General features: G+C 43.1%; 2 protein-coding genes across 7 annotated transcripts; both read left to right on the forward strand.

Annotated features, from left to right (window-relative positions):
* The first annotated feature begins 11,867 nt into the window (after positions 1 to 11,867).
* Positions 11,868 to 105,100, forward strand: ACTN1 (actinin alpha 1). 6 transcript variants are annotated; one of them, XM_035113600.2, is made up of 22 exons: positions 11,868 to 12,136; positions 63,380 to 63,494; positions 65,510 to 65,629; positions 71,106 to 71,192; positions 72,505 to 72,592; positions 73,482 to 73,560; positions 74,028 to 74,109; positions 75,873 to 75,958; positions 84,157 to 84,249; positions 85,802 to 86,032; positions 87,128 to 87,275; positions 88,820 to 88,970; positions 89,510 to 89,618; positions 90,714 to 90,854; positions 92,416 to 92,598; positions 93,633 to 93,767; positions 95,187 to 95,366; positions 96,978 to 97,124; positions 98,555 to 98,635; positions 99,154 to 99,219; positions 101,485 to 101,643; positions 103,492 to 105,100. In XM_035113600.2, the coding sequence occupies exons 1-22, from the start codon at positions 12,032 to 12,034 to the stop codon at positions 103,648 to 103,650; spliced, it is 2,745 nt and encodes a 914-aa protein (XP_034969491.1). In that variant the 5' UTR covers positions 11,868 to 12,031; the 3' UTR covers positions 103,651 to 105,100. The 6 variants fall into 6 exon arrangements, with proteins under 6 accessions (XP_034969491.1, XP_060129862.1, XP_034969499.1 ...); XM_060273879.1 differs by lacking the exons at positions 75,873 to 75,958; positions 99,154 to 99,219 and adding an exon at positions 78,161 to 78,246; XM_035113608.2 differs by lacking the exons at positions 75,873 to 75,958; positions 98,555 to 98,635 and adding an exon at positions 78,161 to 78,246.
* A 5,789-nt stretch (positions 105,101 to 110,889) lies between these two features.
* On the forward strand, positions 110,890 to 128,701 carry LOC118084232 (serine/arginine-rich splicing factor 5). The gene is made up of 9 exons (XM_035113617.2): positions 110,890 to 110,979; positions 111,364 to 111,421; positions 112,026 to 112,162; positions 115,779 to 115,849; positions 117,683 to 117,775; positions 120,133 to 120,205; positions 125,883 to 125,956; positions 126,371 to 126,481; positions 127,182 to 128,701. The coding sequence occupies exons 3-9, from the start codon at positions 112,037 to 112,039 to the stop codon at positions 127,429 to 127,431; spliced, it is 798 nt and encodes a 265-aa protein (XP_034969508.1). The 5' UTR covers positions 110,890 to 110,979; positions 111,364 to 111,421; positions 112,026 to 112,036; the 3' UTR covers positions 127,432 to 128,701.
* The last annotated feature ends 15,149 nt before the right edge of the window (positions 128,702 to 143,850 follow it).

Below are 143,850 nucleotides of genomic sequence, written 5' to 3' on the forward strand. Positions count from 1 at the left end.
CTGGGAATTATTTCTTCCTCCAGTAAAGTGGTATTATTGCACACTGTTTGCTTTGGGGATGAGAGTTGGGCTATTGTCATGGATATTGGACAGCACAACCCTAAAATCACCCCCCATCTGTGCCATTCTGTACCAACACCATTTTTTTACTTCTATGTATATATGTATACATCATATATAACAACAGTGAACAGTAAAGTGTGGGTCCTTATGAAGCCTAAACAGCACAAGAGAGAGGTATCAGAAGGTTTTAATAAAACCAGGATTGGCAGAAGTACTGCCCCCCCCCCAAAATTTTTAGAGGGATGGCACTAGGGAATTCATCCAAAGCACACCCTCACTAAAGACTGAGCATGTTCAATAGCATGGAATGGAATACTGAAGGAATTTGGATGAAAAGAAGTGGAATGGAATATTTGGGAAAGAGCATGGCTGGCTGGAATTCTGGAATTCCTATTTATCTACTTGCATTTTGACGTGCTTTCGAACTGCTAGGTTGGCAGGAGCTGGGACCAAGCAACGGGAGCTCACCCCATCACAGGGATTTGAACCGCTGACCTTCTGATCAGCAAGCCCTAGGCTCAGTGGTTTAACCACAGCGCCACCTGGGTCCCAGGTAACCACTTACACATGGCCAAAACAGAGTAAATACATCTTCTGAGGGGAAAAGGGAGAAAAGAGGACACATCTTTACAAAACAAATGTGCATATACCGGTATTAATAGATATGTATAGATGCATATACAGTGCTACTTGCTATAATTTAGACAGAACTACAATAAATCTCACCATAGTGGGAAAGACTGTGATCAAGTCTTCTATCTTGTACTGTTGAAGGGCAACCTCGAGGCCTCTGTTCTCCCTTCTCATGGTTATTTCTTTTTAAACCAGACTTGGATCAGACAGCCCTTTAGAAAAAGGACACCGTCAGATAGAGGGCATGTCAGCACCCTAGTTCTAGCATCAATCCATAGGTCTTGGTATCTCTGGATGCCTACTGTAAACCCACCTGATCAGGCATGATCCCTTTCCATTTTGTAGGAGTGGAAAGTTTGCTATTGTTAGCTAGCATGAGTAAAATGTTAACCAATGAAAGAAGTACAGTATTCTTCTTACAAAGGGCCTACAACAAGGAAAGACCCTTTGACTGTCATTAACTTGGTAAATAGATGTCCAGCCATGATTGCAGTTTCTTGACAAACACTAGTACAGTATATGAAGTGTGTTTTGTTCTCAAAGCAGAAGATGTAAGCCGCATTCATTTTGCACCTATGAATGCTGTATCATGATTATTGTTGTTTTATTATTTATACCCCACCCCTCTGGCTGTGTTTTCCCAGCCACTCTGGGTGGCTTCCAATATATATAAAAGCATAATAAAATGTCAAACATTAAAAACTTCCTGATACAGGGCTGCCTTCAGATGTCTTCTAAAAGTTGTGTAGTTCTTTATCTCTTTGACACCTGATAGGAGGGCATTCCACAGGGAGGGTGCCACTGCAGAGAGTACATTGGAGGGAGCCATCACACATGTACAGATGAGTGTACATGCGCCAATGACAGCTTCAAAAACAAGAGTTTGGGGCTGAGAAACAGAAAAGGTCATGCACACCAGGTGGAGACATCCCCACTCACTCTGAACAACGCTGTGCTAATAACGCTGTGCTTGAGACACAGTGGGTAGAAATGACTCTTAACTGTTTTAAGCCTCTCAAGTGAATATATATACCCTTAGGTCTGAGGATTATGTTGCAATTTCTTTCTAGCAGGGACGGGGACCCTGTGGCCCTTCTAGTGCATCGCTGAACTCCCGCTTCCATCAGCCCCGTGGTTCCCAATGTGGGGGGGCACGCCCCACGGGGGGCAATTTTATGTTTTGGGGGGCAATTTGAGAATGAGCTATTAACAGTGAATGGCCTTTTAGGCTTCCTCCAAGTGAATAGGAGTTCACTATTTGAATAATTAAGCCGGAATTAAGATTGCCGGAAGAAATATCAACAACCTCAGATATGCTGATGACACAACCTTCATGGCAGAAAGTGAGGAGGAATTAAAGAACCTTTTAATGAGGTTGAAAAAGGAGAGCACAAAATATGGTCTGAAGCTCAACATCAAATAAACCAAGACCATGGCCACTGGTCCCATCACCTCCTGGCAAATAGAAGGGGAAGAAATGGAGGCAGTGAGAGAGTTTACTTTCTTGGGTTCCGTGATCACTGCAGATGGTGACAGCAGTCACGAAATTAAAAGACGCCTGCTTCTTGGGAGAAAAGCAATGACAAACCTAGGCAGCATCTTAAAAAACAGACATCACCTTGCCGACAAAGGTCCGCATAGTTAAAGCTATGGTTTTCCCAATACTGTAGTGATGTATGGAAGTGAGAGTTGGACCATAAAGAAGGCTGATCGCCGAAGAATTGATGCTTTTGAATTATGGTGCTGGAGGAGACTCTTGAGAGTCCCATGGACTGCAAGAAGATCAAACCTATCCATTCTTAAGGAAATCAGCCCTGAGTGCTCACTGGAAGGACAGATCCTGAATACTTTGGCCACCTCATGAGAAGAGAAGACTCCCTGGAAAAGACCCTGATGCTGGGAAAGATTGAGGGCACAAGAAGGGGACGACAGAGGACAAGATGGTTGGACAGTGTTCTCGAAGCTACGAACATGAGTTTGACCAAACTGCGGGAGGCAGTGGAAGACAGAAGTGCCTGGCGTGCTCTGGTCCATGGGGTCATGAAGAATTGGTCAGGACTAAACGACTAAACAACAACAATTTGAATAATAATAATTATACTTGGGGAGGGGGGCTCAGGATTTTAGAGATGCTTAGGTAGGAGCCAGGTGGCGCTGTGGTTAAACCACTGAGCCTAGGGCTTGCTGATCAGAAGGTTGGCGGTTCGAATCCCTGTGACGGGGTGAGCTCCCGTTGCTTGGTCCCAGGTCCTGCCAACCTAGCAGTTCGAAAGCACGTCAAAGTACAAGTAGATAAATAGGAACCGCTACAGCGGGAAGGTAAACGGTGTTTCCATGTGCTGCTCTGGTTTGCCAGAAGTGGCTTTGTCATGCTGTCCACATGACCTGGAAGCTATACGCCGGCTCCCTCGGCCAATAATGCGAGATGAGCGCGCAACCCCAGAGTCGGTCACGACTGGACCTAATGGTCAGGGGTCCCTTTACCTTTACCTAGGTGGGGCATGGCCAACAAAATGTTGGGAACCAGCCTGAGCCAGCAAAGCCAATGGTTAGTGATGAAGGGAGTTGGAGTCCAGCAAATCATCTGGAGGGCAGCACCTCGACGACCCCCTACAGGTTAAGCCTGACCATGATGATGACAAACTTAGTTGGTCTCTAAGGTGCTGCTGGAAGGAATTTTTTTATCATGGTGACAATGTTCTGCTCCCCTCTGCAGGGCGGGCGATGTCTGGTTGTGCTTACTCAGCGGGGGATGAAAGAAACGTTATTCCACACGCTCACCAGGCGCTCGCTCTCCTTTGGTTTTCCTACATTCCCTGCTGACAGAGACAGCGCTCCCATTCAACCCCACACCTGAGGCAGTCGCCCGAGGCGGGAAAGTCGGCAGCCGCGCAAGGAGGGCGGGAGGTGGGAGCGCGCCTGGCTGCCGCCTCCTCCTTTCGCGACTCTGCGTTCCGGGAACAGCCGCTTCTCTCCCAGGGTCAGGGCTTCGCCGGCGCGCTGAACAAACGCGCGCCCAGCCGCAGGCTAGCTAGGGGCTTTCCAATGGGGGCCAGACTTTTTCGCCGCCTTCTAAGGTAAGGCCGGCTGCTCCCCGCGCAGGACTCCTGCCCAGACAGCTCACCAACAGAGCCAGCGGAGGGAAAGGTGGGGAAGGCCGCCTGCCTTTATATGGGCATGCTCGCACGCTTGGGCCGACGTGGGAAAGTGACGTCACGGAGCTGGAAAAGATGCCCCGAGGCTTCCTGTGGAAGTAGTGTGGCCGCCGGAGGGGAGACCTTCCCGCCCGCCCAACTGGCCGCCTTCACAGGTCACAGTTCCCCGGGCTTGCCGTGGGCAGATGCACCTGAGGGAGGGGGGGGGGGGTAGCAAATCGACTCCTCCCAGGATCCCCGCCCCTCGCATCTCACTCAACCCCTGGGTTGTTGTTTTTAGCGCCTAGAGCAGGTCGGTGCGCGCGCTGCTCTCCTCTAGGCGCCTGAGTCAGACAGACGCGTCGCGAAGTCCGGGGAGTTTTAAGGGGGCAAAATAAAAGTCTAGCCAAAATATAAAAAGCAGAAGGAGCGGGAAGGCCGGCAAGCCCCACTGAGTTCTCTTGAAAGAACTTGGCAGCCAGGCTGAGGAGCGACTCGAGTGTTTACTTCTGGTAGTGTGGCTGCGGTTTTAATAAAATCGTCAGGGTTAAGGGGGTTGCCAAGAGCTTTGCTTGGTACAGCCAAGGCGGTCTATACCAGTGTTTCCCAAATTTGGGTCTCCAGCTGTTTTCGGACTACAGTTCCCATCATTCCTGCCCCACTGGTCTTGCTAGCTAGGGATGATCGCCATTCTCAGTAGGCATCTGTTGCACTCTTCAGTGTCTTTGCCTCGCTAGGATGTCCCCTTAAAGTTTGGTGATGCCTCCTTTGCCTGGATGGAGGACCCAAAGGCTGCATGTGTGGAAACTAGCCTATTGAACACCCACTTTTCCCTCTGGCCTTGCTCATACTAATATGTGGCCCCTGGGAGTTGTGGGCTGGGGAGAGGGTACAGCCTGGAGACAGAGATGCTTGGAGGGCCACATTTGGCCCTGGGCCTGAGGATCTCTACCTGGTTGCAAAAAAATGCAACTTGGAAATGCCAGGGATTGACTTTGGGGCCTTCTGCATGCAAAACAGATGCTCTCTGGTGAGCTATAGTCCTCCTCTAATTACTGGGAGTGGGTCCACAGACCACATTGCTCTCTCGGACCCTTACATTGGGCATTCTGCTGGCCCAGCCCCTGGGTGTACTTGCCTGGCTTCCCTTGTGCAGACAGCCCACAGCAATGCATACCGGTAGATGTCAGGGCCAACTGCATTCCTGATTCACATGTGAATGGGGCTTTTGTCTGTGTCTCTATTAACATGCAGAGTGTTTTGCAGTCCTTATCTAGTCTTCACTACCCACATGCCTGCTGAATTACTGGTATTTCAATTTTGCAGAAGGGAAACTAAGGTTGAAAGAGAACCAGCCAGAGCTGGTGTATTGTACTAAAAAGATGAGGTGTGAACAGGGAAATACACTGACCTGTTCTGATAACCATAGGTAAGCAAGTCACATGCAAATGGGGGGGGGCTGCCTGCTTTTCCTCAGATTGCCATTATATTGCATATGGGATTTGAAACAATCATAAGGATTTATTTAGAAAACCATTGTAAGGATTAGTAAAAATAATTTCTATTAAAAGCTTATTAAAAATATTATTAAATATTATTAATATTAAAAATACTTTAAAAATGAGTATTATTACTCATTGAAAGTGAATACGTTCATAGCAGAGTTGGGGATCTAAATTCAGTTTTCTTAAGTCTCTGCTGGCTCCTGAGCTCAAATGTTCAAATACAGGAGAAAATTGCTTGTTTCCTCAAATATCGAAAACACACTTTTCAGAAAGCATTATTTTTTTAATAGTTATTTTGCCTTGAGCTTTTGTGGAACGCTGAGGGTAATTTACACTATTTTAAACACCTTTCGGAATTGGCTCGTGATGTTTGTTATTAACTCCTCTCCAAACTCAACACATCATTGAGAGTAATAAGGAACAGTTCCCACATGTAATAAGTTTTTGTCAGTTTCCTTCAAGCTTGAAATGATGAAGTGCCTTGGTAGCATTTGCTACTTAGTTTTTACAGGTGGTTTGAATATATGGTTTGTTTTCAAAATAAGTCCTTGAAATCTGATAGAAATTATCAATTTGAGATATAGTATGTTACTTTTTACTTGATATCTTACACTACTGCCACTAATGCAGAAATATAGTTGCTGCAAATACACCTGATAGTGGTGGAGAACCCACAAGAACCAATACCATCTCTAGGGAAATCAAGAGAACAGATATTCCCATTACTTTACCAGCCTACAGCTTTCTATGTGCAGCAGCTGCAATTTACTTCCTCTTTTTTTTCCCCTCCCAGAAGAGAGAAATTCCCCATCAGTAATAGTCGATGTCATTCTATGCAATTGGAATCATCTGGTAGCCAGAGAGCAAAAGAACTGGCCACTCTAGGAAACAGGCTGCAGATACAGAATTTCAGGCCCTGGGCCACTTGATACAATATGTAGCCATTTCGATCTTATCAGGATAAATGGCCTCAGCCTGCAGTTGCTTGATCTCTGCTGCCTTTCTGTAACAATTGAGGGTGACTGAAACCCCGTGAGCACAGCTGAATGCAAAATTCCTGAGGCTGTTTCAACAGAAGAAATACCATGTTTTTCATCTCAAAGTTTAAAAACAAGACAGTCTGTCTTCTCTACAGTATGTATTGCCTTACAGGAGTTGATATGTGTGTGTTTTTGTATCTAACAAGCACTTCCTTCGTGAAATGTTCCTTTTTTATATGCAATTTAGCCTGGTTCCCCCATCTTCCCTAGTACCTAATCCAGAACGAATTATCACTTTTGTCAACTAGTACAAACTCCAAGCAACTACTGTACTACGCTCCTCACGCATGCCTGTGGTTGCGTTGTGCTACTTCAATACATGGAGAAGAAAGTATTGCATAGGAAGGTAACAATGAGGTAGAACTGCACAAAATCCTAAACTGGGCCTGCTGTTTATGTGACCTCAGGGTGCTTATATAGCTTTTCTAGTGTTTACTTTATAACAATAGTAATCTTGTGAGTAGCAGAACTATTTAAAGCCCCCAAAGATACTAGTGGAAACTAATGAAGACTTCGTCAGGTGAGATAATATCTGCGGTGTACAAATTAATTTGGGGCAGGGCGGGGGGGGGGCTACTCTTGTTGGATTGTTTCCAGTCATATGCCTCTTTTGTCAGCTGCCAGTGGCCATCTACCTGCTGCCCGAACATCCTTCTTGGTTACATGTACATCTAGCAGCTGCTGATGCAGAGTTACTGGGACTTGATTCATCATTTAAACAATTTATGGTAGTGAAATATGAAGCTAAGACCACAAAGTGGAGGTTGCCACTCAACATCAAGAGCAGGGCACACCATGTAACATTCAGGAAAATTACTCTGTTCCTGAGATGGATGCATCATAAAACACTAAAATATACTGTCCAACACTTTAATGGATTTTGTATAATTTTTGGTAGCAGATGCATATAATCACCACTTTCAGAATTTTCATGCTGGCCATATGACCCAGAAAAGCTGTCTGCAGACAAAACCTGGCTCCCTCGGCCTGAAAGCCCCTATGAAACCAAACCCCATAGTTGACTTCAACTGGACTTAATTGTCCAGGGGTCTTTTACCTTACCTAACCTTACCTAGTTAGGGAACCTGCATCCATAAGCCATTATAATTCAGTTTTACTTAATTTTCCATTATGAGTAGTGCAATTAGTCTAAGCTCCTGCTCTCAGGCACACTTACCAAAATCAAATTTAATTGAAATAAGCGCCAGCTCATATTCATGTACTGTACAAAGATGCTTGTATTTCATAATACATGAATTATCCACATTCACTCGTAGTTTTCCCAACGGCCTTAGGAAATAAATGCTTGGGATCACTATTGACGCAGTTTTAAAATACATACCATGTGCAGAGAAGTATGAACCTATCCGTATGAATTTATAACATGGAGCTCCTGGGGCTCCACTTGCTTCTAGATCAGGGCCAGAGAACCACAGTGGGGAGTGCGCTGTTGTGCTCAGGTCCTTTTTTGTGGGTTTCCCATAGGCATGGGTGTTCCACTACATTAGGGGGTACCCAAACTAAGGCCCAGGGGCCGGATGCGGCCCAATCGCCTTCTAAATCCAACCCACGGACGGTCCAGGAATCAGCATGTTTTTACATGAGTAGAATGTGTCCTTTTATTTAAAATGCATCTCTGGGTTATTTGTGGGGCCTACCTGGTGTTTTTACATGAGTAGAATGTGTCCTTTTATTTAAAATGCATCTCTGGGTTATTTGTGGGGCATAGGAATTCATATTTCCACACACACACAAGGTCTGAGGGACAGTGGACCGGCCCCCTGCAGAAAAAGTTTGCTGACCCCTGCACTAGGATTTTGCACCAGGTGGGCTTTTGGCCTGATCCAGCAAGGCTCTACTCTTCATATGTCAGTGGCTTTATCCTTTTTGCCTAAGCTACCATAATATACCAGTATAGGATAGTGGAGAAAAGAATAGAACTGCTGCAGGGGGCAGGAGAATTGCGTACAGAGCGATTCAAGATACATATGTTCCACAAAGGCAACAAATAGCCAGGGCAGAAAGAACAATGTGCTACTGCTGCTTTCAGGCTCATTGTTAAGCTTCACTGTAGCACTTTGTTAAGCTCCTTGCAGCAAGTTCTAACAAGACGGTTGTGCCGAGGGACTAAATTCCCTGTTTATGGAACATAAATCTGTCCTCCCCTTCGGTGCCCAAGGTAAGGGTGGGAAGTTAAGAAGCAGTGTTTCCAGACGATCAGTGTGGAAAACTCATCGCAGAGTCTCAAGCATAAACCCCAGCTTTGCACCCACTCCTTTTTCTCTCTCATTGTAGCTCCCGCTTGACTAGGAGCACCAAGGCCGCCATCTTATTTTGGTTTTCACCTCAAGCAGTTGCGACCCCAGGAATGTCTACTGTCCTGCACTGCCAAATCTAGTTTAAAGGAATGCAGAGTTCTCTTGCAGAATTATGCACTCCCCCAGTGGTGTTGCCAGAGGGAAGCAGCCTGCAACCCAAGACAAAATAGGAGGCAAGGAAACTTCCTACTCTGTGCTATACAGTAGTACAGTACCTTGGGTTACAGACGCTTCAGGTTACAGACTCCCCTAACCCAGAAATAGTACCTCGGGTTAAGAACTTTGCTTCAGGATCGTGCGGCGGCAGTGGGAGGCCCCATCAGCTAAAGTGGTACCTCAGGTTAAGAACAGTTTCAGGTTAAGAACAGACCTCCAGAATGAATTAAGTTATTAACCTGAGGTACCACTGTACATGCAGCTGCTACATTGGAAGGGAGGGGACACAAAAACACACGGCGGGTGGTTTACTGGGGTCACACAGCTTCCAGGTTCTGGTGAGATCTTGTGAGATCTCACAGACACCTCTGCATGGTTTTGCTGAAATATTAGCACATAGAGATAGGTGAGCCAGCTGTATAGTGCAGCTGGATCACTTCCTGGAAATGTAGTTTCAATTTATGTCTTATTATGCCAATTGTTCCCATTTGATCTTTCTGGAAGGCAGTGGCGGAGAGCCTCATATCTATGCTTCACCTCCTAGCCCCTTTTTGCCCCTCATTGTATCTCTATCCAGTATACAATTAGTTTTTAAAAAAATAAAATAAAACATGGATTTTCCTTTACGGAATTTGTTACTTGCAATAATTGATAATAAGCATAGGTAAAGGTAAAGGGACCCCTGACCATTAGGTCCAGTCGTGACCGACTCTGGGGTTGTGCGCTCATCTCGCGTTATTGGCCGAGGGAGCCGGCGTATAGCTTCCAGGTCATGTGGCCAGCATGACAAAGCCGCTTCTGGCAAACCAGAGCAGCACATGGAAATGCCGTTTACCTTCCCGCTGTAGCGGTTCCTATTTATCTACTTGCATTTTGATGTGCTTTTGAACTGCTAGGTTGGCAGGAGCTGGGACCAAGCAACAGGAGCTCACCCCGTCACAGGGATTCGAACCGCCGACCTTCTGGTCAGCAAGCCCTAGGCTCAGTGGTTTAACCACAGCGCCACCTAATAAGCCATAGCATTGCATAAAATCAAAATATGACTAGGCATGGGTGGTGTAGAAAGTGACACTCCACCCCCTCTTCTTCTTGTTGTTGTTGTTTAGTCGTTTAGTCGTGTCCGACTCTTTGTGACCCCATGGACCATAGCACGCCAGGCACTCCTGTCTTCTACTGCCTCCCGCAGTTTGGTCAAACTCATGTTCGTAGCTTCGAGAACACTGTCCAACCATCTCGTCCTCTGTCATCCCCTTCTCCTAGTGCCCTCAATCTTTCCCAACATCAGGGTCTTTCCCAAGGATTCTTCTCTTCTCATGAGGTGGCCAAAGTATTGGAGCCTCAGCTTCAGGATCTGTCTTTCCAGTGAGCACTCAGGGCTGATTTCCTTCAGAATGGATAGGTTTGATCTTCTTGCAGTCCATGGGGCTCTCAAGAGTCTCCTCCAGCACCAAAATTCAAAGACAACAGGCCACCCCCTCATAGACTAGAACTAACTTGGGGTCACTCAGTGCAGGTAGTTAGCAGTGGATTCAAGAGAGCTCAAGGAAGTACATACGAAATTGGCTGCCACACCATGTCATGTAGATGGCTTTTTAAAAGGAACTAGACAAATTCATGCCGGATAGGTCTTTCTACTGCCACAAGGCATGAGAATGAGTAAGAACCTTCAGGGTTGGGTGCAACAGATCTCACAGATCCAGATGCTTGGGAACACACCACGAAGGAGGCCTCTAGTAACCCTCCTCATGCCTTGTTTGTGAGCTCCCATAGTCATCTAAATTGGTTCCAGGGCATGGATATGTGCCTATGGGCACATAATTCCCAACTTCAAAAGTTACTGCAGCTTCCATCACCTGGAGTTGTAGTTGGGTGCATGGGCATAGCCAGGATTTTTTTGGGGGGGGGCAGGACTTTTGTTAAGGGAGGGACAGAACCGATATGATTGGTCAGTTAAGTATTTCTATTGTTTTGCTTGATATAGGGGGGCAGTCCCCCCCCCAGCTATTCCCATGGTGGTGGGGGTGGAGAGGAGCTGAGAGTCCTGGCAATATCTGCATGGCTGTAAATTCCTCATCCCTGGCCTAGTCTTGATCCAACAATATTTAAAGTGCCTTGCCTTTTGGATTGAAAATTCTCACAAAGTATTTCTCACAAACCCTTTTAATATTTTGCTATCCTAAAATAAAAGTATTATGAAAAGGATGAAATGCCCTTCAGAAATTCTGTCCTTGCAGAGATCGCAGTTTTAGTGGGTAAGCATTTAGTAAATTCAAATGTTCTGTGCAAAGTGTTGCTACTAGATTCAGTTCAAATTTGGCAATCTACTGAATATACTGGGTTCCTTCCCCTCAAAAAATAAAATAAATCACAAGCCTTTATTTTTATTTTTTAAAGAACTATAGGTGTGAAGTGTTTGTAGGCAACCAGACGCAAATCTCTTCATCAAATGCCCACCTTTTGAGAGGGTGGGGAGAGAGCACTTAAAAACAAAGGTGGGAACAAACCCCACTTCATTTCAGCTTTGTTTTCCCCAGTGTCTTCTGCTGCGGGAGCTTCTCATAGACACCGAACTTCTCGTAACGGTGACTAACTCTATGCTCCACGTAAGAGAAAGGAGGCGCTGAATCCTACCGAGTCCCCTCACATTCTTTGCATTGCTTTGCAACACATGACCACGGGCACCAGTAGGTTAAAACTGCATATTTGTCCTCTCAGCAGCTTCTGGGACTAGAACTGTAAAATCTCCCCCTAACTCAAGGGAGACGTCACCACGCCGCTCCCACGGAGCAGATGAAATTCAGACGTCACATGTCCAGAGGGAAGGAAACTGGAGCCGGGAGGGGGAGAGGAAAGCGCTCTTAAATCGACCTATAAGAGCTGCTGGAAGTTGCGATTGACACCGGAGAGACTCAATCGGGGTTAGGGTGGCCCTCGAAAATGAACTTTGGGCAACTCCGCTGAACCAATAAGGTCAATCGGGAGGCAGGGCCGCTTTGTGTGTCCCCCTCCCTCTTTCGGTGTGTGCGAAGATTAGGTTGCGATCTGGCAGGGGGAGCTGCCTTATTCTCTCGGCTCTCGCTGCAAGTGGAGCTGCGCCTTCAGCAGCAGCAGGGAGCTGTCGAGCCCAGGAGCCCCGACGAGGCGAAGAAGCACCGAAGGACCCCCGGCAGCCTCTCGCAGGAATGGATCATTATGACTCTCAGCAAACCAACGACTACATGCACCCCGAGGACGACTGGGACAGGGATCTACTTTTGGATCCGGCTTGGGAAAAGCAACAGAGGAAGGTAAACCTGGATCTCGCCTCCCTCCGGCGGTGGGCGGTGGGGAGGGGAGCAGAAGCCCGACCAGTCTAGATGAGACCGAGGCGGCGGCGGCGGCATCTGGGAGCGTGGAGGGAGCGTGTGGGATCGGCATCCCGTGGGGCGCTGCCGAGGAGATTCGTGGGCGCCGCCAACCCGCACATGTTGCTGTGCAGCCGCGGTTTCAATTTCCACCCTGATTTTTGCCCACGCTGGGTAGATCCGGAGCAGCGGCTGAGCCCAGGATACCAGGCGCTTCTGCTGCACACGTCTCCTGCCCCTTCGTTGCCTTCTCCTCGGGAACCTCGTGGAATAATTTCAGCGCCGTTCCATTCCTCTCCGTCTTCTAGTGTCAGGGCGGGCGGCGGGGATGGTGGTGGGCGCGCGCAACGCTCAGCCCAGCGCGGCTAAGGATTTGTCTCCAAGGGAGATCTCCCCTCTTCACTCACACGCGCTTGCTCGCATCCTCCTCCGCCGTCCCCACCGCCGCCAATCTGACACGGAAATAATGTCTTGTGTGGACGGTGGCGTCTCGCTCACAGGGCGCAATAATTAGAGAGGGCCGGCTCATAATAACCAAGAACTCCCTTTAAAACACACGCACAGTGGGACAGGGATTAAAGTTGTTCCATAGGTTTGGCTAGGGATCTATTTCGTTCGGAATAGACCAGCTTTGCGAGATCACGGTTTGTCTGTATGTAGCCTTTTTTTCTAAAATAAAAAGCTTTTTAAAAAAACCCACCGTCAGAGGAAAGCATGAGGTTGCTAGCGAAAGGCAGCGGAGGTGACGTGCAAAAGGGGGAGGTGGGTTGGGGTGAGGGGGAGACGCTGCTGAAATAAGGCGATCGGCCGCGGAAAGTGTGGCGGAAGGTAAAGGGACGGAGCAGTTTGCGTTGCTCAGTGCCTCGGCGCCGAAGTTGCCTTCCTTCCTCCACCTCCTCCTCCTCCTCCTCCAGCAACAGATGTTTTCCTTGCCTGCGGGCGGGAGACAGGCTGGCTCTGCTGGCCTCTCCGGCGTTTCGCAACGCCACCGACCAAAGCCACCTTCCCGGAGGGGCTCTTCGAGCAGGGAAGTGGCTGTGCAGTTTGCGTGCCTTGTTCCTCTCGCCGCCTTGCTAGGTGGAAGCGGGGCTCCCTCTCCTTTGCCCCGAGGGGAGGGAGGCGCGCAGGTAGCGCGTGTGCCCTGCCACACAGTGTCATTATGAACGGCAACACTTCCTCTCCCGAAGCAGTTACCCGCCAAGGAAAGTTGCTTTAAAGGAGGGGTTCCCCCCCCCTTCCAGCCGCCAGAAATCTAAAGGCGTCTTTGGGAAGGTCGAGCAACCCGGGGGAAATCCAGATCTCTTTGGCCAGCGGCCTCGTGCCGGCGGCCTGCAATTCTTTCTTGTAGGGCGAGAATCCGGAGCGGGGAAGTGGGGGTCCAGGTTGTCTTAAATGGGGGGCTATGTCAGGCCGATGGGCTGGGTTGGTTGGTGTTCGTGAACCCCATGCGCGCAGAGCCACGCTCTCCCTCGCTCTCTGCCCTTCACTAACGGGATGGTCGTGGCTCACTTCAAGTTTTGAATGGTGCGGTTTAGGGCTGGGCTTGTGCAAAACTCATGTCCAAAAATGGTAACATTCATCCCATTTTTAAATTTAGGGAGGCGGGGAGGGAGGTTAGGAGGCGTTCTAGCTTCTTCATTCTCTCTCTCTGCCCCCCCCCCCCCAAATAACCAAAGGCATCCTGTATTAGCTCACTCTGGAATCCTAAGCCCTTAAACATTTCCCTTTAGTCATTTGTCAGACGGCAAAGCCCGATGAAGAGGAGGGGAAGGATTTGGCAAAGTTGCCTCCTAGCTATGTGACACACAGAAGAGGTCAGCAGAGGGAATGGCTTCTGTGTGTTTGGCTGGAGCTTTGTATTTATTTTGCCACATTAAAAAGGACTTTGATGGAAGTCTGGTGGGTAAAAGAAGGACCTTACAAGCAAATTTTTAAAAACAACAAGTGACTCCCCTCCCAAGGAGCTCTGAATAAAGGTGGGAATGTATCAGTCCGAAGGATTGACTAATTGGAGAATACCCTGTTGTCGTTCCCCTTGCCTAGTTTATGAAAAGATGTATAGATACTTTAAGATGATGTGCCTTCAATGGAGGCTAAGTTAATTAAATAAGTCCTGTCAGTGGTATGCATCCTGGCTTGACAAGGCTTTGTAGAGAAAATAAGGACAAGAGAAACAAACCCGGAAAACAAGGGTGCTCATTGAATAACAGGGTGCAGGGCGGATGACCTTGGCATGACAACAGAAAGGAGAGGAATGGTAATTTAATTCTCAGTCCATGCGGTGGGAATGTTAAATCGCTGGCCCATGGGATGTAGCAGAAGTTGCTACTGAGAGATTTAAATTACCACAGAAGAGTTATGGGCAGATGATTCTTCATTCTCGCCCTTTTTTTCTTAGGACAACATGATGTTTTGATTAGTAAACTTCATGCAGCAAAGGGAGAAATTCTGTGTGTAGTAGAACAAAGGGATTTGTCCCTCATTTCTCATAGACAAATTATTTTGTCTCTCTTTTTTTGCAGTTAATGTCTACACGCCAAGCAGAATTTACATGAAATAACATATAAAGACAGTAAACAAAGTTTTTAAATCCTTCATAAAAATCAAGTATCGTTAAATACTGTTGAAACTGGGTAGTTTCTAGTGTATGCATCTTAACATTACAAGTGGAAGAACTTTAAAAGGCTTTGTAGTATTAGTAGTTAATTCCGAAGTGCTGGGGGGGCACTGATCAGACCCCTGTTATTCTAACCTTTTAACCATGGGGAAGATCCAAGCAGAGCTGGATCAGTCACTCTTAATGAGGAGATCGGCTCAGATTGTGAAAAGTCTGCTGTAAGGCAGGAGACAGGAACCTGTGGCTCCTCAGATATTGTTGGGACTCCCTTTCACCAGTCCCAGCTGGCATGTCCTGTGGCTAAGGATGATGGGGATTTTAGTCCAGAAATATAGTCCTCAAGGCATCGTGAGCTTTGTAGGACTCCAGTCCTAAAGGCACTTGTTAGTGAATTAAGTTGAACTCTGGGACTTACTTTTGAACAGAAATGCATAGGATCACACTGTTAGGTTTTATAGTTTAAAAACCAGCAGTACCCTGAACTTTATCAAGGAGCCAACTGGAAACTAATGCAACTTGTGCAATCTTGCAGATGCATGGGTCATATGGGCATTCCTTGCAGGCCATCCTGATTTTGGGGTGTGAGGAAGATGTCTGTCAAATCAGTCCTTATTTTAAATGAGCCTAGACTTTGATTATTTTGTATTCCAAATATTTTCCAATTTCTCTGGAAAACTAACGTTAGGAAGTTCTAGATGACCCTCATGGGTCCCTTCCAACTCTACAAATCTGTGAGTCTGTGAATATTCAGGGTGTGTAACAACATTTCCTTATAGTATCCCTATGTCACTCTTCCCTTGTATAGGAGCTATCTAGTGAATCTGCAGGTAAGCTGGGATTTGGATCAAAGTCTCATTATCAATCCTATGGACCAAAGCAGCACTTGGAGTAGTAGATCTGCAACATCACTTGGCATTTCTCAGTAAGCTAAGCATGAGGAACCTTCTGCCCTCCATATTGCTGAATTCTGACACCCATCAGCTCCAGCCAGAATGGTTAATGGTGGTGGATGATGGGAGTTGTAGTCCAATAACATATGGAGGGCTGCAGGTTAGCCTCATGTTTCTGAAACTGCAGGACATAAGATACTGGAGGGGAAAGGAATAATTCTGCATGTGCTTTTGGGAACGACAGACGATGAGCAGTGGGGGAAGAATAGTCTCAGCAAGCTGGAGAGGGTAGGAAAGGAGAAGTATGGGGAATTAATGATTTAGGGAGGGACCCAAGGGCGATATATCAGTGGTTGGTGGTTCATAAAGTTTGAAAAGCAAAAGAAATATGTTTGGAGTTTGGCTGTGCTGTGGCTTGCAGTTTGGTACTTTCATGTAGGAAGTGTGACAAAGCAAGTACGTATGTTTCTCATAGACTAGAAAGTGTGGCTTCTGGTAAGGAGGCTGGGCTCATAACCACAGGGGGAAAAATGGGCTAAAGTCACCAGTGCCTGTGACAGCACATCTGTTTTCACACCGAAACTTCCATGTAGATTGGACCCTGAATTTTAATGTGTCTCCCCTTGGTGGTATTTCAGCATGCACATGAGATTTTCTCACCTTCCATTGAGTCTCTGCTGTCTATGGAGATATACAGAGAGAAGCTACCTGAGCATTTAGATAGATAGGTAGATAGATAGATAGATAGATAGATAGATGATAGATAGATAAGCCTTGACCCAGGCAGAGGGGAATTGTGAACAGGATTAATATCTGGTGTGTAGGAAGGACCATAGCTCAGTGCTTTGCTTGCAGAAGATCCTGGGTTCAATTTGGGGCATCTCCAGGTAGAGCTCACCTTTCTAAAACCTTTTCAGTTAGTGTAGAGACTACAGAGATAGATGTGCTGTTCTGTTAATCTGTTCAGTATTAGGCAGTTTCCTATGTTTTGCCTTCTCTCAAAAGCCAGCCTTGGGACCTTACAAACCTGAAAAGGACCCTGCAGCTCTTCTGCTCATGTGTGGTGTTGGCATAAGTGTTTGTGTCTTGCAGGCAGGTTTTCTATTTTAAAACTTTCAAAAAGCTCATCATAGCAGCCATCATTTAAAAGAAAGAGGTTAGGTTATGTTTCTTGAATCTACAAATCACTTCCCACAAGAAGTCCCAATGCAATTTCCAAGAATAAAATATGATAATAAAAATGCATAAACATATTAAAATATGATAAACATACATCTACATTAAATACATTTCCATATAGGCTTTGCACTTTCCACATGAGGTTTGAATTACGGGATTAGTGTGCTTTTTTCCTTTTAATACAATTTTTTTGAAGTTCCTGTTGAATTGCTTGAATAGAACTTCCAACCTTGACCTTTCATTCCCCAGTAAAAATAACTTTCTAAAGTAGCCCTGGAACAGCTTTTATAGGCTAACCACTGTTTCGTATTGATACTCAATGAAATTTGGAACTCATACAATTGCAGCATGTTGCAGGCAGGTTAGAGTTTTCTGTTGTAAAGTTGGCAGAATCGAACATTTCCTGAAATCTCACACAACTACAGTAACTGCTAATTTTGCAACCAGTGAGATTCTTCTGGTTTCATAACCAAAGGAAGTCAGGTTGCTACATGGCCCTTGTTTGAAGAACTTGCTCACAATGCCCAGTGTTTCCAAACATGGCATCTTGGTGAACAATAGTATATGGCCTTCATAAGTTGGCTTTAAAATGTGCTTTGTAATCTTTGCAAAGGTAAACAGCAAGCCTGACTCAGAAAATAATGCACTCAGACACCCTATCAACCCCAAGCTGTTCTTTGCACTGACTAAACCTATTTTCTCATTAGGATCAAGATGTGTTCTTAGGATCTTGTGTTCTTTTATATTTAAGATTGTTACAGTAAACTAGTCCTAAAAAGGAAGGCAACTCACCAGGTTAAAGTAGCTAAGTCTGTGTTCTCACAAGTCCTCTGGGTGTCAAATTATACAAGAATACATTGCCCACAAGGCTGTTACATTCACTTATGGGTTGACAAGAAGAATGTTTTTACTTAGTTAGCCCAGGTTGGAAAGCAAACCAGTTAAAAAGAATAATAACCCAACCTTGACTTTAAAGAAGAAGCCACTAAGAGCACATGGGAAGTTTAAGCAATCTGAAACCTAATTTGCAAAGGAATAGGGTGTGTGAGAGAGAGAGAGAGAGGGAGGGAGGGAGGGAGAGACAGAATAGCTAGGTGAATAATTACTGTAGTAGGAAAGTTATGCTTAGAGGTCTCACAAACAGCTCTGCAGGAGTCACACATTATACAGAATGTTTTAATGCATGGTGCCCTAGCTGTCACCTCACAAATGCTATTTGCACTGTGTTGTGAATTCCCAGAAGGATCTCAACAAAAGAGGCAAATTGTTCCAGAGTAAAGGTAGCTGCTTGTGTTACAGATGTGGGAGGTTTTCCTGAGTTGGTAGATACGGACAAGCAGTGTCTCTTGTGTTACTAATTCGTATACCCCAGATATGTGCCCTGTGGAACTGTTTTCTCGAGTTTTACGTTTCACGGGGTGTGCCGGAGTCTGCTGAGTATGTTACTAATTCACACAAGAAATTGGGCGCAATTGAAAGCCGATTTTGAAAGCCATCCAACTTTCACAAACTGCTTTCCATTAGGCTTGGAGGAGGGTAAGGAGGGAGGGTGACGGCTGTGCCTTAAATCAAACAAAGGCTGGCTGTAAACCTTGATTTGCCACATGCACTATTCTGGGTTGTAGTAGCTGTTCTGTTAATGCAAGCTGGCTGGGTTGTAGAAGACGATACATGAAAAGCACCTGTGCCTCTGGTAGAATGTTCTTTTCTGGGTGTGTATTGAGGCTTCAGGCAGCAATGAAGGCAGGCAGAAAGGACAGGTGAAGCATAGCTGTCAAGTTTTCCCTTTTCTCGCAAGGAAGCCTATTCAGCATAAGGGAATTTCCCTTAAAAAAGGGAGAACTTGACAGCTATGAGGTGAAGGGACTGTTGGATTAGTGAGGACCAATGACCCATACCTGCACGCCAGTGGCAGCTTGCGCCTGCAAAGGGTGGGGATGGCCCAAGTCCCACCCACCCTGCCAAGCTACTTGGACCACACTTCCAAAACTCCTCCCCTCTGCTCCACCCCATGCAAGACTGTCCTTCTATCCAAGAAAATTGGCTCCGAACAGTATACCTTCAGATACTAGCTCTTGGAGACAAAATAATGCGATTTCTTTCTTGCCTTGCTTTAGAAATGCAGGGGACTGTTTCTGCTATCATGCCCTCAGCATGGAAGCTTCTTGGAGGCATTTGTCTGGCCACTGTTAGGAATATAACCATAGCTGCCAAGTTTTCCCTTTTCTCGCAAGGAAGCCTATTCAGCATAAGAGAATTTCCCTTTAAAAAAGGGAGAACTTGGTAGCTATGATATAACACTGGAATAGATGGAGATAATTTATTTGTCCAGTGCCACAAATGTGAGTTCTGGGTCTGAACACCAAGGTCCCAACTACCACTCAACTACCTTGCTGCCATGTTCTAAATTTCTCCCTGCTTGGTTCCAACTCTGCTAGAGATGCCTGAATCAGTCTCTTTCTGCTCTGTCCCCTTTTGCATGTGTTTACCCACAAGTCTCTTCCAATAATCAGAATTTTATTTCCCCCCCCACAAAAATGTATTTAAATATGCACTCATACTTATTTTCTCTCTTTAAAAAAAATGTGTTTGTAAGCTATTCTCTCTTCTCTTGAAGTATGCATTCTAAAAATTATTTTGATAATGCTTTTTGAGCTGATAACTGTGATGGTACATCTTGGAAGTCCAAAATCTGGTGGGTAATGAAGTTCTAATCTATACATTACGTGCCTCCAGCATCTCTATCCCGTTTTTCTCAGTAGCCATTGGCTCACCTCTGTTGGAAACAGAAAGCTGGACTAAACAGGCCTTGGTTTGTCTGGTCAAGTATTTTCTGCCTTGTTCGTGCACAATGCTAAGTCATGGTTTATTACACCATCACTTGGTGTTATGCGTGAACCCTGCAAAGCGGTTTAACTATGATTTGACTGCAAAAAACCCACCATGATATGAAACCCTGCTCTGTTGTTGGCTTATAAACCTTCATTTGTTTAAGCCAGGCATCCCCAAACTTCGGCCCTCCAGATGTTTTGGACTACAATTCCCATCATCCCTGACCACTGGTCCTGTTAGCTAAGGATCATGGGAGTTGTAGGCCAAAACATCTGGAGGGCCGCAGTTTGGGGATGCCTGGTTTAAGCTATGACTTGGAATTTACATGTGAACCAGCACCTTTCCTTAACCATGGTTTGTTTGACCCCCATCCCAGATGTTCATCCCAGTAAAAAGGCTTGAGACAACAGCAGTTGGGAAAGAATCAGAACATGTGAAGAACAAGCTGTGGTTTGTTCTATAGTTCAATCCCTATCTTTAACCCCCAAATCGTTTACCCTTCTCAAAGGGTAAACGTCCTGTGACAGTAGCTTTCAGTATCCAAATTATTGTCCTACCAATAGCCTCTTGCAAGAGAGAGTCACACACTATAGTAACCCCAACCATCACCTGACTCTATTTATTTCCCTTTTGAGTGCCTTGATTACAGGGCTGGCATGGTATTTATTGGGGTGGTTTATTGAGGGGAGGATGGAGTGAAGAAAGGACGATTCTCCTGCCCCCCCTCTCTTTCACACACACACACACACACACACACAGAGAGAGGGGGAAGAATCAAATTAGAACTAATTTGTTTTTCACAGTATAGAAAAATGGTTTATTTAGAGTAGAAAGCATTAACATTTCCTTCACAAACTTTCTGTTATTACAACTGTTTGGTTATACGAAACATGTGATTAAAGCAGGGAATTCAGATAATCATAGAATCATAAGAGTTGGAAGAGACTACAAGGGCCATCCAGTCCAACCCCCTGCCAAGCAGGAAACACCATCAAAGCATTCTTGACATATGCCTGTCAGGCCTCTGCTTAAAGACCTACAAAGAAGAAGACTCCACCACACTCCTTGGCAGCAAATTCCTCTGTCGAACAGCTCTTACTGTCAGGAAGTTCTTCCTAATGTTCAGGTGGAATCTAATATAAGCATAAGATCCAGTGCAATCTGTCTCCTTCATTGCGGAGGTTTGGACTAGATGTCCCATGACTCTGTCCCTTCCAACTCTATGATTCTGCCATGAACTTACTAGCTCAATTCACACATAATGCCCAGTAAACATCAGCCATTTGTTCTAGGAAACTCTGGACAATTCATGTGGGATCTAAAGTGCTACTTAGGGTCATCCAAGAACCCATTTCCCCCTTAAATTGCTGCTTAAAAAAAGGCTCATAATTTATATTCTATAAAATAACCTCTCTTCGTTGGTTTCTCGGCACATTTGTATTCCCCCCCCCCCCCCGAGAAGCTTTCATGTGTTCCTTTTCAAAGCATGCCACAATGTTCTTAATTTCCTCCCCCACCCCTTCCTTTGAGACAAGCTGATGTATGGATAAACAAGCCACAGCAGAAACCATAAAATCTGCATTAAGATGCTAGTGAATATGGTTCTTACTCAAAGGAAAATGCCTGAGCCACCTCCTAGATGCTACATAGTAAATAATAAAGCCCATACTTTGCAACAGCAGTTATGATTCTCCCACTTTTCTTACTGGAGCTGGTAAGAATAAATAATTTTGTTGCTGCAATATTTAAGCAGTTGGGAGTTGGAAATCTTTGCCGACCAACTGCAAATCTCCCAGAGCATCTCCCAGTAGATGCTGATCTTCATTCTACCCATCTCTGTCATGGACTCTCAAAACTGATAGGGGCTGCAAGACCATTTGGACCTGGACTGGTAAACTGCACTTCTTTAGGCATGTCAAACACTTGCAAAGTCACAACAATACGTTGCTTATTATGGGCTGGATCTGCATGGAAAACTGCTCTTGAAACACCCTGCTTCTGTGGTTCCCAGAGGCACCTGGCTCACTGCTGTTAGAAACAGAATGCCAGGCAAGATGAAGTTTTGTCTGACCCAGCAGGGGTTTTCTGAAGTTGTTAAGCAACTACTCCTTAGCCTACATGACCTGACTGATATGTTTCTCCCTCTGCAGATTCATTTCCCATCCAGGTTTCCCCTACAGATTATTACTGGTACTTCCCTCTCAGATGCCCACCAAATAATTCCCACTTTGTGTGTGTGTGTGTGTGTGTGTGTTGCTCCCTTTCCACAACTGGGTCCCAAAGGTTAGCACAAGAGAGAAATACACCTCCTATGATGTTGCAGCCTAACTTATCCTCCTCGCACATCATCAAGCTTGGCCCCTAATGATGCTTAGGGAGTGATCCCTAATGTTTTGCCCTTTAGATGTTACAATCGGCTGAGTCCTAATTTGTGCATGTCTGCTTGAGGTTCTGATGACTAATTAGAGTTTTGAAACTCTGTTCCTCTTCCCAGCCCCACACAGTATCTGCTAGACTGCAGCAGCTCCTGATATGAAGATGAAGCAATATCAACCGCAGTTTTGGGTGTTCAGATCCGTGCAATGTATTGAGAAAGATTTAACACTGGCTACCATTGCATCTTTACTTGCACTAGAACAGTCTTCCCCAACCTGGTGCCCTCCAGTTCTTTTGGACTGAAACACCCATCAGTGCCAAACAGCATGGCTAACGGTTGGGAATTATGGAAACTGAAGTTCAGTAAATAACTGGAGGGCAGCAGGTTGAAGAAGGCTGCTCTGCAGCATGAAAGCAACTCTCTAATGCTCGCTGGTGCCTTAAAAACATTTGCCATAAATCTGGCACCATGTAGCAGTCAGGGCTTCATAGATGTAAGGCACATTATAATTCATAGATATGTACAGTGATACCTTCAAAACCCAAAAGAGAGATTTAACATTAAAGTGTGGAATCTCCACTCCTATTACAGATTGGAAACATTTTTGTTAGGGCCAGAAGGATTCTGAAATAATAGCTCCGTGATGCATCTAGCCTATAGACCATACATTAGCCATCTCTGATTTCTCTCGCTCTCACTCAACCCTTCCATGGAACACAGATTGTTGTTTGTGAGGTGGCAGGGTCCACAGTGGCTTCGCAACTTCACCTGTCAGTCAGATTTTACAAATTAATTACAGTAGCATGAGATGTATGTCAGGCCTGGAACAGATACTTGCCAAGCAGGGAAATCCCAAGGCTTAGTTTCCACCATGGGCTTGGGTCCAACAAGCCCATAAACAGCTGGCTTGTGAAATCTTCCTCGCAGTGGCTAATTTACACAACACATTTCTCATCATGAATCAACTCTTTGCACTGCCACTGTGTAGAGAGTGGCTGCCTCTGAGCTTTACTGAGCACATCTCAGCAGAGTAGGTGGACATACGGTGAGACTTTCCATGGGGATGTTTTCCAGTTTCCACTTGGATGTTTTCCACTATGAATAGACGGTTGGCATCCATCTGTCTCAAGAGACAATGAAGTGCTTCTCTGGGAGTGAAGTCAAACCACTGCTTAGCAGCACCAAAGTTGCTCCCAGTACATTTCAGAGCACAATTCAAAGTGTTGGTGCTGACCTTTAAAGCCCTCAACAGCCTCGGCCCAGTATACCTGAAGGAGCATCTCCACCCCCATTGTTCTGCCCGGACACTGAGGTCCAGCGCCAAGGGCCTTCTGGTGGTTCCCTCACTGTGAGTAGCGAAGTTACAGGGAACCAGGCAGAGGGCCTTCTCGGTAGTGGCACCCGCCCTGTGGAACTCCCTTCCATCAGATGTCAAATAAATAAACAACTTTTAGAAGACATCTGAAGGCAGCCCTGTTTAGGGAAGCTTTTTAATATTTGATGAATTATTGTATTTTAATCTTTTGTTGGAAGCCGCCCAGAGTGGCTGGGGAAACACAGCCAGGTGGGCGGGGTGTAAATAATAATAATAATATTTGCCCAGACGACAAGACCCCCCTCTTGACCTCGTTGATGTGGTCCAAAGGAAAGGAAAGCAATATGTTTGGCACCAGCTTGGCTGCTGCAGTTGCCAGAAGAAGGCATACAAGGCACCATCTAAGGACTGCCTTTGGAACTCCGAAAGCAGTCCTGAGGGCTTCCTAGAGAGCACCCAGGCCTGAGGTACCCCGCCTCACCCCACTCCACTTGTGGGGATTGCTTTGTGACTGAACTCTTAATAGCTAGTCATGACCTAATAAAGCAGCAACAGATTTTTTTTTTACCTAGTGAGTTAAGTCTTATCATACCTGTCTCAGAAACTCTGCGCCAAGCAACAGAAGGTTGAGCTGATAAGATCAAGGCCTCAAAATGAAGTCTTGGGAAGGAAGGAATACGTGTAATAAGGGCAGTGGGTTGTTCGGCAATGGGTGCAGCAATAAAGGCTGGATGGGGTGGGGGTGGGGGGAGAGAGGAAGGACAGAATGAAGCAACCCAAAGGTTGCCAACAAATGGCCTCGCAACTGGAAGTTTTAGTAAAATTAGGAAAGAGTCATTTTCCTGTTTCTGATCCTTTCGTTGTATTTTAACAGCGAAGGGCAATAGCATGTTTGTGACAGGGTTTAGAGCCAAGGAGGCCTCTTAGTTATCTCCCTATTGCGCTGTAAAGTTTTCCTCTTTGGTATCCATTTCCTACCATACTGCTGTATTGATATTCCTGACACCTAACACTTAGTGGCGGGGCTATTGCTCTGTTTCCCTATAGCTATCTTATAAACCATACATTTAAAACACATGACTTTCCCTAAAGTTTTTCTGCTTCTCTAAAAAGAAAAGTGTGTGTGTGTGTGTGGAGAGCACTCTTCAGTTTATATTTACAGAATTTATCACACCTTAGCAAGCAGAACTGCGGTCCCAACCTGGGAGTAAGTCCCACAAAATTTAATAGGACTTATGTCTGAAGAATGACTGTGATCCATATGCAGGAAGCCAAATCTGAGTTCATTCCTGGCAAAAGTTCCAAATTTCAGGGCCTGTCAAGCATCTCCTTGGCACGAGCTCTTAAGGCAGGTTCACTACTGCTAGATTTTGCTTTGCACCCTAATAGAGGATCCAATCTGCAGAAGCAGCATGGCTGCTTGATTCCAGGGGCTAGGTGAAAAGTGGGGAGACTGCAAGAATATATCCAACCAAGATGTGCTTTTTGGGTGGGAGGAAAGCAAGAGAACCTAATAAAGAGGCTGGTTATTAGGAACTGAGAAACTGTTGTGGGCTTGGTTCAGATAAATAAAAGCAAACCTTGCTTCCCTTTGCTTTCAAAGGGTTTTCACATCATGGTGGTGAGCAGTGGTAGGTCCAAGACAGTTTGCCAATATATTTCTGCTTTTCAGCAGAAAATCTCCTGGGCTGCACATTGAAGATCACTTAATGTGCATTAATCACCCCTTAGCATGCTTAAATTAATCTCATTTCTAAAAACAATTAAATTGATTAAAGAAATAGCAAAACTATTTATGTGTGAGTGTAATTACACCATGGTATAGTAGGGTTGGGACCCAGGTGGCGCTGTGGTTAAACCACTGAGCCTAGGGCTTGCTGATCAGAAGGTCGGCGGTTCAAATCCCTGTGACAGGGTGAGCTCAAGTTGCTTGGTCCCAGCTCCTGCCAACCTAGCAGTTCGAAAGCACGTCAAAATGCAAGTAGATAAATAGGAACCGCTACAGCGGGAAGGTAAACGGCGTTTCCATGTGCTGCTCTGGTTTGCCAGAAGCGGCTTTGTCATGCTGGCCACATGACCTGGAAGCTGTACGCCGGCTCCCTCGGCCAATAATGCGAGATGAGCGCGCAACCCCAGAGTCGGTCACGACTGGACCTAATGGTCAGGGGTCCCTTTACCTTTACCTATAGTAGGGTTAGGGTTAATTTACCAAGAATTAAAGCATGTGACTTTGTTATCTTGGGGGAGAGATGCAGAGAACCCTTTCCTAACCATGATTTACCTATCCCCTCCCCAACAAATGGCAAACTGGCAGGGTACAGAGAAGCCACTCAAAATCAATCCAAGCTGTGTTACAGGCACAAGTTAATTTACGTTAGCAATGAGAGACTGAAAGTGGAAAACCTGTGACACTTTGCAAATGCCGCACATTATCCATTCCCTCTGTCCTCTACTCTCTTTCTTTCTCTTCTGTTTCTCTCTCACCCTTTCATTCCATTTTGATTTCTCCTAATTTCTCAGCTCTGTTTCTCCCCTCTCACATGCACCCAGTGCCCAACCACCTGCTTTCTGCCACTCCCAGCCCCTCACCTTTACCCTCCTTGCTTGGTGGGGGAAGGGCCCAGGCTGCTGCTCATAACGAAAGCTTGAACAGCTTCCTTGGGAGTAAATCTGCTAGTCAGGAATGCGCTCAAGTTGCTGAGAAGCAGCTGAATGCAAAAGAAAACTGGGCATTTTTTCCTCCCTGGCTCCTACTTGGAAGTAGGCTATTATGAGGATGTGGCTGGGCTGGCTGTTTCCTGTTCTTGGAATGTCGAGGGATGGGATGAAGCGAGTCATACTCAGCATGGTATGAAACCAAGTGCTGATATCATAGTGTTGGCAAATGTGAGAGGGTTTGTTTTTTTGCTATTTTATATGTGTGAGTGGGCATTTTCTGCCTCAAGGCCTGGAAACCTGAGATGTGGTTAATGTAAAGGCTGAGGTTTTTTTCAGGGCCTGATTCATGCTGCAATCCTACACTAAGTAGGCATATAGAGTATTGTCCTGTCAGTTCCCTTCAGCCTCGGCTGGTCCTTCTCTGTGCTTGTCTGAACAGCCATTGGTAGTTGGGGGGGGGGGGGAATATTTAAATAGGTGCATAAAAGGCGACAGTTTAGGGAATTCTTATTTCTGAACATTTCCCCTGAAACATATGCACAGATGACCTTATAGTGACTATTTTGCAATGCTCATAGTTACACCCTTCTGTGGCATGTTACAATGTTTAAAGTATGATAGAATAAGGTTAACATATTAGCCTACCAACTGCCTTAATGGTTTAATAATGTAGACATTACAGTCTATGAACTCTGTAAATACAGAGGGTAACCCTGTCAAATTGGTAACACTTGATTTTTAAGCAATATACGTAGAAGCACCTATTCTACTGCCTGAATTGATGTACCCATTCTCTGGCACATTACTAGTGAGGCCTTTGCAATTGCTTTTCAGGAATTCCTTTCGGCCTCTTAATGAGTTTTCAGTTTTGTCTACTGCTTCTGCCCCTTGGTACTGATGTAGATATACGTGTTATTATTGCTATTGCTATTTCTGTTGCCTGGTCTTTGACCGTAATAAAGATTGATTGATTGACTGATTGATTGTTTTGCTGTTCACTGGCTATATTCTATTCATTACTGTGGTGCTTTATGAATGTTAAAACTGATACCGTCTTTGTTAAACAGCTGGAAAAACCTCTGCCATAGACTTGTATGGAAAATCTGAAATTGGCAGGAGGGAAAGGCTAACAGACAAGATATTGGACATCAAAACTAGAAGGCATTCAGGGCTAAACTACCATATTTTTCCATCTATAGGATGCCCCCCACGTATAAGATGCCCCCTATTTTGGGGGACTCAGACTTAAGAAAACGGGTGGGAGATGTATACGTGTATAAGACACCCCCTAATTTTTGACATTATTTTTTAGGGGGGGGAAACTAGTCTTACACACGGAAAAATGCGGTACCTTTAAGTGTGTGTTTCAAGTATTTGTGCTCCCAGTTTGTGTACGGTACTTCACAAGGACTACCAAGATCATTTCTTTTGAGCTGTCTCCTTCTAAAATCCACATGTTGTTGCAGTGGGGACTTTTAAAATTGTTTTAATATCTTTGACTGCCGGATAACTCTTCTAGGTTTCAAAATTTTTATTGAATATATTCTGTCCCAGAATAATGTGTCTTTATCTGAGACCTCTGGTGTTGATTGCTGTGTAATATCCTGCCTTATGCTTGATGATGGCTTCCAGGCTAGATCCTGGACTGGCATTTTGGGAGTCTTGCCTATTCATGGATGCATGGTCCACAAACAGTTGTACTGAGAGAGAGGGTGTTTCCACACCAGGTGTTTACTTGTCAATTGCCTCTCGCTTTTTACAGAGCATCTGGAAAATGTACGTACTTGTGAATTTATTGCTCTCCTGCATTTTCTCCATAGTGCTTCCCTCTCTTTTGAGAGCTCACAATAAAGGAATATAACCGTGAAGCGATATGGCTAGAGGAGAGTAAAGGGAAAATAATGCTTTAAAATTAAATACAGTATTTCTTTTCCTGCCTAGAGATTAAATATGCTTCCAAGCCCTGAAGCACAACTTAATTTTTTCTAAATACGTCTCAGTGAGTCAATCTTCTGTCTCTGCTGATTCATTCATGGCTGGATCCTGACTTTCTCCTTTTGTCTCTTCCATTGTTGGGGCAAGTAGTGACAAACCTAAAATCTATTGCTCTTCTGTTACCCCTTCCTCTATCTGTCTGGCTACTTTAATAATCACTTTACATGCACCCACCTCCTCTAATTGTCACTGTACTGCTCTAGATCCATTGTCATCTATTGCTAACTATCACATTATGGACAACAGCTAGCAAAAACAACACAAATCTAAATTGATTCCTGTCTAGGAGAGGAAGCATCATGAAGAAGAATATCGATTTCAAGCCTCTTCAAAAAGCCCACAGTATTGTGGCTTGAAGTAACTTACGGTGTGGGTAGCAGAGGAAGGTAGCTTAGAGAGGAACAAAAAACAAAAGATGTGAGAGTGTTGAAACAGTGTTGTGTCGTGCTGCCAAAGCTCTGTCAGTTTTCAGACTAGATATGCTGTGAGATTGAAGTGCCTTCTTCTTCTTGTGTGTGTTTTGACCTATGGTGCGACTGGGGAAGCAACAGGAAAACCCAGCTGGGATTCATTAAAAGAGGAGGAGAAGAAACATCTATTGCTGCAGACTTTGTTATGGCCTTGGCATATTTTAGGAGCCATTCTTCCTTGGGGAGGAAACAAACAAACAAAAGCATTGCCCACAAAATATGCAGTTTTAGTTAATTTTGCATAAACACTCTTAATTTGCATGCTTGGTTACTCCTGTTTAATCTGCATGCTGTGCTTGCAGAGCCATAGGTGCTGTGCAGAGCGGGGATATTGTGCCCAGAGATGGGAGAAGAAATGTGAGAGAACGGGGAGCCGAAAAGTTGTTTGTAGGAAGAGGATGTGACATACCGTGTTTCCCCTATTTTAAGACGTAGTCATTTTATAAGACGTAGCAGGATTTTTACACTTTTGCGGAATTAAGCCATACCCCGAAAATAAGCCATACCCCGAGACAGCGGAACCCAGCATGCCAGCCGCGGCAGGAAAAGGAGGGCTGCTGGGTTGGTGCCCAGAACTGGCTACTGCTGCTGCTGCAGCAGCGCCGCTTAGAATGAGACCGCCGAGCGCCCCAGCAGCGGGACCGACAAAGCGCCCAGCAACACAGCACGGAGCGCCCCAAGCCACAGCAGCAGCAGGAGGAGGATTCAAAGGGCTATAGAGCACCGCTGGGTCCCGGAGACTCAGGGCGCTCCGCGCGGCGCTGCTGGGCGCCGACCCGACAAGCCGCCTCCTCTTTCTGCCGCGACTCGGCACCTGGAACTGGTTGCTGCTGTTGCTGCTGAAGCGCCGTGCAGCTCTCTATCCGTCCTCGCCCTCAACTGCTAATTTCTCCCTCACACACGGGCGGGGGGGGAGAAGCAGGAGGAGGCACAAGCACCGCGCGCTCGGCCCTCTTTCGGCGCTCGCGCTCACCGAGCTGTTGACCTGAAGCACAGAGGAGGCATGCACACGCACGCAAGAAAGGATGGGTGGGGGGAGGAGGAGAGCGGTGTTTGTGACACGCTCGCGAAAGAATGGCTGAGCAGCCGTGCGCACGGAACGGTGTCTCTCCCTCTGTGTGTGTGAGAGAGAGAAAAGGCGGGGAGCGGGGAAAGGAGACAACTGGGGCGGGGAAGAGGAGGAGGCGGCTTTCCGCAAGGCGGAGGACTGAGAGACACTACCAAACAGGAAGCGCTGCCACCGAGCCAGGAGCCGCTCCGCGCTTCCCTTGGCAAAAAAGGCGCGACCTGCAGCTGTCACAAAAGCCTCCCCGAGCCCAGCTGACTGGCGGCTGTCAGAGCGCAGACAAGGAAAAGCCTGACGAACCGCTGACAAGCGGGTTCAAGCCGCTTGTCAATGGACTCAACAAAGGAGGGGGAGGGAGTGGAAGCCTCCGCACACAACAGCACCCCTCCAAAGGCGCCACAAGCCAGCCCTAAAACTGGACACGTGGCCTGAGGCGCGCGAAAACGGCACCCTGCCGCCCAAATACCGGTAGCGGGCGGCGGTTAGAGCGCTCCCGCTCAGAGCGCTAGCCTAGAGCACGGAAAACACGGCAAAAGCTTAAAATTAGCCCGGCCACTAAAGCGCTCCTGCTCCCAGCGCAAACAAACGGAGCGTTCTGGACTGCTCCCCCTTCAAGCAGCTAAAAAGCCGCTCGACGAAGCCTATGCAACCGAAAAAATTACCCCCCCCCAAGCCGCACCCCCAGCAGGGAACACGCAGTGAAGGTACGGCACTAGGAGGATGAGGGGGTGGGAGTGGGGGTGGGGAAGGGTTAGGGTGGGACAGGGCGGGGATAAGAAGGGATTAGGAAATCAAGGAAACACAAGGAAAACGACGATCCAGCAAGCCTCCTCCTCCGGCTCCCAGAGGCTCGGGGCGCTCCACGCGCGCTGCTGGGCGACAACCCGGCAAGCCGCCTCCTTGTGTTGTAAGAAGACTAGACTCAGCAGCAGAATAGAAATAAATGCAAAACTGCTTGCACACACCAAATATTTTCCTTATTTTGTGTATCACTTTGCATCTTACTTAAGACACACACCGAAAATAAGCCACCCTGTGGTTTTTTTGAGGAAAAAAGTTATAAGACGGTGTCTTAAAAAAGGGGAAACACGGTAGAAGCACAGCATGCAACAAAGTGCTGCTTAAATTCCCTGAACCCAGTGTTACTTAGTCATCTCTGTTTTATTTTGTTTTTAGTTAAAATTTCAGATTATCAGGAATTCCAGTTTCGTTCCAGAAATTAAATCCTTTACAAAGTGTCACTATTAATGGAAGGTGAGCAGATCTGATCTTAATTCACTGTGTTTAAAAGGCTTGCGTCTCTTACTGCATCAAATGTGTTTGCTGTAATGTTGAAGACAGACTGGAGAATATATATATATATATATATATATATATATATATATATATATATATATATATAATACCATTTGTGGAAAAGATGCTACGCTGTTCTTCTCTACCTACACCTGAAACCCTGATTCTTGGAGAATTGAGGAGACCATTATTGTTGGTGGTTTTGATATTAATTTCCTCACATGCCTAACAGCATTTCTCTTGAGTTTCTGCAGCTCAGTTATGTATGAACCAGCTCAGTTATGTATGAACCAGATTGGACAATCTGAAGGGCAAAGGCCTTGGAATCCTAGTTTTCCCCAGTGCCAAAGTCTGTCCCTCAGGGGCCTGCCCAATGCATTTTGGCACGTGAGGCAAACCACCAAATGACTTCCCACTCGCCGCTAGGAAAGAAGGGTTGAGTGAAGATCTATACAGTATTTGGAACAAGCTGGGAATAAAGATCTACAATGAGACCTGCTGCCCCTGTGGATCCTGCTGCCTGAAGCAATTGCCTCCCATTACCTCATGGGTGGGCTGCCCCTGCTGCCCCCTGTAGTACAACATTAAAGCTGCCCATCTTTAGAGAGCAGAGTTGTAAATATCAATGTGCCTCCCATCCCTTTTTCTGAGAACTAACGTGGAGGTGGCTAACCTGTGGCTTTCCAGGTGTCATTGCATTCCAGCTCCCATCAGCCTCAGCCAGCATGGCCAGTGGCCAGGGACCAAGGAAGTTATAGTCCAGCAATATCCAGAGGCCCCAAATCCCCACCTCTGAACTAGTAGAAGACACAACCGAGTGTAAATGTTCCCTTGTACACATATAGTCTGCTGTCCTAGCTTACCTAGCCATGTACACACCTTGATATACGGCCTTCAGTTGATCTCTGCTGCTTAACAACAATTGCATCTGATTTGGACAGTGAAACCATCACTAGACATTTTGGTTTGGTACAAATTCAGTTCCTGTTATATTGGCTTATGCAGCCCCTTCCCACCCACTGAATTAGTTGCTGCTACCATTAAATGTTAAACGCTTCTGCCACCATTAACCTTGGCTGTTGTACTCACTGTTTAATGTGTTGCTGTTCTCAGTGCTTTGGGGAGTTTACTTTCCCTCTTTCAAGGTGCCCCGGGGGGGGGGGCTTCTGCTTTCCATTATATTCATGAATGGATACAGCCATGGAAGGGAAGTACTGGGAAGCAATGCTACTGTCGATAAATGATCGGCTGTTATCTCCAGTTTCTGCTTTTTTTATAGTGCCCCAATTGTGCCATTCTGGGAAGAAGAAAGAAAACTAACCTCCTCTCTCTGGTGGCTGACTAATACTTGCCACCCATGCCATTTGTTCATTTTCTTTCACGTATGGCATAACTGGATTATGGGAAACAAAATAAAAAAATTCCTTCCAGCAGCACTAAGTTTGTCATTGGTATGAGCTTTCGTGTGCATGCACATAAAAGCTCATACCAATGACAAACTTAGTTGGTGGAATGCTCTGTCTCATGAGACCAGGGCCCTGCAGGATTTGATTTCTTTCCACAGGGCCTGTAAGACAGAGTTGTTCCGCCTGGCCTTTGGCCTGTAATCAACTTGATCCCCTCCCCCATTTTCCTTTTTCTGATGAGGCTGCATTTTAATTTTAATGTTGTATTTAATCTTGTTTTTAAGCCCTGAGCCCGGTCTTGGCTGGGGAGGGTGGGGTATAAATAAAATTTATTATTATTATTATTAGGGAATGCTACAGTCCTTTATCTAGAACTCTGTGTACTGTATGGAGCCTGAAACAGGCTGTAAGAGACCTAAGTAGAAGGTTCTTGAGCCTAAGACAACAAACAGGAATTCTGAAGCATTTGAAACTGTTGGTGGCTCATCCATGCATTTCCATCATTGCAGTGAGCAAGGAGGTTGATGGTGGTAGCATACATGGGACATTTTGTTCCCCATACCCTAAATAAAAAAAATCTTCTCCTTGTGACTTTACTGTGGAAACCTATGCATATCTGCTTGGAAGTGAATACAACTGAATTCAATGGGCCTTAATCCCAGAATTTGCAGCCTGTTTCCTTGTTTTCAATTTCAGTGGCCTGGTTTGCACATCACTTTAAACTATAGTTTGCACATCACTTTAAACTACAGGGCTTGTGAAGTAATAAATCATGTCTAAAATATGTAGAATTTATCATGACAAATTTATTGTCAGGGATCCAAAATGCCTGACCCTGGTTTTTAAATCTTCCATCACTAGCTAGGACTAAGTATTTTAGTCTTAAAATTATAACATTGGAAGGGATCAAAAGGCCACATGATTCAACCTCCTACCAAAAGGAAAGCCATCATTGCAAAATATCAACCCTGTAAATATACACTCGTTTGTGTCATCTGAGTAAGGAAAACTCTTCCCCAAATGACCAGGCAAGGAAGCTCTATGCAGGTGAATGGGTAGCTTCACCCCAGGTTTTGCCTCCTGCAACTAGTAATTATTAACATTTCTCAAACACTTAAAGCAATTAGATGCTGTTCAAAGAATTATTAAATTGTCTTTGCATCTACCCACAGATTTATAATCCAATAACTATTTTTCCTGTTATTTCTAACCTTCTGAATGCTCTTCTCTTAGCTTCCTTTTGTCCTATAATATTCTGCGTCTCTTTGTAGAAATGTAGAAGGGTACACAGTTGGTCATATCACATTTAAAGAGAGGTTAATATAATCTTACTTATAGCCACTTTGGGATGCTCCCTTTTGTTTTTTGTTGTTTTTTCTCTCTCTTACAATCTAAGGTAGACAAAACATATGAGAGAAGGGAGGGGTGAAATGTAACTGGAAACTCTTCAGCCAAGCTGAAGAGGGGGGAAGGAGAAAGAGAATTGGTTAGAAAAATCATGGGAAAAGATGTGAGCTTTGAGCAGTTCTTTACAGTAGCTAAAGATGAAATAGCATGGATATATAGGTCAAGGGGTTTATGGCAATAAGGTGCTGCCCTAGAGTATGAATACTGTAGATAGAGGAAGGAACAGGAAGGAATATAGATGCAAAAAGCAGTGTACAAAGCGGCAAGAGTGGTGAACTTTAAAAGGCACAGCCTTATTAATATGAAATGGATATAATAAACCAATTAATATGGACAGATATTATTGGAACCAGTGAAAATACAGGTAGTGGAGATGGAATTTTAGAGACATGGCATGGACTGGGGTAAGAGGTTTAGCAATGGATTGAATCTGAAATTACCGTAGATAGTCAAAAGTTAATCTCAGTTTATGTGATCAGGTAAGGGTGTATTGATGGAAGTGTGATCTCAAAAGAAGCATTTGACAACTCTTTAAAATAGACTAGGTTCCTCTAAAGCAGGGATTGGATAAAGCAGATAGGGTCCAGAGAGGAAAGAAAATGATAATTTACTTACTGATAACAAACAGAAGACAATCAGGGTGTAAGCTTGAGGAGAAGTAAAAAGAGGTTTGCCTCATTTACAGGGTTCAGATATACATGGGGCAGAGAGACTCCTTCAAAGCTTCTTTCAAGTCCTCCAAGTCTCAACTCCCTTTCTCTGTCACTGACAGCTAACTCCCAGAAGGATAGAATCTCTGGCCATTCATAGTCTGCTGCCAGCCAGACCAGTGACAGAATTTACCATTAATGATCCCTGCTCTTGTACAACAGAGGGGCCCGTGCATTCCCTCTGTGGGTGGGTGCCTGTGTGTAGGAGAACATTTACACATCATTGTGTCTTCCACTAGTTCTGGTATGGGGAGTAGAACTCCTACCATCTCTGATCATCGGGTCTGCTGGCTGGGGCTGATGGGAGTTGGAGTACAACAAAATCTGGAGGGCCACATGTTACGCCCCAATCTCTTCTAATGGGTCAGCCGTACACGGTATAGTCTGGATTGTCTGTTTCTTGTAGCCGCTCTGCTTCTTGCAAGGTAGAGTAGACTATTTGCAGATTCCCTTCTTCCTCATTTTTCCTGTTCACTGCTACCCACACATCGGTTTTATTATTATTTTTGCACTCGACATTTGATTAACTGGCAAGGATGAGACAGCAGAGAAGGAGGCCTGGAATGTGATCCTGATTTGACATGGAAACATTACGCTTGGCTAATAATCTAAATTGGAGCCCAGCACCCTTTAGGATAGTAAACTCTAAATGTTTTGCTTAGCAACTGTTGCCAAGGAATAATCTGTTTGATAGCAAGACAAACAGAGCTTGCTGCATTCTCATGTTAATATTAATTTACACTCGGAAGATGCTATGCTTCAAATATATTACAAATGCTTTAACTTATTCACTCACTGAGTGAAAGGCAGAAAATGGGTTGTGCAGGGTTGGAAAAATGTATTTTGGTTACGTATTAAATGAAGTTTAATCAAACAGCATGCGTTTCTAGCTGCTGGTGTGGTATTTGACTCTTTGTTTTTTCTAAAAACCAAGTGTAGCCATGTTGGTCTGTAAGAAATTTCACAGCAGAGAATATAAGGAACAAACATTGGCTTAAAAGTGTTGGGGTCAAAGCTGTTCTAAACTCCTTTCTGGGAACCTGCTTGTTTGTGAACTCTTAGTAAGAAAGAATATGGCTTCCTGTGTTGTGCAAACCAGGCCTAATCAGTTTTAATGTCAAGGTGTGTGTGCTAATGAGATTCTTCACCATTGACATGCATACATAAAGCAATACATTTTTAAAATGGCAATCTCTTCTTCCCTTTTATTATGTTTCAAGTTATAAACTAGAATAGTTACAGTCCACAATTACTTATATTACAGTTGTCCTCAGTGATTATTATGAAACAATAGAACTAATATTTGTAAAAAGCGACTGTAACACAGCCACTCCCTCATGTGTCCAATTAAAATTCATTTATCATCAAGGCATAATATTCCTACAGGCAAGAGATGATATTTAATGGGACACAGCTATTGGGGATTACACTTAGAAACATGCTGAAAATAGAGACTAAGTTTGTTCAAATTGTGACATCTTTTCCTACTGCTTTTTCACAGCCATACTTTATAGACTTTCCTCGGGTTAAAACACATGTTGGGTGATAGTATTGAGTGGATGCCTCAGTTTTTGAAGAGAGGGGAAAATAACGTTGAATAACTCCTGTTTAAAATTATGGTTTTAAGCAGCTAAAGCACAAATGTACTTGTTTTGTTTTAGCAAAATGGTTTTTTCTCATGATGTTGCAGCTGAGTAGGCTACTTCCAGAATAGAAGTGGGGAGTCTCAGGCCCTGGGGGTATATGTGGCCCTCCAGGCCTCAATATCCAGCCCTCTGGACTTTCCCCAGCCACACCGCCCTCTACACCTGCACCTGGAGTGAACCTGGAGTGGCACTAGGTGTCCCAAGTCAGAACAGATCAGTCGATGTAGTTTTAACATATACACACTGTCATCTTCATCTTTGTGTGTGGCATATCCAGCCTTTTGTAATCTTGGCATTTTTTTCCTTTTTAAATGGATGCTACGTAGTTCTTAATGCAAACAGATTAGGCGTTATGTTTAAATTTGACTTGTTTCGCATCTGCAGCCACTTTCTCCTTTTCACCCTGCTCCAAATTGGGACAATCTAGATTAGTTACCATGTTACTTGGTTACCATGGCAGCTGATCTCAGCTTTATGTGTCTTAAGTTCTTCATATCTGTGACTCAATTCAGTTGGCTAGGTTTCTCTCTCTCTCTCTCTTTCTTTTTAAGGGAAGTACAGCATTGCTACTGCCTACTATATGTAAGGAGGTGAGGTGAGAGAGAAATTATTTTGAATATGAGGATAGCTAATTCCTGCTTTGTTTGGAGAGCATCTTTAAAATCAGAAGTATTAATCATAATCGTATGCATACCTAGTTCGAGCTGCTAAGTAAGTATGGATTCTGCTTGAACTCATTCTGCTTGAACAAGCTTATCTGTCCTTGCTCCCTCTGCATCCTCTTTTTCTACCCCACTGTATCTTGGCTATTTATAGCAGGAGTTAGAAATTTTGTACCAGGAATACTGAGACAAAGTGCAGACTCTGAGAGCTGTAGAGCAAGATTCTGAGAAATCCAGCATTTGTATCTGGGAATAAGGACATAAGACGAGTCTGCTGGACCAGACCAATGAACCACCTGGTCTGGCATCCTGTGCTCATGCCCACTGTGACCAACCAAGATGCCCATAGGAAGCCTGCAAGCAGGACTTAAACGCAGAAGCACTATCTCCCATCTGTGATTGCCAGCTACTGATATTCAGAGGCATACTACTGCTGACTGGGAAGGTTGAACATAGCCAGTGGGGCAAGTAGTCACCAGTCGCCTTATCCTCCATGAAATTGACTAATTTTCTATTAAAGCCATCTTGAGTTAGTGGCCAACACTGCTCCTTATGGGAGCAGATTCCATAATTCGACCAAGCACTGTGTGAAGATCTTTTTGTCTGCCCTGAATCTTCCAACATTCAGCTTCCTTGGAAGTTCACGAGTTCTAGTGTTACGAGAGAGGGTGAAAAACTTTTCTCTACCCACTTTCTTCATACCGTGCATAATTTTATATACACTTCTGACATCTTGCCTTCTACTCCCAAATGCTGAAACCTTTCCTCATAAGGGAGCTGCTCCATCACCCTGGTAATTTTGGTTGCCCTTTTCTGAGAAACTCGAGGTCCACTTCTGCAGGACTAGAGAGTGTTTTAAATGTTTCCTCAAATTAGCTGATTATTTGACTTCAGGGTGTTCAGTTACTGGAAGATAATATGAACAGTTGGTACTTGAGACAGGACTGCCTAATGTCCCTCTGGTGTTCACTGTGAAAGGACTTAGGCCCCAAATATCTGCAAGTCTACCTCATTCCCTACAGACCCTCTGAAATATTAAGATCACACCACTCTCAGACGTTTGTGAGGGTGGCAGCCACAAGCTGTGGAATTTCCTTTGCAAATACATGGATGTCCATAGGTGTGGGCAGTTGCCCCCCCCCCCCGATAAACCACCTGAGATATGAGACAAAATGTATAGATACTGTACCCACGCTATATAGCCTGCTCCCTGCCTTTCTATACTGTATTTTACTCCCTCCTCCACAAAAAAATAAATAAATTCTGCAGATGCCCATGTCCACGGAGGTGCAACTGGCACCTTCATTTATAGCTTTCATCATTTTAGTCCTGTATTAGTGTTGCAACCTGCCCTGGGACCTTATAGTGAAGGGTGGGAAAGAAATCCATTCAACAACACTACTAACACATCCTTATCCTGCTCTGTATCGTTGGTACCTGGGCTGGCCCCTTGCACATACCAATTCTACATAGTTGTGTTGCTTACTTGGCTTTCTTTCATGCCACTCCTCACCCCCTAAGCCAGTTTGTGCCAGCTATACGCTCCCTGCTGATATGCTTCTTAGCTGCTGCTCCCCATATATAGCCCATTGGATTCTTTGTTTGCCTTGTACTGAAGCGAAACTCCCCTGAACCTTTTATGGTTCTCTATAAGCGTTAAACTCCTATCCCTCTGGAGCTGCATAAGTACTTTCAGCCAAGGCACTGCTAAGGACAGGAGAATTCTTCCCATCTGTAGCTGCAGGAAAATAGTACAGATGCTGGCACAATAACTTTGCAGGGTGATGCCATGATTACTCCCACTTTGTTAGACCCAGTTCTAAGAAACATAAATCTTCCATGCCCTTAACGTTCTTGCCCTCTTTTGAAGGCCATCCCTGCTTCTTGTGCTCAAATGGTATTGGCAGCTGAAGACAAAAGGTTGCTCACATTAGACATTTACTGAAAGGGTAATTCTTCTAGCTGTGAGAGCTTCTGCATATTTCAATTACCCTGGCATAATAATTGCTAGTTGTCTTTAGATGGAAGCCCTGCTGCAAATCAGGAAGGTGTTAGACTTTGTGTGACTTCTGTGGAATGCAGAAATGCTGTGAATATGCCCAGTCCAGCTTACTAACCCGAATTTAAGATTTATACCTGCAAAAAAGCATTTAGTAATAGGAGTGAGTGGAGGCTCTCAGTGAAGTTCATCTACGTGTTGATTAGACTTTCACACAGCTGCTATGGTGTCGGGTTGTCAAGGTGCTGGGAATGTTTACATGCTCAAGGTTACCTCTGTCTCTTGGATACAGGACTGACTGCACTGACTTTTCGCTTGCACTCATGCCTCCTCTGTAGTACCATTTTTGCATTTTTGGTTTGGGGCCTATTCTGCCCTGCCCAAGTAACTTTTCTATCCAATGTGAAACAGGGAGTGTATCTCAGGCTGCCACACACCTGCTTGCCCACCAGGTTTCTAATTCCTTGAAAGCAGGGATTGTATCATAGTTTGAGAGGTATGCTGAAATAAGCAGAGGTAAAAAGGTAAAGTACCCCTGGATGGTTAAGTCCAATCAAAGGCGACTATGGGGTGCTGTGCTCATCTCAATTTCAGGCCAAGGGAGCCGGTGTTTGTTCGCAGACAGGTTTCCAGGTCATGTGGCCAGCATGACGAAACTGCTTCTGGCTGAAATAAGCATGTCACCTCTTGGATCCATATGGGGACTAGTTCTGCTCTCATACATTTGGGATAGGGGAGATAGCATAATCTGGAAGCTGGTTCAGAATCTTGTCTGCTGTTTGTGGCACCCCAGAGTTCAGCTGGGGGTCTTTCCCTCTCTACCAATCACCATAGCTGCCAAGTCTCCCGTTTTCCCTGGGAAATCCCTGTTTTTCCAGCTGTTCCTAGCTGAAAAAAAGGATTTTTTTGTTTCCCCCCAGTTTATTCTGGCACGGCGGCCATTTTGGAACTGGGCGGAGCATGCTCTGAAGCGATTTTTGATGCTGCTCTGCCCAGTTCCAAAATGGCTGCAGTGCGACTTCTGGCGCGGCGGCCATTTTGGAACTGGGCAAAGCAGCATCAAGTCACTTCTGAGCATGCTCCGCCCAGTTCCAAAATGGTGGCAGCGCTACTTCCGGTCTGCTATTTCCGGCCCGGTCCCTTATTTCTCTGATAGCAACTTGGCAGGTATGCCAATCACCTCACATCTGTTGAGCCCTCTGTGTGTTAATCTGCTGATTAAAGTTGATTTTAGGTACTCTCTTAGCACCTGACTCCAGTAAATATGTTTCAACCTATTGCCAGTAGTGTCCCCCCCCCTCCTGCAACTTTATCCACAAATGTCAGACTGATGTTTCATGTGCCATGGAGGTGCTGGCTTCCCTGTGACACTTCCTTCCAAAATAATGTATCCCATTGCTCATTTCCTGGATTGGCCATCACATGTGCTTCTATGTTCCCCACGAGGGCATGAAGCCTCACAGCAGGACAATCTTGATCCATCTGGTAAGCATGCCCCCGTCTCACACCGTTGACATTTGGATCAGCTTGCAAGGGGAGGCTATTTTGGCAGCATCCCTGGCTAGCAGTATGTGCTCAGGCCCTCCGTGTTCTTTAGTTTCCATGGCAATCACAGCTAGCCAATAGCCTTATGCTTTCCCTGGGCTCTCTCTTAGTAGGTGTCTCTCCCACGAGGTTCACCACACTAAATCGCCTTCACAGAGCAAGGCAGCTTCACCACCTTACAAGGAACATCAATTTCTGTCGTGCAATTTGGTGTTCTGTTTCTAAATTTGTATTGTTGCTGAAATACGTCTCCAGCACGCTCACAAATTTGCCGCCTCCTACCCAAATTGGCAGCATCCACTCCTCAGTCTTCTGCCAGTCTTTTTGTATGGAAATCAGCATGAAGTACACATAGGCTTGATCCTCCTTCAGAGGTGGGATTCATGTATGTTGGCCTGATTAACCTTAACCATTTTCAATTTATTTAGTCAAACAAATGGCTCCTATCCAGAGGAGGGAAAGTTGTTGTGCCTTTCTTAAACTTTATGTATTTTTTGTACAAATCTTCCTTTTTTTTATTTCTAGCAAGTTGTTGATACTAGATGCCAACAACCTGGCAAAAATGTTCCTTGCATGCTGGTTCCCCACCCACTTACCTCTGCATGCAGTGATATTCGGAAAGGGAGGGGACCCACCTGCTCCCTTTTCCCTCCCTATCCTTCCTATGTTTCAGTAAATATATATTAGACAGAGGGATCTAGGGCAGGCATCCCCAAACTGCGGCCCTCCAGATGTTTTGGCCTACAACTCCCATGATCCCTAGCTAAGAGGAACAGTGGTCAGGGATGATAGGAATTGTAGTCCAAAACATCTGGAGGGCCAAAGTTTGGGGATGCCTGATCGAGGGGCAGGGGGTTCTAAATGAAAGTTCCCCTGGCAGAAGGTATTGAATAGCCTTATGCTGTAATACCGTATAGGGGCTAGTATGCTTTTTTTCCATTTTAGGCTTCCATAAAGCAACTTTCCATTGATATATCATGTGGCTTAAAAACATTAAAAGTGGAGAAATAATGAAAATGCCAGAAATAGATAGATAGATAGAATAATGATGGATTGGGGGCATCAAATCCACCTTACTGCCTCTCTGAAAGTTTGGGTTGGCCACCCAATGAACCTGAAGAGAGGATTTGTTTAGAATAAGAGACAACAGATTGTGAACTTTAAAGAGATTCTTCATCAGATATAATATAATAATAATAATAATAATAATAATAATAATAATAATAATAATTTATTTTTATACCCTGCCCATCTGGCGGTCCCATAAACATTGGTTAACCATGCCAGTGGTATACTATTACAGTAGTGTCGTTAATCCCTTTTTGCTTGGTGCCATGTGCTGGTCTGCTGATCAACGTATAGAGATATTTGCCCCTTCTTTTCCCACTGTTAGTGCAAAGATGGCTACATCAGACACAGTGTCTCTCCTGTCAGTTATCTCGCAGCATAAGATGATGTGCTGAAGAGGCTGTGTTGGAGATAGGTCTCTGTGTGCCCTTCTCCTGTTAAGAAAGTGTCATGGATTTCACCAACACCACTCCCATATTCCACACCAAATACTGTGAAGAGCTGCCCCGAAGAGCACAACTTTGAACACTTTGTTCCCATCTCTCTGAAGCAGGGGAGACACTGCTCCCTTCCAATGGCCAGGATTACGCATGGAATATATATGCATTCATAGATAGATAGATAGATAGTCATAGTCACACAAGGTGAGCAAGAAGGGGGGGAACCAAGGTCAGCAGAAAAGAGAGGAGAGAGGCTCCAGTGCTTGTTGTAATAGGCTGCTTGTTTTGCTCAGCTATAAGTTGAGGTTGACGTGTTTTGGAGACAAATGTCCTTCATCAGGAGCAATAAGCAAAAACAATGAAAACAAAGATAATATACAAGGACAATATTAATACTTAATAATGCAAAGCCTTATAAATTTTTAAAACTAATATATTCAAAAATTACTTATCAGAAAGACAAGTTACGATACATTCTTACACTAAGGAAATACATAGCATGCATATCTGAAGCCAGCCCTGTTTAATGTTTGATGTTTTATCGTGTTTTTAATATTCTGTTGGGAGCCACTCAGAAGTGACTGGGGAAACCCAGCCAATAAACTGGAAATTTAACAACAAAAATCTATATAACTTCCATTCTGTGTTTATATTTCTTCTCTGTTCCAATGGTCGCACTCTAAACTGAGTGTTTACTAAATGCAGTATTTCACCTTTTCAATGATGCATGATGGTTCAAAAATACGGTACAAGGCCATGTAGTTAATATTTATAATGAATTCCTATATCTCAACTATTAAGTCCCTGAACTCGTGAGAACCTTTCCTTTGGAAAATGGCAAGGAATTGTGTTTTACTGCCTTTGTTGTTGTTGTTTTTAAACAAGAGTGGAAGAAAATAGGCTCCATGCTAAGCAGCTTAGGGCATTGACCTTCATGTAATCCAAACAGTATTGTTTGTGAGTACATAGAGATTTTCCTTAGCAGACAATGGGTTTGGGAAACAGTAACCAATAGCATGAAATAAGACGTATTTGGGATATTCTGAAACTTAACAAATGAAGCTTAAGACCCACTAAGATGGCATAATGGGGACAGCCACGTCTGTAATTCATATATTTGCTCCATTCACTTTTAAAGTGGGCTATGGGGGTGCTCTAATGTTTACAGCAGAAGTTGTGTAAGGGCAAGTGGAGCTGGAGCCTCTTTTCTTACTGCTCTTGAGTCATTTTGGGTGTCCTTCCCTCAGTCCCGTTCCATTACCAGAAATGAGCTGTCTTACGTGACAGAGCACAGTTAGGTAAGTCAATGAACATAAGCAGCTGCCTTATATGGAGTCGAACGGTTGATCCATCTAGAAGTAATGTAAACACACCAGCAGGAGATAGTTTTTGCTGGTGTGTTTGCACCACATCCCTCTCCCTGCTGCCTCACCCCAACTCTCGGCACAGTCACTCATACTGTTATAAGCAAAAATCTGCCCTTATTCCCTTATGGGGTACACAAGAGCCCTTATTGGGTTCTCCATTGGTCGGAGAATATAGCCAACCAGAGAATTTTGAGAAGCAAAGCCTTTATTTTTGCTGTTGCAACAGGGTCCTTCCCCTCACGCAGGAGAACAAGGAAGGAACCCCAAACAAAGGTGTCCTGCCCTTAAATAGAAATTTGAAATTGGTTTCAGCCCAGCCCCCAGAAGCATCACCCATACGTCACAGAAGGGGTGTAGCCCAAGACCGCCCTCCCTAAATTCGTCATAGATACCTCATGAAAGGGGAGGTCTGTGGCAGTAATCTGAGCATCCTGGACTCTGCCCCCAAAACCTAATCAAGTAAAAAAAAAAGAGATATTTACATTTCCCTGTTTCCCAGCCAAGTTAATCACAGCCTTTTGTCTGGCACTCAGGTATCAGGATGCCAGGGATTATCACTTTAATTCCTGAGACAATGAGAAGGTTTTCCCCACCCCCCTTCTTCCTTGCAGAGGAACACCTGGTCAGAGAGAGTCAAAATGGTGTCAGTCAGGCCTGTCTTCCTGTGCTGCTTCAGACATGTGCCTGTACATTCTTGTACATGTTTATGAACAATTATTATATATATAACCTTACAATTCTTACAACAATACCCATTCCATAGGCTAGTACAAAGGCCTCATGGTGTTACAACTTGCAGTTATTTGTATCGTGCACTTGTACGCTGCTTTATGCCCAAGGAGCTCAAGGCTTGGTTCTTGGTTCTCCCCTCCATTTTAAACTCCCGACAACCCCATGAGATAGGTTAGGCTGAGGGATGGTGCGTAGCCTAACAGGTGGGTTTCGTGGCTGAGTCAAGATTTGACCAGAGCCTTCCCAGTCTTGGGCCAACTCTGTAACCACTGTACCACATTAGCTCTACAGATCCTTGGCACACAAACAAAAAGTGTTAAGGCTGGCTGAGAAGGGCAGCTGATTGGACCAGTAGCCGACTTGATCCAGTGTCCCTATTTAGGAATGTTCTTGAGGACCACAGTAAGTTTAAAGGGCGATTTCATGTATATTTGTGAGGAATCTGGCCACAGTTGAAAGAGCTTCCCAAAAGCCAATCAGTAAAGGGTGGCTGAAGTACTGAAATGCTTCAGTTTGGCTGCGGATGTATTAACTATACTAATGTGTAATCCTTTAATCCCACTAAGCATTTTACTTCAGTGACAGACACTGCAGTTAGCAAGTTCCACAGGCTAAGAAAGCACTGAATGTGAAAGCCTTGCTTTCTGTCAGATATCTTTCTTTTTTTGCCTGATTCTTCCTCTATAATAATAATAATAATAATAATTAATAATGATAGATCAGTCATTGCCTCTTAGGGTTGTTGTGCGAGTTAAGCAAGGAGGTGGAGAACCAAGTACACCACATTGAGCAACTTGAACATAAATGTGGGATATCAATGAAACTAATAAATAAATAAATAAACTTTTTTGTATGGTTCTCTCTTTCAGACATTTTGGCGCACTCTGAACACATTACTCTGCTCCCCCAACCCTTAAAAACGAAGCCGATTAACATCACTTTGCACCTTAGCACATTTCATTATTCAGTATTCAGAAACGAGTTAGTCATTGCCTTAATTCTGTTTGTCTTTTTAAAACATTAAGGCATATGTGTCCTGTGGTACCTGAGAGAGAGAGAGAGAGAGAGAGAGAGAGAGAGAGAGAGAGAGAGAGAGAGAATGAAAGAGGATTGAATGCAGACTAAAAGTGAAAATAAATTTATGAAAAACAAAATGTTTTCAAAATAGTAGGACATTGAATTGAGAAAAGGTTGACTTCTGTGTAAACATGTCCCTTCCCCCCCTCTTACAAGTGACACTATTGATTTGATGTGGCACAGTAGGAGAGAACAGAGATCCACAAAACTCTTTAATTTTTTAATTTTTTTTATAAGCCACTAGATTGTAATAAAACTTCTAAGCAGTTTACAAGAAGTGTTGAGATTTTCAGTAAAACCAGTTAAAAACAAAATATCCAACATTGAAAAGAGAATTAAATTGACAGTAGACCCAGGGATTTGTCAGTTTCCATTTTGGCAGTTTTGCCACTATTTGCCTCAGTCCCTCGGAAGTTAGTTTTGGCACTGAGATCTGACCTATATCTTCAGCTGTGGAGGCAATTCATTTAGCTTCTCGGAAATCTCCTTTTCTTTCTTTAGCTTACCTTTGACTCCCTTCCCAACCCTTCCTAGCCTGTCTCCTGCTATTAAAATATCTAAATTAATTTTTGTTGCCTGCCTTTATATTTTTAGCAATGTGCTCAAATTATTTTTTTAGTATTCCTTCTTGTCTGCCTGCATCCCCCCACCCTGCCATGGCTTATGTTCCTTTTTTTTGCTCTGCTCATTTGGAAAGACTTCCATTTTTCAAAGGAAGCCTTCTTGCCTCTAGTAACTTCTTTGGCTCTGCTACTTAACCACGCTGGCATCCTCTAGGCCCTTGCGGTGCCTTTCCTGATCTGTGGTATACACTCCAGTTGAGCTTCTAATAGTGTGTTTTTAGATAACTCCCAATAGTTTTGAAGTGATGTGGAGCCTTTCAACTTCCCTTTTACAAGAATGCATGATTTGATGTTTTAATGTTGGTTGTAAGTCACTTTGAGATTTTTCTTCTTACTGCGAGAAGCAAAGCTACAGGGAACCAGGCAGAGGGCCTTCTCGGTAGTGGCGCCTGCCCTGTGGAATGCCCTCCCATCGGAGGTCAAGGAGATAAACAACTACCTGACATTTAGAAAACACCTAAAGTTTAGGGAAGTTTTTAATCTGTGATATTTTAATGTATTTTGGTATTTGTTGGAAGCCGCCCAGAGTGGCGGGGGAAACCCAGCCAGATGGCCGAGGTATAAATAATAGATAATAATAATAATATAAAAAATACATAAAATGGTATAGAAGTGAAATGAATTAATAACAACCACAGTAATAATAGTTAATGGAATCTGTAACCCTTGATATATGGAGATATCTGTTGATTGTTTGTTTTAAAACAAATTAAATGAATGGAGAGTTTATCAATGAACAGTAGGTATATTAAGCCAAATGGAGCCCCCATGGTTAAAGGCGCAATGTTCCTTAATTGTGTGTCAGGGGCAAACATTTTTGTGGCTGTTATATTGTATTCTGCCTGTGAGCTTCTCAAGGCATTCAGCCTGCCCGCCATTGGAAACAGAATGCTAGATCAGCAGGGCCTTTGCTCTCAGCCAGCAAGTCAGTTCTTAAGAACACGAGAGCAGCCACATACTGTACTCGCTGCAAACTGTATGTTCTTGTAGATTCATAGTTATGCTTGAGAAGGCTAGAACAGTTGTTTTCTTGACCCCAGGACAACCCACTATGGCACAGTGTGAAAACTTTTCCTCTACAGTTGTGCCAATCTCTGATTTATGACAGATGTCACATGTTCCATTCTTCAGGTTTCGTAGCAGGGGAACAATAAGATTTTCTCCTTAGCCTGCCCTTTTTAGCTAAGTAGAGCTATCACTTATGATCACCATCAGGGAGGGATTTTTGCACCCTGGTTTATATTTCTGGCAGCTGCATGACAAAAGTGGCATGGTTGGTAAAGTTGTTGAGCAACTTAGAGAAAAAAAATGAGTGGATAAGAGTTTGAACTATGGAAAATTCCTCTGCTTTCAGAATGTTGAAAGATTAGTGTCTGGTTTATGAGCCCTTCTGAAATTGAAGTTTGAAACCCAAAGTTGGCAAAAGAGCTCCCATGTTTTAAAAACAGAGTGCAGAATAGAGGTAGAAAAAAATCCATCAGCATCTGATTTCATTTAGAAATGTCTGTTTCAGTGATGGGTGTGTTTATGCTGAAGAGTTTAGTACACAGTGAAAAAACTCCTAATGCTCTCAGCATCTGAAAGCACCTTGGAATTGTTCCTGTCTTTTTTTTTTTTTTTTGGTAAAAAAGCAAAATTAAAACTAGCTTGGCTGCTGCCTCTTAGCTGGGATGGTCACATCCTATCCTAGATGAGACTTGGGTGCCCTGTAAGGCAGGGTGGCCCAACTGTTCATACCAAATGGGCCACAAGAGTACTTTGACATGGAACCCATGGACCACACACTGTCTGCCTTGTTGCGGGGTGAGGGGAGAGAGATAGAAGTTAAATGCCCCCCGTCAGCTCTTGCACTTTTTGGGAAGGGGAGGGGTCCTAGAGCCCTCACACCTCCTTCCCAAAGCTGGGAAAGCACTAACTAGTGTTTGCAAAGGAGACAGGGATGGGGTACATGTGCCTTCCAAAAGTTGCTGTACTCCTACTCCAACCAAGCCAGCTCATTGGTCATGTGGCTGAGGCCAATGAGAGTTTTAAGTCCAACAGCCACAGGTCCCCCAGCCCTTTCTAAAGTTAACTCCCTGCTTCCTTGCACTGCTGTACTTTCCATCTGCTTCCTATATCATCCCTGCATCTAATATACTGTAGCAAGACTTCCCCAACTTGGTGTCAGCTGCGGCTGGCTACAGCTGGTGGCAGTTGTCCAAAACTTCTGGATGGCACCAAGTTGGGGAAGATGGCAGGATATAGATATGGAACAGTTTTTGTCTCCATTTTTGTAGCACCCCAATAACTCTGTGAAAGGGGCGTCAGATTGGCACCCATCCTAACTTTTCCCTGCCACAAGGCCTTTGAGATACAGGCTGCTGTCCAAAACTCAAGGCATCAGCCATTCTCAAAAGCAGGAGGGGGCACCGTGAGTTATTTGCTGTAGTGCTTCATGATCAGCATGAAACTGGTATGCTGACATGGTAAGCAGATCATGTGCAAAATTTAATTTGAGTGCAAAAGTTAGTCCAAGAGCTTCTCCCCAGCCTTGCCTTCTAAGACTTTTTTAACTGTGTAAAACTGGGGAGGGGACCCAAGATTGTTAATATAGAGGAAAGCACAGGCTACACTCTCTTTTCTTTTGTCCTGTATTCACACTTTGCTTCACTTCTGCTTTGTTTTCCCAATGGTCTCTGTCTGGTCATGTTTAGAATCCAGAAGAAATGTGGAATTTAACACCTAGCATTCTGTAGGTTTGCCTTCTGCATTTCTATTCTGTTTTCTTTGGTCTTGTAAATTTTATGGCTGTAATTTTAGCCACTGCCACTCAAACCCCTTCCTTTCTAGTATTTGTAAACTTGCCCTGCTGTGCCATATGATAAATTACTCTTTTAGCCGGATACAGTAGCACAATATTGGTAACCTAGTCAAAGGGTTATATGTCTGTCAGATCTGAAGGGAGGAATGATTGGAAACTTCAGAAAAGTTGGGCTTGGGCTGAGAAACAAAAAAACCTTTGAGTAAACTGAACTATTTCATGAATCCAGCACAAATGATTTTTTTAAATTAAAAAATGAATTTTGTTCCTGGAAAACTTAGATTTTTGTTCTTCTTGAAGCACACTGGGATGAAAATGTTTTCTGAAGAGCTGGATTTGGCCACTCGATATTTTGGATTTGTTTTTGTTTGCTTGCTTTCATTTATTTTCCCAATGAGCCCTGGCAAATTTGTTTAAGATGAAACAGCATCAGTTCAGTGTTGATGTTGGACTTTTCCTTGAGTCATTTTCTTCAATGACTCTAGTCTGTTTAGTCCATTCCAAGCACTGGGGGGAGCCTGGAGGTGTTTGGACTGACCCTTCATGCTTTTAGCCCTCAAACACTTGAACAAAACATGAAGGACAGAGAGAACATGGGGACAGGACACCCTCAATATTTTGGGTCTGGTCATGCCCCCCTCTCCCATTTTGTGTTTGCATTTGCAACACTTTAAATACTCCAAATGTACTCACCAACCCCCAGAGGTTGGGAACCCTGCTTTAACCTTATGCTTAAAAGAGACATTTCCCACTTGAATTTTCTCCATTCCTGGAGTGTTGGATACTATTGTGACAAGCACACACTATGGACAAATATTTCCAGGTGACCAGTACTATTAAGCAATTGAATATCCTGTCAGCCGGGACATTATTTTCTCTTTGTATTTCTAGTCCACTTTCCACAATGTCCCCCCCCCCATATTTCATTGCCTGTCATGATCACGTCTATTACCCCTCAGGAAACTACCGTACATTTGCCCTTTTATAGGTCTTGGTACAACCTTTCACCTTTTCCAACTCAGCTTTCAGTAACTGAAAGCTTCCCTATACAGTACTGAAAACTGTCACCTTAAGAAGATTTATGCATGGTGAGGGGAAGGAGGTCTGCTTAAAATGCTGTTAAAATTGGCGCTGCTCACGATAAAAGACCTGGGCATTATATGTCTAGCTAACCCCCATCTTTTAAAGCTGCAGGTTAGTCTGCAGTCATTTCAAAGTTAGCCATTTCAGAATTCAGTGCAAGCAATTTCTCTTGTGTGCATTTTTCAGGAATGAAAGCTGAATCACTGGCAACTTATGGCAAATCTTCCTAACTGGACAAAACTGTTCTGCCTGTCTCTGCCATACATTAGGTATGCCTGGTGAGCATGCTGACCCAAGAAAGGTTTTCGAAACTGAAAAGGTGTAAAGAATCAAGTTAACTGTCAAAACAGCTTTGCTTTGCAAAGAAGAGAGCTAATTGCAGTTTTGGCTCCCAACAAGTCAGATGTGACTGGAGCATTACAAATACTTTGCATTGCCAAATCAGTTTTATATTGAAAAATGCATGGGTTGCATGTGGAAATAAATTGGGGCATTTGTTACCTAGATTACTTTCTTTGGCACTTTTACAAGATACTGTATTGCCCCTTACTGGTGGTGGGTTTGCTAGCTACCCTGAGGCTGTGATCAATTACTTCAGTAATTCTGCTTCCTCTTCCTCTTCCTCCAATCCATGCCCAATTCTGACAGGGCCATGACAGCATAGCATTAGAGGAAGAAAACTCAGTTTAAAAGCTTATTGCTTTCTCTCATGCCCCAGCTTGAGGAATCCTCTTCAGAGGATGATCTGGAGCTCCCAGATCGAAACATAGCCTGTGTCAAGGGACTGTGAGTCGGGACCTGGTGTAGGGTCCAGACCCTCAGCGATCCATCCTTTCATTCACAACCCAGGCAACCCTTTCTCAGAATCAGATGCCAGGTAGGCATGCCCTAGGGAACAGAGGTGCCTAAAGGTGAAGACTTTAGTTGTTAAAGTACCCACCTAAGGAACAAAGACACTTTAGGAGTAAAGGAATATTGTGAGTAAGCTACTGTATGTGAATAGATCAAATCTGTAAGCAATAAAGATGGCTTGCAGCTGTGCTGTGAGTGGGGACTCAAATTAAAAGCCCTTAGTTGCTAGAGCAGCATCTTTGCTCCAGTTCCCTGACTTCTGTTATCTAGCTTAGCTGGTCACTGGATATTCCCCACACCCTATGTTTGGATTTTGGACTGTTCTTGTGTTGCCTGCATTTTGGCTCTGACCTTGCTTCTCATGCTAGCCTTATATTTGGACTTTTTAAGATTGGGATGGCCCTTTGAGCTCCCAGCTGTTCTTCCTGTGTGGCACCTGGAACCTGACATTTGCTGATAACTCTTTCAGACTCCACATTATTTGATCAAGTTTAATGAGATCATCCAACTTCTCTGCTGTTTTAGGTGATGTGTGTATGTGTACATACATACAGGAAGCATAAACATGGGATGCACATTTTATAAGCACATTTACTAGCAGCACTTCTGTGGAACATCCAAAATATCCTGAATGAAGCGCATTTAAAACAAAATATGTCAACGAGTGAAAGACGTTTATGTGGCAGGAGCTCACTTGGTCCCCAGAGCTCCTATGTAAACAGCAGCTGTGTTGAGATCAGTCAAAAGTTGACTGTTCCAGGTTTTGGCTCACAACTGAAAGATAATTCGGAGGTGTAAACATTTAAAGAGCCGTGATACACTGCCTTTCCTCTGCCTTGAATCAGTTGCACAAACAATAAACTAATAGTACTGTCATAGGGCAGGAGCAGACAACACATGGGGAGGCCAAATTCCAATGCTCTAAGATCTTCAGGGGATGCAGGTGGTGCTGTGGGTTAAACCACAGAGCCTAGGGCTTGCTGATCAGGAGGTTGGCGGTTCGAATCCCCACGACGGGGTGAGCTCCCGTTGCTCGGTCCCATCTCCTGCCAACCTAGCAGTTCGAAAGCACATCAAAGTGCAAGTAGATAAATAAGTAATGCTCCAAGCGGGAAGGTAAATGGCATTTCCGGGCGCTGCTCTGCTTTGCCAGAAGCAGCTTTGTCATGCTGGCCACATGACCTGGAAGCTGTACGTTGGCTCCCTCAGCCAATAACATCAGATGAGCACCGCAACCCAGATTCGGTCACGACTGGACCTAATGGTCAGGGGTCCCTTTACCTTTAACTTAAGATCTTCAGAAAACGTATTCAAAGAGATCATGATTTCATCAGCTTCCTCAGGAACTTATGCTTTTCACCCCTGCCAGGTTTTCCTGATTACCAGTCTTCTTTCATCAACCCATAGAAATGAATGAAGCAAATGTATTCATTCATTTCTATGGAGCAGGGGAAAGGGGTTGCAAATGCAATCAGGAAAACCCTCACGCAGGAAACACGGTTTCCATCTTACAACCTGAATAAAAGAAGATGTACTTTATTGGGGGGGTAAGGGGTGGTGGCGGCTTACTTTTGTCTAGGGCAACAAGATAACTTAGCCCTTCCGGGTTAGAAGCTTTTGACTGTTACAGGTGGATGTTGTTTTCAATATGGAGTGCCCTTTTGAATTGCCCATACTGATTCTATTATTCTACAGAAATACACAGTTTCTGCTTTGCCCAGTGATTGTACTAGGTTCATTCTAGTTGAAATGGCTTAGGGATTATTATTTGATCATCTGTCCATGTGCTTTCATATTTGTAACTCCAAAGTATTGCTACCAGACACTCCAATCTCTGCTGAGCATTTCAAGATTTCAGGCGTATTGGCGCTCAACCAGGGCTGGTGTTTCCTTTGAGGAAAATGTGGCATGGCGGAAGCTGTAGTGTCTTTATGAAATATGGTTTACTTCTACATATTTACCCCTGAGTCTGGAGGGAGGGGGGGATCAGAGCATCACATCTCATGAAGGGCTTCCTCCCAGTAACAGCGCAGCATTGGATTCAAAAGCAGCCCAAACACCATCTCGGCTTATCTGTTCCTCAGCCCGCATGGCCTCTGGCTCCACCCTTCTTCCCCAAAAGCCTTGCTAAAAATGCAACCCATGCCTCAAGTAAAAAACGACATTCTCCCCCCCCCCAACATCACACCCCCTGTAACCCTGGCAACCTCCCCCTCCCAACTCTGCCATAATCTTTTGCTAACTAACACACAACTGGGGGAGGGACTCCACACACACCCTTATTGTTTTCCTGTGCAAGGACACCTAGCAAGCCCTAGCTTGACTGCACAGCTGCTGTACAAATATGGTGGCCTCTTGTAAGTGACAGGAAGCCTGGGCCAAAAGGTGAAAGGAGGGGCAGACAAAATATTAAGGAGGTAAAGAGAGAGCAAAAGAGCAGATGTAAAGGTCAGTTAAAACTGAAATGTCACATTGAAAGCTGCCAGGAGACCAAACTGCCTATTTGTCTTTTAAATAACTGGCATTTGTATGATTGCGACATCGACATTTAGATTGCAAAAACTGTTAAAGGACTCGAGTGAATTATAACTTCAGTATTTCTCCCCCTGCAGCGGTGAGCTCCTCAGTGTTATTACAACTGGTCTGCTACTTAGTGATGAATTAATGCAGCTTTTACAAAGCAACATAATGGCGGGAATTTACTGTACCTTTTTTATTTCTTCAAATGGTGTAGAGAAGTGAGTTGTAATAAAATTGTAAGAATAAGGGAAGAACAGCCAAAGCAGCTACGTTATGCTGAGGTTGTCCTGCCCTCTCTGTAATGTGCAGTACAACTTACCCCTGCGTTCCTGTTACTGTTGCCCGGAGCATTTGCCCACTCCTGCTAGTGACAGCCAGTGATGTGGGGGCTGGGAAAACCCAGAGGCAGGAGTGGCTTACAACAAACTCTCAGTTGCCCTGAGTGAGGTGCCAAGAACGTTTTCAGCAGGTAGGAGTTGCAGGCTCTCTCATTCAGATGTAGGATATTTTGGGCATGGTGCTAACCTTAGTCAAGCCAAAGAGTGGACTTGACTAGTGGACCAATAGAGCCTGAGGAAGACTGTTGAATTTATAACATCCCTTTGAGTTGTTTTTTTTAAAAAAACCTTCTGATATATCTACTGAGTGGGTCATTTTGCCTTCAGCAGTATCATGGGTGCACGGGATATTTGTTATCTTTAATCAGGGCCGGCTCTAGGTATAGTCCCGGTGGCGTGGGGCCGGCAAAGCCGCGCGGAAGCCATGCTGCGAGGGCAGGGGTGCCGGAGCGATCTCCGCGCCTCAGCGCCAGGCGCCCGACCTGCTCGAGACTGCCCTGTCTTTAATCTTGTTTTTGTTTCATTACTGGGCATTTATGAAAGTTGTGACACTATGACTTTCTTTTGCATGTGGAACACTCAAAAGTTTTGTTGCTTGACTCTGACGTACCTGTTAATGCAGCGGCATTTGCTTTGTGAGAGTGGGGAGGCTTGCTTTTCAGTTGGCGGGACTGCAGTATTGCCCAAGGCAGAAACGGATAGGAATGATCTTCTGTGATGGTTCTAATTGTGAGTTGTATTGCCTTGAGAAAGTTCATGTTTTATATTTGTGGTTCTGGCTGAACTTCTTAACAGTAGTTGGAACGAAACAGAGTTGGGTGCCCATTGTACAATTGCAAAACATTTCCCTTGTTCTAAAGCCCTATGGAGATAAGTGTTTGCATCAAATACACAATGTTCTAAGGCAGGATGCAAAGAAGTCAGATGAATGTGATGTCAGGGACACTTGACAGCAGTTTTGTTCCCATAGGGAGGGCAACTCCTTTCAACAGCTGTGGGGTTCAGCCAACCTGGCAGAACAACTTCTGTCTCCATTCAAATTGATATGCTCAAAGTTGAGGTTTCTGCCTGTATGGGACTCATATTCCCACACACCCCTCCATCAGCTGGATGGCAAGTTTGGAGGGGCATGATCTAGCTTGGGAAAGTGAAAGGATTAAGCACCACTTCTTTCAGTGCTGCTGCTAAAATCAAAACTGGAAACTTCAGTGGCAACTTTATTTCATAAGGAGTCAACAAGAGTTGACCTTTGCATTGTGTTTGTTTGGTTTGGTTGTATGTTGTTGACCACTGCTCCGTTCCATTGTTGCAAGCAGTTATACCAGGTGAGATTAGTTTTGCATAGTGTGATGTATTACCTAAAGTGTTGGGCTTGGTTCCTGAATCAGTGCTTAACTCAACATAGTGCACAAATGTGAGAGCAGACAACATGGAGCCTGTTACCATTTCTCTATTCCAGAATTGGTCTCCTAAGACAAATTTCTCTTGAGAGGTTCCACGGTTACCCTTGTAAAAAATGTTTGGAACCCTGAATGGGGAAAATGTTATTTGATGTGAGCAGGTGGCCGAGGGGTGGGGAACGGGGACCAGAAGCAGCTTTTTCCAAAAAAAAAGAGTATCATTTTTTAAAAATTTATCTATCTATCGATCGATCGATCTATTTATTGCAAATACTCCTTCCTCCAAAAGAAGCCCAGGGCAATATACAACAAAAGATAAAACAATAAAATACATTAATAAAGAAAATGGATGGGAAAGCCAAAAATATCTGTAAATGAAGAAAATAATTCAAACACAGAATAGTCCACCATTAGAGAGCAACTTGTAAAGGCTGGGGTAAATGAAATCGCCTTCAACTGATGTCTAAATGCAAACAAGTAGGACAACAGTGGACATTGCAGTTAGGGTGGCATTACGGAGAAGGCCCTGCTGCATGTTCCCAAATCACAAATCCTAGTGAGGACTTCAAATAGAGACACCCACCCTGGTAGATTTAAAAAATTGAGTCAGCTGGTATTGGAGGAGCTCCCAAAGATGCTTGTGTGTAACAGTTATTTAGGACATTCAGTTCATCGGCTGGTTCAGCGATGACATAGGACAGGCATGTCAAACTTGCGGCCCTCCAGATGTTTTGGCCTACAACTCCCATGATCCCTAGCTAGCAGGACCAGTGGTTGGGGAACATGGGAATTGTAGTCCAAAACATCTGGAGGGCCGCAAGTTTGACATGCCTGACATAGGAGCAAGATAGGAAGCTGCCATTATCTTTGGTCCAGATGTTTGGTCCATCTAGCTCACTGACAGGCCATGAATCTCCAGGGTCTCAGACAGGGCACGTTCCCAGCCCTGCCTGGATGATGCCTTACTTGAGAAGTGCATTGACTTTGCTCGTGCTTATCCCTGAGAAGCTAGCCTACCTCTCCATGGTGTTGTGTAAGGTTTAACAGCTACTTTGCACATGTTGAGAGGAGGTTAGGATACAAACAACAAAATGAATCAAAAGTAGCTATTGCAACATCCTCTGTAGCTTAACCGATTTTTTTTAGCAATCGACAAGAATACGGTACATTAGTCTACTTTTCATTCACGCCATGGCAATAAGGTGTGCACACAAACGTACACATCAAAAGAGCGGTTGCCATGGCCAAACTCTGCTATCTGACACCTTCACTATCCTTTAGTTTGAAAGACTTGAATATCAGCAAGTCCAGCACTGATTTGGGCTTAATTCTTTCTTCACCGCCATGCTTCAGGTAGGCTGTCTGTCTTTTTATTTATTCATTTTTAAACAACAAAGCACCACTGTTAAACCATCAAAGACTGTAAAATGCCTATGTGGATAGTGGTGGTGGTGGTGGGGAGATGGGATCACGACATCACAGCTGCCAGGCAATCAACACTGCGTGTGGTTTAAGTCTGTCGCAAACCTGCAGAATCCCAGTGGCATTGAGCGTGCTTCACTCCTACCCTGCCCTCCAGTGGGAGCCTCTGCTGGATCTGGGTTCCTTCTACGAGTGGAAAGAGCCCTTCTGTTTGCCGAAGAACATGCCAGGATCCAACCCATTATTTGTGATTACACTTTAGTGTCATTCCTTCAAGGACGGTGTACATGGGGCGCCTGTTTCCTCCCCCTACTTTTATTCTCGTGGCGGTCCTTCGAGGTATATCAGTGTGAGAGATGGTGGCCAGCTCCAAGGTCAACTTCATGACTGAACCGAGTTTGGTAGCCGAATATTTATTACTGTTCCTGGAGAACTTGCACAGCTGCTCACAAGAATCTCAGGAAACACAGGTGCTAGTATTCCGCTTATCACCTCTTCTTGTCCCTGTCCGTGTTTGTAAAGGAAGCGAGTTTGGCATCTTTCAGCAAACTTTCCTTCTTCAAAAGATTTCTCCTCCCACACAAGCACAACACCCCTTCCCATAGGAAGTGTGGCAGCACTTACTGGTTTCCTGCTGCTGACTGGCTTTCTGCTAGGTGCAATTTAGTGCTGTACAGGGGAAAACAATATAATGTCAAGAGGGATGTTATGGTCGGGTTCTGTAATTCCAGCCGGACTTTGTAATCTACGGTCAGAGGCAGTGTTGGACATGTTCTGCACGTACAAGGGAGGCACCAAACCGAATCAAGCTGCTTTGGTTTTCAGTGAAGAAAACGTGGGTTTCTGCTTCAGTTTGTAAAGTAAGGCTTTGTTTCATAGTCTGCATGCCAGTATTGTTTGAGGTGCACAGAAGGGTCCGTGGTTTGCAGAAGTTAGCAGAAGAACCTCTCACATAAAGCCGCCAACTCCTTTGGGCAGAATAGCTCTTCCAGCCAGTGAGGGAAATGGAAAGCAAGTTGCCAGAGTGCAGGAGGGAGGAGAGAAGGGGCAGCACCTGCTGCTGCGGAGTAAGCTGCATTGTGAGCACTGGCAGAAGAATGAGGGCAGGGGGAGCGCACCGCCCCTGGCACCATTGAGGAGGGGGGTACCATCGCAGCCCCCCCAGACACGCACCCCAAGGCGGCATGCCATGCCCCCAGGGTGGCACACCCCGCTCCTGGGGCACGTGCCAGCCACGCCCCCACCTGCTCTCCAGCCCCGGTGCCGGAGCATGCAGCTTCACCACTGATTGTGAGTCCGCAGGTATAGAAGCAAGTGCACACTCACATGGAAAAGGCAATGGAATGGAATGGAATAATTTATTGGCCAAGTATCAACCATACTTGGAATTCTGCTTCGACTACATTGCAATGTAAAGAAAAACGTACCTCATACAAACACTATTCCCCTCACAATACAACGGCACAGCAAAAAACCACATACCACCAACTGGCCTCCCTTTCGCCCACAACTACAGATTCAACAGTTTGATGGCACAAGGAAAAAAGCTATTCCTGTGCCTAGACATTTTTGTATATAGTGTCCTGTACCGACGTACAGGACTCCTGCCCTTTCTGACACATGGCAACATGAACTAAATGAGGAGACAAAGCTACTCTTCAAAATCAAGTATAGTAGAATTGTGAGCATGTACTATTGGATTGCTGTGATATATTTGACATTATTGACTGAAGTCAGTTGAATGTTAAACAGTGTCGACCGACCACTTTGTCTTAGAAACCATAAGTTCTAATGCAGTTGGCCTCCAATCCACCATTTGGCTGCTTGCTTGCTTATTTATTTATTTATTTATTTATTTATTTATTACATCTATAGACCCACTTTTCCTCCAAAGAGCTCAGAGTGGCTCACATGGTTTCCTCCATGTTATCCTTACAACAACCCTGTGAGGTAGATCACTCTGAGAGTCTATGGTGGCCCAGGGTTATTCAGTGAGGTTCATGGGTGGACCTTGGTCTTCCAGTTCCTGGTCCAACACTCTCCTATACCATACTGGCCTTTGTGGACGACACACAGAAACTAAGATGGTAAAAATGGAAGGTTTCTGCCAGGAACTCCAAAAGGAACTCTCCAAACCAGGTGAATGGGCAACAAAATGGCAAAGGTAGTTCAAGGTAAGTAAAGTGCTGCTCATGGGGCAAAAAACAGAAACAAACAAAAACCCAAATTTTGTCTTTACAGTACAAAATGACTGGGTCTTAACTGGCAGTTACTGATCAGGAAAATCATATTGGAGTCATGGTTGATAGTTTAGTGAAAAATCTGGCTTAGACTAAAACAGCTAGGAGATATTAGGAAAGGGATAAAAAAATTATGTCGGTATTGTAATGCTCTATATACAAATCTATTGTGGAGTCAAATTTGAGATACTGTGCAAATTTGGGTCACCATATCTCCAGAAGAACAGCTAGAAAAAATGTAGGAAAGGGCAATAGAAATTATTGGGGGTGGGGGGAGCACTTTCTCTACAAGGAAAGGCTGCAACGATTGGGACTTTCTTGTTTAGGGGGGACGGACGAATAAGGCGAGACATTACTGAGATTGATCACTTTCTTCATTCTGTGCATAATTTTAGCAAATATACCCCACTTTCTCTCAAAGTACTGGAACCAGAGGTCATCTGATGAAGCTGAGTGGCAGCGAAGTTAAGGTGGAAGGCACTTCTTCATATAGTGCACAAATAATGTATGGTTTGGCTTCCTGAGTCATGCAAACCAGGGCAAAGGGGGATCGTACTACAGTGGTACCTCGGTTTATGAACACAATTGGTTCCGGAAATCTATTCATAAACTGAAGCGAACTTTCCCATTGAAAGTAATGGAAAGTGAATTAATCCGTTCCAGATGGGTCCGCGGTGTTCGTAAACCGAAAATTTGTAAACCGAGGTGTTCGTAAACCGAGGTTCCACTGTACAAAAATTAGGAACAATAACATACACTGGTGACAGGTAGGTAGCCGTGTTGGTCTGAGTCGAAGCAAAATAAAAAAATTCCTTCAGTAGCACCTTAAAGACCAACTAAGTTTTTATTTTGGTATGAGCTTTTGTGTGCATGCACACTTCTTCAGATACACTTGAAACAGAAGAGTCAGACCCTTCTGTATATACAGAGGGTGGTGGTGGTGGGAATGGGTGATGGGCTGATGGGAGTGGTAAACCTGTAGATGGCTGTTAACGACTGCTGATGACTGCAATTGGTCCTGCGGGGGGGGGGGGGGGAAGCAAGGGCTGAGGCCCTGGTGACTTATGGAACATGCACAGTTTTGCCTTGGGGCAGGACATTACCTATGCAGACAGGTTGTTGTTGTTTTTGCAGTGACCACTATTGGCCTCTCTTCTGTAAAGGAAATGGACAGTACAAAGGCTATCCCAACCCTCGCATTGCTCAGGGAACAAAGAGCACAATAACATGTTCCTGTTTGCAACCTGCACTTCAGTTTTTTATTGGAGCTTTTCCTATTTTCGATCACAGTGTGGCTAAACCATCATCATTGTGTGGTTAGACTACAGAATGTAGCTGTAACTTCATAAAAACATCTTGCTATCAGCATGTACAGTATATTGTCATTCTTCTACTAGCCTTTGAAAAGAAAGTTTGTCTCTTCTTAATTTTGTTCTTAAGCAGTAGCTTGAAGAACAGCGATCCATAAAACATGTTGAGATTATTGTACTGCATTTCTTAGGTATTGCATCTCATTCCATATTTTCCTTAGACATTTTTAGTTTGAGATTATTGAAATACTAATTCTGCGCCTGGGTGGTTTCCCACAATTTTGTCTTTTTTCTTGATTGGGATGCAGCCCTCTTTTCTCTATTCTTACCTTGTATCAGATTTTCTTTTCTTTTTTCTTAACTTGTATCAGATTTTCTTACCTTGTATCAGATTTTCTAAGGGAAAATCCTAGGTTTCAGTTACGTAGTCCTGTTTCAGTTCTCATATCACGCTCTCAAATTAATGCTAGTCAGAGGCACAAAACTCGTAATTTTAGTCCATTCATCATTCTCCTAATTAAGAGCCAGCTAATGAGTTGCCAGCTCAAATGCTTTACTTTCATTTCGTGGTGCTTTCCTCTTCTTAAAGCTGCATAGGCTGAAACAGGCTCACGCCTGCTTCCTATGGAGCAATAATACGTCTCTTACTGTTTTCCAATCCATTCTCTGTATGGAACCTTTAATTGATGATTAGCTTTAGATCGATGGCTTTTCTCCAGTGCAGCATAACTGTCTTATTTCTAGCTACTACGTGGCATACTTCCTCTCCACCCACTTGGTTAGAAATCACTGGCTCTGCCATTGAAACAACAGTTTTGCTTGCTCACAGGATGGTAAATTGTAGCCAGTGGCTTGCACGGCTGTGAATAAGAGATAAGGTGGATGGAGCACACAATAATTCCTAGCCTTGTGTGTTATGTGTGTGTGACACTATCCTTCAGTAGCCATCTCAGAGCTAAATATATAGGAAAGTCAACATGATTGTTGAACAATAGTACAGTTGAACCTGATAGGTGATGTCTCTGTGGCTCAGAAGAAAATGAAATGCATCTTGTTGCTTTGTAACTTTTATAGAGATCTCCAGAGCTGATTGCCCCAATAAAAGCCATTTTGGATCCCAGGAAATGGCTTGCGTATTACACTTCTCATTTCTTCTCTGTTACAGACAGAAACTGTAGCTAAAATTATGTTGAGTGCAAGGAGGATACTGGCTGAAATCTTTTCCCAAGCAAATGTTACCTGCCAATAGAGCCATTTGATATTGTATCCCATTTTTGTATGTTAACAGATGTCTGAGTCCTACTGCGAAGTCTGTTGACTGGTTCAATAAATTGATTGAGCTGTACAACTGAAGCTATCCGTTAAGGATGTCCTTTTGTTTTCAGGCGGCTTTTAAGTTCTTGCGAGGTTTCGCTATTGATTTTGTTGGGGCTGTGTTTCTGTATTGCTTTCCTCTTTGTTCTTTTATTGTGAGCGGCATTTGTTCTTCTTGGAATTTTGAATTTTTGCTTTTTGCTTGTGAGCCATCCTATTGGCACTGAAGGTATGGGATATTTTTAAAAATAGAAACAAATACAGTGGTACCTCAGGTTACAGACACTTCAGGTTACAGACTCCACTAATCCAGAAATAGTACCTCAGGTTAAGAATTTTGCTTCAGGATGAGAACAGAAATCGTGTGGCGGCGGTGCAGCGGCAGTGGGAGGCCCCATTAGCTAAAGTGGTACCTCAGGTTAAGAACAGTTTCAGGTTAAAAACGGACCTCCAGAACGAATTAAGTTCTTAACCAGAAATACCACTGTAAAAATGTAAAGCCAGCTGCCTGGAGCAAAATGTGGCTCTTAAAGCAACTTTTATTTGCTTCCCTTCCCTGGCAGAACCACACCTGATTTCTTTTTTAAAATTAAGGTGGTTGTTTTTTAAGTGAATGGATTGCCCAACATTGCACCTTTAAGGAAAAGAAAACTTTTCCCAAATTCACATGTGTGAGAGAGACATTCTCAAATGCATGCCCTCCGTTACTTTGAAACCATGACTGCCAAATTGTGCTGACTTCATTAGAAAGCCTGGCCATCTAACACAGTGGCCCACACAGCTGTCTGGAGAACAGCATTGCCCTGAAGTTTGCCCTCACTGATAAAGAGGGACAATTGGGAATAGGTAAATTCCTTCTCTTGCAAATAAGCCAGCCCAAATGACTGATACAACACTTAAAGCCAACCTGCCTGTCCTCTTCAAAGGACAAGAAGTTTGTCACGATTCTAGCTTCTGCTTTTTTGGAAAACAGCTGCTATTCCCCATCCTTCTGACCCTGACCTTCCCTCCTACATGTCCGCATTCTAAGTTTTCCATCCATCCCAGCACCAGTTGTCTGTTCCATAGCAGAACATGCATAGATCCTTGCATGCATTCATCCACATGCACTCTGTGGTTTGGGGAACTAATCCAACTATGGCATTAGAAAGGGGAATAATAATAATAATAATAATAATAATAAATTAATTTGGGCAGCTTCCAACAAAGATTAAAATACATTAAAATGTCACACATTAAAAAGTTCCCTAAACAGGGCTGCCTTCAGATGTGTGTATCCGAAGAAGTGTGCATGCACACGAAAGCTCATACCAATGACAAAGTTAGTTGGTCTCTAAGGTGCTACTGGAAGGAATTTTTTTATTTTGTTTCAACTACGTCAGACCAACACGGCTACCTACCTGTTCTAAATATCAGGTAGTTGTTTATCTCTTTGACATCTGACGGGAGGGCGTTCCACAGGGCGGGCGCCACTACCGAGAAGGCCCTCTGCCTGGTTCCCTGTAGCTTTGCTTCTCGCAGTGGCGGAACCGCCAGAATGGAGTAATATTACCCTAACCCCTCACCCCACACACATCCGAAAACCACACAGGAATGCCCCATACAAACCAAGCAGTCATTATGCTGTAACAAAGTTGAGGTGATTGGGTAAGTGGGGCAATAGTCCTTGCCCCCCAGTCCAGTGTGAATCAATAATATCTGTTGCCAAAGAGCATTCAGCCCAAACGTGACTTGCTTGGTAAGGGGAGAGGTTCCACTGCGTCAGGATCCTATTCCCCCTTCTAGGTGATCCACGCAGTCCAAGAGGGCTTGCCCTATACTCCGAGAACAACTACTGTAGAATACAATGGGTAGCATGCAAGAGTTGCAGAGGGGACCTACCTGTTTCATAGCTTTGATAAAGACACAAGCCTGCAAATCTCTGGTCTGCAAGGGAGCTCCTGAACACTTGAAAGCAAAACACCACGGAGAAGATTTGTCATTTCTACAGAAGCAATATGGTGGCAAAAGCCACACTTGTTAGCCGTCATCCTGCCATTCAGTCACTTAAGCCATTGGCGGTTATCTTGCAATCTTGTTGTTGTTGTTGGCATCTGTTTGTCTCAGGAGACAATGAAGGAAGTGCGCCTTGGAGGGTGAAGTCAAACCACTGGAGGGTTACAGCGTCTGCTGTGGCTTAGAAATCAGCCTTGTTCTGGAAAAATGAGTGTGCTCTCTGTTTTTGATCAGAAGCCTATTGGAAAACAGTAAATGAAGGAACCCTGTTGGGAGTGTGTTCTTGCATTTGGATCTGTAGAGCACATTCAGGCTGCATGGCCCAAATTGCCTTGAATTCTTTTTCTTGCCAGCACTCATTCTCACTCATGGCCTTTTTATCTCCAGGACTTTTCTGCCCTGCAGAACTTCGATATAATTATTCCCTGACACTCACCAAGTAAATCACAGCACCGGTGCTATTGAAATATGGGTTTCTTTTCAGCAGCCCGGTATGTTCTCCAGATTAATTATTCCCTTTTCTTCTCTCTTCCAGACATTTACAGCCTGGTGTAACTCTCACCTCCGCAAGGCTGGCACACAGATTGAGAACATAGAAGAAGATTTCAGGGATGGCCTTAAACTTATGTTACTCCTGGAAGTCATATCAGGTAAGACAGCAATTATGCAAAGGTTAAATGCTTTGGGGGGAAATGCCAATCTAGTGAGTCTGCTAAAGTACAGGGACTAATAGTTCAAGCTTGCACAAAGGTAAGGAAGAAAAAGCAAGTGTGGCCATCATGGACTTAGGACATGGTTTGAAATTTCAGCTGGAAGGGGGAAAATAACTTCCAAGATACAAAAGGTGGGGATCTAGTGGCATGCAGTGCCATTAATTAGCACAGCAACTTTCATTTGCCCACATTGCACCACCGTAGCACTTCCCGTAAGGAACCCGTTCTCAAACTTCATTATATAGTCCTATAGGGCTTCCCTGGTGTCTTTGTTTCTGTCCTTGTTTATATCCTTGGGGAAATGCAGAATGTTCCTCCTTCCCATGCCTGATACAAATGGGTCAGGGTTCGAAAGGCTGCAGAATGCTGAAACGAGGTACTGAGAAGGGAATCCATGAGCCGTGGCTCCTTTTGATGCTTGCCAGAAACCAGATGAGTCGAGTCCCTCGCATTATTTATTTTTGTCTTGTTTATCTTGTTAGTGAAATGCTCACTCATGCATAGGGAAGGCGGTGAAAGCTGAGAGGAAGCAGTGCAGAGAGCATGATAGGAGGGACACAAATGACTGAAGGGAGAATGTCTGGGTGCTTTTCTGTTCAGAAGCGGCATGTGCCTGCCCAGCCCACATCTCTTGTCTCCTGACATTCATTTCTCTTTCTGTGCTTTTTGTTTTTTAAACGTGCAATCTTTTTGAACCCAGCCAACATACTTTAGGAAAGTCCCTTGCTGCATGCCTGGCACTGTGGCATATTCAGTCTTGTAGCTGGGACCAGGGCATTCCTGATCTCTCCAAGGCCACAATGATTCCTCTTTTCCTGTAGGGAAAAAAACCCAGCTTGGAAACTCCTTTTTTCCATTTAGCAAAAGAGGATCACACATAGACCCTTGTCAAGTGTCGGTGACCCCCTTTGAAAGTGTAGGACAAGCGCCCACTTTGTTGTGGCATCGTGTGGTAAAAAATGCCATGGCCACAGAAGAAGTCAATAGGGTCTTGTCAGAGGAAAATGGGGCTGTTGTTCTGTCTCTCTCAGCTTCAGTTTTCATTGCTCTTGGCTGCAGTTCAAAGTAAACACTAAGTATAAAGGCTGGCCATGCAGTAATTTAAAATGAAAGGGTAAGTAACAGCAGGAAAGCAAGGATGGTGGTGCCCTGACTCCTTTGCAGTGCAGGTGGGTTCATACCATTCTACGAGATTTTTTACTGATGGCCATTTGTCCTGGGACATATTTAAAGGTGGTCTTGGTGAAATTATGCGCATACACTTCATACAAAAAAATCATGTGGAGCCAAGCCTTCAAATACAAGTGTTAATCTTGCATTTAGTTAGAAGTGTGCTCTGTATGAAGACAACCGAGGGCAATATTTAAAGCACTTGGTTTTCATTTGGCTGGGTTCCTATAACTGTCCGACATGAGAAAATTGTTCTTTAATTTTACTGGACAATAAAACATTGCCACTTTTGAGGCATATTTAGGATTATTAGAGCTGTGGTAGCTAACCTGTGGTCTTCCAGATGTTGGCATAGCCAGTGAAGGGATTCACAGTCCAGCAAAATACAGAGGGCGACAGATTAGCCACCATGCATTGGGGGGAAACATGTGATACTGTCCTACTGGAACTATACCACTTGAAGGTACATGTGTGCTGACTGCATATTTAAATCTTTCTTTGTTGAAAAGCTCCCTCCTACTATGAATGAAGATTTTAGCCTAGTGTTCTCACAGTTTCTTATGAGCAGGGTGTTCATGTGGGGAAGCGTTCAGACATGTGATTCCTTTGATTGCTTTCTGAAATGATATGGTCTTTTGCAGTTGTGGTATTGCAATAAAAGACAAACGGAAAGTTTCCCAAGGTAGACTGTGTTCTTTCAGTTGTATATCAGTTGTTTACTGAAGTAGAATGAAGAAGTTCATTGAAAAAGTGGAACATAACTCTTTTCTCTTTCTGACTAGGTGAACGTTTGGCTAAGCCGGAAAGAGGCAAAATGCGAGTGCACAAAATCTCGAATGTCAACAAAGCCCTGGATTTCATTGCTAGCAAAGGAGTCAAGTTGGTATCCATCGGAGCAGAAGGTAAGTCAGAACCCACTCCAGTGGGAGCATATTAGTGGGTCACAATACTACTGAAATGATAACAGGAACTAGCCAACTTTTCCACTAGAAGGTGATGGTTGTACTACTGTGTGGTGATTGTTTTGGAATCCCCTAAGTTCAACATATGTGTTTAGCAAGCAAAGACCCTGAGTCCTGTGGAACTGCAGATAACCATATTACACGTTGAGCCCAATTGCAAGTCTGGGTTTTACTATATCATTTGATATAGTATATTTATTTATTACTATATTTAATGATATATGTTATTACAAACTCATTTGCTTATGTAGCATGAAGTGGCATGGCTCTCATCTCTATGGAATGGTCTAGGCCAGAGTCTAGGAATGGGGGAATATAAAGAGGGAGTGTGTAGGGTGAAGGGGTACTTTGTTAAAATATGTTACCATCCGTCTGTCTCTGGAGACAATGGAGGAGTGCACCTTTGGGGGTGAGGTCAAGCTGTTGGATGGTTGCAGTAGCTGCTGTGACTGTAGAGACCGATGCAGGAGAGACATGTTTTGTTGCAGTTGGGGCAGATAAAGGCATCTGGTTGTGCTGCTGCCGATGTACCACGGCATTTCTTCTCTCTGAGTATGAGGAGTTCATACGTTAGTCCTTAACCTCAGCATGAGGTATTGCAAGAGTGCGGGCTGTACCCTGGTCAATGTGTTTCATGAATCTGCTTTGTTTCCTCTGACTTCTGCCTATAGATACGAATGACAGAATCAATCCACATGTCAGAATAAATGCATGCCTGGTGTGTGGATTCCTGCCCCACCCTACTGTAGGCATTTTGTTTTGCATGAAGATGTTATCATGGCAGTTCGGTGGGCATCTGGGGTTGACTGACAGCTTTCTGGTGCGAGGACTGCCCAGTGAAAAGGCTTATAAAGTTTTCCAGACTGTGAATTTTAAAAGGACTTAAATTAAGGCTTTAAATAGCTGTCACTGTTGTAAAAGTAGAAAGTAAAAATTAATGAGGCAGGCAGAATGTATTTAATGTGGCTCAGGCAGGAAATGCCACATCAGGCAGGTAGTGCTTAATGAGAAAATCATCTTGAGTTAGTACCAAGTTCGGGGTTGTTGTTGTTTTAAATCACCCTTAGCCGTAATTTTTTTGGTCCAAAGCTCTCCAGTGTCATTCAGCCTACTAAAAGGTTTCAGCACCAGGCTGTTGTATATCATCTTAACCCCGAAACAGCAGCATCACAAGTTTGAGAAAACAGGAATGCAGAATTGATCCAGTAATGGCAACATCAAAATGGCTTTTTGTGTGGTGAACAAGGAAATGGGTATTGAGAATTAGAAATGACTATGAAAATAATTATTTACTCAGCCAAGACCCCTGTGCAAATTGGCTTAAAAGAAGCTCTTTGCTGTTGTAGTTCACCAAACTATTTTCTACCAGCCAATGAGCTTTTCGTCCTTCCTGGATCCTGATTAGCTGCACACCAGAAGCTCACATTTGATTGCAATATACAGTTAGATGCTATTGGGATAATTATTGATATAAGCATTTTTATTCTCCCATTCATGCATTTCCAACATATCAGATAGCTAGCAGCTTTTCAGAGCCCTGCTTCCATGGTATAACACTGAGCTGAAATCCAACTATGTCAGCAAGGAGAAAACTTAAGCTTTTAGCTTGTAGCAATGAAACAGTGTTGGTTGATCACATCCTCTTACCAGCATAGGGAGCTATGCAAACATGCAGGGCTGGCTGTTATTAGGCAGAAGACACATATTGCTTGCAGCATTAAAAACAGGCAGCTGTTTGTTTCTGTCTTCTTCCCACTCATAACTGGTGAAGTGCGGAAGTGACTGACAGGGCTATGGTCCGTTTTACCTCCATTCTATACATCAGCCAAGTCTATTAAAATTGAAGCCATAACAAACACATGTTCCAGCTTACATAAGCTTATATATAATGTTTTAAAGCTCTATCTCTCATATTTCATTTACTTCTCAGGCTAGAAGGATGCTCTTTATTTCAGCTGCAGTCCATGAACCGTTAAAGCAGTCACTGGATAGTTAACATCCCAATGCAGTTGCAATGTGCAAGGCAATGAGCGGGGTAAGACTAGGTACAAAAGCCTTATGCTCATGCACCCTTCGGTATCCTGTTGGTCCTCCAAATGCTTTTGGACTACAACTCCTATTATAGCCCCACATCAGGGCTGTTGGGAGTTGTGGTTCAAAACATCTGGAAGGCATCAGGTTAGTGAAGGCTGTGCTCGTGCAGTATTGAGAGTCATGTTGTTGCATTGCTGCAGCAGCAAACAGGAACGGCACAACAGTACTGAGATGAGAAAGTCCTTGTACAGGTTTTGGGATGAATGAAGGGGGACATGGCAGAGACTGGACAAGTGAATGGTGGTGCTACCCATGAGAATGAGAAGAAGGAGCTTGTACTAGTTGAAATGCTGGTGCAGCAGCCCTGTAGGCTGGGTTCCTGGAAGTCCTTGTCCCATTGACACCAGTGGAATGAAGCTACCAGTTATCCAGTTATTTTGTCTTAATGATCTTGTGGTTTTCAGTGCCCTTAGGTTTTGGAAACCCAGCCAGATGGGCAGGGCATAAATATTATTTTTATTATTAATATGAAGAAGAATATATTTATTATTATTATTATTATTATTATTATTATTTTCTGGGTGTTGTTGTTTAGTCGTTTAGTCGTGTCCGACTCTTCGTGACCCCATGGACCATAGCACGCCAGGCACTCCTGTCTTGCACTGCCTCCCGTAGTTTGGTCAAACTCATGTTCGTAGCTTCGAGAACACTGTCCAACCATCTTGTCCTCTGTCGTCCCCTTCTCCTAGTGCCCTCAATCTTTCCCAACATCAGGGTCTTTTCCAAGGATTCTTCTCTTCTCATGAGGTGGCCAAAGTATTGGAGCCTCAGCTTCACGATCTGTCCTTCCAGGGAGCACTCAGGGCTGATTTCCTTAAGAATGGATAGGTTTGATCTTCTAGCAGTCCATGGGACTCTCAAGAGTCTCCTCCAGCACCATAATTTTCTGGGTAACCAGTGCTTTTTGCCTTTTAATATGCTTCTTGAGAATTTTCCTTCAGGTGGGGGGGGGTATATATATTAATGTTTGCCTTTCTTTGAAATTGAAAGTGGGGTTGATACACAGCAGTTTAAATGTGCTAAGGATGTTGAATGAAAATTGAACACATGTTCAGTTGTGAGCAAAACTTACCCACCATTTAGTCCTCCTGTTTTCGTAGAATCAACCTCCTTTCTCCACTTTTGTGTGGCTAGTGGTTGGGGCTGCCTCTCAAAGTACATTCAAACAGCCAAGAAGTCATATAGATCCTAACAGTGAATTTTCAGCTTGTCGTTCAAGATTAGAATAGAGGAAGGAGACTATTATACACTCCAGACGGTTAGGATTACTAGATTGTGAATGTGATGGCATTTCAGAACCCTGTTCTTTCCAGCCACCAGGTTTAATTCTAAAATATTCAATATTTATTGCTCCTCCAGCTGCTCGCCAAAGACATGAAAATACTGTCTTTATTTGCATAGCCTGTTAGCAGAGAATAGTTGTAATAAAAGCAATGGGATGGAAACAAATTCACTTGAGCAAAGCAATTTTTTGTTTCCTGTGTGTCTGTTCTGTTCTGGTTCTTTAAACAACTCTCCCTCCTTCACTGAATGTGCATTTCACTAAGAATCTCTGCTTGCTAATAGTGCTGCAAAAAACAGCCTTGGGTTACTGGTGAAGAAGGGATTCTTCAAGTATATATAGATACTTGTTTCTGAGGCAAGACTAAAATATATTTCCCTGCAAATAGGGGTCTTGAACTTTCTGAAGGATGGGGAATGCTTTTGTTTTAGACCCCACCCCTTCTAATATCACTTAAATTGGAAAGGGGTTGCACTCTAGCAAATGTTTCTTAGGAGAAAACAAACTCCTTCCCCTTTCCCCCGACACACTAGACCCTCTTTTCTTAAGGGGTTGCAGTGTGAGTCTATATATACTGCTCTCCCAACAATTTGCATGGTGGTGTGATTCTGATTGGCTGGCTTTGGCAACAGGTACATCAGAAGCATTTAGGGATTATCAGCATGAAAAACCCCCGCTGCATTGGCACAGAATTGCTTGCTAAGTTTTATCATGCTGCTAACATGGTTTATATCTGCTGCCACTGGTAATTTGAAGACCACCTCTGAACAGACAGTAGGTTGGTGAGCGGTGTCTCGAGCTTATTCAAGGGGGCAGGAACTAGTGGGAATCCCTGAGTAGCAGATTGGGAAAGACGGTGCGCACAACCTTCTCTGGCCTCCACTTCTCCCAATATCCTCAGAATGCTTTCCACAAGCAATAATGAGCTCATTAATAGTATCTGCTGAATTGCTTATTAAGTGCAGTTTTGTACAGAGGCATGGGATGGCATCAATTAGCAATCAGCAAGTACAAATATATATATATTTAATGATGCTAATCCCCATTTCAAGAATAATGACCATAGAAGGTCTTTCTAGCAGTTAATGCTCTGAGAACAGGAAACAGTCATTAAAGTTGTCACAAAGAGGGAGAAAATTCAAATGGATGAAGGAACCACATTGCAACAGAACTAGTAATATACAGTTGAGCCCTTTGATGTTTTCCTTCCCAACTTAATGATTGCAGATATTGATCTCAATGAGGGTATTTGCTATTGTTTTTAACTCAGTGCCACAGCATTATCGATTTGTGGTTTAATTTGCATCACATACCTGGCACTTGTTCTCTTGTGAAGGCAATTTTTGAATGGCTGTTGCCGAGCTACGCTTGCCCAAAATAATAATTGTGTTTGATTGTCATCCTAAACCAATAGTAATCTCAATTCTCCCAGTGCCAATCCAAATAGCAACCAAAATAGTCTCGCCTAAAAGCACAAGGAAGTTATAAGCAGACTCTGGGGAACCCTGAGGTTTTCAGAAGTTTATATGGAGTGGAGCGGCTGGATCTCTATAAATAGAAGAACTCCACATTGCAGCATTTTGTTGCAGGTTCCACCTGGATATACTGATAGTCATCACAATGTGCCTAGCGCTGGTCCTCATGCAACTAAAACAGCACCAACCACCTATAAGAAAAAATTATCAGCAGACTTGGGGAAATCCCAAGAACTGGAGAAGTACCCCTCCACACACAAAAATCTGTTGGAAAAAAACTTTCAGGGGGCCGGGGGCAACCTCCCAAAACCATCTAATGAGAAGTGGGCATGGATTTTTTTTATTTTGGTGTGTGAAGGGATAGAAACTTAATGGGAAATGGGATTATAATGGAGTGTCTGGAATCCTGGAAAAGGAACAGTCCACTCTGGAACATTTTGTTTGCAGGCCCCACTTGTTTTCCTAATTCTGAAACATGCTCACTTGTGTCTCTTGTCTACCAAAGTTCCAAATATGTTTTGAGCACCGGTAGCAGCTGCTGAGAGGGTATTTTTCTCTCTTGCAGAAATTGTTGATGGGAATGCGAAAATGACCCTTGGAATGATCTGGACCATCATCCTCCGTTTCGCTATTCAGGATATCTCAGTGGAAGGTACATCCCAATGGGCCACCATCTCTCACGAAAAAAGCACTTGTGTAATATTTTGTGTGTTATGTATTTCCAAAATAGATAGCATACGAAACCCTCGTACAGATTGTCATAGCTGGCTATCGTCTACGGGAAGGGAAATATTGCCCCCAGAACATGATCCAGGAAATAGCAGGTGGCACTGCTGCTTGCTTGGTGGTGTTACTACGATGCCGACTGTATTACAGTGACAAAATCCAGGGCTCCAAGACCTCCATTTTATTGAATTCAATTCACTGCAGACCATTTCCCTGATCTGGAAGGCCATTTTGACTGGTGTCCTGAAGGCAGAAATGTCAGGTCGTAAATTGAGCTCAAGGGGTTCCTGAGAACAACTGAGATAATTATGTTGCTGTTAGCCTACAATGCAAAGCCTCTCCTTTTCTTTTGCATTGATAACATCCCTCCCTCACACATAATGCAGAATTTGTTGGGCAAAATTACTTATTGTGTGGAAGGAACTATTTTGACTGATTAAACTACTGTACTAGGAAAAAAACACCCTCTGGGCTAGATTTGAAAAGCAATAGTTCTAGCATAGGGATTTTAGGGAACTGTTTACCCTTTCCAAATGTAATGTTAGTGCTAAATAACACGTTCTGCCAGCACATCCCTTAAGTCCTTTGTGGACTTTCTGTGTGGCCTGCTTAGCTCAGTTGGTTAGAGCAGGGTTTCCCAACCAGTGTGCCTCCAGATGTTTTGGGACTACAACTCCCATCATTCCTGACCACTGGTCTTGCTAGCTAGGGATGATGGGAGTTGTAGTCCCAAAACATCTGGAGGCACACTGGTTGGGAAACACTGGGTTAGAGCATGGTGCTGAAGACACCAACGTTGCAGGTTTGATCGCTGTATGGGGCAGCTGCATATTCCTGCATTGCGGGGGATTGGACTAGACGATCCTCGGGATCCCTTCCAACTCTAAAGTTCTATGATTTGGAGCCTATGTAAGCCTAAATATTTTGGGGTTTTTAAAAACTCTGTGCAGCACTTGGTCATTAAAAACTGGAAGAAAAGGAATCAGTCATAGGCAAACTCCAACCCTCCAGATGTTTCGGACTACAATTCCCATCATCCCTAGCTAACAGGGCCAGTGGTGGGAATTGTAGTCCCAAACATCTGGAGGGCCGGAGTTTGCCTATGCCTGGTGTAAAGAGTTGCTCAAATCCTCCTCAGTGGTTTCTGATGTTAATGGTCAGGATGAAGAGGCAGCTTTAAAACCCTAGTGAAAGAGCCTCACAAAGGTTGGCTAATACTTGTATCTTTTGTTCCCTAGAGACATCTGCTAAAGAAGGGCTTTTGTTGTGGTGTCAGAGGAAGACAGCCCCATACAAAAATGTGAACATCCAAAACTTCCATATTAGGTAATGTATAGGTGATGTGGAGCAGTCTGTGACTTGTAATCTTTGCATGGTCTAGGGCAGGCATCCCCAACCTTCGGCCCTCCAGATGTTTTGGACTACAATTCCCACCATCCCTGACCACTGGTCCTGTTAGCTAGGGATCATGGGAGTTGTAGGCCAAAACATCTGGAGGGCCGCAGGTTGGGCATGCCTGGTCTAGAGGATTTGGACGCTGCCTGGTCCTTAGCTCAACTGTTTTTAGCAGCAATGTTAAGACCATTTGCAGTGCACTTGCCATCACAGTCCATTAAAGGCTGTGTGTGTGTGTGTAGCAATTGTACTCTGAAAGCTGCCCTATGTATGGCTTCTTAAACCATAGTTTAACAAGCCAGGAATGTGTTGCCATGTACCTCCCTTGCATATCACCTCATTCCTATAATTGATGCACCAAACATTGATGTCCGTAACAAGGAATGGTGGCTTAATTCTGATTTACTAACCAGGATTTTAGACCATGTTCAGATGAGGAACCATCATTTAAGCTAACTGTAGTTTCGGCTAAAACGATGGTTTAGCAAGCTGGGAATGTATGGTGGCTGTATAAATATGTAATGGCATGTAATCCTGTTCTTGTACACATAATCTCCTTTGGCCTTTTATTAGTGGAGGATGATTTATTGAGCCAATCCAATAGTGATTAGTAAAATAATATGTATTATTTATTTTTATTATTCACTTGGCACTAGAAACCTCAGAACTTTTTTTACATACTGAAAAGTTTTGTAGTGGAAAGGCTTGAACTGAAGCAGAGGTGAAACTTACTCGTGCTCTGATTCTTACTGAGTATAGGACAAAAAACAAACCCCATTCCTGGATGAGTATAGTTAATGGTGTCCTATCTCTCTCACAGCTGGAAGGATGGCCTTGGTTTCTGTGCCTTGATTCACAGACATCGTCCAGAGCTCATTGACTATGGAAAACTAAGAAAGGTACCTGCTTATGTTTTGGGGTGTTCCAAGTTCAGCTGTCGTGGGAGGATGGAAACCTGTGCTGGCAACTTGGATAACTAACTTGCCCATAAGATGAGAGAAATGGATGAGAGAAAGGAGGTCTCTGAAGAGCTCAGATGTTTTGGTTTACTTGATTTTTGTCTGTTAGTTCCTGGTGGAGATTTAGACTAGCAGCAGGTAAGGAAGTCTTTGGACTTTGGAAACACAACTCGGGTAATTCCCGAAGTTAGACTGGCACATTCAGCAAGGACATATCAGAGACTAATATTTTCTTAGGCTGACTGAGCTTATCATCCAGGTGAAAATTGGCATGTGCAACTCATATTAATGTTGTAGTTATCAGTAGTCTAGAATATGACTCTAATCAATGATCTCACTTATCGATGGCCTAGTATGTTTCTTCTGCCATGTTTTTACATATTGCTAACTTAAACTTTATTTCCTAGGATGATCCTCTCACTAACCTGAACACAGCTTTTGATGTGGCTGAAAGGTACCTAGATATCCCCAAGATGTTGGATGCAGAAGGTAAAGTAGAATCAAATTTTGATTTATTTTCCCTCCCCCACCCCCGGCACCCAAGAAGTTCCACAAACTTTCTACCTCTACTACCTATTATTATTATTATTATTATTATTATTCCAAAAGTTCCCCACCCTTATTTCAAGTACCTAGACTTGAATAACTAGAATAATTTCCCCCCTATTGACGGGATCCTATCCTGATAACATTTGAATAACAACACAAGAAATGTGGATAATGGAAGGTTCTATGTCAGGGCCCCTAGGGAGCAGCAGCATGGATAATGGAAACTTCTAACAGGATCTGCCACATAATTCTGACGTGAGATCTAACCTTGATGAAGTAGTCTCCATGCATCAACAGAAATGTATAAACCTAAGATGAATAACAGCATGGTTGCATTTATACTTTCTCCCCAATTTCCCTAGTATTCTCTGTACTTCCCCAAGCTGCTCCGCAGCTTGTTATTGTGGAGCTCATTTGTAAATTCAGTAGTAATAGGACACCTGTTTCTGACTGGGCTGGGACTCCACCATGAACAAACAAGCTGAATTCTCAACAAACAGCAAATGACCTGGTATCTCTACAGCACATAAGGAGAGGTCAACAAAAGCAGATCATCATGCATTGTCTCTCACCTAATAGTTACATTTCTCTGGGCATTTTATTTCCTGAGCCACCACACTTGTTAATCAAGGGATCTAGCATGTGACCATTATAACCTTCAGTTCTCAGCAGCTAGATTCCTGGAAACATGTGTTAAATTTCCCCTTTTACCGTGTTGTAACTTTTGCATTTTGAAAATCTACACTGGCTCTGAAATCCACAGTTTTTAAGTGGCCTTTGTTGCTCGTTCCCTTTCGTGACATTTTCTTTTTTTCCCTTAAAATTTGGGAGAACATTTTGTACTGGCTATGCTTTGTCCATTCCTCATTACCTCTATCCAGGGAGCTTTTGTGAGCTAAAGAGGACAGTGTATTCAACTAGATTATTATTATTATTTTTTAAAAAATCATTTTTATCATTCTTGCATATGCATCGTATGGTGTTAGAGGCAACTAGCTCATGAAACCTAATTCATTCCAGTGGGTAGCCTCAGATGGAGTCCCAAAGTTGCTGGCCCTGAATTTTACCAAGAGCATTTCTTATCCTTTGGGATTTGCCACCAAACTGAACTATCACAGGTAAAAAAACTGAGACAGATGTAGGTCCCATGAAAGCTCAAAGAAGAAGCAGATGGTTCGGTGCATGGCAATATGGTTCTCTTTTGTGCTGTAGCAACTATTGTTCTCCATCACCATTATCATCCTCAAAGCAGCAAGGAAACACTATGAAAACATTACATGGCCTGAGCTTGAGAGATGATGAGCACCTGCTTTCCTTAGATGCCTAGAAAAACCAGACCAACAGCCTATTGAGAATGGTGCAGAAGGTGGCCATTTGCTTTCATTCACTGAAACAGCAGATTAAAGATCATCTTTCATCTTCCCAATTTAGCACACACAATTCTTCTGTGTTCTACTGGGCACTTGCATCAAGAATATGTATTTTTCCTAGTAAGGAGAAGAGGACAGGGACAATTGCCATAACCAAGAAGGGAAATCGTCTTCCAAGAAAGTATCTAAAAGACCTATATGTAGAGAATGTGTAGGTTCTAATAGTCACACCCACCCCTCACCAGGCATTCCCCTAACCTTTTGGTGACCCATCTCTCTTTGCTCACATCCCATGAGTTGATATGCTCTTTAACTTCAGGTTTTCTTTGACAGACATTGTTGGAACAGCCCGTCCTGACGAGAAGGCCATCATGACCTATGTTTCTAGCTTCTACCACGCCTTCTCAGGAGCCCAGAAGGTATCGCAGGATTCCAAGCTCCCTCCACACAGCGCACCTGGTCCTCTTGCTAATGTCCAAACCTTTCTTTCTTTCTCTCTCTCTCTCCTATCTAGCTACGGGCATCTTTATTATTATTTTTGGCAGAGTTGGCTTGTTGGCTCCGAATGGCTCTCTGTGTATGTACCATTTTGGGGGTGCAGATGGGGTCAAACACAACCCCACAGTCAGTGATGTAGTGCAGATCTGTACTTCGGTGCAAGTCAGCAGGTCACTCTCTTGGCATTGGGAGCTCTGCTTTTATCCACAGGACACAAAGATCTCTCTCGAGGTGAATCTCGGGGGGGGGGGTATTTTGCATAGTAATTTGTCATGCATAGTGAGCCAGCAACATAGCATTCTTGTTGTAGTTTAGTCGTTTAGTCGTGTCCGACTCTTCGTGACCCCATGGACCATAGCACGCCAGGCACTCCTGTCTTGCACTGCCTCCCGCAGTTTGGTCAAACTCATGTTCGTAGCTTCGAGAACATGGATCAATGCCTTGTCGTGGTGAAAGGGCTGGAATAACTCAGAGAAGCTATGAGCTATGCCATGCAGGGCCACCCAAGATGGACAGGTCATAGTGGAGAGTTTTGACTAAACGTGATCCACCTGGAGAATGAACTGGCAAGCCACTCCAGTATCCCTGCCAAGAAAACTCCATGGACAAAGACAACAGGCATAGCATTCTACATACCAACTAAGGCATAGCATTCTACATACCAGCTAATCCATGCTGATTCGCTTTGCTGATCAGCAACAGTGCTGTGCAATTGAGCCTCCTTACTTTGCAAAAGAGCATAAATTTTAAGAAATAAGACCTGGAGGCCACAGAGCAGTAAATGTGCATTCTGTTTGCCAACTTCTCTGAAAACATTACTGACTGGATGTCCCAAACAGGAAGTTTCCACAGAGCATTGCAGTTTGATGAATCAACTGTTCTTTGGTATCTGAGAACTCATCGTAGAGCAAATGGGTTGTGCAGTACAAGTCTATGCTTGTTTACTCAGAAGTTAAGTCACACTCAGTTCAGTAAGGTATTCTCCCAAGTAAGTGTGTAAAGTAGGCTGAAGCTTGAAAATGGATCCAGAAGTCATGTTATTTCCCTCAAAAGTAGACTAAATGCTAACCTTTCACTAGCTACAGCTTAAGACAGTGGTGGATAGAAGTTGCGGAGCACCTACTTTTTTCTGGGATCCTTGCATAAAATGCTGAACTTGATGGTTCTAGTTAGGGTGCTCCTGATGTTCTTAAGCAATTGTGCATTATCAGATTATACCTTAATTTTTAAGAGATCCTGAGCATGCACTCTTGCTTTGTGGGCCACAAGGGTTCTGATAGAAAGTAGACCATGCAATACTGAAGCCTTGCCTAAATGGACAGATATGCATGTCTGTGTCTTCTAAAGTGAAACAAGGAGCACTATGCTAATACTTCAGATGTAAACTGCATTTCTATAACTCCCCTGTGACATGCCATTGGCATTCTGTCATTTTACTGCAATTGCACGATGCAGTTACCTTAAAATCAACTGTACCGGGCAAGGGGTTACTCCACATCTTTTTCCAATGCACACAGCTGAAGTTTTAAAAAAACCATCCCTTTTTAATCTGAAGTTTTATACATGGAATATATCTGGTAGCTGTGCCCACAGCACAAGGGGAAGAGCTGTATGCTCAGAAAACACACACGGGGCAGCCCTAGTAAGATGTCAAGCACTGGCACTCCAAGAACCAATCTTCTCTGCCTTGCATCTGGGTTTTGTCATGCCTTCTAACTTCTATATAGTGTCTTCATCAAATTTAGCTACTTTACTCCTGTGTGTAGAACAGGCACACAGAACTGGCTGTTTCCTCCCCCAGATAAAGCTAGATTTGCCCATCTGCAAGTGGGTTGAGCCTACTGACTGTGGAGTTGTGTCAAAGCAATGTGGACTAGGCTGGTTGCTTGGAAACCAAAGCTGAAAACGGGAGTTGGGAGCGAGTTCCACCGGAGTCCACAAAGCCAACCCTGCCCGTCACGTTCTGATCCGAATTCCCAGCTCTCCGCATGGAAATCTGTTTGGCCTGTCCTGCAATGCATGATGGGAAGTTTCCCCTTCTCTTACCACCCATGACTGTTTTATTTTATTCTGTGTGCTGCTTCTTACTTTATCCTTTCAACCTCTTCTCCTTCTTTGCACAGATATTATAGGCACGCTAAGGCCGGATGAGAAGGCCATTATGACCTATGTTTCATGTTACTACCACGCCTTCTCAGGTGCGCAGAAGGTGAGACTTTACTCCTAACAAACCCCCTCCTCTTCCTTCTGTTTCCTGCCCACCAAATTTAGAGGAAGATACCCTAAACCATTAGAGGTATGGAATCCAGTGCTGGCTGTCATGTTGAGCTATCTAATATTGTCACAACTTCCTTAGCATCTTGGGTGATTTAAAAAACACTCTTTAGCTTTGTTGAGAACTCAGTGGATTTCCCCCCCCCCCGAATGTAGTGGGGTCTCTCTGCTTTTCCCCAGACAATATTTCTGGCCTAGAACACCCAAGTTGCAGCCTACTGGTTCAAATTAATATTGTAGAATATATTCAATACTTTGCTGACAGATCAGATGGCTGCCTATTGGAAAGTACATTGCTAGTTTCAGCTTGGTGCTGGTTTCCTTAGAGCGCTCTGTTCTCAGTTATTTTTGGTGGCTGATACAACACTGGTCCACCATTGGCAATGCTAAGCCTGTTGGGAGTGTTTTAAAGACCCAGCTCTAGAGTTGCTTTTAGCCATCAGTAATAATTACTATAGGGCTAAACAACTGAGGTCAAAACTCCACATGATGCTCAGTTGCAGAAGTTCTCTGATATTTTCCTCCGTACTAATCTTTTGCTCCAGACTGTAATTTCTGCAGCTGGATTTAGTTAAGAACACGTTTTAAAAAAAGCTATGCATGATTGAGCATCATGCGTAGATTGCTCCCCATTCATGCAACCTAAAACCAATTGTTCAGCAGGGTTTATTTTATAAGCAAGAGGTCTCCGTTATTATTGGCAGTATACCAACAGTGGTCGTTAATTTCCGAGCAGCTACTTTTCCAAGTGAAGTCAGAGAATTGCCATTCAGCCTTTATGTGGCCATAAAAACAAAAACCCTCTGCTGCTGCTGCTGCTGCTTTACCATCAGTGGAATCTGGTCCTGTCTACGTGGATTTATATATAAATGGCCACTTCTGCTTTGACAGGTGTTCTCCCAATGGGAGACCTCAGAAGGTCTCATTCTATAGATGCCATGCTCATGGAATTCCTGCTCAGTTAAGTTATTGTTTCAAGGCCAAACTCTAGTGATTTGTGTAAGTTGGGATGGCTGTTCCCTTACATCTTTTTCACACAGCCAGCCTTTGATGCCAGAATTGATTATCACAGTCTCTGCATATACCTTTTAACTTTTTTCTCTGCCCCATGTTGCTTCTCTTTGCTCCCATCCATCTGTGTCCTTCCTCTGCCAGTAGTTCTGGTGCTTTGCCTCCTTGTACCATTTATGGTGTCCCCTTACCCTTACAGCTTTTTTTATCTATGTAATCATTCTCTCAGTGGATTTCTCCTCCCTTGACATTTTATACTCGTCTGCAAAATATTTGTCTTCTGTTGGTTCTGTATCACTGCTTAGATGCATTTTGTGGGAAAGCTTTGATTCAAACACACGTGTGTCATTAGCGTTAGCACTTACCGTACATCGTGCATCTACACCTGAGTAAAAGATGCCAAGGGGGAAACAGACCTTAATCCAGACCCCTTGGGCACACATTGGGCAATTAAACTCTGATAAGGATAGCTGATAATGTAACAAGACTCCTTTACTGAACCAGACAACCATTCCACAAAGTTCTCTTTCTTGGACCCTATTCTCCATTCTGCAGTCACATTATAATAAAAATGTGCATTCATAACTTTTTCCTATCCCATATTTGTTGGTAGATTCATAGAGGTTCTCAGGCACAGGTGTAACTCTTAAGCTGAACTGAAATATTGCAAACTAAGTTGAAAATGTTCTGGGAGCTAATTCATACGTTACTGACATGCCATGTTAGCTGCTGAAAAACTGACTTCACTGTGGCCTGCTCCCTTGTCACCTTGGACCCAATTCTCCATACTGATTGAGATGCAACATAGTGTGAAAGGATATCCACCAGAGCTATGGGTCTTTTCTTTCCTCTCTTCTCCACAAGCAAATTTCTGGTGCTTAAGCAGGCAGACAACATCGGATGTCACCAATCTTTAAAAAGCATCTTATCTGAAAGTACTAAAGGACATACTTTGTATTTTTAAAATACATAGTGACAGCAGACTTTCTAAATAGGTATTTTTTAAAGAATACATTTAATTCACTAATTACCCTTTCAGCACAAGCTTATAGAAAATCTGGGACATGAGTGTTTCTGCAGGGAGCTTTCAAACTTTGCTCAAAGGCCATGTTTCCATTTTTTTTACCCTGCAATTGTGTAACACTACTCTGGATTTAATATATATCTAGTAGACAGCATAGATTATGGATCTCAGTGCTGTAGTGTTCTAGAATGGGGCACAAGAGCTTTGTTCAGTGGTGGGGCCTATTGCCTAATGCCTTGAAACAGCTGATAAGATACAAATGAGAACATCAGTTGCACAACATCTGGATAGTTGTCAGAAGATAAATATATAATCTCGAGTTTAGCAGAATCCAAAGTTTTATAAAAAGAAATTGAAAAATTGAATGCACTGTCAGCTAGCCAATCAGCCCAGCAATAAATTCATGACCTGGAGGAAAGAGTTAGGGTCCCTTTCCCTTTGTAGCAGTCCAAATCTGGGGCTATTGTAGAGTGATTAGCAAGCATGCATTTCGGCTTTGGCCCAGGAGCACTGAGTTTCTTTTCAAGCTCTGCCCTCTTACTTGACAAGGTGACTTACTGTGATGTCGCTCCATTTCTCATTCAGATTTCTCATTACTGCTACCAGCCCTGAAGGGGAGGTCACATGATCAACTTTCTGCTTCTTTCATTCTCTTATACTGAGTCTTTAAAGGTACAGGGGCCCCAGCCTGCCATGACGTGTATGTGACTGGCTGCTTTTCCTTCATATGATTTTGTGTGCGCGTGAGTGTGTGTGTGTGTGTGTCTATGTATTTCTACACATATACTTGCTTTGGTCCATTTGCTTTCTTTCCCCCGCCCTAACTGCTTCTAACTTTAATAACACTAAACTGCATGAGTGTTTTTATTACTAGATGGTTTTAAATAATTTGTTTTTAATACACTGTCAAAGGAGATTCCTGGAAATAATTATGGGCAAGTCTTTTGATTCAGCTTCCGTTTGATAGGTAGCATTTCAGGATCCCATCATTAATCTGTGATGAAAAGACAAATGTCCACATTGTTTCATATACCTATTATATTAAGCCTACACTCATTCATTTAGACACCAGGGGAGATAGGGAGCCATGTCTCTGCTGTTCTTTCTTAATGTTGAGACAAAGAGACAAGGCATTATTGGCACTATCTAGCCTTACCTGTTTTGTGGGTAGCATCTGGGATTAACAGTCTAGTCACCTATAGGAAAATACTGTGGGCATGTATTTGCTCAAGATACATCTTGGACCCGTTAATGAAAGTATACCCCTTTTGTTACTGGACAGTGGAACAAGTTACCCAAAAAAGTTACAAGTCTCTGTACTTGCACGTTTTTAGGGAAAACAGCAAGATTCTTAGTAGAGCGTACTTACCAGTACTTTAATATAAATACTTTTGGGATGTCAGATAGTGGCGGCATAATACTACCTTTTTGCTCTGCAATTCACATGTATAATATAATACATTTAATTACAGCACCAGGAGAGAACGATTACCTTGAAATTGTTCAAGTGCTGCCAACTTGAAGTGGCTAAAAGTGTCCCATTTGTTAAAAGAGGCCTGCTCAGTTTGAAAGCTTGCATAGTCCTTTCAATGGTGGATAAAAGCAGGTTGTTTCTGCTCCAGAATTCTGTGCAAGCCCAAAATCTTAGGATTTCTAGAGGCCAGTGAATGGTGCTTTTATTAAGTTAATGCACGTTCAGTTAATTTTCATAATGTTTCAGAATTCAGCTTACCTTGGCATAAAAAATTGAGTATTATTACTTTAAACACCATACATCCCTAAACAAAAACAAAAAAAGGTACCGGTAAATGTTGTCATTTTGCTTTATCTTCTCTGGAGCCAAAAGTTTAGTGTTGAATGTAAGAAACTGCTTTGGTGTCCTCTCAGTTTTGATATAGAGGCTCCCTGTCTTCAGATGAGATAGCCTAGTAGGGGTTTTTAAAAGCTATTTGCTTATTTATAAATATTTTTATTCTGCTTCATCCCTAAATCTGCCCAAGATAGCTGTATCAAGATGCTCAGAATGCTCGATTCTCTGCCAAAGTAAAGGAATTATTTGAATGGTTTTGAAATATACTAAGACTTTCACTACAAGAACTAAGCAAGGAAGCTGCTGGGGGGGGGATGTCTCCCCGCTGTAGATATCCTGGGTTGGCAGGTAGATGGTTTCATCCATCTTGGGGGATTGTGATGAGGCACGTAGAACAAGATGGCTTCTCAGATATGTTGGGCCAGAGCAGCCTTCTCTAAGCAGGTGCTCTCGAAATGTTTTCGACTACAGCCTCCATAAGCCCAGAGCCAGCATTGTCCAGGGGCGAGGAACTTCAGGCCTGGGGGTGAAATGCAGGATTCTCCTCAAGGCACACACCCCTCCTCAAGCCCAGCCTCTTTCCCAAGGCTAGACCACTTCTCTGGCCTTACTTCACGACCTCCTTGAGAGTTTTTGCTTGACTGGGAAGTGGTGTTGGATTCTGATAATGACTTGTTGGCAGCGTGGCTGGAAGACAGAGAGGAGGGTGTTAAGTGGATGTAGAAACTAAACCTACTGTACAAAGGTAAAATTGCTCTACCTAGTTTTGACTCTGTCCCTGCCCACTGCCGGCATGTTGCCTCTAGAAGGAAACACAGCCCTTGGGATGAAAAAGGTTTCCCTCCCCTGTTTTTGTCCAAATCAACTGGAGGACACCAGTTTGGAGAAGGCTGCACTAGAGGGTTGGTTTTGTTTTTGTTTTTGCTAGTTCCAGTGAAGTCTAAAAGGAAAATAGAAAAAAGGTTTCAAACTTTTTAATTTCATAAAAAAAATGAAATTATGTTACTACCCTCTGAAGATCTGAAAAAACAATTCAATGGATATATATTGTTGCATTGGTGTCCCAGTTCAAGTAAAAGATACAAGGGACAGTTTTGTAGCCTCTTAGAACTGATGAACAGTACAACTTTGGACTTCGGGCTTTATTTCTCTTCCTCCAGTCTGCTCTTTCATTTAGGCCCTCTGCCCTCATATAACTTTGAGGCTGAAATGGCAGGTTGGGATGAGTCTGTAGACTACTCAAACCCAAGACTACCTTTGGCATTAATTCCTAAAAGTATACACCAGTTATTCTATTTTTAAAAATCTAGTACAGTATATGTAATAATGAGAACTCTTGTAAGATTAAGGGAAGTTCATGTTTATTCCAAAACCTAAGAGTATGAAATTATCACAGCAGAGCTACAGTTTCATATGAGAGCACTTTGATAGCTTTGAACATCTGGATATGTATGGAATAGATATCAACAGTAGACCTGTGGCATCACACTTTCTTCAGGGGCAAGTTAGTTTTGGTGAGAAGTGATTCCTTTTAGCACCTCAAAACAGAGGTGGAAGAATAACTACAAGCAAAATGGAAAACATTGATCCATCGAGACAAATGGGGTTAGATTTTTACCTCATTGCATTTTATAGAATGGTCTTGGAGAAGGTTTGGATAGGCATTTACTTGTTCCAAGAATAATTTTCCACTTTATGCATTCTATCTCGTACCAGACATTGATGTGCATAGATATGGATGTGCACCTAAATGAATATGGGCATCTGTAGAGGGTAAAAAACCTCTTAGGCATTGCAAGTGTACATCCACATCAAAACTCTTAGAAGAGAGAAATGACAGCAAGAGCACTTCAAAATCTTTATAGTGTGGAGATAAATTTGTACCAGTAACATTTTCTTAGACACAGAGTGGACTGTGCCTTTTCTAAAAGGCAACCATCAAGAAGCTAAAGGAAACATTAACAGTGTATTTTTCTTTCTGTCTTTCTAAATTTCGGTAGGCGGAAACAGCAGCCAATCGTATCTGCAAGGTGCTGGCAGTTAATCAAGAGAATGAACAGTTAATGGAAGACTATGAGAAGTTGGCCAGTGATGTAGGTATTCCTGATTTCAATTTCTTGACAGAGCTTTATGGAAATGGAAAGATAGATATTCCATAGAACATCCTTCTGCAACCTGGTTCTCAATTTTTTTTTAGATTATAAACTCCCATCTACCCCAGTCAGGGATAATGGGCACTATGGTCTAAAACCAATGGAGGGCACCACATGACTGGGGGTGACTGCTATGGGACCTATAAATTTATCAGTTTTGGATCCCAGCTAGCAAAGTAGCATATAAAGTACAGTGGTGCCTCGCTTAACGAATGCCCTGCTTAATGAAATTTCCGCTTAACGAAAGGATTTTTCGAGCGGAGGTTACCTCACTAGACGAATGCGTTTTACGAAAAAATTTGTCTAGCGAATCGCAGTTTCCCATAGGAATGCATTGAAATTCAATTAATGCGTTCCTACGGGCAAAAAAAATATCAAAAAAAATTCAATGCATTCCTATGGGATTCACTAGACGAATTTTTCGCTATAAGAAAAGACCCGTGGAACGAATTAATTTCGTCTAGCGAGGCACCACTGTATGCAGTTGCAGAAGTCTGTAGTCAGGTTAAATTCATTCTGGTGTGACCTTCAGGATCATGTAAGTAAAGCTCCTTTAGTGATCTATCTATCTATCTATCTAATCGATCTATCTATATTTATCTATTTGAAAACCCAAATAGCACTGTATAATGCTGGATCCAGGAAACTAAACACTAATAGGGGAAAGAAACTAATGATAGGCTATAGGAAAGAGCACATTAACTGATAGTTGGATGTTACTCCTGGCATGTGAGTGGAATGGTGGCCTACAGGTGGTGGCAGGAGGGATGGGCAAAACAAAAATGCTAAATTAAGTCCAATGCTGCTGCAGAAATGGCCAAAGGAAGCCTATAATCACCTCAGATGTAGTTGTTGAAGTAGTAGTAGTAGTAATATCACCACAAAATGAACCTAACTCAAATGCCACAAGGACTAGGAATATATGCGGCCCTGGGAAGACTATCCTCAGAACTGGTCCATCACCAAAAAACCAGTGAAAATAAACTCAAAAGCATGATGTAGAAATACTCATTAGCCCTGTTGAAAATTAAAAGCTGGATTGCGTGCTTATCTTACTTGAGGTTTCAGGTCCTTAAATATGCTTGTTAGTGTAAAGTCTAGAGATGCAAAGTGTGAAAACACACACAAACATACAAGTCTGTTAAACTAGATTTCTGCCAGTTGCTGAACCTTGCTGGCAAACAGGGCCGTCTTAAGTATAGCTGGCGCCGTGGCGCGAACTATCCCTCCGGCGCCCCCCCGGTTTCCGAGTACGGCTGCCACGCGGGTGGAGCAGCGCAGTGCCCCCCATGCGCCTGCGCCCCCCAGCCTTGCCTTAGGGCCGGCCCTGCTGGCAAATAAAATTACAATCATGAAAGGCAAGATGCTCATAGGACTAAAACCACAAATAACAAAAAATCAAACCCTTTTCCCTGTTAAATGTCAGCACTGATGGGTTTCTAATCTTTGCACAGTTCCCACTTTTCTTCCTTGACTTGTTTCCTTTTTTCAGTTGCTGGAGTGGATCCGCCGAACCATACCTTGGCTGGAGAATCGGGCTCCAGAGAACACCATGCAGGCCATGCAGCAGAAACTGGAGGATTTCCGAGATTACCGCCGCCTTCACAAGCCTCCCAAAGTCCAAGAGAAGTGCCAACTGGAAATCAACTTCAATACGTTGCAGACTAAGCTGCGACTTAGCAACAGGCCAGCCTTCATGCCTTCTGAAGGGAAAATGGTATCGGTGAGTGTGTTTGGCCGAGTTCTTTTTTCTAGGTACATGCTCTATGTCTGCTGACACTTTCAAGTGGCCATGATATCCCATCCTGGTAGTCAATGGACTTTCTCATCACAGCCTGTGGTCCACAGAGATAATCATTCATGAATGGTATAGCTCTTGCAAGTTGACAGCATGTTCTTTTCTAGTCATCCAACCACTCTAGAACATGGATGCTAAATGATTATTATGGGTGTCACAGGTTGCTGTTGCTCAGGATCCACTCACCCCTGCAACAACACAGAAATCCTGGGGCATCAAGGACCCAGTGGAAATCCTTCATCTCAGTTGATCATTGACATGTTTTGACAGAGGCAGAAGAGCCCCAGTAGGCTGCGCTTTCTTTCTCCTGTTCCTGATCATGTTTCCTTGCTGATATTCTCAGATCCCAAAACTTATTCAACTCCATACATCTTTCACTACTGGTCCCAGAGACAGTAGGAAGTACACTACTTTTGCAGGATTGCACATTTTAGTACCAGAGAGCTGGCTTTTTAGCTGAGGACAGGGAGGTAGCAACTAGAAAACAGACCTCCTTGCAGAAGCATTGCAAGGTGGCAGATCAGTGCAGCAGCAACTGCCCAGGTCAACTGCTCTCCTAAGATGTTGCTTAGTTAGCTGAAGCCTTGCCTCTAGTTCCTACTGTCCCTGGTTCTGGTGCTGCCTGCCTATCAGTTTGCCATACTCTGCAGCCCATCCATGCCCAGGACTGCTGGTGCTCCAGAGCCTTAGCCCTCCTCAATGGACTAGTGGTAGCCTTCTGCAGACACTTGTTTTCTAAATTGCTTGTGGACTGCCCAGTGGTTTGCATGGTTTTTCTGTTAAAATGTCATTGTGCTCTAGTGTAATGATGCTGCCAAGCAGATGCCATTCTGTCAAATTATTTGCCCGCTTGGAACTGCCTTTTCACATCTTTTTCTGGTGTGATGCTGACCTTCAGTTAGCATAGGCCGTTTGCAAACCAGCTTGGAACTATCTGAGGACGTTTCAGAATATTTCCCTTCTTCTGAACTTGCCCATCCTTCCTTGACCGTGTTTGTGCTTCTGCTTTGATCGCTACAGGATATAAATAATGCATGGGGGTGCCTAGAACAGGCCGAGAAAGGCTACGAGGAGTGGCTTTTGAACGAAATCCGAAGATTAGAACGGCTGGATCACCTGGCTGAGAAGTTCCGGCAAAAAGCTTGCATTCATGAATCCTGGACAGACGGTAAGACAGATCCTAAATGTGTCCTATTGCCAGGGCTTTCACTGTGTAACAATAAATTCATGCAGCATTATTATTATGAATGATGATGATGATCCGTGCCAAGGTAGCCTAAATTCTCATCTATATTAGTAAATTAGCATGCTCTTCATACTTTATTATTGGGGCAGGCAGAAGGGAGAATTGATGATGAATAGATCTCTGGGCAGCTCTGAATTTTAGTTGTTTCTCAATAGCAATGAATAAAGCTTAGAAGAGAAACCAGAAATGCTTTTGTGTGCGAGAGACGTAGAACCTGCAAGCTGGAAATCTACATACCCCTGCTTTAGTTAATGCCAAAGAGCAATACTTCTCATCAGAAGCAGCTTGCTGAGTGGGGGCACAGCCACTGTGTTAGCTCCCTGCAGGGGAATCAGTATCGCTTACCAGGAGGAGGGAGAGGGAAAGGACTGGGGCAGCCAGGAAGTAGGTGTGGTGTAGATGCACCAGCAGCGCTAACCTGGTGTTTCTGTCAGTGTGTTTGCACTGCATCAACCTCCCTGCCACCTTGGCCCTCTCCTTCCTGGTAGGCAATAGCAACCCATATGCCAGGAAACTAGTACAGCACCTCTGACTCACCTGGCAAACCACTTCGGCTCCCCACGTGGGTTACTGATATTGGGACTCCTGGAGATCTTGTTTGGCTGATCTCTAGACTTGGTGTTTCAAGCCTGTCTTTCTAGTCATTAGGGATCTGTTTTTGTTTTTATTTTTAAAGAATTAAAGCGAAGATTCTCAGAGAGCTCCATTTTGTGTCTACTAGCACATACTGTGTTTCTTTTCTGTGCATGTGTTAAATTGTACTGTAGGGTGCACATCAATGCCCAAATGCCAAAAACAGCACCCAATTGCAGACAGATTGTTTTTAATGAACATCCTTGCAAAAATATAGAAGCTTACATTTCTCAGATAATTTATGCAGTCCCAAAATTGCCTGTCCAAGGCCTTCCCCATGGGTCAAAATAAAGGCAGTCTGCAACAAATCTTGCGTTAATGGTAAAATTTATTCACGTTAACTTGAGGATTGGGCTTGATTAAATTATTATTATTTATTATTATTTACTATTTATTAAATTTCCTGGGGAGAGCATTGCAAAAGTGGGAAGCTACCACAAAAAAATGCCTATTCTCATGTTGCCATTCTCCGGACCTCTCATGGAGGAGGAACACAAAGATTACATGCATTGACTAATATAAATGATTTTGTTGAAATATGGCATCCTTTTATAAAATACTTTGGCAAGAACCCTGAAGAATGGCAATTACTGAAATCACAGATTGGATTTGGGCAAATTTAACTAGATTACCGTAATCCTTCTTCAAGTGGGGAGGAGGGCAAGTTGGAACCCCCCCCCCTTTGTAATTGTTATATATTGGAAGTTAATAAAACTATTTTAAAAGGAAGGAAGGAAAATGGGGGGGAATATGCTGCTCTATCAAAACTTCCTTGAAACTCCTTACTTGTTGGTCTTTTGCTCATTTTTCCTGTGTTTTGGCACCCCCTTCAGGTAAAGAGGCAATGTTGCAGCAGAAGGATTATGAAACTGCCACCCTCTCAGAGATCAAGGCCCTGTTAAAGAAGCACGAGGCATTTGAAAGTGATCTTGCTGCTCATCAGGACCGTGTGGAACAGATTGCTGCTATCGCACAAGAACTCAAGTATGGCTTTCGCCTAGCGAATGGGCTTCACCTTTTGACACATAACCAAACAGTGGCCTTTTCAACAGTCAGCGTACCTGGGGAACCTGTTGAACGCTAAGGCAAATCTAGTTCTTTTTAGACACAAGAATATAGGGAAGCACCCTTATTTGAAAGGAAACCTTGACAAGGATTCCAGCAGAAAAAGAGGGGTGTAGGCTGGTGAGGGAAGAAAGGGACCTCTTCACTATGACACCTAACAAAATGCAATAGGAGTTTAAACAACTGATGGGCATAGATTTCACTGATCCACATTTAAATACCTGCATGTTCATTTTGCCTGCAAGCTCAAACAGGAGCTTACCTGAGCCCGTAAGAGTTGTCATCCGTGTGCAGAGGCTGTATGCCTCTGAAGACGAGTTGCTTCATCTTTGTAACAGCATTAGCAGGTTAATCAGTTTCAACATGTTTTTTTTAATTAAAAAAACACGACTAGAACTAGATTCCAACTTTTATCAATGTGTTTGGTAAAGCACTTTTTCACCCTTTTTTTTTGCTAGTGAGCTGGATTACTATGATTCCCCAAGTGTCAATGCCAGGTGCCAGAAAATATGTGACCAGTGGGATAACCTTGGGGCCCTGACCCAGAAACGACGAGAAGCCCTGGAGGTAAAAGGTTCTCCATATGTTTCATATACAGCTTGTTTCTTCCTCTGCGTCGTATGAGGGCAGAGTGGGGTGGCGGTTTTACTCAGCAATATACCACTGAGTGAAGCCGACATCGCGGTCTGCTCCTCATACTGGTCCTGGTCGATATATTGATATACTGCCCAGGCCTACTCCCAGTACCAACCTGCCCAGGTTTTGACATTAGCAGAGGGGGTCCTTCTTGGGGTTCCCATGGTGAGTATTGCTTTCTGCATGAGGATGCAAGATACGGCCTTCTTGGTAGTGGTGCCAGGCTTATGATGGACCTGCTTTGTTTTATGCCTGGCACTACTACCAAGAAGGCCTAGTTTTATATTTTATGATGTTCTAGTTTTATATTTTACGATGTTTTACAATGGTTTATCCATTGCTTTTAAATGCTGTATCATAAATCATGGGTAGGCAAACTAAGGCCCGGGGGTCGGATGTGGCCCAATCGCCTTCTAAATCCGGCCCGTCCAGGAATCAGCATGTTTTTACATGAGTAGAATGTGTGCTTTTATTTAAAATACATCTCTGGGTTATTTGTGGGGCATAGGAATTCGTTCATTATTATTTTTCAAAATAATCCAGCCCCCTACAAGGTCTGAGGGACAGTGGACCGGCCCCCTGCTGAAAACGTTTGCTGACCCCTGTCATAAATCAAATGATATTTTTAAATCGATTTTCCTGTTATTTTGATGGTTGGGAACTGCTTTGCGATCAATTTTTTTATTTTTATTTTTTTTAAAAAAAAAAGCTTGGGGGGGGATCTGTAACTTGAAACTGCTTCCTAACTGTGGTTCTGTGGACTGTGGGAAAAGGGAAGGTGTACTGTTTTAAATGCCAATAATGTTAAGCCCTTTGCTTGGATTGCTTTGGGAAGAAGGGTGGCATATAAATCAAATAAATACTTATGTAAATTACAGCTTCTTTTAAAAGAAAAAGAAAACTGGGAGAAAGGACTGCGAGGAGTAACAAAAGAGGAAATGTCGTGTTTGACGGGTCATTAGGATAGGAGGAGTGTGTGTGTGGGATTCAAGGTGCCTAACTTCTTTTTCTGGGTGGATTTCCTAGAGAACAGAAAAATTGCTGGAGACAATTGACCAGCTGTATCTAGAATATGCCAAACGAGCTGCCCCTTTCAATAACTGGATGGAGGGGGCCATGGAAGATCTTCAGGACACCTTCATAGTCCATACCATTGAGGAGATCCAGGTATGTACCGTCCGTCTCTCACCAGATAAATCATATTCATCTTCGGCTCTTGTTCATAGGGTGTAAAATATCAGCTGATACTAATGTTTCCTGCCAAACCCTAGCAATGGAAGTAGATCACCTTCTCTCAACAGCTCAGGCAGGTAACAGCAACTGCCTGTAAATTGGTGGGAAAGATTGGATGGTTCCCTCTGTCTGTTAGATATACAAACTGAAGCAAATGAAGTGAGGAAAAGACAAAAGGAAACACAAAAATCGAAAATAACGAAGAGTCTTATGGCATGTTAAAGACTAACAAATGTATTATGGCAATAAGCTTTCACTGACCATAAAAAATGTGTTAGTTTTTAAGGTGCCACATGATTCTTAGATATTTTTGCTGCAATAGCACCACTACACCTCTAGAAATTGTTACAAAAAAATTAAAATTTCCTGTACATTCCCACTTCTCAGGCCTGTATCTATTATGTGTCTTATTCCGAAAATAACCACTTTGTTCTCACCCTTTTGATTCAATGATCAGGGCTATATTAATTCTAGGTCTCAACAACTTAATCTGTTTTCTGCAGCATGGCAAAAAAAACTGGTGTATGTTTAGTAATGTGCAGCAAAAAGTGCCTCCTGAACACATAAAAAGTGCTTTTCTCACCTCTGGATAGTCATAGCCATTCCCTATCCTAAGGATTGAGGAACTGCCCTGTTGTCCTTCAACAAATAATAAAATAAAAGTAATAAAATAACAGGCTTTGAAGATCTGTTGATACACTGGAGGAGTGGGGAACCTTTGCCCTCTAGGTGTTTTGGAACTCCAGCTCCCATCAGCCCCAGCCAACATGGCCAGTGGTCAGGCTTGATGGGAGTTGTAGTCCAACAACGTCTTGAGAGCCAGAGTTTGCCATCCCTTTGGGCTTAGGCATCTTTAGAAAACAAGTATTCTGAACAATTAAGTAAGTAATGCCTTAAGCCTGCAGTTTCACACCAACATATGTAACAGGAAGCCCTGTTGAACTCATAGCTGTCAAGTTTTCCCTTTTCTCGCGAGGAAGCCTATTCAGCATAAGGGAATTTCCCTTTAAAAAGGGAGGACTTGACAGCTATGGTTGAACTCAGCAGGGCTTGCTTCTGAATAGACAGGTATAGAATTGGGCTCTGACTTAGTTTTCCTTTACCTTCTCCTATGCTAAACCACCTACTACCAAAGGGGGGCTTTCCCCATCCCTGCCTGCAACCCAGAAATGCTAGAGCCCAACCCCTAACTGATGTAAGAAAATGGCCTCCTAAAAAGGAAATGTGCTTTCGGCACTCTTGCCTTAAAATATTTCCAGCGTGTCCTTCAGTGATCATGCAGTAGGAAGTTTTTATTTGCTGCACAATTTAATTTTCCACTGCTCCAGTGCAGTTCCCTGCCTTTATAATTCCCATTTGTGGAAAAGAGAATCTTTCCCTGACACTGTTTAAATTATTCCAATGTCCATCCTGTGCTGGTGTTTTATAACGCACCATTATGGGGAATGGGCCTGTTCTTTTATAAAAGTGTTGTTGTGTTTTCTGTTCCCTTCAGGGATTGACCACAGCCCATGAACAGTTCAAAGCTACCTTGCCAGATGCGGACAAGGAGCGACAGGCCATTCTAGGAATCCACAATGAAGTGTCAAAAATCGTTCAGACCTACCATGTCAACATGGCAGGAACCAACCCCTACACTACCATCACCCCACAGGAAATCAATGGCAAATGGGACCACGTGAGTTGCTTTTTATGCTTGGCAATTATTATTCTAGGTTGGAAGCCTGCTTTTGGAATTCTCAATCCCAGACATTTTTACTTGGGAGTAAATCCCACTGAATTCAATGAACCTCCTCCCAAGTAAGGGTGCATAGGATTAGTTGAAATTCTCATAGATGTGCAATGTAATATCTTGTGCAAGCACCACATGACTCTTGGTTTGCAGGCAAGTAATCCACAGTGTAGATTATAAAAGTGACGCAGGTGGTGCTGTGGTCTAAACTACAGAGCCTAGGGCTTGCCGATCGGAAGGTCGGCAGTTCGAATCCCCGTGACGGGGTGAGCTCCCATTGTTCGTTCCCCGCTCCTGCCCACCTAGCAGTTGGAAAGCATGCAGTGCAAGTAGATAAATAGGTACCAGCAGGAAGGTAAACGGCATTTCCATGTGCTGCTCTGGTTCACCAGAAGTGGCTTAGTCATGCTGGCCACATGACCCAGAAGCTGTCTGCAGACAAACGCCGGCCCCCTTGGCCTATAGAGCGAGATGAGCGCACAACCCCAGAGTCGTCTGCGACTGGACCTAACGGTCAGCAGTACCTTTACCTTTTTTAATCCACAGTGCAGATTATAAAAGGTAATTCTGAACTCAGTTTTATTCTTGTGCTGTAGGAAATAATGACCATCTTTGAAATATATATTCATTGAGCGGCTTGGTGACTTAAGTCACCAACGCTCCCACGAAGTAGAAATAATTTATTTGGAGCACTTACAGAAATATTGGCATTCCATCTTGACTTTTGGATGATCTGCTGACATTTCCGATGTTGCGTCTCACCTGTAATAGATATGGAGGTGTTAATTTTCCTTGCGGACATTAATCCACTTAAATGGAAATTTTTATTTTAATACCTACTTGTTCAGAAGAGGGCTGGATTTATCCTTTTGATTAACAATGCACAGAACTTGGCTTCTCTGACTTCCGAACGCTTTGTGTTTATTGAGGCTTAACAGCAGTAAGCTCAATTTTACTAAGCTTTTTCATATTTGCTGAAGGTGAGACAACTAGTTCCCAGGCGGGACCAGGCTTTGATGGAAGAACATGCACGCCAGCAGCATAATGAGAGACTTCGCAAGCAGTTTGGGGCTCAGGCCAATGTCATTGGGCCCTGGATCCAAACCAAGATGGAGGTAAAAACTACTAATACTTGAAACTGCCATTTTTCTGTTGAAGAGCCCTCCTAGTTGGGCATTGTCTTTTCATCCTTTCAGTGAAAAGGATTTGTGCTGAGAGAAGTCACCACTCTTTTTGGCCTGGTTTGCACAGCATGAAAACCCAAACCATTGCTTACTTACTGGGACTTTGCAAACATGCTAGCTTCCAGAACAAACCTTGGCTACAGACTGTGGCAAAGGAGGAGAGAGCTTAACCATGATCTTGGCTTAGCTGCAACACTGTGCTGAGCTAAAGGACTGGGGAAGAACAAAGCGGCTGCATTCTCCTCCCCCACCCCCACCCTGAGTCAGTATATCTGCGCTAAGCTTTACCTGAAATAGGCCTTTCTTCCTCTCTCCTGACTAACATTCATAAATACACATGTTCTTTGTTTAAGATACTCAATTATCGAGGGTGGCTTTCTATAATAAAATGCTAAATTAAGTAGGTACTAAATTAACCAAGATGTGCCTTAGGAATACTTTGTGCTTTGTATTTTTCGTCCGCATGTGCATGTTCCAGACTTGCTCCATCTGAATTAGCTTCAGATTGGTTTTAAAACACATACACCACAAGTGAATGAAGCTTCAGACCACATTGTACGTGCAACTGTGCATATTTGTTTGGCTGTTGTTGTTTAAACTTGCCTACAGTCTGAGTACAGGCAGGGGCATCTGCTAACAACCATAATACACATGGTTTTAAAACAATGTGTAGCTCCAGATCTGCTAGGTTCAGGTATAACTGATCTGTACTAAAATGAAGCCAAGCCCTAACTCAGGGCTCCTCCTGACTTCCTTTTGAGCCACGTTTCTAGGCACAGTGGATGTTTTCTTCCTGGGCCAGAACATCTCTCCCTCTTTGAAATGGATCCAGTGGCTCTACCACTGCTTACCACACACCCCTCCCTCGGCTCTGCCTCCACCCCACACCTGTAATGCCTCATTTCAGAGCCTTATACCAGTTACCATTGATAGCTTCCCAACAGCCTGTGCTTTAGCCATATTGAAGATTTCTGCAATGGCCCCAGCCAGTGGAGGCATACCTCCACCTAAACCCACCCCTCCACCAGCAGCACTGAGCAAGGCATTTGTATAGTTTTGTAACTGTGCTAAAAAGGAAACTAATTTATCTTCCGAAAGCCCTTAACACAGCTGGGCAGGTCTTCAGTTGGTGTTAAATATTTAACTCAGTAGAGCTGCAGTGAATTATCCCAGCGACTTGGTTTTGTTTACCTGTTCTCTGGAAAACCTGCAAGCAAAGCTCTTTCCCCCTTGAGATGACAAGGCCTGTGGTTAAAGCATGTTTTAGTCCATTTAGGGAACAGTTGCAGTCAGATGCTTTACATGTTGAAACTTGTCACTCATCTGCTCATTTCCTTTGGGCTCGTGCAGGAGATTGGCCGCATCTCCATCGAGATGCACGGGACTCTGGAGGACCAACTCACTCACCTGCGGCAATACGAGAAGAGCATTGTGAATTACAAACCAAAGATTGATCAGCTGGAGGGAGATCACCAACAGATTCAAGAGGCGCTCATCTTTGACAACAAGCACACCAACTACACTATGGAGGTAAAGGCCAGGGGAAGTCTCTGCTGGTATAGCCCAGGCATGCAAGGAGTGATGCCCTGAGCCACATAACCCTGCTCTTGATTAAACTGATGCTGAGGGAAAGGGAGCTAAACTAGTAGCACTGGCTAGCCATGCAGATGTTGACATACAACACTTCTGGCTAAAGCCTTAACTTGTGCCAATGACAGAAAGGGTGACTGATTTGATGTTCAGTAGCACAGTCTGGGACCCCACCGGATTCACCTTTGCTTAAGGCCCATACAGTGGTACCTCGGTTTAAGTGCACAATTGGTTCCGGAAGTCTGTACTTAACCTGAAGCGAACTTTCCCATTGAAAGTAATGGAAAGTGGATTAATCCATTCCAGAAGGGTCCGCGGAGTACTTAAACTGAAAGTACTCAAACCGAAGCGTACTTAAACCGAGGCATGACTGTAGTTTGCAGCCAAGATAGACTATTATGACTGTGAGGAATAAGGCCCTCACATAATGTGGACTGGCTGGCACAGAAAGGGATTGCAGGTTTGAGGCAACAACCTTAAAAGTGTAGGAACAACACTGCAGACAAGTCTTAGGAGTCCATGCAAGTGTGAGTGGGCAGTAGCTGTAGCTTACCAGCTGTTTAATTGGCAAGAATTACCAATTAAAGTGGATATCATGACAATATATCTTTTCTGTGAACTGCCCTGAGACCTCCGGGTATAGGGTGGTATATAAATTCAATAAATAAACAAATAAAATAAAGGAGGTATTCTGTGTTAGAAGCAGTTTCTTATCAGCATTGTCTAAATGTGGGGTGGGAAATGGGGCTAGGGGCTGCATTGCTCCAATGGAAAGCTCACCACCACCCCCAGCTCCTCAACTGATCAATGCAGATCAGCTAGGAAGGAGGATATTTCCATACCCACTGCAGTGCCAGGATGGGAATGAGAATCATTCTTTTTTCCACTTCTCAGCTGATTAGCACAGACCATCTGAGGAGCATGGAGGGGTCTGATTTCATCCCCATTGCAGCTGGCTGGGTGGGGAGGTTTAAACCTCCAGTGCATGACAATAGGGATGAAAATTGCCTACCACTCCTTGGCTGGTCCACACATCAGCTGTGGGTGATGGCGGTTTTCTTCTCCATCACAGGGTGCCAGGCAGTTTAAACCTCTCTACCCAGGATCCCTTGATCAGGAAAAACAGCTGATTGGAGTGCTGAGGAGCAACAGGGAATTTTTATCCCCATGTAGAGGGGAAACCTTCCACCCAAAGTACCATTCAGTGGATGAAAATTATGCCCTCCCCACTTCTCTGATGGTCCACACCAATGTGCACACACCTGGGGAAGCTGAGGGAGTGCTGTGGATTGCACAGGGAGGTCTAGCGGGCTGGGTTAGGCCTACCCTTGTTTTAAATGAAAACCTAGGTCAGCTTTCTCCAACCTGGAGCCCTCCAGATGTTTTGGACTACAACTCCCATTATCTGCAACCAGCATCGTCACATGTGCTTCCTCTTCCTACTGAGCAGCACATTTTCCAAGACTACAATCACTTTACTGCATTTTGACTAGTCTCCAGATGCTGCTTCTCGACTTAAAATGTAGGCGGGGATTGTTTTTTCTCCTCTAGCACATTAGAGTGGGCTGGGAGCAACTCCTCACAACAATTGCTAGGACTACCAATGAAGTGGAAAACCAGATTCTGACTCGGGATGCCAAAGGAATCAGCCAGGAGCAGATGAATGAATTCCGCGCCTCCTTCAACCACTTTGACAGGGTAAGTGGCATGGGTGGTTGGGGTGGTGGAGATTAGTAGTGCCTGTAACTTCGGAGAGTTTCTCCATAGAAGTGAATGGAAACCAAGGCTCAGATTCTCCTTGTGAAACCACAGCTCAAGTAAAAAAAAAAATTTAAAAAATGTGTTAGAACCCATTAACATTAAAGCATTTGGGGACTCAAAGGAAATGCTAACACAAATGTTTAAAAACCTTATCTCTTTTATTCTCAAACCCTTCTCAAATTTAATAGAAATGGCCACATTAACCTAATGAGCCTCCATGAGAGTAGCTAATGGTCATGGGGTTGTTTGTTTGTTTGTTTGTTTGTTGAACTTGATGACATGCCACTTCCTAGCAAAGCTCTTGTATGTTATCCACCCATTAGAAAATGTACAGTGATAACTCATTGCAGTACAAGTATTCTACATGTATAAGCTCACAGGTCAGGTATCACTGTCATTAAGCCTCTTGTTCAGGCCACACTGTCTGTGCTTCACGTTCTTCCTTCTGGATTGTTCTTAAGGTTTTTGCCTCAAAAAGACCGAGGCTAACCTTGCATGGAACAATCTTCAGCTCAAGCCACTGAATTCAGACAAAATACTGTATGTCAGCAACTGCACAAAAGAAGACAGCTGGTTGCACGGAATGGCTGTACAAAATGTAGTCACCTCATGCGCTAATAGTGTGCAGCTTTTAGGCGTGCTCTGTCGAGTCCTCTATCTCACTTGCATTTTAATGTAGCTTATATTCACTATGCGGGTTGGTTGTTTTTTATTAACAATTTAGAAAATACAAAGGCAAGTTAATACCTGTATTGTGTCATAAGTTGTCTAAGTTGAAGACAAAGGTCTAGTTTTTGGTATAGGGAGCGTCAAGCAGAAGACTTGGTCCGAGTTCTGTTGCAAGGATAAACTTTTGGACTAAAAATAGCTGCAGAGTTGTGGCCACTCTAAACTACATGTTCTTCTAAATCCACGGCTCCTCTAAGCGCAAAGATGCTTCAGCAACAGGGTATTCCAAATATGCCCAATGCTTCCCCGAAGGCTCAATAAATGTTTTGCTTCTAAACTTGTTGAAGAAAATGTAATTGTTTCTAATGAAGAGCAGTCTTCAAAGCAAACATTTATCCCTGGCATGGTCATGTTTTGTGAGAAAGAAGTGCAAAAGAAAAAAAGAAAAGGCAGCATTAGCACAATACGAAATGTGAACACGGTATCTAACCTTGTGCACTTTTTATTTCTTCCCGTTTTATTTCCTGCATGCCGTTCTCCCCCAAATCTCTCTCCACCTGCTGCATGGTGCACCTCCTCCTCCTCCTCCTCCTCCTCCTCCTCTCCTTGTCCCTTTCTTGTTCTCCTCCTCTTCTTCGTCTTACACCACCACCCCACTGGCACTGCATGCCCTGCTGGCTGGCGCACTGCCTAACCAGGACCACTCCGGCACACTTGGCCCCGAGGAATTCAAAGCCTGCCTCATCAGCTTGGGTTACGATATTGGAAACGATGCACAGGTACTGAATGCTAGCAAGGAACTCAGGCAAATGTCAAACCATAAGGGAATAACATATTTCTCCCTTCTCTTCTTTTTTGTTTTAATCCGTCTTGTCAATGTTCTTATATTTTATTGTGCATATTTCTGCATACTATTGTATGTTCTGTCATAATTCCATTCTTTTCTTTATGCATTGTCAAATCTATTTTTCTCTTCTCGGTTACACATTCCATTTGCTTGATTCCCTAAAACTTTTCCTGCCTTCCTTTCCCTTCTCTATTTATTTTTTTAAATTATCTTTCTATCGGTATATTTTTCTTCTTCTTGGCGATTCTTAAACTTTCATCTGCTTCTTTATTTTCAATGGAATGAATCCATCTCTTTGTTTTCTTCAAATTATTTTCATATTTTCTTTTGTTGTTCAATACATCTCATCTTCCATTTTCCTTCATTCTTTTAACACCTTCTGTGAGTTCATCTCTACTTTCCATTCCTCTCTTTTCCCTTCCATTCCTCCATCCCTTTATGACTTTGTAGAAGAAGACTGGCATGATGGATGCTGAAGATTTCCGCACCTGCCTTATCTCCATTGGTTACAATATGGTAATGTAGAAGCATCTCCCACTTCTATTCACAATGGTATATTTGACCCTTAAACGAGAAAAGGGCACACTGCTAGTGAACCCAGGTAAAGCTTTGTCAGTCCTGTGATTTGTGAATAAAATCTATGACATCAATAGCATATTTATTTACAAACTGGATTGACTTCATACTTTATTTTTGGAAGAAGAATCACAATATAATTCAAACTGATTCCTGGTTGACCTCTGAATAAGTAGAACAAAACAATGTCTAAGCCTTGTCCTCCCATGGCCATTTTCCTTTGTTTTTGCATTATAATTATGCATTTTGTTGGTAATTCATTGTGACCAGCCCACACAACAACCCTTCACACTTGTCCTGCTGTAATAGTTCATTTTCCCACATATAAACTGCAAGATTTGGTTTCTCCAAAAATGATTTTTCCCCCTTCATTGTGTACATTTATTGGTATTGAAGAAATTCAATGATCAGGGCTAGCATTTTGACTTGCCAGACATAATGGTTCACCCTCCCTCCTCTCCCTGCATGCAGTTGCAGAGGCAGGGAAAGCCCTATGACACATGTGAAAGACAGGATTCATTAGTTGAATCCTGTTTTTAGGGGTTTTTTTATTCAAACATTTTTGAAGCTCCCCTTTGGCCAAAAATTGTATTTTGTGTCAGTCTCACAAATCCATAAAAACAACTGGATTTATTCGCAATAAAAACAAACTGCAAAACCAGCAATATATCAACCAACAGATGAAAACCATTTATGCAGTGTGGGATGCAGCTGCACAAGAGTCTTGGGCAACTTTTCTGTTAAATATTCTATGCATATTTTCTGTGACTTCAATGTCGATGAGCAACACAGCTCTCTCTAGGCATGTCTTTGCCATTTTGTGAACAGTTCATATTTTCACACCATCTTTAATCAGAAGAAACTCCTACAGTAGTTAGTGGGGCTTATTCCAATGAAATTGTACACAGAACTGCAGTCCCACAGGGCAACTGTATACTCACATTTTTCTGGAACCAGAGCTATGCTGGTGGAAGTCATTGGAAGGGAAATTAGTTATAGCCATCAATTGAAGGGATACAGGATATGGTGACCGTCTGTGCCTTCCCTTACTGCCTACATTCCACCCATAAGTCCCAGTGGCCCCGTGGCAGCTAAAATTAGTAGTACTAAGAATGCAATGCTATTTTCCAAAGAAGTGTATTTTCCAATGTTATCCATTCTTTCAACCAGCAGAGACAGGATGCCTCATAATCTCATATCTGGCAGTACTACTAATTTTAGCTGTCACAAGGCCACTGAGTTTATCTTCATCAGTCTCTGTGATCTCAAATCTTTGGTCTGGAGCTTGCCCCATTCATGCAAGCTGCTGCAACTGAATTCCATGAATTTTGCTACCCCACATGTTACACTGCTCATGTGCATAGCCCAGTTGCATGGGCTAGAAAAAAGGAGGGGGGATTCAGCAATAACATGCAAATCGGCCCCTAGGCTTATTCTTGGCAAAAAAAAATTATAAAGAGAGAAAAGGAAGTTGCTAGTGAACATGTTACAGTTCTCAAGCACCCAGTTCTAAGGTGTGAAATATGGTGAATCTTAATCTCCAGTGAGATCAGCTTTTGTTAACCATGTTTCCTAGCCATGAAACTGTCAAGGGTACTGTTATTGTGTTTCCCTTCCTATAAAGAGGGTGTTTCTACACAGCAGCTTATTGTGGACTTGGTGCCATGCAGTGCCCACACGCAACAGCAGCAGCATCACAATAATATGGCACTTGGGCGATGTTTGGTTGGAACTTGAAGAACGTCTCTACCCGAAGCAGTTATGTCATTGGCTTCCATTGGTTGCTGTCTTATCAGACCTGTGATAAAGGGTAGCAGCCCCATTCTTTGGGTGTCAGTGATAAGAATACTACTCAGTGCCAAACATTTATGAGCCTGTCTTCCTTATAACTTCAAATGCAGTCAAACTACTTCAATTAATTCTTCACATGCTACATCCTCAATGCCTCTGGGACAGCCTTCCTGAACTTAGTGTCTCGCCTGATGGGAGTTGGTTTGGACTACAACTCCCATCAGGCCCAACCAGAGCAGCAATTGTTAAAGAAGACGGGGGTTGTAGTCCAAAACATCACTGGGGTGCGTGTGTGTGTGGCCAGTTTGGGAAAGGCTGCTCTAGGCTATGGTGTGTTTCCATAACAAATGCCTATTTCATCTTTTCCTGTCACCAGTAGATTGAGTTGTTGCTAACTCTTGTATCATTGTCCAGGGCGAAGCAGAGTTTGCTCGAATTATGAGCATTGTAGATCCCAACCGCATCGGAGTAGTAACGTTCCAAGCCTTCATTGATTTCATGTCCCGGGAAACTGCAGATACCGACACAGCTGACCAAGTTATGGCCTCTTTCAAGATCCTGGCTGGAGACAAAGTGAGTTCAGACTTTTGTGCACTACATGGTTTTAGGATTGGTGATGTCAGGACTGGCTAGATGCATAGCTGCCAAGTTATCCCTTTTTTTAAGGGATTTTCCCTTATGCTGAATAGGCTTCCTCGCGAGAAAAGGGAAAACTTGGCAGCTATGTAGATGAGGAGTGGTGGAAACAGCCTGACCAAGAGCTCCCCAGGGAGAGTGCCAAGGAAGACAATTTAGACCCGGGATCTTGGTGTTGGATGACCAAACACACCCCGGAGGAGGAGGAGAGCTGGGAGATCCTGGAGTTGAAAACTTGCCAGCTCCTTCTCCCACTCCCAAAACAAGGCACTTACTTCATGTAATAGGGCAGAAAACAAAGCAGACACCGAGAAGGTCCCTTGGGACTCACTGTAGGCAGAGGGAGGGATATGACACACAGAAAATAGACTAGATGGGGAGGAGGAAGACACCCTGAGCAACAGCTTATGCTGAGGGAGCATATGTCATGAGTCTCCATATGTTTCTGTTCTGATTCTCAGTAAAACTGCTAGCTGCAAGTTTCCTGCCTGACCTTGTCTCTCTCTCATCTTCACTGAACTGTGCTACATGTCAGCGCTTCCCCATGACAGCTGAAATGTAAAAATACAACCTGGGCTTTTCAAATAAAGATGTTAGGCATGTGTTGTAATGAAACAAACCCTTTATTTCAGGTTGGCTGAAACATTAATATAACCTGTTTTTGCTTCTGGTAATTTGGTTTCATTACAACACATGCCTAAAATCTTTATTTGGCCTGCAAAGCCATTTCCCTCCAACCCACACAACCACTGGTCACGAGTGTCGTCAGCTGATGGGTCAGAAGACAGGGTTTAATCCTGCATTTGGCCGTACGCCCTGCTCCCAGTAGGGAACAGGATCATATAGCCAAGGGAGCAGGCTTTAATCCCCACTCATTAGCTGATGGGTGGAGCAGCTCACTTCTTTTTTTTACTCCAATGGGGTGGTGGCAACAGGATAAGGGAGAGGAGTCTCCCCCTCCACCCCACTGAGACGGCCTGCCCACAAGCTAAAAGGAGGAGCATTTATAAACACTGCTTTTGCAAAGTGATTTAATGCAGCCTCCAGTAATAAAAATGGACTCCATATTCACATTGGCTGATGGCAGGCTGATCCTGACTGGTCTGGGTGCATGTGAGAACTCTCTGCAGGGAACTCTCTCACACACACCTGAACCTGCTCAGGTAGGTATTCCGCATGGCAGACAGCAAGGTCCTGCTATCAGGAAGATTTTTTTCCTTTGAAATGAAAGGGGGGGACTTACCGTTAGCTACACCTTTCTACCTGCTGCTTTCAGGACTTCAAAACACCAGATCACCTGATGTAATTTGTGACATTAGTTGATGGATAAGGACCTGGCCTGTGGAGCTAAAAAGGTTCCTCATCCCTGTCCTAATATTACAAATTATAAAAGATGCTGCACCCCAATTGGGAAGCAGCAGAAACACAGAAAATGCATATCAAATAAAGCCAGTCGTACCTTGGATCCCGAACGCCCTGGAACTCGGACATTTTGGCTCCCAAACGCCGCAAACCCGGAAGTGATTGTTCTGGTTTGCAAATGTTCTTTTGGAACCCAAATGTCCAAACAGGGCTTTCGCGGCTTCTTAAGCTTCCTGCAGCCAATCAGAAGCCGCGATTTGGTTTTCGAATATTTTGGAAGTCAAATGGACTTCCGGAACGGATTCTGCTCGACTTCCAAGATACGACTGTATTTAATACGGAAATAAGTGCAATTTACATTAATAAAATTGTGCCTGGCCTTATCTAGTTAAAATAAAAAGACACCCCTCTGTTCTCTTACAGAATTATATCACTGTGGATGAATTGCGGCGGGAACTGCCTCCTGATCAAGCTGAATATTGCATTGCTAGAATGGCACCTTATACCGGGCTGGATTCTGTACCTGGTGCCCTGGACTACATGTCTTTCTCTACAGCTCTCTATGGCGAAAGTGACCTTTAACTATTACCTATCTATCCACCACACATCCTCACCCTCTCCCACCCAGGAGCACTTTTCTTTATGTTTGCAAAGCGGGCTCTGCTCTGCCTTTTCTCTCCCCTCCCCTCCGCCCTTCCTGTTTCCACTTGAGATACCAGATCCCATTTGGGGTGGGGGTGGGGGGGCAGCAGAGGGGAAAATGTTGAAATGAAACAGTTTATCATGCCCCTAAAAGATGACGGTTTACGAAATTATTTTCTGCAGAAAAAGAAGTTACATATCAGCAAACGTATTTTATTACAGAAAAAAAAGTATTTTTCTCCAAGATTGAAGCGTAAATAGAAAATGTTAAAAGTATTACACAAAATGTATACGGTTTGTTTTTCTTCTTCTAGTCATCCAGACATAGGAAACGGAGTTCAGGGTTGCATTCCATCCTAAGATACCCAAAGCCCAGCGCCACTTCCCCCACACCTGTCTCTATTTCCTTATCACATTTATTTTAAGAGGCAGAGGCACACAGGTGCATGTATTGCTGGTTCACTTGTTTCATGAAAATATTTTACAATAAAACTTTTTTGAAATTGCTGTGTTTTTTAGGGAAAAATAATGTACACAGCTCATGTTTTCATATTTAATTAAAATTGCAATATGCCTACTTTGTGTTGTTGCTGAAAGTTGTCTGGTTCCCAAACATGGCGCTTGAGAGTTGGCATCTTTGATATTGCTTGTCACAGACCATATTAAAAAGAAAACTTATTGTGATAACAAATCTAGACTTCATTCTTTTGTCTGGTTAACTTGTTTCTCTTATAACCGGAAAGGTTTTCCAACACTATTCAGAATGCATTGGTAGCTTGGAGGGTTTTTTGTATATTATTCTGATGTTCATGTTTTTACCTGTTTTCTTAAATGCAAGACACCAAAGTGCTTTCCCCTCCTCCACTCTGCTTTGGAATTGTATTGATGTTTACGTGGCTGGTATGCTTCAAATGGAGATAATCTTAAGATAGCGAAAGATAAACTTGGACTAAACATGATGTGTGCACATTGCTGGAACTTGCAGCTTTTTTCCCAGCAAAGAAATAATTAGCAGTCAATTTTCCTATTTTAAATAAGGTTTTTAAGTGACTGACAACACAGTCTTATACATGTCTTAATCAGAAGTCCGTGGAGTTCAATGGGACTTACTCCCAGCTAAGTGGGTATAGGACTGCAGTCTTATAGCATGTTCCTATGCAAGTTTACTAAATGTTAAGCCACACTGTATTCAGTATGTCTTGCTCTTAGGTAAGTGTGCATAGGATTGCAGCCTTAATTTTTATAAACACTCATCTTATTTGATGAGCCATTGCATTATTTCCAATCCTAGGCATTGGAAGATATGAAATCCACATCTTCCCCCGCCCCCAATGTACAATTGCCTTTAAAGCAATTGTTTTCAAAACCAATAAATTTTGTGTGTTTAGTTTGTCTTGGGATTTTCTTCCAGCTTTTGTGTATGTTTTTGTTCTCGTATCCACATCTCTGTAGGTACCGATATCAACATATTCTTAAACACAGGGGTGAGGGGGAAAGGGAAGCTTTGAAGGACGGTAAATAGAAACCTGAAGATTTTACAAGAGGAAATACCACAGGCGGCTACTGTGAAAAGCTGGCAGAACTGTGCTGAAGTGTCTGTTTAAAGACACACACTCTCTCTCTCATCTTTCTTAGGAACAAATGTTTTTCTCCATTGCCAGTTTTCCCCCAAAGGTATCTGAGCCTGTGTAAATGATCAGGATTCTTGCTGCAGTACTGTAATTTAATTGTTGTTCCAAGAACAAGATCCCTATTGAGCAATAATCTGCAAATTCACACGGGACACCTATGTTTGTCTGTGGTGTGATCCAAGTAGCACCAAGGCTGGTTAATAAGAACTCTGCTTCATAGTACCCTCACTTTTTAATTTTGCCGTGACAGTATCAGTTTATTATTTAACTGGAAGGTCATTACAATATTGTATACAAATACAGCAGCAGCAATAAAATTAAAATATTCTGCTTCTAGCAGGCCTTTTATGAATGTTTTAAAACATCTTTGACAAATTAGCTCCTTGACAATTCACTACCTTTCTGCACATGCCCACTTCAGCTGCTTTACTTGCATACTATATGTATCTCAGGTGAACAAAATGTTTTCTGCTCTGTTCTCTCATTGGCATTTGGTCTGCAGCCTATAAGGTCAAATATAAATTTCCTCTAAGGCGCAACACACGTCTTTAGTACTACTGGAGAATCTCCTATTCTCTGTAATCCTGCACCTTTCTGAAATTCCCTTTTCCACCCAGGTATGTGTATACAGTATATACAGGCAGGTCTCAGGGCAGTTAAAGATGCAGAAACACTCCTCTTTTTCACCTGTCCATTATGAAATGTAAGCATCCAAAAAGCCCTTTGGAGGGAAATAAATATTCACTGCTGCAGCTCCACTGGCACAATAGATGTGTGCAAAACAAAGCTTGCTCTTCCTCTGCTGCCCCCCACCCTGTGTTCATCCTCAAAGTCCGCTCCAGAGGGTTGGGGGACCCTCTGGAGCAGATTGGGGATGGGGGGAAATGAGGAAACAGCGGTCCCTAAGGCTGAACATCGGAAGAGGAGGAAACTGGGAGTATCATCTGATAAACCTCAGCTGCAGAGAAAGGGGGATGGATAAAAGGAGTAGAAGCCAGAACTGGTTTGAGGCCTATTCATGTGGGAGGAGCAGAAGCTGAGATGTTGTTGATAGGGAATTCTAGGAGGATGGGGGGTAGTAGCAGCTTGTGGTCCTGCACGGTGACCAGGTAGCTGAATAATACAGACCTGTCTGCTAGAACTTAACAGTGGAAGAGCCAGAAGGATCTTGGCCGAGCTGTTTCTACTGAGCATGGGGTTGGGCACTGTTTCATGCCATATGCTGCCATGCATTTTTACCCACCTTCTGAGATGAGCACAGGGATGCTAACATCCCACTACCATTTTGAAAGGTGAGTTTGGTGAGACTCCATAGTTGTCATTGTTATCAGTCATAAAATGTATATGTCGCCCTCCACCCAAAAGATCACAGGGATGTTTACAGTATAAAAGTACATAGCATAATAACAAAAATGCGCACACACACCAATTCTCCAAGCAGACAAACGTGCAGGCCCAGAGCAGAGCCTAAGCTCTTCTCTACTCCCACCATCTTGCCCCTCAGGTGGCAGAGGACCCTGTTGCACCTTTGCTGACAGGCTGAACAGGTGGCTCTCCGGATACAAGATTTCCCACCATGTCCAGATAGTCTTACTGGATTAGGCAGTATCAGTCAAAGGGGTCTCTTGGACGGAGGGCAGCAGTAGCCACTATTACAACAGTGTCCCCAAAGATATCGGTGTTACCAGTTGGGCAGAACTTTGCTAACCTCTATAAAACAAAAAAAATTCCTTCAGTAGCACCTTAAAGACCAACTAAGTTTTTATTTTGGTATGAGCTTTCGTGTGCATGCACACTTCTTCAGATACCATAAAACAATCTATAAAACAATCAGTAAAGTTGGGGTGAAAATTTGGTAAGCGAACACTGTCAGCTCCAGGTGCCTGGCTCTGCTTATGTAAACCAGCAATTTCTTTCTTCATTCCACACTATCCTGATCCACCAGATTCTATCTTTACAACCCGTGATTTACCAGGCACCAATCATAGGCTGGTACAGTATTTTGCAATTTAAAAACTGGCAACGCTATAATGCAAACATTTACATTTCCCAGTATAGATAGATGACTGCCAGTTACTCCAACGGGGCATGAATAAAGTGCTTGTCTGTCTCTCTGTATCTCTGAAGCCAGAGAAGCCACACACGTCCTCTCTTAAGATCCCAGCGCATTGGTGCTCTCTGCTTACCTGCAGCCTGTCATTTGGTGGCATGGAAGTAAAGAAGCAAGCTTCCAAATATGCCCTCAATATTATGACTAGGTGAAAATGTATAACAGATTTCTGTGGTATTTGTCATGTAGAAATGTTTGGAGTTGCCTTATCAAGTCAGACCACTGGTCCACCCAGTCCCACACCGGCTACTCTATCAGCTCCCCAGGGTTTCAGACAGGCATCTTCCCACACCTGCCTGGAGACTGGGAACTTCTGCATGGCAAGCAGCACTGTGGTCATTCCCCAATGCCTATAAAAAACAAGGCCACCATTGTCAGTCACGGAGTACTTGGCTGCACACATGTTGGTGAAAAGGAGCCATTTGTGTGCAGGGAATCAACAAGAGATTCTTATCACAGCCAATTCATATAAACTTTGGAAGAGAAGAAGCCACTTAATTGTGGTTGTACTATGCTGCATTGGGGACCTAGGTGGCGCTGTGGGTTAAACCACTGAGCCTAGGGCTTGCTGATCAGAAGGTCAGCGGTTCGAATCCCTGTAACGGGGTGAGCTCCTGTTGCTTGGTCCCAGCTCCTGCCAACCTAGCAGTTCGAAAGCACATCAAAATGCAAGTAGATAAATAGGAACCGCCACAGCGGGGAAGGTAAACGGCGTTTCCATGTGCTGCTCTGGTTTGCCAGAAGCGGCTTTGTCATGCTGGCCACATGACCTGGAAGCTGTACGCCGGCTCCCTCGGCCAATAATGCGAGATGAGCGCGCAACCCCAGAGTCGGTCACGACTGGACCTAATGGTCAGGGATCCCTTTACCTTTATGCTGCATTAGTACAGTCTGTGACTGGCATGTAGGCCAAGTGAATGTTACACCACACACCAGTTATTACGTTTATCGTGCATTTGGCACGGTAGTGATATGAAAAATCTCTGCCCATCCTCAGCTTATGCAATGGGTTGGGTAAGAACAATATGGGGGCAGTCAATGCACACAAACAGCTCCTTTTATGGAGCAACCTGCTATGTATGTGGCAAGAGCCGCCCAAAATAGGGGGTGTCTTATACATGGGGGCGTCTTATAGACGGAAAAATATGGTATGTTTTGGAAAGCCAAGGTTTAGGTTTATTAAATTTGTATATTGCTCCCCACTAAAAAAAAATACCAAAGTGATTTACAAGTTTAAAAAAATGCAATTATGAATTTTTTAAAAAAATGTATTTAAAAACAGATGTAACAATATCATACAATATCACTGACATTGCCCAAATACCCAGGAAAACAAAACTGTCTTTGCCTTGTGCTAAAACTGGGGAAACCATTCCTCAGAGGCCACATCCCTCAGAAAGATCTGAAGTAGTCTTCTTAAAACAAAGCAAGAAAATCTTCTGACCTGTTTTGATAAGGAAATGCTGTGTTGCGTATTTAGCTTTTAGTGATGTGGAAATGTTGAAAGGCTTGTGTGGCAACTGTGTTCATTAATATGTAATGAGACACATCTTGTTTCTACTCCCCCCCCCCCTTGTAATATTTCTTGCACAACATTTAGCCCAGATCAAAATATCAGACAGGTGGCAGTCCTCGCGCATTTGCCTTTCTACGCCACCCTCAAAGCATTAATGCAAAATAGAGAGAAAGGCATCTTATAATCATTTGAATGAAGTTGCTTTATTTTGATTTAGGGTATTGGTCTGTGAGCATCTGCAAGGGGTACAGTCACTCCCTTCTCCCTGGGATGAACCACAATCACTAGATTCCCAGCTTTTTCTCTCTTTTTTAAGTCTCTAGGACTTTTAGAACCCAAGAGACAGGGTGGGGTGTGTGGATGTACTATTCTGTCCACTCCTAGAAATAGAGAAACATAGAAGTGTAGAGTGAGAAACTAGTTTGGCCCAACCTTCCAGTGTTTTAGCCATTGAATGAAGCCATGGTATTTTGAAACCACTTTTGGTAGTCTTTCCTGGTGCAGTATTGGTGCCCCACAGAAAACAATTGAGAAGCCAACGTTTTTAGTGTTCCTGTGATTAGGCAGTAGTGCATCTTACTACCAACCCAAAAGTTTATGATATTCTAACTCAGGCCTCATTTTATAGCCCCCAAGACACCCAAGTTTGCAATAAAGAAAAATACCCTGCCAAGTCCATTTAGAATCTGTTGTTGTTGTTGTTGTTGTTGTTGTTGTTGTTGTTGTTATGCCCATATTGCAAGGAGTGGGGCTATGGTTGAGAATGTGTGGAGTTACACTAGCTCTGCAAAGTAGCTCAGTGTCTTTATAACCATTTTGCAGTTAGGGGTTGTGGTAGAGTAGCATATGAATTGCAGTGTTGTCGTTGGTCTCCTGGCATTGGGTTTGCTTGTTTTTAGGAGAATCTAGTCATGGGAGGAGCTGTGAAGTTGATATAATGCAGCAGTGCAGATAAGTAAGTATTGGAGGAAGTGAAGAGAGCCAGTGAAAGAACTGAAACTGTCAGTTGCAGGTAGAAAGATGTCTGGACACCAGGTCTACCCACAGAAGAACAAAGGAATAGATTTCCATACAGTATATGTTTTTAGAGGTCACTTGTCTCGCCACTCTCTAACCCTGGTACCCAAACCTTGCTGCTTACTCAACAGATCCCATGATCCCTAGCTAACAGGACCAGTGGTCAGGGAAGATGGGAATTGTAGTCCAAAACATCTGGAGGGCCTCAGGGCAGTTCACAAAAGATCACAATACATAAAATCAAAATAAGAACAATAACCCAATAACCCCCCCCCAAAAGAGCCACATTTAAAAAGGGTATGGTTATATAGAACCCCCCACACCACCCCTTTTCCAAGAGCCAGGGGCAAGTAACAATATATTTATCAATCTGCCATGCCTCTGGTAGCTAAAACAGCTATGATAAATAAAAGCCCCTTGTATCACTTCAGGAAGAAACGCAGCTCAGACAAAGAGCCTCTGCAGGGAAGAATTCAAAGTGTGCATTTTCATCTTATGGCTTGAAAGCACCCAACAGCAGTGAAGGATAAGGACCTTAGCTTGCATACGTAAACACTGTGCACAAAGAGAGCTCGGCAGCTGTTCTGGATGAATTAGCCTGGCAGAGAAGCATGGTTTGTATCCCCGCCCGCACTGACGTCCTGAAATGGCGCGATCGCCATTCGCGAGAGGTGGTTGCCTAACTCTCTCCCTCGGAAGGACAACACCTCCCGGCCTGCCTCTCTACCAACCCCCGCTCTCCACGAGGCCCCTTCGGAACGGCAGCCGCCTACAACTCCCAAGCGGGGCAGCGGGCCCTCCATCCGCGTCCAGCAAAGGCGTTCAAACCGCGGCCTGTGGCGCGTTGCCTTCTGGGAGTCGTAGTCCGCAAGCCGGTTGGAGAGAAAGGGGGCTTTGCGCAGCCGCAGCCGCCTTCTCCGCGGCTCCTCCTAAGGGAAGTAGCGCCGCCATTTTCTCTGGCGGACTGAAGCGAGCGTCGCGTCCGCGCACGGGAGGTAAGCGAGTTTAGTTGGACGCTGGCACCGCCGGCGAGTGCGCGGTTTTCCTCACCCGGGAGAAGAGGGGCCGAGCCGGAGGGTGGGAGAGTGAGGCGGCCCGTAGCGTCGGGGGATAAGAGCGAGCGGGCTCCGTTTTATCTGCTGTGGTAAACGGAGCGGAGCCAGGCTGCGAGGCCGAAGCGCCGCCTTGCCTGGGCCCTGCGCGGCGCCCGTTCCCTGCGTTGGGTACCGGGTGAGGACTCCCTCTCACCATCCCCCCCCGGCGCCCCCTCGTCTTCGTCTCCACTTCTCTCGAGCCTCTGCCGTTAACACTCTCGTTCTTTTTCCCTTCCCTTTTCCCTCCCTGCCTTCTGCTCCCGAACCGCTTTCGCATCCCTCTAGATCGGGCCTTGCAAGCGCATCTCAGCAGCCGAACTTTTCATCCATTTCCACTCAGAAGGTAATGATTGAGACGGACGATAAAGGAGCACATTTGTTTTTGTTTTTAACCCTCCTCACTATCCCATTCTCTGGACATTTATATTTTTGTGTGCATGCGAAATGTCTTTATTATTCCGCCCCCCCCCCCGTTTTGTTTTGTTTTGTTTTGTTTTTGGTAGGTATGTCATGAAAAGGAGGCTGAACGGCCTCTGATGCAGGAACATCATGAATCCTAAACTTGTTATCTGCTAAGGTGTTGCCTTATCTACTGCCAGCTTCTTTTGGTGGAGCATAGTGGCTTTTTTGAGTTACACAAGAGCTCAGCTTGAAGGGTTTCTATGCTCCAACACCAGTGGGAGTTGGCGCCAAGTGAGAGATAGTCTTAATTATTTATTTCTATGCGGTGGATGTTTGACCATGTGTTTTGAGAGAGTGCATTGGGTACATTTGTGATAAAACTAGACTAAAGTTGTTTGCATCTATATTGGCATGTTAGAGGGTTTTAAGAAATACTGTCCTCAGTTGTCTCTTCTGTCCAGCATCTGTGGGACTGAACTTTAGTATTGATATAATAAAACACCTAATGTGAATGCCAAAACTTTGTATTTTTTATTTTTTTGCAGCTTAGGCTAAAATGAGTGGCTGTCGTGTCTTCGTTGGACGTCTAAGTCCACATGCTCGGGAGCGAGATGTGGAGAAATTTTTCAAGGGATATGGCCGTATACGTGAAATCAATCTGAAAAACGGCTTTGGTTTTGTGGTAGGTACATGTGTATTTAAACATTTTTCTCCCAATCTAGTTGACTGTAGCCAGTTACATTGTAATACAAATCACAGGAAATCTGATTAGGCAAAATATCAGAAATGTTAAACTTCCATCTTCTCTTTAACCTTTTAGATCTTTCTGTAAATGGCTCTTAATATGTGCAAACTTCCTCTTTGAAATTGCTTGTATGGTAAAATGGAAGGCTGCTTTTTAGGTAAGAATTAAATAAATCAGCTTTGCAATTAATCATAGCCGTAGGTTGTATATGCCATGGTTCCCTCACCTGAGCCTCTCCCTCCAACCCAGCATTTCTCTCTGCTGCCATTACATTTTCCTTCCTCCCCCAAACTTAAAAAAAAAATGAAAATATGGAACTTAAACTTAAGGTAAATACTTAGGGTGGTTGGTTAATGCTCAAAGTTTTAAGTCAGGGAGGGAAGGGGAAAACTGACAGCTTTCTTAATAGAGGTGAACTAGTCAGGTTTGTGTGGTTCTATTTTTGTACTAGAATTCTCTGTTACATGTACAAAGCAAGAGAGCATACTCTGAACACAAATTACTTATATCTTGAGGGATTCCGAGTACAGTATTCAAAAATTCCAGCAACCATTAGGTGACCCTTCTTTCAAATAGAAAGAAGCCAGCCAGTTCTGCTTAGGTGGGAAGCACAACAGGTTTGGTGGGACTCATGTTGTCTTCCTGACCCATGCTATCAAGCAAGAGGAGAGGAACAGAGAAGGAAAAGCAGCAGCCTTTTCTTCTGTATTTGCCTATACTTGGATTCTTTCTTCCTCTCTCTGGGATAGATAGGGAACAAAAGTCCACCCAACTAGTGCACATCCTATCAAACAGAGGATGATAAAGTTCCATTTTGGGGGCAGCATGTGTGACTTTATTCCCCCACTCAAAAAGCAGGAGACAGGCAACCTAGCTTGCAGCTGTTTCTCCCATGCAGGAGGGGAGAGAAGTAGTTCCATGTGCCACCTCCAAAATGATAGATAAAATGAGCAGAAATCTAGTTATTTTCCCTTTTCTGCAAGGCAGGAAGTTGAATCCCACAGATGGGGTCTTCAGAGCTTATGAACAGTGTTAGAAACTGAGATATGACAGCTAGGAATTAAATGGCACCATAAGCCTAAGGTTATGGGTGCCACAACAGAATGTCTAGGCGTGCTTTTTTATACAAAGCTTGACATGAATGATCAGCAAAAAATATATATATTCATTTTTCACATGGTCTCATCCTCATCTGAAGGCTGCAAAAAACTAAGCTATATGTCCTGCCTGCCTTCCTAATATTCTTATGAGAGTCCCTTCTCCAGTCTTCAGAGAGAGGCTGGAAGTGGGGGGGGGGCATAAAAAGGTCCTCCTTTCCACGTTGCAGACAAGCCCTGGATTCTTCCTACACCCCCTTTCCTGCATATAAATATTATCTTTTTGGCACCACAATTAACACACATTACAGGCCTATACAACTGATGGCAGAAACACCCACCTTGACTGTCCAGTTCACAAACCTAAGACTTCATTGACCTTCAATGATCCCACTCCAAAATTGGTTTCGATTTTAAGCATCACTGAGAGTCTGAGGTTGATAACACTTTAACACGCACTACTTAAACCAAACCTATTTAAATCAATCTGAGGCTATAGAGTGCAAAACACTGTCTTTCTGTAAGGCCAGCTGAGAGGTGGAACCTCTCAGCTTGCCTGACTGTAATGATGTCTTGGAAGTTCAGGGAGGAATTTCTCCTCCCATGCCCTCAGCACCAGCAGTGGCAGTTTTAATCTTAAATTTTAGGTGCAGCACTGCACCCAGATCTCAGAAACTGCTCACACTAATGAAATTCCCTGTTGCAAAATGTGCCTAGAACAACGGGAGTTTCAAACGCTGCTTATGGAGGTTGCACACATAGGCTGCATTCACCCATCACAATAAGCAACGGTTGGTGGATTACAATGGTATACTGTGAATGTGCACTGTGCAGCCTGGTGTCTCCCACTTCACTTATCTCCTGACATGAGAGAGAAAAGAAAAACCAGGAAGCTGCAGTTGTTGTGACTTCCAGATATGGGATCCTGATTCGTTGTTCCCAAACAAGCCAGCATCACTGCAAGTCTTTGTTGGCTTGCAGATCCTGACTTGTTTGGGAACTACAAACCAAGGTCCCTAGTTGGATATCACAGAAAGCCAAGCTTAACTACAGCTTCATGGGTTCCTTCTCCATTCACATCAGGAGAAACAGTCAGGCTGCTTGCTCACTATGAATAATAAGCAAATCTGGCTTTGTTGTGGTGGGAACACTGACATTGTTGTCTTGCCTGGAGGCAATATTTACTTGCCCCAGGTGAGTGGTAATTTTTCTTTTGACTTGCGCCATCTTCATCACTAGATTTACCCATATTTTCTATTGACCATAAATCTAAACCACAGCAGCAAACAGCAGAACTAATGCTTTATTCAACCTGCATGCCATTATGCAGAATGCATAGTTCCCCAAAGCTTGCCAATTAACTTCAGGCATAGGTGGATGAAATGGGAAGCATAGGAAAATACCAGGTGTTTTTGTAGTCCCAGACCACTCTCTTAGGCAGCTGTAGCATAATTGTGTGAGGCTGTTTGGTCTGAAGACTGATAGGAATTCATCACTAAACCACTTCTCATCCTGTGTGATTTGACAGCATGACATGACAGCATAGGTGTGCATGCTGCTGGACACAGTCGACTTGTATCATGAGTCCATTCCCATGATAGCACATCATTTCACGTGTGTTTGGCAGATTTCCTATATAATAAACTTGCATTGTACAATGGCATGAGATGTTACAGTAGAGGCAAGCATTCTACTGTATTGGGTGTTGGTGGTCTTCTATTTTATGTTTTATTGTTTTTCTTATTTAAAATATTTCTACCCTTCTTTTTATTTAAATTTTTCTTTTAAACTACAGAGCAGACACATGTAGACTAGCTAAACTAATGTTCCACAAATGCCTAAGCAAATAGATGTTTTAGTAATTTAATGGTTAAGTAGATAAGTTAAGGTCTCTAAGGTGCTACTGGAAGGATTTTTATTTTTTTTGTTTCGACTATGTCAGACCAACACGGCTACCTACCTGTAACAAGTTTTAATTTGTTGTTGAAATGAGTCAGTAGCTTCCATACCTCAAGGGGAAGGGCATTCCTGACAAGACCCATTGCCATGTTGCCACAGAAAAGTATCTCCTACCAGAGGAACACTTAAGATGAACTCCACGGATCTTAAAGCGTGGGCAGGCTGGTTTAGGGAGAGATGACACTCCTTTAAGTAAGTAGTTTCCAAGTTAGGGTTTACGATTGTTCTTAACTTTCTTGCATACTCAGTACTCTTGTGCTGATAGACCCTGTGGTACAAAGCCCTTAACAAGTTGGGTCCAATACATCTTTAGAACCACCTAAGCATGTATAGCCTAGCCCACTCACTGAGATCATCTGGAGGAGCATTGTTAATTGTCCTCTGTGTTACAGAGTCATGACTGTAAAGAAGCTGGAAAAATGAATGGAAAAAATCCCCTATTAGGGCAATAAGATTTCACTCTTAAAGAACTGACTACATGACTCTTCCCTTCTTAGGAATTTGAGGATCACAGAGATGCAGATGATGCTGTTTATGAACTGAATGGTAAAGAACTGTGTAATGAAAGGTAATCTTTAATTATCATAGAATTGTAGGGTTGGAAGGGACCCTGAGGGCCATCTAATCCAATCCCCTGCAAAGCACACAACTAATTGCAGATAAATTGCAGTCATGTCTGCTGCAAGTAAATTGGATGCTCTGCTGCATTTGATTTCTAAAAATCTCTAATGTGCTGCTTGTGGGTGCAGAAGGCTGGTAGCAGATCAGGATACAGGATTACCCCCTTTTTCAACTGCTTTCTTTGAAATTGAAGAGCAGAAAACCTGGTGCCTACTGTGAACAAAAGAGCCCTCACAAGATATAGGGCTTCCTTTGTTTTTGGCAGATTACTAACATATAGATTTGACTCCCTATATTGATCAGAACATTTTAATTTGTGTAGTTGGTAAACCTACCAAATATGCAGTGTTTTGTCAGGGGTAACTTGCCCTTTCCATCTCCTATGCCTATTCAGTATACATATATGCCTTAAAGGTAAAGGGACCCCTGACCATTAGGTCCAGTCGTGACCGACCTGGGGGTTGCGGCGCTTATCTCGCGTTATTGGTCTAGGGAGCCGGCGTACAGCTTCCAGGTCGTGGCCAGCATGACAAAGCCGCTTCTGGCGAACCAGAGCAGCACACGAAAACGTCGTTTACCTTCCCGCTGTAGTGGTACCTATTTATCTACCCACAGCGCCACCTGCGTCATATATGCCTTACTGAGACACTAAAAGGTTATATATTTCATTTTTCAAGAGAGGCAAGGGGGAAAGTTTACACTCAATAAAATACATGTTTTAGCTTCTCAAGAGTGGAACTCTTTTTCCATATGTTGTAGTTTGACCTCTGCACATCTTTGGTTTTTTTTTATGGGTGACAGCTACCAGCAGCTTCATTCATTTAACTCAGTCTTCAAATACCTTCTAGAGTATTTGATAAAATACTTGATTAAAAGGGAGGAGTCTTGCAATGAGAAATGCTAAGCCTTAATTTGCACAACTTCCTTGTCTCCCCCATGAAACTATATTCTTGGTGGTCATGTGTAATTTACCTAAAGCAACTGGACTAAAATTACTACTGTATTGTAATTTCAGAAATCAAGTCATTCTCAGCTTTTTCTGTTTTTACTGAGTTTTCTAGTATTTGTATTAAAGCTACATTGCAAACTTCAAAGAAATACAGACATCCATAATTCACTTGCCAGGAACTCTTTCTCCAGAGTCCCTGGCAAGGATGCCCAGCAGTGTGCATGCATGTGCATACTCTTCCTACACTCATTTGCACTACAGGTTGGAGAAGGTAAGAAATAGGGATATTTTCATGTGCAAGATGTCTTCTCCCTCCAGACTAGGCAAGCATTAGAGTTTGGGAGGGAGTTGGAGTCTTGCCTGTGTGTGCAAAGACTTGGTAAGCTAAGAAGAATCAGGTGTGTCTCCTGCTGCTTCTTAACCATCTTTATTCCCCAGCAGAAATGAGAAAAACACCTGCCATCCAGGGTTGGTGGTAAGCACAGCCATTGCTTTGGCCTTCTAGTTAGCCTCTGTGAACCTCCAAACTAATACTGTACAATTAAAAAGCTGAAAGAAATATTATGAGATTCTCTCATATTCAGTCATCTTAAATTGTGTACAATAGATGGATGTGTGAGGAAGTTAAGATTTGGCAAAAAAAGGGGTTTTTTTGGTTACACACGTCGTGAGTAGACAAATATTTGCTTCTGTTTTTAAGTACCTCAAAATAGCTACATTTCATTTATGGAAATGCTTGGAGGAAGATGCCTATTTGCTTTGTGTATGTTTCCAGTAGAAAAAGATTGATGTGCTAAAAAAGCTATGTCTATTTTTCATTTAATATTAAAGGGTTACAATTGAACATGCCAGAGCCCGAAGAGGGGGTAGAGGCAGATACCCACAACGGTTCAATTATTACCAATCCTATGGGGGTGGATCTAGGTAAGAAATGTGTTCTTTTTACTGCAAAGTCGCTTGTTAAACAGTTTATATTAGACTATGAACATTCTCCATACTCTCAGGATTCTTAACAGTTCACATTTCTAGAGGTAGCTGCATGACATTTTAAGGTGTTCTTAATGAGCTGTGGTTATTTTACCTACCCTTCATTACCTTTTTAGTAAGACCAATGCGAGGAATCTTATGCTAACAACCTTTTCATTGAAATTGATGAATTCCAACTACCACCTTCAACTATAAGAAGGAAAGGTGTGTGCTGTTGAAGTCATTAATTATTGCTGCAACTTGCCTAGTGGGTGTATGGTTAGTACTTGATAGCTTTCATGCCCATTAATATAATTATGATGCACAAGTAGTGTACTCTCGTGCCTGCAGCCAGAGTTTGTTATAGTTTGGTTTCAGCCTGTAGTACTTTGGTCCTGTACAAGCCTTACTGAATGGAATGGGCTTTGTGTGACTAGTGCTTAATGGGACTGTGCCCCTCTTTGCTTAAACTTTGGCTGGGAGCCTAGGGGACTATGGACAAGAACTAATTGTATAAGTTAGTTGTGCTCCAAGGTCAGTAGAACCTACCGGTACAACAAAGCAAATATGACGTCTACATAGAAGACACTATAAGGCCAATTTTTGTTTGAAATACACAGTCATTTTAGAATGTATTTCTGTGGTGCATGTTGGACAGTATATGTGGGGAAATAGCACTTTAAAATATGTTTCTCTCACATTAAACTATTTCACTTTGTCTACTACAAGCTGCTGTTAAGACATCTGTTCATGAAATTGTTTAGACACCTGTACTAATAATATAAAATATTGCTTTGAAATAAAATTTGCATTTTTGCATTTCATTCAGAGGCAGCCTTCTTGCCATTCTTGTGGTAAACAGAAACCAAACACATTGGAAGCTACTAATTTTGCATATTGAAGTATGCTGTTTAGATTCTCTTTTCTTTAGTGCAGTGGTGTTGCTGCAGTAAGAGTGATCCAAGGTCAAGGCTAAAAGTGAACTTTACTAAAGTAGGATATGTGACTGACGTTCATGGGCATCTTGCATGGTAGTTACGTTCATGACATCAGGCACATGGTGCCAGACAAGAAGAGACTACTATTTCCAGTAGTGAAAAGTGGGACTCGGCCTGCCAGTTGGGGGATTCTGGAACTTCTTTTAAATGCTCTGAAGATCTGGATATTCTGAAAATATGGGGCATTTAGAGGTATGCAAATGAAATGGAGTTGCCTCTGCTTAAATTTCCAAAAGATGCAGTTGTTGTTGGTTGAATTTCATATTACAGTGGTGCCTCGCTTAATGAATGCCCTGCTTAACGAAATTTCCGCTTAACGAAAGGATTTTTCGAGCGGAGGTTGCCTCGCTAGACGAATTCGTTTTATGAAAAATTTGTCTAGCGAATCGCGGTTTCCCATAGGAATGCATTGAAATTCAATTAATGTGTTCCTATGGGCAAAAAAAAGTCAATGCATTCCTATGGGATTCGCTAGACAAATTTTTCGTTATAAGAAAAGACCCGTGGAACGAATTAAATTCGTCTAGCGAGGCACCACTGTATATAAAAGAGCCATCATTTGGAGTGGATTTTCGTAGCTAGCCTGAACAAACTAATGTACAGTTCTCCAATTGTTCGTACTAGAACTTTATAACATTTTGGGGTTTGATGACAGTAAGACAGATCTTTTATTCATATAAAATTGGGTAGATAGTGCATCAGCTCCCACAGCTTATTGAAGTACTATAGCAGGCATCCCCAAACTGCGACCCTCCAGATTGGCCTACAACTCCCATGATCCCTAGCTAACAGGACCAGTGGTCGGGGAAGATGGGAGTTGTAGTCCAAAACATCTGGAGGGCCGAAGTTTAGGGATGGCTGTACTATAGTGTTGTAGTAAGCATGCAGTCTCCACAGCCTAATCCTCCTGGGGTGATTCATGCCTGTATGTTCATCATTTGATATGTGTTCACAGAATGTAGGGACTTTGAAAAATGTTATGTTAGGTGATAGCTTTGAAAACTGTTGATATGCTGGCTGTTGCACACATGGAGGTCATTGACTGACGAACACACTTGCATGAACTGCCCCATAGTCATTTAGCATGTGTCCTGCAGTTTGTGTATATATTCCACTTGCCTTCCCTGTTACAGGCAATAAGCAACTTCCCGGTAGTCGTTTCCCCCCCCCCCCCATTTAAATAGAATACAGTCAAATTTCTAAAACATTTTCTGGTTTACTGAGCAATGTGAAGCAATCTGTCCCAGCATAATGCACTTTCATTTTCTGCATGCAGTATAAATGAACAAATAATGGAAAAACGTGTTTCTCTTGTAGCCAGTATGGACCACCTCTTCGTACTGAACATAGGCTTATAGTTGAGAATCTTTCTTCACGTGTTAGCTGGCAGGTGAGTTGGAGTTGACCTTAATACTTCTTTCTTCTCAAAAACAAGTCGTCGTCACCCCAAAGGAGACACCATAAAATTTAACTTTGCAGCTAAAGCAGTCAGAACATTTTTTATTAAATCTCAGGCTTAAAGTTATTTTATTTGCATACCAAAAAAAATAAGCATTTAAGCAGCATGTTTTTATTTTTAAAACTGAAGAGGTGATTAGTGTTTCTTGGACAACTATAATCCTCATCTAATAAGAATTGTGAAAAATCCATTTTAAAACATAATCTTCATAATTAAAGGCATGTCTCAGTGGGAAGGTCTGTAGTTTGTATCTGGCTTCAATAGAATGAACAGAATGACTGCATGGTTAAAAGAACTCTGTGTTCATAATGCAGGAAATTTTATGCATTACTTAATTCTAAAAGAGTTTTGTGGCTTTCATTGCATAGCTAGTGTGTGTGTTAAATAACATTCAACATATACATAACTTCACATTTAAGTATTGCCACTATTTGGTTTCCTTGCAAAGACAATGCTTTTTTACTCTTCCTTAACTGTAAAGGATATATGACTAACATAAACCTGAAAATTTCATGCCACAAATTAGTTTGCTTTTCAGGTGGCCACAGGACCCTTGTCTTAGAACACCAATTTCACATGCAGGTTCAAAATATTTATGCTGAAATTGGATAAATGAATCCTCACATGCAATATTTCAGCTTTCTGGCAGCTGCTTCTGGCATGTTTCTCATGCAAGTGTGGATGTGCTTGGGTAGGGAGAAGCCTATGTACACCATCTTGTGTGAAGATTATTCAAGTATTTTACCAGGTGTATAGAGTACTTGGAAAAAGTTGCTATCATTTGCTAGGTGGCACTTAGTCTGGCAGGTTTACTATACCAAATTATCCCTGAAGTTCATTTTGATTCTACTGTTTAGCAAGGCAGCAAGCCTTTAAAGTACACCAGCTTCTGTTCTCATTAGCCAGTGAATCTTCAGCAGCTTCACATATCTTTCATTCTAAATATTTAGTTGTGAAACAAAAAACGAGATTTCATTGAGCCGGTAAAGTAGTGTTAAATGTAGAATGTATTTTTATTAGGTTTATTTAACTTAATAATCGGCTTTAAATTAGGTTAAGGTAGCCTTCATTTTTAATAATATCTGTCACTTCCTACAAAGGAACCTGCAAACTAAAGACTTCTTTTCTGCTCCTTGGCTTGCATGTATGCTAACATTTGTTCAGGCCCTGAACAATATTTCACCTATTAACTTCTGGGTATAATGGTTGCATCTACTATGAAGACTAAATCTTTTTTTTTTTAAGCTGATTCTGGTGTCCTGAGTTCTCTTGTAATTTCCTTTTGGCTGGTTGCTATTTGTGCCTAAATGAGGGGCAATTATTACCTTGATCTTAGCACTACTGTCATCAGTGCATGATTTGTCACTTTACCTACCTCAGTTTTGTCTTCATTTTAATTTGTAAATTTCACCATGGGGAATGCCTAGCGTTTTAACAGTGCTCTAAACATACATTCATCAAACAGGGCTTTCTTTGGAACCCGAAGGAAGAAGGAAAGGGTAGGAACAGGTTGTAAATAATTGCACAGTTCAGGAGCAAGATAGCTGTCAAGAGAATAATTGCAGCAAACTAGTATACTGCACAATAACCTTAGCTAAAAGTAAAGAGACAGGGCTTATTAATATAGAAATTAAACCTGAGGCAAGTTAGCCTTTGTTAGCTGATGTAGTGAATTGTAAGAATAATGAAGAGCTTGATGTAGGATGGAGAGGTTCACATGGATGATGAAGGGAAGCCCAGCATATACATTTGGAGTTCTCTATTTGTGTGGAAATACAGAACTCAACAGTTGAGTCCACTGTAGAACAAAATACATATACAGTATTGAACTACTTGTGTAATTTGACAAGATTAAAATTGATGCCTTTCCAATAAGTTGCTCAGGGCAACCTACAGAGCAGTATAAAACTTGAGATGCATAGGGTACCAGTTTTTCAGTCATTTTAACGTTTGATCCTGAAGTCTTTTGATATCAACACAGGACTTTTTCCGTAGATCAGCATTACAGATCCCTTTTTGCATTTTAGAAAAGTTTTATAAAATAACGGTGGGTCTGTGTCTGGCAATTTATTATTAAAGTGCCTAAATTTGAACCAGGTCTCTCGAATTCATATGAAATAACTAAAGGGAGGAGAAATAACTAAAGGGAGGAGAGTTGAGCACACTTGAGTCCTGATTTGTAGCATTTGTTTTACAAGTAGCTGTGTGGAATGGCCCACTGGGAAAAATCTTGGGTGTAAGTCCAGTGTCACTTCGTTTTAAGAACTACTCAATTGTATCTAGAGGCCATCTTTGTTGAGTTCTGTATTCAGTTTCCAACAGCAGCCCGTCATATACCTTCATGGCCTGCTTATATATTTTCTCAGAGGCAAAAACTGTTATTTTATTCCCAATATCAAAAGTATACTGTCTCTAAACATGAAGGTTCCATCTGTCTACTATGAATAGTCTTCCATTTATTTGGTCTCAGCTAAGTTTCAGTTGTCATTGGTTATAAATGCATGTCACTTTTGTGATGCTTCATTCTGAGACCTGAATATCACAAAACTTCCCAGTACACTTTCTGGTGTTGATTATCATTTGCAACCACTGGGAAAGCTCATCAGTTCATTTGAGACCAAGCATGTATGTGCTCTGGTGGGCTATGTCTAATACAGCTACAGTGATGCTGCCTGGTTTGTGTGTGTATGTGGTGCTGTTCTTAATTTAATGGAAAATTCACTGATGTGATAGCACTTCCATCGCTGCTTTTAGACTGCTGTTTATGAAAAGCACCTTGTATGAAGGCACTTCAAACCTTGCCTGGCTCTGCAGAGGTGAAATTAAAAATAGCCAGAACCATTTAGTAAGGTACTTCACACAACATCTTGCTGAGTAGAGCAACTTCTGTGTGGTTCTATTTTGAACATCTACGGTGCTGTATCCAAGTGAATGAATCAGGCCTTGGAGCAAATTAAGGCAAGGCGAGCAAACAACGTATGTTTCTGTTCTGAACAGCATAAAAATCATCACTTTGCCCCTTAGGGTTTTACATCACAAAGCAACATTTTCTGTTCAAATCTGTTTTGCTGCCATGATACAAACTACCTGCTGGTTTATGGGGAAGTTGTATATGCTTTTGGGATAGGTGAGATTACCATTTGTATGAGAAACACTAAATTATTGCAGGCATTGGTTTATCTCAGAGGTTACTTAGTGCTTACAGAAACATGTTTTCTGAAAACATCATGACTTTATCCTGAGGAGATCCAGGCAAATGTGATCAGAAACAAAACAAAAATTGCCATGCTGCTTCCATGGCCATTTCTTTGCTTTCACTAACTAGTACATAATGTATGCCTGGCTTCATCATTTCCATAAGCTTTGAATAGTAACAGGAAACACTTTTTAATGCATCCTTTCCCATATCACTGAAAAGCTAACTGTTTTCAAGGTCCATTGAAATCAGTTTGTGGTTGTCTTGTCTACCTTAGTGGGATTTTGAAAACTAATACTCATCTGCTCACTGTAGCAGTTGTCCTCAGATAAGTGCCTGTCCTGTGTCTTTTTACTAGCCCCTTAAATTTAGAGGGGAAAGTGGCAAAAGTGTACAACTGAGGGAGCAGTAGCACATGCAAGGTTGAAGTCGAGCTGGATTTTCAAAACTTACTAACTAGCATCTCATGTGCCTAGCATGCAACCAAGCAAGCTTTAAGATGAGGTGCATACATCTTTTGAAGGCCAGCACATTCTGGTGTTTAAAAGTGTCACAATCTCTTCCTTATTGATTATGACTTCTAAAATCTAGAATCCCAGTAACCTATAATAGCACATACTTTTTTACTGCTGATTTCCCCTAATGGCTGTTAGTTCTCCATAAGCCTAAAGCTAGGAAACTAGACCCCTTGGCTTTCTGTGGAAAGGTGTTGCTAATCTAAGGTTCTTCTAACTAAGTTTTCAAGTAACATATTTGAGCTATGAGCATCCATACAGACTATTTTGCTTGATGTTTATAGTGTAAGTAATCTTACAGTAGACAAGAAATCAAATTTCAAATACATGGTATGGTTGTATTTTTAAATTTAGATGCCTGCCTTTATAGGTTTATTCACCTGTACTATCAAAGCTAATTGAATTGCATAAGGATCAATGAAAATGTTTTTTTGCTTTGTCTCCTATTTACTGTGGATATAATCAGTTTGAAGTATTGTGAACATCATTTTGTATTGTATGTTGTGAACTTTGTATTGGGGAGAGTTCAATCCTACAGATGCTGAGTACCCTGATCTTGCATGTGCAAAACTCTTGTGTTCATTGTGTGATTAGAAATTTCACCATCACTAGATTTTACATGTTAGAGGGTGTGCATGCATAAATATCAAGCAGAATTTGGGCTGGAGTGCTCAGTATATTGTAGAATTGAACCCTGCCATGAAATGTCTGCTATTAAACTTGTTTCATGTTAGGTTAAAGACTCAGGTTTTCAGACTGTTTTATTCACATGTTAGTTTGTAAAAACTAAATTAAACTTTATTAAACACTAAATTAATTGAGGCATCCTGTAAACTGTAGCTCAGTTTTAGGCTTTTTGTTTGTATTTTTTTTCACAAATATATATCTAACCAAGTTCATTTTGAACCTCTTTTAACAGCCTTGCTTTGGGTTAGCCCTCGTTTCTCTTGTGTGGAGGAGAAAGAACCCAAGAGGTTGGGGTTCCTAGTGGCTGAATTTCTAGGGCTTGGCCTGTTCTGAGTTTTCCCTTTGGTACCCATGACACACCTATCTTGGCGATGTAGATCTTGGTTGGCCCACAGCTCGATTGGCTAGCACAGGTCAACCTCAGGTTCTAGAGCCGCTTCCGGAGACTGTGTCCAGTGCTTTCAGGGTCTCTGGTACATCTCCCTGAAGCACATTGCTATGGTCCATTCCTCTGTCCCTCCCATGTAAGGGAGTTCCTCTTGGTCTGCTAGGCAATTATTGGACAAGCGACTCTTTGCTTAAGGTACCTGCTTATATCATCTGACCACTTGTGGTATGTTGTGGTAAGTAGCCTATGGCTATAAAATGTCAGCTATTCTTTGGGGCACTTTGTAAAGGTTAAGAAATAAGTCATAAACAACTTATTTTAAAATATCTTTAACACTTAGTTGTGTAGTGTTGCAGCATAGACTCAATCTCAATTACATTAAACGCAAGTCTCTGTTAAAATAACACTGAGGTTGTGACACGAACTGATGAAAGCAGAAAAGTTGTGCTTCTGCCTTTTGACAGCTTGTGACAGAATCTTAGCATTAACTTAATACAGACATTTGTGTTTAATTTGTATAGACAAGAGGAAGAATGTTTGCAGGCAAACCTTTTAATATACAAGTAAACTGAGACTTCAGTTATGATCAAATGCTTGCATTTAATAACACCATTTGTGACATAGTTAATATATGTGGTAATCCTTTAAATGGTATGTTATATTGCCATATCTGAGCAATGTGATTAGCTTAATTTTGCTCATTATAGCTGTAATATATGGGAGTTTACTATTATTGTTAGCCATAACAAGGAGACCTGTTTAAACACAATTTCTTTAGTTCTATGCATCATTTTCTAAGCTGAACTGTGACTTTTACTGCAGGATTTGAAAGACTTCATGAGAAAGGCTGGAGAAGTTACCTTTGTAGATGCACACAGAAACAATCCAAATGAAGGGTAAGATTTGAACTTTGCACCCAAGGTAGTTAGCTTGATTGGTTCCAAACGCAGTGACAGTGGTGTTAGTGTTGTTGCAACATACACAGGATCAGTAGAATAAAATGAAGCACTATACTCCTGTGTACTTCTATTTCCAGATTGGTTCCCTAGGCAACCATGCCACATTCTATTTGGCTAGGAATAAGTGTTCATGTGGAAGTTTGAAGGAAAGTACAAGGAGCTTTATGTCAAAATCTGGAATTAAGGGTTTGGGAAATTCACACCATTGTTTACTATAACACTGTTAATTTGAATATGAGCATTGAAGGAGGGCAGGATCATTGCTCTTCAATAATCTAAGTAGGAAATAAGCTCTATAATTTTTGAACTCTAAAGTATCACTAAAATATCGATTTTGCTTTGGCTGTGCAGAGTGGTGGAGTTTGCATCATCCAGTGACATGAAGAGTGCATTGGACAAGTTGGATGGCAGCGAGTTGAATGGGCGCAGAATTAAGCTAATTGAAGATCGCAAAAGGCGCAGGTACGTCACCATATATGAAGATCTGGACTTGGCAAGAAACATGGCAGTCAGTGCAGGGGGTGGGAAGCAAGATGTTAGGAAAATGTTGCAGCCCCAAACCTTCTCAAGGTACAATTGAACTGTATTTCCATAATGGGAACCACAGGTAGTGACAAAAGTGCAGGGTGACAACACTTGGTATAAACAAATTATTTCTAAATTGTGTAGCTTCATAGAGATAGCCAGAGTGATGCCCTCCCCATGTTTGCTAGACTCCCACTCCCAGCATGGTCAATTGGCAGGAAAGGGAGATGGAGGACACCACCTTGGTGACCCTAGTGTATGCAGTTAGAGAAATTAGAGAAATTGAAGTACAGACTGAGGGATCTGTATTATGCCTTCTTTCTACATCAAGCAAGCTTGTTTACTGTACAGAAAGAGGGATCAAAAAAGAGCATTGGAATTCTCAAGATTTTTTGTAGATTTTTAAGTATGAGAGGGAGTGAGGCTGAAAAAGCTACTTTGGGCTGTAACATTGCCTGTTGGATGAACAGAAGTCAAAAATTCCATGTCTAACGTTAGAAGAGAAATACCACCATAGATGGCATTTTGAAAGACTACCCAGTTGTGTAGTAGGAATATGCAATACTGGGTACAAAAAATATTTATTAATATGAATACTGGATATAGACTGTCATAAGATCTGTTCAATCTTTATCAGAAGCAGATCCCGTTCACGAAGTTATTCAAGATCTCGCAGCAAGTCTAGATCTGCAAGATCTTCCAAGTCAACAAGCAAGTCTCGTTCTCGAAGCCGTACCCCTGAAAAGAGGGGCTCTCGAAGCCGCACACCTGAAAGGAAGGGCTCAGAGAAAAACCACCACTCTGGCCCGCAAAATTCCTCTCCATCTCCTCCCCCAGCCAAGAAAAGGTCTCGCTCTAGGTCGAGCTCTGCTGAAAGCCGCAGTTAAGGAATTTTGAGAGGTGTATAAATATTTCATTTCTAAGTCAGATTTTCTACAAGCCTGAATAAGATGCAAATGGGGGGGGGAGGGATAATTCATCAGGTGAGCATAGACCTCTGAAGAGAGTATGTAAACTTGCCCTCTTTATAGAGTTAGATAAATTGTAACCAATAATAAAAGCAATTTAAATCGGCAAATTATAATTACCCACATGTACTATGTACTTCTGTAGGTGAAGCCTTACTGACTCAAGCAGTACACATATGGGAGTTTTGTCCTTATTGTTGAATATGATAAATTTAAGACATGGACCGTGGTGCCGCTTTTCAGAGTCCTTTGGCTGTGCTTCTTGTTTGCACATAGAATATCTTCTAGTTAACATTGAGTAAATCACCATGGATAGTTCAGCTGACTATTAACATGCTGTTTTGAAAAGTCCCATGCAACTTCCCAATATAGTTATCCTTTAGTACTGCACAGGTGGGTATCTGAATTGGGAAGGAATAATTTTTCCTTATTCTTAACGAGTATTTACATTTAAAGTAGCAAGCCAGGGAATGTGTTTTAATGTGTTATCTGGTTAAGCAGATGCTGCTGTGAAATTTTTAATGCTACTTTAGAGTAAGGCCTAGCCAAGAAGTACATCTTCCACACCAAGTTTTATCTGGACAGGGTACAAAGTTTCATAACCCACTTCATGATATAAAAAATCAAAACATAACGGATACTTTAATGCAGCAACTTAAGAGTATTTAACCTGGCAGTCTTGCAAATGCATTGTTTTACAGAGATACCCTTTGTGAAATAAAAATACACCAGTTTTACTGAAGTTTTTATTTTAATATTACAAAGAGAGCGACCAGAGTGTGACACTTAAAATACTGCAGGTACATGTAGTATCAGAAGCAGTAAATTGTCAAATTTAATAGGGGAACGTTATTTTCAAACTGTCAAAACAAATTTCCAGTCAAGCTTCATGTAATGTGAATTTATTAATGCTAAAGTGTAAAAGGGCATTTTCCTTAGGTTTACAAAACATGATTTTGTTTTTGTTAGTATGTAGTACTATGTTAATCTTTAACAACTTTGTGATCACTAAACTATCTGGCTTCCACATACCTAAATGAGGGAATCTGCTTCAAATATTTGTAAACTGAACCCTAAAATGTTTAAATGTATTGGTGTGATACAGTAAATACAATAAATGTTTCTCCCCTGCTTACTGCAGCTTCAGCGGTCTTTCTGTGTTGCTCATTAAAGCTAAGTTTGTAAACTTTTTTCTTTGTTAGCAACAGTTTTATTTTCAATAAAATTGATACATAATAAAAAGTTAGTTTGTTGATCATTGTTCAAATTCATTACCAAACAGAGTAACTCCTCCCCAGTGTTTATTTCCATTATCTTGGATCAAATAATTTTGAAAGATTAGGGGAGGTGTGTTTATCTGTGTAAGAAAAATACATGCTTATAAGAATTGAGTCCCAGCCTTAATACACATAACACTCCAGGATTAACTAAAAAAAAATATGCTCCATTTGTTATGCAGTGGTACTTCTGGTTAAGAACTTAATTCGTTCTGGAGATCCGTTCTTAACCTGAAACTCTTCTTAACCTGAGGTACCACTTTAGCTAATGGGGCCTCCTGCCGCCGCTGCACCGCCACCACACCATTTCTGTTCTCATCCTGAAGCAAAGTTCTTAACCTGAGGTACTATTTCTGGGTTAGCAGAGTCTGTAACCTGAAGTGTCTGTAACCCGAGGTACCACTGTACACACTACAGGAAATGGTTTGATCCCATTCCCAACCTGCAAAACTGATCCCAAGGGAAGTTGAGGTAGCTGCTCATAATGTCTGATGCCTTCATTTTGAGGATTCAGTGTTGTTCCCAGTGGACTCCTAATTCAGAACCATGATACGTATGTACTCTTCCCCCGTCCCCTTCATGTGTTGAGCAGGACATATGCGAGGAGTACAAACAGCGATCCCGGTTATACGGCACATCTACATACACAAATGTTTGCTCCTTCATATATATCACTCAATTTGTGGATAAGGCCTGGGCCCACCACACATATTAGTATGTCAGCTGCAGCGTTTTGGGGTGTGGTGTGAACGCTCCCCATACTGCTCCTGGGGTTGGAAAGGGGTTAGTTTAACTTCTGGTTAAAACGGAATTGCTGTGTTGTGAAATGATGTATGTATAAAAAGTGTGTCACCAACATGAAAAGTTTGGAATGCTCTGCTTTAGAAGTTGCAGAACCTCTTACCTTCCATCAGCACCAGCCAGTAATCCGGGATGAATAGGATGTAGTCCATCTGTGGATGATGCCACTGCCAGAGAGAAGGTATCTGAATGTTGTGAAGAGAAGCATAAAATGCTTGATGTGTCAAACAGGGTGGCTAATTTTTTAAAAAATCACGCTTCGCCCCTTTTGCAAATCAGATTGGAAATAGTTGAGTCAATTGCTTTTTTAGAACCTAGAACCTGACCAGAAAACACCATCGCTTACAACAAAATCTAAACCATGCTGAAAGGAGAGCCATAGAAAATCTCAGGAACAACCCAGACATTATAATTAAAGAGGCAGACAAGGGTGGAGCTGTCGTCATCATGAACAAAACTGATTGCATCCAAGAGGCCCACAGACAACTTTCCAATACTGCCTTTTACATGAAATTGGACTCAGACCCCACACAAGCATACAAAAAAGAACTGAACAAGATTAAGTTTTTATTTTAATATTACAAAGAGAGCGACCAGAGTGTGACACTTAAAATACTGCAGGTACATGTAGTATCAGAAGCAGTAAATTGTCAAATTTAATAGGGGAACGTTATTTTCAAACTGTCAAAACAAATTTCCAGTCAAGCTTCATGTAATGTGAATTTATTAATGCTAAAGTGTAAAAGGGCATTTTCCTTAGGTTTACAAAACATGATTTTGTTTTTGTTAGTATGTAGTACTATGTTAATCTTTAACAACTTTGTGATCACTAAACTATCTGGCTTCCACATACCTAAATGAGGGAATCTGCTTCAAATATTTGTAAACTGAACCCTAAGGAGCTACCCCTACACATCCAAGAACAGATCCTCACAAACACACCAGCGGAACCTCGGCCAGGAACTTTCTATCTTCTACCCAAAATACACAAACCAGGAAACCCAGGACGCCCCATCATCTCAGGTATTGGCACCATTACAGTGGGTGTTTCCGGCTATATGGACTCTGTTCTGAAACCATATGCTACCAGTGCTCCCAGCTACGTACGTGACACCACAGATTTTCTGAGGAAAATACAATATTTGAACAATCTTCCTAACAATACTATACTAGCCACTATGGATGTGGAATCTCTATATACCAACATCCCACACAATGATGGTTTACAAGCCATAAGGAACACCATTTCAGATAAAACCACAGCGGACTTTGCTACCAAACTCTGCCACTTTGTCCTTACCCACAACCACTTCAAATTTGGTGATGACCTGTTCCTCCAGATCAGCGGCACAGCCATGGGCACCCGCATGGCCCCACAGTATGCCAACATCTTCATGGCAGATTTAGAACAACGTTTCCTTAACTCCTACCCACTCAAACCTCTCCTGTACCTGCGATACATTGACGATATTTTTATTATCTGGACACATGGACAACAGACCCTGGAAACCTTCCACCAGACATTCAATGACTTTCACCCCACCATCAACCTAACAATGAACCAATCTATGCAAGAAATACATTTTTTGGACACTACTATAAAAATACAGGATGGACATATAGACACCACCTTATACAGAAAACCAACTGACCGACAAACATATCTACATGCTTCTAGCTACCATACCAAACAATCCATCGTATACAGCCAGGCCTTACGTTACAACCGCATCTGTTCCAACTCTACAGACAGAGAATCTCACCTAAGAGATCTACAGCAAACCTTTTTAGAACTAAAATATCCACCTGATGAAGTTAAACAACAGATCAACAGAGCCAGACAGATACCTAGAGAGAACCTGCTGCAAGACAGACCCAAAAAAGAAAACAGAACACCACTAGTCATCACATACAGCTCCCAAGTTAAAACAGTACAATGCATCATCAGAGATCTACAGCCTCTCCTGGACAATGACAGCTCCCTTTCTCAAGCTCTGGGAGGAAGACCTTTCATTGCCTACAGACAGCCACCCAATCTTAAACAACTCCTCACCCACAATAATACAACCACCAGACTTAACATGGACACTGGTACCAGAGCCTGCAATAAACCCAGATGCCAACTTTGCTGCCACATACACCCAGACAACACCATTACTGGCCCCAACAACATCCAACATACCATCTCAGGACTATTTAATTGCTCATCCTCTAACATTGTGTATGCCATCAAATGCCAACAGTGCCCTTCAGCTCTCTATATTGGACAAACAGGCCAAACCCTACGCCAAAGGATAAATGGACATAAATCTGACATCAGGAACCAGAAGACAGAAAAACCAGTAGGAGAACACTTCAATCTCCCAGGACATTCTATACAAGATCTCAAAGTAGCTGTCTTACTACAAAAGAATTTCAGAAATAGACTGGAAAGAGAAGTTGCTGAATTGCAACTTATCACCAAGCTCAAAACCATGGAGGGACCTGGTTTGAACAGAGATATCGGATTCTTATCTCATTATACATGATAAGCGATCTTCAGCCATCTCAACCCTTGCTTTTTCATGCAAAACCATTTGCAGTCGTTTCTGGTCATCAACAGCTATCAGTCAGTCAATCACCCATTTCCACCACCCTTCTGAGTGATCCCCCCTCCCCATCCCCACCCCTCCCCACCCCTTCTCTACATAAGTGCCTGGAAACTTCCATTTCACTGTATCTGAAGAAGTGTGCATGCACACGAAAGCTCATACCAAAATAAAAACTTAGTTGGTCTTTAAGGTGCTACTGAAGGAATTTTTTTATTTTATTTTACTTTATCCAGACCAACACGGCTACCTACCTGTAACTAGAACCTGCTGTACTGCAGGATTGTGAATTTAAAAGGTGGCTTTCTTCTGATCTTGCAAATATAACCAGGATATTGAACATTGAATTAATTCTCCCTTTGGATAACTTTCTTGAGTTGAGGCCTTCTTTCAACATACCTATGATACGCACACCTTTTTCAAACTTCTACAACTTTTAGTTCGAATGCTTGCTTTGTAAATCTGTGCAGGCCTTGCACTTCTTTTCAATAAAGCAATTGTGTGGATTTTAATTACCAAAACTGACAGCTTATTTTGTTAAAAACAGCAATAGGGCTGATTTTCCACCTAGGAGTGGGAGGTTTGCACTGAGGGGAAGCTGTGCTGAACAATTTACACCACTAGGGGATGCTCTTGATTTTTTTCCCTAGGCAATTCATTCTTTTGGCTCAGATTTAGGTACATAAATCCAGGGTTGGGTTTAGGTTTCAAGTATATATCAAGTACCTAGAATTCTGGCACTATATGTATACAGTGGAACCTCGGTTTATGAACACCTCGGTTTACGAATTTTCGGTTTATGAACTCCGCGGACCCATCTGGAACGGATTGACTTTCCATTACTTTCAATGGGAAAGTTCGCTTCAGTTTATGAACGCTTCAGTTTATGAACAGACTTCCGGGACCAATTGTGTTCATAAACCAAGGTACCACTGTATATAAAATTTAGTGAGGAGGTAAAAATGCAAGAAGTAATGGTGGCTGATTTTTATAGAAAGCTGTTTTGGGAGTAAGTGGCAAATAAACCATTAATATGAAATGCCTGAGTGAAAATCGATTTTGGGTGAAATCTAAAGGCACATTTCAGTCACTAGATGGCGCTCATGCTGCAGCTGACTGATCACTATTGCTATAACTCTTTAAAAATAGCATGCAGGCTGTAAAGTTCAGTTCTGTTACAGGTGTTTTAAAAAATGACCCAAAAGCAGGTCTCATGGATAGCAATAGGAGAATTAGCCACATGCTTAACTTTGGCTGGACTGCTGCACTATATATTTGTACATGTGCACATACAACCGAGTTCTATTTCTGTGGACTCCAAAGTTCATCAGTAACCAAGTTCAATAGGACTTGCTTCTAAGTAAGAGGTGCGTAGGATTCTAGCAAACGTACTTTGACCCAAGTCCTGCTGAGTTCGGTAGAGCTCCCTTCCAACTAACGCGCTGTGAGAAAGGCATATGTAATGTTGTAGTTGGATTGTGACCTTGGACCTAAATTAGACATGGTGTTAATTGTGTAAATGCAGTTCCCAAACGAAAGCACTCCTCACAACACTGTTGGGATCTGGGGCAGAGTCTTGCTTCTCCGATGCTCAGAGAAGCACTTCTATTTGAATGTAATTAAGGCTGTTGCTTATGTGAAATTCAGTGGTGGGAACTGCAGTGGTGAAATTGCCACACCTTCACTCCTCATAGGTTGGTGTAAGGTTGTTGTCTGATGGCTTTTTCTAGGTCATAAAGGTTTTGCTAGAGTACTAGAAACAAGCTTCTTAATCCAGCTCTGCATGTGCGATGTTAGGATGGCTGGGACTTGTTGTTTTCTTCAGTACGGCATCCTCTTGATTGTGCTCAGCTTCCTATCTGCAGCTCAGCTACTCCCTAGAACTTTCTGTTGCAGAAGCTCTCTGTGTATATGGTTCCATAAGTTTAAATCCCTGGGGGATATCCCACACCAATGAGCTTTGACAATTTCTCAAGAGCTCTCCCTCTTTTCCTGCTGTGGTTGACTCGTAATACAATTCTTGCCTCGCCTTCTCCTGACCCTGCAAGCCATGTCTTGAATTACTTGAATCTGTCTTGGCTGAAATGTTGTATTTCTACCCAGTCCCAAGTCCTTCAAATCGACTTGTTCAGTCATTTAGCTTGATATTTATCCTTGCTTTCCAAACAGGTCTTCTCTTTTAAGTCTCCTGTTAAAGATTTGCTACAACAGGTAATGGGCTTGCTTGCTTCTTAGAGTATGACAGCAAACTGCTTGAAGCAACTTAACTCTAAGCACGAATGAATTTGCTGTTTGTACTTTACAAGACTGGCCTCCCTTACCTCAATGCATATTTGTTTACGTGTATCTTTGGTTTATAAGCCCATGCTGCAGGGAAACTGATTTGCATATTTTATTATAACAATGCAGAATAGGAAGCCAAATCTACCAAGGTATATGTAAACGATAATATCAATGCAAGCGTCCTCTTTCATAAAAGCAGTGATTTCTGCTGAAATTAAATCACATTAATATAAATCACAATATAAATGAAGGAAAACCTATATTAAAACAGCTTTCTCTTTCGGCTAGAAACGCAGGAAAAAATTGAAAACTTTTACATACTTGATCTCTGATGGCAGGAGCAATGGGATTCTCTAAACTTTTCTATTATCGACATAACACTCTAACCACATTTAAATCTTGCCCTTCTTATAAGGAACTCAAGGTGCCCTGCTTTGCAGACTGGGTTCCTTCCTATGTTTATGGCCATGCTGGTCAACCAGAAATTACAAAGATGTGGAATGTATATAATCTGTTGATCTAGTAATCCCATCCTTGGCTTTGCAGCTACCTTAAAGCACTGCTACATTAGGTATGGAAGTACCCCTGATTCTAGCATGCAAGAAAGAGGCCAGAAAGTGCTCTGCAGAACAGAGTTCAACTGGGGGAACAGGTTACTTTTAGTCAAGGCCACCCAGACATTGCTTTTTGAGGCAATAAACTTACCACAATATTGTTATTCCTCATAGTGATACTGTAATAATAATTTTTTAATTTATATCCCGCCCATCTAGCTGTGTTTCCCCAGCCACTCTAGGCGGCTTACAACATATATAGAAACACAACAAAACATCAAACATTAAAAAACAAAATATTCTATACAAGCCACAAACAAACCAATAAGTGTGTGTGTGTTTGTATAATTTTATAAATTTATTACTTGTCTCTCACCACAAGGTCCCAGGGTAGATTACAACAATATACAATTATAAACACAAGTCAAAGAGTTCTAAACAAAAATAAAACAGTATAGATTAAACGGTACAGATTTTGGACTTCAACACGCCATTAGTCCCAGGCAACATGGTTATAGAACTGAGGGTCCTTGGAGATTGGAGGAGACTGCTTGACCTCATCAATTTAATGTGACAAATATTTCTTTTGGATGTGCCCTCATCCAGCCGGTATTTGCCACACCACATAAGCTTCTGAGTTCGCAAGCCTCTCACTTTCTCTCTGTGATGTTGAAATCAAGGAAAGAAAGAGTGATCATGTGAAACTGATTAGACAATATAAGCCTATTTGATACTATCATTTCAAAATGTGTTAAGCAGATCTTAGGGTGCCCTTTTGATAGCCTGGGGTGAACTGAGCACAGCTGGGCTTAGAGAACAAAATAGCCAACCCCACAGCTTAAACCAGGGGTAGCCAACATGAAGCCCTCCTGATGTTCATATAATCCACAAAGTTGGAAGTGAGGCTGATGGGAGTTGTAGCCCAACAACATTTGGAGGACATAATGTTGGCTATTCCTGGCTTAAACTTTCTGCATCAGCATTCTGCCCCATTGCTGATCAAATCTTAAGGGGCCTTGCCTAAGAAATGCTTGTGTTTCCATTACAGTGCCACTGCAAAATCACAATAGCAGTCAAGATTTCTAAATGATAGTACCCAATTAGAATGTGTATATAGACATTTATAAAATGAAGATAATTGGGTTAAGTAGTCTACCTTGGGGAATTTGACACATCTGCCTGGTTCCACCCATTAAGAATCACCGCATATAAATTACCTCTCTCTAGCTAATAACTCACATTCTCTTCTCCCTTTCTGTCCTTCTCAGAACTTCAGCGACCTCGTTTATCATGACTACTTCCAAATCCGCCTTCTATCTTGGCTATGTCCACACCAGAGCTCTTTTTTTGCCCTTAGTGTTATGGGGTCAAACAGTCATAAGGGACATTATTAGCATGTTATAAGGTACAGTATTCCCCTTGGGAATAATCATCAGTGGCCTTTCTCCAGGAAGCTTTTTGGTGGGTACCGCAACTTTGGAATTCCCTTCCCAAGCAAATCCAGGAGGCATTTTCTGTGATTTCATTTGGGCACCAGATTATTATTATTATTTAACTTAACACAGCTGTTCTGTTTGGTTTGGTAGATTCAATTACAGTAGTTTTAATTTATTGTCCATTTTAGTGTTTTAATTTGTATAACTATATTGCTTTTTAACTTACTGTATTTGCTTTGAATACATTAAAGAACTTGAGTCGCTGCAGAGTTCTGGCCATCTCTCTGCCAAATGGTGATCATAAATATCCTAATTTTCCCAGCCGAACCATCTCCTCTCTATTTTTCAGTCACTGATAAAATTATTGTTATTCTCCTTTTGCCACCCTCTCCATGATCCCAGTTGTGGGTGAGTTGTGACTCTTGCTGCCCACCTAATGCAGAGCCAGTTGTTAAAACATTGTCTCTTTCTGATCAACGTTTCTAAAATCTGACATGTAAAAGTAAAGGGACCCCTGACCATTAGGTCCAGTCGTGACCGACTCGGGGGTTGCAGTACTCATCTCGCGTTATTTGCCAAGGGAGCCGGCATACAGCTTCCAGGTCATGTGGCCACCATGACAAAGCCGCTTCTGGCGAACCAGAGCAGCACACAGAAACGCCGTTTACCTTCCCGCTGTAGCGGTACCTATTTATCTACTTGCACTTTGACATGCTTTCGAAGTGCTAGGTTGGCAGGAGCTGGGACTGAGCAACAGGAGCTCACCCCGTCACGGGGATTTGAACCACCAACCTTCTGATCGGCAAGCCCTAGGCTCTGTGGTTTAACCCACAGTGCCACCCATGTCCTGCATTAAAACCCACGTAGACTGCATTTAAATATGTGATACATGCCCAGGTCAATTTTGTTCAAAGATTGCCCTCTCCATTGCGGCCCGCCATTCCTGGTTATTTCTTTCTTGATGCATTTGAGATGTTGTCAATGATGAACTAGTCATTCCAAAGACTAGCTTTGTACAACAACTTCATGTTTATAGTGCTAATACCACTTATGGCTTCACATAGTCAATGCCCACAGCTCCTTAGAGGTCCGCTTTCACTTCTAGCCCTTACCATGAGGTGGCCTCCTGCTTGTTGTACAAAAGTTCACAATCAAAGATGCTGTTTGCATCTTTGTACACAGGCCATGCTAGAGGTCACTACACGCCTCCTTAAGCAAACAGGGATCCACGCCAGCTGATAAATCATTTACAAGAAGAAGTCAGAAGCGAAGAGCTGGAGATTAAACAGGTCACTAGGTGTCCTGATGGAATGACGTGTTGGAAGAGCTGAACCAGCAGACCCTGGAACTGCAACCAATAAGTTTTCCACAAATGGACTGAAATGCACGAGAAAAGAAAAAAGCACCCTTTAGAGATTGGTTAGAAAGAAGTATTACTGCCAGCATGGATTAGTGGCTAAAGAATTTAGCATTGAACTCAGAAATCAAAGTTCACGTTGTTACTCAAATATGAAATCATGAGTGAATAGAATAGAATAGAATATGGATTAATGGGTCTTTTCAGGACAGTGGAAGGTGTGTGTCCTATTGGTGTAGTGGTGGTGAAAATGCTAGTTGTTTTACAAAAAATGGGGGGTCGAGGAGGACAAAAGTCCCTATTTCCATCTGAGGAATGTTGAAGGGTATGTGAGTGGTTTGGGGGAAGTCACTGTCTCGCAGGCTCAGAGGCCTGTAGTTTAACAGGACCCCTGGTGGTGGCAGTGATCTTTAGGCAAGCAAGCAGTAGCCTGGTATGGGATTACAGTGGTGCCTCAATTTACAAATTTAATCCGTTCTGAAGGCACCTTCGTAAGTCGAAAAATTCTTAAGTCGAAAAGCGCCATTGGAAACGCGATTTCCCATAGGAATGCATTGGAAACGGAAAAATTCATAAGTCGAAGCAACCCCATCTAAAAATTCGTAAGTCGAAAAACCCTATCTAAAACTGCCGCGGTTTCCGTTCGGATGTCGCGAAATTCGTATGCGTGCGGCCGTTTGCCTCATTCGTAAGTCGAAAAATTCGGTTGTTGAGTCGTTCGTAAGTCGAGGTACCACTGTAAACTCCTTCGCACCAGGCAGTACAGCAACCCAACAAGCAGGCTCCTTCCTTAAGGATCTTATTCAGATCTCCCCACTTGCGTCTTGTCACAGTAAAAGTCAATAATATCCATGGCCGCTGCGATCCAAGCAGATGTGAAAGGTAAATCAGGACCAATGTAGGAGGGTGCAGCAGAAAGGAGAAAATCCAATCGTCTCTCTTGTTTCCGGGACATAATTATAAACTGCCACAATGGTTGTGAGAATCGCTTCTTCCCCCTCCTGAGCTTGAAGGTGGATTGAAGGAATTTGCAGGAGTGCAGGGCAGAGGGGGAATAGGGGAACACGAACGGAAGTTTCCAGAGCAACAGCTTGCAAAGAAAGTGACTGTTACGAACTGAAAATATGGAAATAGCTGCTGAGCACATTGCAACATCTTCAAAGATTTGTGCAGGCAGGACTAGGCTCCTTAGGGAAAAGGTCTTTCAAAAGCTCAGGAGTTGGAAATGCCCTCAGGTGCAGGATTTTATTTTTATTTTTTACAACAACAACAAAAAGAATTAAAATGTTCATATATCACCCTTCCTTACAAACCAGAACCATAAAATACAATAAAAGGCTGTTAATGGTTCTCATCAAACAATGCAATCCTTCCTCTCCTGTCATATCCTCTCCACACACACACACACACACACACAAAATAAGTTAGAGCAAGGATCCAAAGGAGATGCTTGTAGAAAATGTCAGTTTTATCACCTGGGCAGAGTATAAAGTTAGATTATGATCACAATTAATATTATTCATGTAGTGCCAAAAATGTGCATGGTTCTTTCCTAAGTAATCAGGGCAGGCTCTACGGTTGTGCCGAAAGGAGGGTTATAATCTAAAATCTGATACAGAAGACCAAAGGGAGTGAGGGTAGCAAGGAAGGAATATGCATTTTGTTCAACTGGCATCCAACTTGCTGCTTAGGAAGAGAGGATGAGTACATTAACTGGAGCTATCTGCTAAAATGATCAGCAGTGAGGCTTCATAAAATAATCGTAACATTTAAAATAATCAGCACTGTATCTCAAAAATGCCATGGTGCACCCATAGCAGCAAAACCGGACACCTTCATCTGCCCCACCTGCAATAAAACATGTCTCTCCCTGATTTGGTCTCTACAGCTGTAACTCTTCCAATGGTTTGATTTTACCCCCAAAGGCACACTCTTCCATTGACAGACAGATGCCAACAACAAATCCTAGAACTGAGTTAATATATTTTCGCTGAACGAGAGTAGCCCACATCGCATACAAACATTCCTACTGGAAGGAATTTTTAAAATATATTTATTGTGCGGTTCCCGTTCTGGGAGTTGGGGGTGCAGGGGCAGGAATGGTACCCAGGGCCTCGCACCCTCAAGGGTGGAACATTCCAACATTGAAAGTACACTCCAGTTGACAGGGGCATCTTACCCATAGATGCTAGTGGTGCGTAGCGCCGGGGCGCCAGGTTCTGGAGGACGCCAGGGAAGAGGCAGAGGCTGGACGCAACACCTCCTGGCATCAGCTCGCCACCCTCGCCCGCCTCCGCCATGCTGCACCAAAGCAGCGCCGCGCCCGGAGCCTCCATCTGCTGTGGCCACCGCAGCACGAAGCGGCCGGCCGAGCCGGGAGGCACCACGTCCAGCCTCCACCTCTTCCCCACCGGAGGAGCTGCCCTTTAGCCGCTGCTCGCCTCCTCCAGCCCTGCCGGCAGCCGCCTCCTCCCTAAAAAAACTCTGGGAAACGGGGGGGGCCACCGGAGGGAGCTTTGCACCACAAATATGCTTAAGACAGCCCTGCCAGTTGAGACATTGGGCCAGGGTGTAACAAGAAGGGGGCTTCAGATAATTATGCAATCCAGCCACCCCCTGGCCTCTGAGAATCTTTTAAAAGACCATTTTCTTATCACAATCAAAGTGAAGGATGTGATATTGTTGCACATCACACCAATCTCTGAGCAGTATGAGATTCCAGGGGTTCCAGGCGCATACCCAGGCTTCCTGTTTCCTTCAGGAAGGAGGCACAGCAGAGACTGTGGTTTCTTTATGGTATATGGTTTATTTACACAGGTATACAAACCATACCTGCCAAGTTCCAACCTGAGAAATAAGGGACCGGACTGGAAGTAGCAGACCGGACGTAGCGCTGCCGCCATTTTGGAACTGGGCGGAGCATGCTCAGAAGTCACTTTTGATGCTGCTGTGCCCAGTTCCAAAATGGCCACCGCACCAGAAGTCACGCTGCAGCCATTTTGGAACTGGGCACAGCAGCATCAAAAGTCGCTTCTGAGCATGCTCCGCCCAATTCCAAAATGGCCGCCGCGCCAGAATAAACTGGGGAAAAACAAAAAAAACCCGTTTTTCCGGCTGGGAACAGCTGGGAAAACGGGGGTTTCCCGGGGAATACAGGAGATTTGGCAGCTATGATACAAACTGAGCCTGTGATGGAGCGGCTCACAGCATTAACACCCGTCTGGCTCTGTGTTTCCAGCCTGAAGTTTTTGCATCCAGCTTCTAGCTCACACAACTCAACTCTCAACTCTGGCCTTATGTCTTTCTAACATACAATTGAGGGAGGGAGGCCCACCCACCCATTCCCCCTCTGCCACAGACCCACTGTTCCCTTAAGGACCCATACTTAGGGGGCCGTTATCAGGCTGGTCTGGCTATTCCAGCAATTGAATCCTTGCTGGTTCCAGGAATTAGAAGTTGCACTCAGGCATACAGCCTACCCTGTCCCCAACTCACAACAATATGTTTCTATTCAGAAGTTTGAATTCAGGAGTAAAAATATCAATGAGTAGGTGTATGATTCCCATGTCTAGGATTGCCTTACCATATTTTTTTATAGGGGTCTGAGGAAAAATCTAGTTGGGCAGAACCTAAGAGGAGGCTCCTTCTTTTTCTTCAGTTTTTTAAAACTAGATTTTGAACTGGTGGAGCATGTCTCACTCACTCACATTTTGCTTCATTCCCTCCACCTCCCCAATTTTCTAATAGGCTATTCATCTCCTCTTTTTTTAAAATAGAAAATGAGGTTTTAAAATGTTGGACTTCATGGTATATTTCCACATATTTCCTCCCCCACATGCCATGTTTATTATGTCTCAGTAGAAATGGCGATGGGCCTTCCTTGAATAATGGCTTTTTACAGCCAAGGCCCTTCATGAATGACAACCCAGACATTTGTTATGCTGAGTAGCTTGTACGTGCAGTGCTAAATGTAGTAACTTTGATGCAAGTCTGGCTGTGAAGGATTTATGGTTTGTTTTCTGTTTTAATTAAAAGAGCACTGAAGCATCCTGCTAGAGTTAAGAGAGTGATACGGACTTTGGATGGAGATCTAAAAGAAAAAGTATGTCATTTCTGTTTCTTGAATGTGCCCCTTTAATTGTAATCGGCCACAAGCCAGGTAACCTATTAAACCCTTTGCCCCTTGCACTGCAAGAGGATAAGAGCAGGTAAACTCCAGTAACTCTTTAACTAGGAGACCAAGTGTTACTTCATTTCAACAACAAATACTCTTTTGTTTCTTTGGCTCAAAGTTGCCGACCAGAGTAGGCTATCTGCCTCACAGCCCACAGTACCTGAAAGAGCATTAGCTCTGCCAAATAGAGACCGAGATACAACCTACCTTTTCCCCTTGCTTGATGACCCTTCCGCTGGAGATCCTCGTACTCAACTTGTATTTCTTACTTCTCCCTCACAAGACAAAAATACAAACAATACCGAGTTTCTCATCTCCAGATTTTGGAGTGCTTTCAGCAGCCCTTATGGCTTAGCTAACATAACCCTGTGGGGTGCCTGGAATACAGCCCTTTTTGGCCCGTGAGCCTGAAGTGTTTGGTCAGCGGAGATTAGGGATTTGGGTGAATTCTGTCAGAAAAGGAAATGAGAGTGGAAGTTGCCACAGTTTGCACGTTCAGTTTGCATGTATTTGTAACGTCAAATACAAGAGGTATTCACTATCTCTTTTTTTAAGTCCACGAATGCCTCCTAAGCTGATGCTCTAAACCACTACACTGATAAACCAGCCTGCTTCCCCCCCCCCCATTCTTTCACTTTGCACACGCACCCTGGAAAAAGTGCTGTGGACAGCCATGCATGCAGCAGCTCCAGAGACAAGGAAGTGACTGAGACTGAAGCTTACAGCTCATCCTGGCCTTAGGGCTGTGAAGCCAGAGCCAGATATGAGAAAATAAGGGTGGAATCGGGGTCAGGTTTGGGTTAAGCTCTATTTAACTAGATGTGACTTAGTTTTGAGCAGAAATGTATAGAACTGTGCTGCAAATCACGCATTTGCATATCACTCAAGAATTATACTCTTGTCTCCTCCTCTTTTAAGATACCCATCTTAGGTAAGAGGAACAACTTTCTTCCCTCTTTTCTCCTCCCTGTTTAGAAATAACCCTTGTTTGTTTGTTTGTTTGTTTGTTTGTTGTTCAGCTTGTTGGCTTTCCCCTTTCTTATTCCAGGAATCATTGCAGGGATCAGGGGAAGATGAGCTAGAGCAGGAGTCCCCAAACTAAGACCCGGGGGCCGGATGCGGCCCAATCGCCTTCTAAATCCGGCCCGCGGACGGTCCGGAAATCAGCATGTTTTTAGATGAGTAGAATGTGTCCTTTTATTTAAAATGCATAGGAATTCGTTCATATTCTTTTTCAAAATATAGTCCGGCCCCCCACAAGGTCTGAGGGACAGTGGACCAGCCCCCTGCTGAAAAAGTTTGCTGACCCCTGAGCTAGACCCACTAGCTCAGACCCACTGTCCCTCAGACCTTGTGGGGGGCCGGACTATATTTTGAAAAATAAAAAAATGAACGCATTCCTATGCCCCACAAATAACCCAGAGATGCATTTTAAACAAAAGGACACATTCTCACATTCTACTCATGTAAAAACATGCTGATTCCTGGACTGTCCGTGGGCCAGACTGAGAAGATGATTGGGCCGCATCCAGCCCACGGGCCTTAGGTTGCCTACCCCTGCTTTAGACCATTCTCTCTCCTCACCTTTCCCACTGAGCCTCTTGGGCTTGCCAATCAGAAGGTCAATGGTTTGAATCCCCACGACGGGGTGAGCTCCTGTTGCCCTATCCCAGCTTCTGCCAACCTAGCAGTTTGAAAGCACACCAGTGCAAGTAGATAATAGGTACTGCTGTGGCGGTAAGGTAAATGGCGCTTCTGTGCGCTCTGGCTTCCGTCACAGTGTTCCACTGTCTGCGGGCAAACGCTGGCTCCCAACAGCCTGAAAGTGAAAAAAGTGGTGCAACCCCGTAGTTGCCTTTGACTGGACT

The sequence above is a fragment of the Zootoca vivipara genome, chromosome 1, assembly GCF_963506605.1.
Source record: "Zootoca vivipara chromosome 1, rZooViv1.1, whole genome shotgun sequence".
Lineage (NCBI taxonomy): Eukaryota > Metazoa > Chordata > Lepidosauria > Squamata > Lacertidae > Zootoca > Zootoca vivipara.

Bases quoted from the DNA above. Each gene is read 5' to 3' on its own strand.
- ACTN1 (XM_035113600.2), top strand. From the start codon at position 12,032: ATGGATCATTATGACTCTCAGCAAACCAACGACTACATGCACCCCGAG. The intron at 63,495-65,509 runs GTAAGACAGCAA...CTTTCTGACTAG, and splicing joins ACTCCTGGAAGTCATATCAG to GTGAACGTTTGGCTAAGCCG. The intron at 74,110-75,872 runs GTAAAGTAGAAT...TTTCTTTGACAG, and splicing joins CAAGATGTTGGATGCAGAAG to ACATTGTTGGAACAGCCCGT.
- LOC118084232 (XM_035113617.2), top strand. From the start codon at position 112,037: ATGAGTGGCTGTCGTGTCTTCGTTGGACGTCTAAGTCCACATGCTCGG. The intron at 115,850-117,682 runs GTAATCTTTAAT...TTAATATTAAAG, and splicing joins AAAGAACTGTGTAATGAAAG to GGTTACAATTGAACATGCCA. The intron at 126,482-127,181 runs GTACGTCACCAT...AATCTTTATCAG, and splicing joins GAAGATCGCAAAAGGCGCAG to AAGCAGATCCCGTTCACGAA.